At 42.0% G+C, this 106,934-nt stretch overlaps 2 protein-coding genes, 1 long non-coding RNA gene and 2 pseudogenes across 3 annotated transcripts; all 5 read right to left on the minus strand.

The window, feature by feature from the left end:
* Positions 1 to 7,815: 7,815 nt before the first annotated feature.
* LOC115168064 (protein FAM110B) lies at positions 7,816 to 11,527 on the minus strand. The gene is made up of 2 exons (XM_029722951.1): positions 11,332 to 11,527; positions 7,816 to 9,760 (listed from the first exon to the last, which is right to left on the minus strand). Exon 2 carries the CDS (start codon positions 9,561 to 9,563, stop codon positions 8,280 to 8,282), a length of 1,284 nt encoding a protein of 427 aa, XP_029578811.1. The 5' UTR covers positions 9,564 to 9,760; positions 11,332 to 11,527; the 3' UTR covers positions 7,816 to 8,279.
* Positions 11,528 to 12,321: 794 nt separating this feature from the next.
* Positions 12,322 to 49,638, minus strand: LOC115168065 (protein prickle). The gene is made up of 11 exons (XM_029722952.1): positions 49,208 to 49,638; positions 37,522 to 37,601; positions 26,363 to 26,546; positions 26,064 to 26,177; positions 20,671 to 20,808; positions 16,788 to 16,991; positions 15,902 to 16,088; positions 15,372 to 15,710; positions 14,798 to 15,106; positions 14,210 to 14,554; positions 12,322 to 14,121 (listed from the first exon to the last, which is right to left on the minus strand). The coding sequence occupies exons 1-11, from the start codon at positions 49,247 to 49,249 to the stop codon at positions 13,643 to 13,645; spliced, it is 2,421 nt and encodes an 806-aa protein (XP_029578812.1). The 5' UTR covers positions 49,250 to 49,638; the 3' UTR covers positions 12,322 to 13,642.
* A 2,788-nt stretch (positions 49,639 to 52,426) lies between these two features.
* On the minus strand, positions 52,427 to 66,107 carry LOC115168066 (proteolipid protein 2-like; annotated as a pseudogene).
* A 7,330-nt stretch (positions 66,108 to 73,437) lies between these two features.
* Positions 73,438 to 81,364, minus strand: LOC115168866 (synaptophysin-like; annotated as a pseudogene).
* A 1,267-nt stretch (positions 81,365 to 82,631) lies between these two features.
* Positions 82,632 to 91,842, minus strand: LOC115168067 (uncharacterized). The gene is made up of 3 exons (XR_003870615.1): positions 91,494 to 91,842; positions 82,833 to 82,931; positions 82,632 to 82,666 (listed from the first exon to the last, which is right to left on the minus strand). It is a non-coding gene; the product is annotated as an uncharacterized LOC115168067 (long non-coding RNA).
* Between the last annotated feature and the right edge of the window lie 15,092 nt (positions 91,843 to 106,934).

Raw genomic sequence — 106,934 nt, forward strand, 5'->3', positions numbered from 1 at the left:
CACACTAGAGAGGGGAGCTGGAGACAAAATCAGAGAGGTGTTCAGTATTGTAGAAAACTGAAGAAAATACTTGCTCACCGTGACATGCAATAAGTTACTTTATGTCATAAGTTACTTTAGTTCCAAACCTATCCATTATTTAGCCACCTCCCAGCTCTAGACTCTTGAACATGTTCTACTGAACCTTGACCTCCCATGTGCTTTGCTCTAGCAGTTCTAAACTGACCACACGAAACCTAATTCCATTGTTCTGACCGTTGACTCACTCCACTGCTCTTTCACCCCCAGGAAGAGGACAAGGCAGCAGAGGAAGAACAGCCCACCCATGACCAGCACTGAGGTCAGGAAAACCTTACAACAGTGAAAAATACACAAAACCTCACAGATAAACAAGGCTACACAAACACAAGTCCTTCACATGTCTGCATAAAACGCACAGGCCTATGAGTAAACAAACAAGACAAACTCACATCCTTGAAATGCATGCTCCCATGTGCACACACACACACACACAAGAATGGCCTTTGTTTGTTGTGCTAAGGACAGTTAATTAGTGTAATATGATATCCATGGCATTATAGGTAAGTTCACTTCCACAGACAAAGAAATGCTTCTAAACCAACATAGTAGGAGAGCAGTATGTCCTTCAGTGCTGGGTTAGGCTAAGGTTTGAGAGCGGTATGTACTTCAGTGCTGGGTTAGGCTAAGGTTTGAGAGCGGTATGTCCTTCAGTGCTGGGTTAGGCTAAGGTTTGAGAGCGGTATGTCCTTCAGTGCTGGGTTAGGCTAGGGTTTGAGAGCGATATGTCCTTCAGTGCTGGGTTAGGCTAGGGTTTGAGAGCGGTATGTCCTTCAGTGCTGGGTTAGGCTAGGGTTTGAGAGCGATATGTCCTTCAGTGCTGGGTTAGGCTAGGGTTTGAGAGCGGTATGTCCTTCAGTGCTGGGTTAGGCTAGTGTTTGAGAGCAGTATTTCCTTCAATGCTGGGTTAGGCTAGGGTTTGAGAGCGGTATGTCCTTCAGTGCTGGGTTAGGCTAGGGTTTGAGAGCGGTATGTCCTTCAGTGCTGGGTTAGGCTAGGGCTTGAGACTGGGAAACAGTTACTTGCACCATGCCCTGCCTGCAGTGTTTCTCAGAGGGGAAGTAGTACCATGGTCTGTAGTACCGGTTTGTGGTGAAGGGGTGTGGTGAGGCAGCTCCTGGCTCTGGTCCAACTGCTGACATGCCCCAGCCTTCTCTGTGCAGAATACAGCCACAACCGACCCTGAATCACAGAGGCCACCAGCAGTGCCAGCAGCTCCACACTCATCCCTATAAGAGAGAGAAAGCAAGAGAGAGAGAGAAGGAGAAACAGACAGACCAAGGGACAGGTGAGGCTGAAAAACTGAAATGTATGATTTTTTCAAATGTTACTGTATGCAATTCATCAATACAAGATGAAAAACGTTGAAACGTTGATTAATGTGCACTGTCCCTGTAAAAATAAAATAAACTCAAACTCAAAACGAGACAGTGGATATCAAGCTCTTACTGTAGTCTCTGTCTCATGCTTAGCGAAAGGGAAGGCACATTAATACACTGTCAGGAAAGAGACAGAAACCATGGTGAAAAAAAGGGGTTTGTGATTTCTGTAACTATAGAGTCAGTCAAGAATTGCACCTTGTAACCATGGTCACACTGACACAGGAAGAGCATGGAAGCAACGGCAATAACCCTGCAGAGATCAGGCTACAGCCAAGTCATTTGTTTGGGATACATACAGTAGTCATGATGATTCAGAAATGGAGCAAGACAAACAGTGGTTGAGGATGTAGAGGATGAAGACTTGGAGATAGGGTTGGCGGGTCATACTGTATGTGAAGGAAGAGTAGATAACAGGCTGGATATCATGAGGGTTTCAAACAGGCAGCTTGCTGTGAGGTACCAGGGAACACTGAAGGCTTGAGACATGAACTACAGCAGGACATAGGAGAAGACCCCAAAAGGCATGGAGACAACCACAAAAATACAGAAAGGGATGCTAGAATGCACTGCCCAAAGTCAATATAAAAATGGAAGGCATTACTGAGATCCACTTACCATGGCATGAGTTTGCCAATGGGTGTCAAACCGCTGCGGCTCACTAGCCTGAAGGTAGGGATGGGTCAGTTCCTCTTGAAGGATCAGAGAAACATAGAGGCCTCAATCTGCGAAAGAGCCAGGGACAGAAAGGACTCCAGGCCAGAGAGACTAGACAGACAGACATGAGACAGTGGAGTTGACTGACTAACTGACTGGCATGCAGGCAATGAGTAACATTACTGACCTGTAGAACATCCAGCAGGAACATCTGATAAAGCCAAGCCCATGTCAACAGTAGTAATCTGATATGGCACGCCTCCCATGGCATAGCACAGCTTCCTGGACAGAAGAAGCCCCCTGGCCTCTACAGTGACCAGATAAATTACAGAGACACACACACACACACACACACACAGGACATACATGCTTGTGAGATAGAAAAACAGAGAGCGAGAGAGAGTAAAATAAAGGGTGTGAATAGGATCTTGTGTTTTTCCTGTCCTATTCCACAGCCCAGCTACCTGTCTCAGGAACAAGTTGAAAACATGAAGTGAAGTCTTCTCTAAAGAGAAAAATCAACATTCTATACTCATTTTTGGTTTACTAAGCACAATAAAAGGTAGTTAACCTCTCTTGGGTAGGGGGCAGTATTTTCACGGCCGGACGAAAAACGTACCCAAATTAAACGGCCTACTACTCGGGCCCAGGAACTAGAATATGCATATTAGTAGATTTGGATAGAAAACACTCTGAAGTTTCTAAAACTGTTTGAATGATGTCTGTGAGTATAACAGAACTCATATGGCAGGCAATAACCTGAGAAACAATCCAACCAGGAAGTGGAGGATCTACATTTACATTTACATTTAAGTCATTTAGCAGACGCTCTTATCCAGAGCGACTTACAAATTGGTGCATTCACCTATAATATCCAGTAGAACAACCACTTTACAATAGTGCATCTAAATCTTTTAAAGGGGGGGGGGGTTAGAAGGATTACTTTATCCTATCCCAGGTATTCCTTAAAGAGGTGGGGTTTCAGGTGTCTCCGGAAGGTGGTGATTGACTCCGCTGTCCTGGCATCGTGAGGGAGCTTGTTCCACCATTGGGGTGCCAGAGCAGCGAACAGTTTTGACTGGGCTGAGCGGGAACTGTGCTTCCTCAGAGGTAGGGAGGCGAGCAGGCCAGAGGTGGATGAACGCAGTGCCCTTGTTTGGGTGTAGGGCCTGATCAGAGCCGGAAGGTACGGAGGTGCCGTTCCCCTCACAGCTCCGTAGGCAAGCACCATGGTCTTGTAGCGGATGCGAGCTTCAACTGGAAGCCAGTGGAGAGAGCGGAGGAGCGGGGTGACGTGAGAGAACTTGGGAAGGTTGAACACCAGACGGGCTGTGGCGTTCTGGATGAGTTATAGGGGTTTGATGGCACAGGCAGGGAGCCCAGCCAACAGCGAGTTGCAGTAATCCAGACGGGAGATGACAAGTGCCTGGATTAGGACCTGCGCCGCTTCCTGTGTGAGGCAGGGTCGTACTCTGCGAATGTTGTAGAGCATGAACCTACAGGATCGGGTCACCGCCTTGATGTTAGTGGAGAACGACAGGGTGTTGTCCAGGATCACGCCAAGGTTCTTAGCACTCTGGGAGGAGGACACAAGGGAGTTGTCAACCGTGATGGCGAGATCATGGAACGGGCAGTCCTTCCCCGGGAGGAAGAGCAGCTCCGTCTTGCCGAGGTTCAGCTTGAGGTGGTGATCCGTCATCCACACTGATATGTCTGCCAGACATGCAGAGATGCGATTCGCCACATGGTTGTCAGAAGGGGGAAAGGAGAAGATTAATTGTGTGTCGTCTGCATAGCAATGATAGGAGAGACCGTGTGAGGATATGACAGAGCCAAGTGACTTGGTGTATAGCGAGAATAGGAGAGGGCCTAGAACAGAGCCCTGGGGGACACCAGTGGTGAGAGCACGTGGTGCGGAGACAGATTCTCGCCACGCCACCTGGTAGGAGCGACCTGTCAGGTAGGACGCAATCCAAGCGTGGGCCGCGCCGGAGATGCCCAGCTCGGAGAGGGTGGAGAGGAGGATCTGATGGTTCACAGTATCAAAGGCAGCAGATAGGTCTAGAAGGATGAGAGCAGAGGAGAGAGAGTTAGCTTTAGCAGTGCGGAGAGCCTCCGTGACACAGAGAAGAGCAGTCTCAGTTGAATGCCCAGTCTTGAAACCTGACTGATTAGGATCAAGAAGGTCGTTCTGAGAGAGATAGCAGGAGAGCTGGCCAAGGACGGCACGTTCAAGAGTTTTGGAGAGAAAAGAAAGAAGGGATACTGGTCTGTAGTTGTTGACATCGGAGGGATCGAGTGTAGGTTTTTTCAGAAGGGGTGCAACTCTCGCTCTCTTGAAGACGGAAGGGACGTAGCCAGCGGTCAAGGATGAGTTGATGAGTGAGGTGAGGTAGGGGAGAAGGTCTCCGGAAATGGTCTGGAGAAGAGAGGAGGGGATAGGGTCAAGTGGGCAGGTTGTTGGGCGGCCGGCCGTCACAAGACGCGAGATTTCATCTGGAGAGAGAGGGGAGAAAGAGGTCAAAGCACAGGGTAGGGCAGTGTGAGCAGGACCAGCGGTGTCGCTTGACTTAGCAAACGAGGATCGGATGTCGTCAACCTTCTTTTCAAAATGGTTGACGAAGTCATCCGCAGTGAGGGAGGAGGGGGGGGAAGGGGAGGAGGATTCAGGAGGGAGGAGAAGGTAGCAAAAAGCTTCCTAGGGTTAGAGGCAGATGCTTGGAATTTAGAGTGGTAGAAAGTGGCTTTAGCAGCAGAGACAGAAGAGGAAAATGTAGAGAGGAGGGAGTGAAAGGATGCGAGGTCCGCAGGGAGGCGAGTTTTCCTCCATTTCCGCTCGGCTGCCCGGAGCCCTGTTCTGTGAGCTCGCAGTGAGTCGTCGAGCCACGGAGCAGGAGGGGAGGACCGAGCCGGCCTGGAGGGTAGGGGACAGAGAAAATCAAAGGATGCAGAGAGGGAGGAGAGGAGGGTTGAGGAGGCAGAATCAGGAGATAGGTTGGAGAAGGTTTGAGCAGAGGGAAGAGATGATAGGATGGAAGAGGAGAGAGTAGCGGGAGAGAGAGAGCGAAGGTTGGGACGGCGCAATACCATCCGAGTAGGGGCAGAGTGAGAAGTTTTTGATGAGAGCGAGAGGGAAAAGGATACAAGGTAGTGGTCGGAGACTTGGAGGGGAGTTGCAATGAGATTAGTGGAAGAACAGCATCTAGTAAAGATGAGGTCAAGCGTATTGCCTGCCTTGTGAGTAGGGGGGGAAGGTGAGAGGGTGAGGTCAAAGAGGAGAGGAGTGGAAAGAAGGAGGCAGAGAGGAATGAGTCGAAGGTAGACGTGGGGAGGTTAAAGTCACCCAGAACTGTGAGAGGTGAGCCATCCTCAGGAAAGGAACTTATCAAGGCGTCAAGCTCATTGATGAACTCTCCAAGGGAACCTGGAGGGCGATAAATGATGAGGATGTTAAGCTTGAAAGGGCTGGTAACTGTGACAGCATGGAATTCAAATGAGGAGATAGACAGATGGGTCAGGGGAGAAAGAGAGAATGTCCACTTGGGAGAGATGAGGATTCCAGTGCCACCACCCCGCTGGCTCGATGCTCTAGGGGTATGCGAGAACACGTGGGCAGACGAGGAGAGAGCAGTAGGAGTAGCAGTGTTATCTGTGGTGATCCATGTTTCCGTCAGCGCCAGGAAGTCTAGGGACTGGAGGGTAGCATAGGCTGAGATGAACTCAGCCTTGTTGGCCGCAGACCGGCAGTTCCAGATCTGAGGCTGTAGTTTTTTCAAGTGATTGCCTATCTAACCCACAGTGACTTAGGGTTCATTTTGCACTTCCTAAGGCTTCCACTAGATGTCAACAGTCTTTAGAAAGTTGTTTGAGGTGTCTATGGTGAACAGAGAGCCAACAAAGGAAGTTGGAAGTTGTTGACTCAGGAAAGCACATGAGTTCATTGGCGCGCATTCACGTGAGGGGTAGCTGTGTTCCAAAACGTTTTTCAAGACATTGGAATCGTCCGGTTGGAATATTATTGAAGTTCTAAGTTAAAAAGGCCCTAAAGATTGATGCTATACAACGTTTGACATGTTTGAATGAACGTAAATATAACTTTTTTTTACTTTTTATCGTGACATTTTGGCCGCGCTTCCTACACTTGGAGTAGCTTACTGAACGCGCAAACAACAAGGAGCTATTTGGACATAAATTACGGACTTTATCGAACAAAACAACATTTATTGTGGACCTGGGATTCCTGGAAGTGCCTTCTGATGAAGATCATCAAAGGTAAGTGAATATTTCTAATGCTATTTATGATTTTAGATGACTCCAAAATGGCGGGTATCTGTATTGCTTGATGTCTTTTTCTGAGTGCAGTACTCAGATTATTGCAGTGTGCTTTCCCCGTGAAGATTTTTTTAAATGTCACAGCGGTTGCATAAAGGAGATGTTCATCTATAATTCTTTGAATAACAGTTTAATATTTTATCGTTTATGATGAGTATTTTTGTAAATTGTAGTGCTGATTCACCGGCAGTAATGGAGGCAAAATATTTTCTGAACATCACGCGCCAATGTAAAAGGCTGTTTTTGGATATAAATATCATCTTGATCGAACAAGAAATGCATGTATTGTGTAACATGATGTCCTAGGAGTGTCATCTGATGAAGATCGTCAAAGGTTAGTGCATAATTTTAGCTGGTTTTCAGTTTTTTGTTACGCCTGTCCTTGCTAGGAAAATGGCTGTGTGGCTTTTCTTGTGTTGGAACTGTCCTTACATAATCTAGCTTTATGCTTTCGCCGTAAGCCTTTTTGAAATCGGACAATGTGGTTACATTAAGGAGACGTATCTTTAAAATGGTGTAAAATATTCGTATGTTTGAGAACTTTGAATTATGACATTTTGTGGTTTTGAATTTGGCGCTCTGATTTTTCACTGGCTGTTGAATAGTGTGAACCGTGGGTGGGACACCACCTCCCCAAGAGAGGTTAACAGTCTTATATTTAAGAAATTCAAACATTAAATTAAAGCTTACAGTAGTCTTGCATTGATGGCTGTCGTTGCATGTGTGTCCATCAATGGTTTGGGCGAGTAAATGACTCCTCAAGATCTGTAAAAGTCTTGAAGCAGCTCATCTTTTGGAACTAGGCTTCTCCGGTGGTTACAGTCCACTCCAGGTTACAGTCCACTCCTTTGCCTCCTCTATAAGGTATATCTCTGTCCTACAACTTCAGCATGTTTCTCTGCTTCCGACATGAGAACAAGCTAAGTACTACTAGTATCTGGTAACAATGGACACATGCACACGTCTTAATTGTTGACAATCCCACAGAACAACCCTGGCCCTTTGAAAGTGAGAAATTCCTGCCAAAGTACATCAACCCAGTGAACCCACCCATGAAGCACTAAAGTGTTAACACAAAAAGGTGTTTGAGGAAACGGTAGTCCATTGCAAGAGGATGGAGAACGAAATAAGTGCTTCTGATAAATCAAATCATTGTTTCACATTGTCATTAATCATGAGTTGCTCAAGTTCAAATGGAGTAAAAACACACTAAGCCAAATGTTCAACAGAAACTTCATATTGAATTGGACTCCCATGACCTCGTGAAACTCTCCTGTAATTTCACCCAGTCAGTCCCACATACCTTTTCCCGCCCCAGCTACACCCCTCAAAAACAGAGAACATGAATGATGAACACACACACTTCAGATCAGTTTACTTTAACATTGTTAATGGTATTTATTTAGAAACAGATCATCTGAACAGACAGTAACAAAGCAATCAGACAGCAGCACAACCAAAAAGAAAGACTTGTAAGCCCCAGTATGAGACAAAAACAAATACGTTGATGTATTTCTCATAAAAAAAAGAGAACACAATTCTGATAACTTACTTGTAATTTGACTGGTTATCTTTGTTGTCAATAAAGGTGAAATGGGTGGTAGTACAAAGTACCAAATATCTTGCACAAATGATGTCCAACACTATCATACTACTTTAACAGACAACATTTTATTTCACTATTAGTACACATCAGTCCATTCCTTTCATTTTCATTGGTTGGTTTATACGGCAGTCAGACTTCTTCAGTTTTTTTTCTCTGTACAGGAATTATGTTTAAAGTGTACTTCCATGTTTTTCTCCCCCACCTCTATTTACATCAGTCTCATGGCCCTACATGTTGGTGCTCCTCGCAGTATCCTTGGATTGGCGGATACCATAAAGCCACTTGATCACTCTGGCGTTCCTCTCAATGACCGAGACACCATAGGGAGCCAGCTCTGCAGGCCCACCGTTCTCTTCTTCCTCTTCACCCTCATGGCCTGCACACTCTGACCCAGGAGCACTGGCACTGCGGAACTGTGCAAGGGACACAATGTCCGAACCCGGCCCCTTCAGCACCTGCACCTCCGAAGGGTCCAAACCACACAGGTTGAAGAAGCGCTCCAGGTCAGTACTGGCCCGGGAGTAACGGTCACTCATGTCTGATTTGGAGCGGGTCAGAGAGGGCCGTTTCCTGGAGCTACCGGAGGACGGGCGAGTGACCGACGGGGAGGGCGGAAGTACAGGGTAGCTGGCTGGGAACTGAACGGGGGTAGACGGGGAGTTGGGGGTTGGGGTGTGGTCTTGTGGTGGAGGGGCTGGGACTGGTTTAGGAGATGCAGGGCCTGGTGCATAGGTAGTTCGGGGGTGGAAGAGACGAAGAGGTGACATAGCGTTGTGGATCTGGGTGTGTGGATGCAGAGCCATGGGCTGCAATGGGAGATACATCTGTTGCCGTGCTCTGAAAGGCTTCCTCACTGGCATGGTATGGTGGTGTTGGGGTATTACGTCCACTCTACGTATGGTCACTGCAGCTGGACATCCAGAGGGACTTAGTGGGCCAGATGCATTTATCCTTAATTTGACTGGGGTGGACCATTCAGGGCAGGGGGTCGGGATCCCCTCAGCAGCCCCAGCAGAGAATGGAGAGGGACAGGGAGAGATGGTAGTGGGGCAGTCAGGGGCCTGACTACTCTCCACTGGGTCCATGGTGGGGGAGGTAGGGGGAGTTTCAGCCTCACCCACCCCATTGATCAGGTTACTCAGGTGCTCCAGGTCCAATGGGGCACTCCCTTGCTGGGTGTAGTTAAAGCGAGGCGGTTGGGTCTTACGGGTTGGCCGCAGTCCGGTAGCTGGGGACATCAGAGGTTTGCGCATGACAGGCGGAGGCACTTTTATTGGCTGCTGCTTGGAGGGGGCCACCTGACTCTTGACGTATTTAGCCTTGTCTGCCGCCAGCCTCTCCACCGCGCTCTGCCTGGGCTCAGCTGCTTCCGCTGTTCTTGGTTGGAGGAGGAGACGGTTTGGCATGAGTATGCGGTTGGGGTTGGGCATCCCAGCAGCCCTCACCGGCTGTGCCGGGACAGGCTGGGGGGTCTCCACAGGCATGCTGGAGATGGTAGTGGGAGGTAACATGGGTGGGTTGTCCTTGACTCCTGTCTTTCTCCTGCTGTTTTTGGCCACCCAAAGTCAAACTTCTTTGGATGCCATCCGTCCAGGATCCTACTGTCCCATGAAAGTTGTCAGGATTTTGATCTTGGCTGATATGATTCCGTCTTCGTCCAGTTCCCACGGATCTCACTTGAACCCTGGTGCCCTAAAGTCTGGATGTTCTGTAGAAAAAGGAGAAACAACATCACACAGCAACTTACACACCATCAGATATGTGTCAGAGGAAAGAGACAAAACATCAATCAATATAAATTCACAGTTACCTCAAAGACAGAGGGAGAGATACAGAGATACTGCCCCAATGTAACTGATACAGCAACTCACACTAAGCACTATAAAGTGCTGTGGTTGATTCAGGGATATTGTAAGTCAACAGTATAATGGCTCCTCCCCCTGCACCCACAAAACCCCAGGATGCAGCCAATCACAACACAGAATGTTATACATCTGAATAGAAAAGGGGTGGGTCGGATGCAGGCCATTGGCTGTGGGTCCAAACATTTAACAATTATACCTAGCACCCATCGATCTCAAGAACATAACACAATAAACTTCCACACTTCATTTTCATTCATTGTAAGGCCAGTGAAAAGCCTGAGCTTGAGAGAGGACTGAAGAAAAGTGTGTGTGTGTGTGTGTGTGGGGGGGGGGGGGGCTCTCACCAGCTGTCAACAAACTATTGTTTGGAGGAATACCCAGACACACACCCCAACAGCTGTTAGAGGGGAACAATGCCACGCCATCTTTAAATAAAGCTCCCAGTTGCTAGGGGGTTGTGCTGGGCTTGGGCTTCCTCTAGACTTCAGACCCTAGGGTTGTCTGGTTTGTATTTCTGAAACCGTAACACTTGACCCACCCATCTAGGAGTTGACTGTAGTCAGTCATCAATTCGCTATCTGAATATTTGTTTTGCTTAGAAGAACACACAGTAAATTTGCTGACGATCAGTGAACACAGCAACAAACATTAACTTGTGTAGCTGGATACAAGGGGGTTGGGTCAGGGAAATAATTCCACTTATCTGACCCTACTGGGGAACAAGACACTAAGCGTGTAGGCCTGTTATTAACTTCTAAAGAGATTCCTATTGTGTGGTGTCATGCACCATTGGTAGATAAAGTGCAAAGGTATCAATGACAAGCCAGTATTCATTGCTTTATGAAAGAGGAAGAGTGAGTTTAAAATACACCACTCTAACAGTCTGTGTGACAGACACATTCTCAACATGTTTCTCATTCCACCTCGAGCAACAACTGTCTCACTGCACTCTCACCTGCATGGCTTTATCTCTTTATCTCAATGTTGCTTCTCCTTTCACTCTCACACTCCTACTGTACACACAGTACAATGCAGGTCAGTGAGGGCAGAGGACATTCTATTTTATTAGGCTAAGTTCTCCAAGTACAGTACTACTGAACACAAAGTTCTGTAAAATGAACATACAGATCCTTCTCGTTCAACCCAGGCTCAAGTCTCAGCTTGTTCCATTTAGGAAGGAAAACCACCTAACACCATGGGTTGAACCAGGAGGTGAATGAGAAAAACTAGTAGAAACTTACAAGCCAGGTATATACATGAAACTGAAAGGACCTCTCACACAAACACAGTCAAGGCCTTATAGACGGTCTTGTCCTAGTGTTCTTTGATCCTATTTGTTTGAAGGCGTTGGTTCCTAGGAGACACACACACACACACACACTTACTCAGGCTTTACATTCCAATGAAAACTCACCTTTAGAGTGGAAGTAGAATCTTACAGGTCCCCAACGGAACTCTAGGCCTCTCTACAGCTCATCACGCCACAAAGGATAACAACTGTAGAAATGTACTGTAGCGTGTGAATGTGTTCCAGAATAGAAGGGAGCAAGCAACAGACCAGCCAAACCTGTCAGACGACTCATGTGCTGCTGCTCCTCCTTGTTCTATTCCCTCCCCCACCTGACTACACTGACCAATCACTCCTACATAAGGAAGTAGACTGGCTCCTTCTGTCACATGACAGTTTATTTTCCTCGAATGATTTATTCTTCAAAGCATGCTGGTGTTTGTAATAATAAACCCGTTAGACAATAACAGACCCATCTCTGATCAGAAGCCTTCCTCTGAAGAAGGTCAGTGTGTGGACCATAGACTGTAAAAAAGACCATTGTTGGAGTTAGTTGTCAAAATGAAACATAATATTGAAATGAATGAAACATACACTGAGTGTACAAAACATGCTTTTTCCATGATAGACTAACCAGGTGAAAGCTATGATCCCTTATCGATGTCACCTGTTAATGAAGGGGAGGAGACAGGTTAAAGAATGATTTTTAAGCCTTGAGACAATTGAGACATGGATTGTGTGTGTGTGCCATTCAGAGGGTGAATGGGCAAGACAAAAGATTTAAGTGCCTTTGAACAGGGTATGGTAGTAGGTGCCAGGCACACCGGTTTGAGTGTCAACTGCAACGCTGCTGGGTTTTTCGACACTCAACAGTTTCCTGTGTGTCTTAAGAATGGTCCACCACCCAAATGACAACCAGCCAACTTGACAACTGTGGGAAGCATTGGAATCAACATCAGCCAGCAACCCTGTGGAACGCTTTCGACGCCTTGTAGAGTCCATGCCCCAACGAATTGAGGCTGTTCTGAGGGCAAAAGAGGGTGCAACTCAATATTCGGAAGGTGTTCCTAATGTTTAGTACACTCAGTGTATATTCAGATATGAAATGAGAAATTGTAGTTTTCAATGAATTTATTTCTCCTAGTACAAAACTTGCAGAAACTGTAGTTTCCTCACAATCTCTGAAAAGTGAAAGTTTGATTAAAAAGTGATTTACGTTTCAACAAAAAACATTGAAAACAGGAACCAGCACCCAAGAGAATCATAATAATAACTAGACTTGAAGTAAATGTGTTTTGATCTAAAAATCAATGCATGTACTCAGTTTCCTTTTTTGAATATCATATGCTGACATAGGGAGGCTTTACATCAAAGTGAGGACTTTGTATATATTCTTATTCTATTGCGTTACTATTTCCTTTTTTGCTAATTTTTCTTACTTTTTAACTCTGCATTGTTGGGAAAGGGCTCATAAGTAAGCATTTCACGGTACTGTAAACCTGTTGTATTCAGCGCATGTGACAAATACATTTTGATATGATAGGTTGTCAAAACATACACACATGAACATACACACCAACATTCACAGTCCAGGTTAGTGTGCACATATAGTCTGAATCTCACTGTGTGGGACCAACACTCTGTTTTGGTACTCACTTCTCTCACAGAATATTTAGCCAACTATTTGGTTGAACAAATATTTCCAATCATTATTCTCATAAAATGTGTAACATTGCATATAACACTCAAAGTAAAGAAAAATGGTATGCTACAAAAACATTAAAAGTCAGAATCTTAGTTTATATCGACCTTGGTGAAATAATGTGACTGAACACTGCCAGCACATTCTTTTCTGAAGAACTCTCTAATGTACATGTTTGGAAACAGAGAGTGAGAGAGCTAGCGAGACAAATGCCCATGAAGACCCTCAAAGAAATGTAGAATCTGAGAAGGAATCCTCAAATCTTTAATGTACATTAATTAGATGGTCCTATTCAAAAATAGAAAGATAAGAATAACTTCCCACAATAAATGCTTACATGTTTATACTGGAATTAGCGTTCTCACTCCACAAATTCACTTGAATATAATGTAAAGTGAATTTCTTCACATTTCTGAGTAAATCCTATAACATGCACTGCGGGAACACAGTGACATTTTCTTACAGAACTTCCTAGATGGATGCCAGATTCACTCTACTGTGCAAAAAAGTGCCCGAAACAATATACAAAACACAACAGTTTTATTTTTGATCTGATCCCTCGAATACATCTTACAGCCAGTCACTCTCTCTGTTTCCTCTTGCCTTCCTATAGTATAGTGGTTTAAGTCTGCTGGATAGGAGTATTGTATTCAAAGTATCCCCAACATGTTACAAATTAATATTGGATATTGGCTTGATCGTTGAAAAACAGAACTTTCACTGTGAGGGTCAAACTTAGGAGATGGCACAGTTCTTGTCTTTGTCCTTTGCACCAAGGCCATTGGCCCATCTCTTCCTTCTCAGGCTGTTTCTCAACCCCAAGTCCTTCTCTCCTTCCTTCTTTCCATCCCTCTCTCCTTCCCTCTCTCCATCCACAGACTGGGGCCTGTGGGTTAGCTGGGGGGGCAGGGGGATAGGCTGCCCCAGGAAGTAACCATCTTCCTCTGAGTCTGAGGAGGAGGAGCAGGTGGAGCAGGAGTCCTCATGTTTGTTGTACTGGGTTGGCTGGAGGTTGAGTAATGGGGGCTCTGTGATGCCAGGGGAAGAGAGGGAAACACTCTCCCTCTCTCGTCTCCTTTCTAGAGCATCCAGACGGGGCCTGTCCGGCTGAGAGTGATGGAAACGTGTCTCTGTGCCTAGGTGAAGAGTGGAGTCGGAAGCCACACGGCCACGGTTCCACCCCCGCCGTAAACTACGATGTTGGTATGAACCATCTGTGAGGAGACGCAAAAAATGAAAGACGGTTGGCATTTGTGATGAAAAGAAAAAGAGAACGAAAAAAAAGTTGTCTCTGTCTCTTACCCAGTAGGTCCATTTGAGGTGGAATGCCCTTCTGCATATGTAATCTGCTCCCAAAACCTCCATCCTCTTCCTCTGCCTGTTCTTCATCCCACTCTCTTCCCTCCTCATCCTCCTCCTCCTCCACAGAGTAGCTGCAGCTGATTGGCTCTCGGAAACTGACCCTGGCTATCCCACTTCGACTTGATTGGGGGCTAGGGTCAGGGGGGCTTGGCTCTGGTTGGTGCAGACTTGGCCTGATTATCAAATCACAAGACTTGGGTTGAGGGGGCAGGAGGGGCAGAGGGTCAGCAGGACTGGGATGGTTTAGTGATGCAGGTAAGGAGGAGTTCCTTGGGGGAGGAAACACTGGGAAGAGGGAGAGAAAACAAATAAAATACCTCCATTTATAAATAAAAAAAGCAAGGGATACAATTTCTGTTCAATCAACTCACAATAACAGGAGGTGAGTAAGACTTGGTTACAGATTTATAGAATACTATTCAACTCTTGCTTGTTGCCAATTTTATCTAACAGAGCACCACAGTTAACTTTTTCATTCTGAACAGTCCCACTTTAACTTATGATGCATGTTATTGCCTTGTGTAATACCTTGCATAACTTGACTACTTCTCTCCACACAGTTCCCACAGTCCTTTGCAGTAGACGTTCCTCTACTGAAACTGGTGAGGGGTTGTCCCGCATAGCCATTGGCCTCTCCTAAAAACTCCAGACTACTGCCTGGATGCTTGCCACAATATCCAGGGTGCAAACTGCTGAGTGATTGGTCGACAGGACAAGATGGTCCCCAGTTATTGGCTAAGTGACAATGGGGAAGGGGAGAGTAGGACCCTCTGAGGTCAGGATGACCGTTGAGTGATGGGTGGTCTCCATTCGGAACATTAGTAGAGATGTGAACACCTGTGAGACAGATGAAATGAAGAGAAAACACACCTTGTTTAAATAGAAAAGGCTATGTAATCTTCTAAAATCTATTGTTTTGAGCATGTGATCAAAGTTACTTTGGATAAAAGAGCCTGCTAAATAAGTAAAATAATCTATCTTATGTTTGTATGTGTATGAGTATTACAAAGCTGTTACATGCTGGGGAAATAAAAAGGCTCAGGCATGACCTACATAACATATAAATGCCATCTGCATCTATGTATGTACAGTAAGCCCCTACGTCTATTTTCCAGTGCAGCATGAATGCAGACTTCTCCTGGGACAACAGGGATGTTGGCTCCCTCTGGTGGTTGCTGTGGGGAGCAGCGCTGCGGCTGCTGGATCTTCTCATCTGTCTCACAGCGTCTGTGCTGCGGATGCCGGCTCTGGAGGGCTGAGTCACACGAGTCTGAGTTATCTGGGTCCTCTCCCAGGGAGCAGGACCTGGAGCAAAAGATGAGGCCCCCACGTGGGAGGAAGGGCCGCCCCAGCAAGGGGAGCCGACAGCGGGTACAGCAGAAACACGACTTTGCAGCATGCCAGTGCTGGCCCTCATAGGTCATTTGCCCCTGGTCTATACCTGGAAGACAAAGCGGGTCTAAGAAAATTGTCTGTGTGGGAGTGTGTATGGATTTCTCGATGTGTTAGTGTGTATGTATTTCTCCCAGTTTGAGTGTGTATACTTCTGTGTTGAGTGGTTGTATATTTCTCTCTGTGTAAGTGTGTATATGTTTCCCTTTGTGCAAACATGGACCTGTGTTGTTTCAGTACCTATGTGTTCCCCACAGGTGTCACAGTATTCTGCATAGAGGGACTCATAGCAGGAGCAGCAGTACGGCCGGCACTCTCTCATGATGTACCGCTGTCCCCCCAACGCTGCCTCACACTCAAAACAACAGAAGTGCTTCATGTGCCAGTGTCGGCCCTCTGCCTCCGTACACTCATCAGCTAGAATGATCTGCATTTCAGAAGGAGAGAAGGAGAGAGAAGGAGAGAGACAGAGAGAGAGAAATAGAAATAGAGTGATTGGAAAAAAGGGCAAGAGGCTCAGCAAATCACGTCACTATTGAATATTTCTGGTTTATGTGGAATGACTGTCTTTACAGTGTGACAGGGTACATCCTCTAACGACTTGTGAAGGTCAGTCATGACAGACCTATTAGTCTACTTCAACTAATCTCTTAAGTCAGAAATACCAAGGGTCTAAACAAGAGTCTGTGTGGGTGTGTGCGCAAGTGGAAGAGCGATTTAAAAGGTGTTTGTGGAACAACAACATATGGCTGGCTCATTGAGGGAATAGATGTTCCTCTAGGGTCTACAGGCATGTAAATCAAATAAAGACACACTTTCCCAGCCCCGAGTACGAGTCTGCCAAAGATACAAATCTCCTCATAAGAGTCAGTGTTAGAACTTTAGAGAGTGGCGATTTGAAAAATGTAGATTTGTAGACAGGGCAGAGAGTGTATAAGCAGAGAGTGGATACACAGTTTGGAGAGCTTTGTGGACAGCACAGTATATGAGCAGACAGCGTACATAGTATGGAGAGATTTGTTGAGAGGACAGGGCCGACAGTGCATGAGCAAAAAGTGGACTGGATACACAGTAAGCATATAATTTGTTGAACAGGGCAGAGTCATGACAGGGCAGAGTCAATCACCTCATCACAGGCTTGGCAGCGCGGTTTGATCCTCTCAGCGTGGTGCCTGCCACAGTAGATCTGTCCATCCTGGTAGAAGTAGATGAGGTCCACCAGCAGCTCAGTACAAGAGGCACACTGGAAACATTGAGGGTGCCAGCAGCTCCCGTGACCTGCCCGGCTGGCAAACACCGCTATGTCCCCACCACAGATCTGTCTGCCACACTGAAACACAGAGAATGACAGAGACAAAACAATAGGTAAACAAAATGTAAATGAGCATGTGAGAACACAAGTGTATACATAACAGACCTCGGTTCAAATACATCCCAGCTCGCACATTTGGTTCCTTGGAAGTTGTGGGAACGTACATTTTTGGTTTCCCATTTGTTCTGGGAACGAAGCCATATGCTTCCTGATCAGTAAAACTGAACCTTTTTTTAAAACGCTCCGAGAACAGAACTAAACATTTTGCCTGTTCTGGGAACGTTTATTTTTAGGTTGCAGGGAGGTTCTGAGAACATTTTACTCTGGTTCCTTGACAGTTTTCCTGGGAGGTTTTATTAACTCTCAGAACTAAAATGATAGGTTATTTGTAGGTTTTAAAAAAACAAAAACTTCACTGAATGTTTCTATAAGACTTTTAATAACGATGCTATATTATTTTGGGTTAACTTTTTTGAACTCCAAGAACAGATAGGACACATGGAAATTAATTTCCTTAGGCATTAATCATGTTAACACATAAATTTTTTATTGTGACGGCATCAGTGAGATTCAAATGTATAATCCTCTGTTCTCTATACATGGAATTAGTTCACTGCGCCACCAGGACGGAGCAAGCCTGACATGTTTTTCATCTATTCAAAAATACCCCATTTCAAAGGAAACAAGCACTCATTAAGATCAGGTGTGGCCAAATAGGGGGCGTGGCCAACACACTTAACAAGAGAGGACAGAGAGTGTTTTGTTGATGCTGAGAACGTAATGTACATGTTTTTAAATAACATTCTTGGAACGTTCTCTGGAAATAAAAACATTTCTTGTTTTTTTATAGAAAGTTTTCTTAGCGTTCTTGGAACAATTTGAGAACATGACTTTAAATATAACCATAAGGAAACGTTATGCAGAAGTACTGAAATTTCCACAGAAGAATGTAGCTTCTTGAAGTTCTCTGAACTATTTGAGACCATTCCCAATGTAAAACCATTTGGAGAACGTTCCTAGAACATTACCAAAATTGAAATTAAAATGTAACCATGTTTGAACTTTTAGGGAACGTTCTGTTAAAGTAATGCTAGCACGCATGGTTGATTCACAACATTGCCCTACTACGTAAACAGAAGACATCCAAGTTGGAAAATTAATAACTTCAGTGGGGTAAGGAAATGTTCAGTCTAAAATTAACTAACTAATTAGTTAATTTATAACAAAACATACATTTGATTAGCTAGACGATTTCGAGTTGATAGCAAGCAAGCTAAAGTTTTAGCTGGCTGACTTTCTATGGGCTGAACAATGCAAGCTAACAGTTGCTACTTGCTAGCCACACGATCGTAACGTTTAACAGGTTGCAGTTGTCTAATATGTCACTTGTTTTAGTATTATGTTTTAGTATTATTAAGGTTTATTATAACATTTTGAAAATGTGTGTGATGATTTATGCGCCTTATTCATGATGTTAGTGGCAAACAATGTCTGAAGTCCAACGGTTTATGCTAGCTACCTACTGTGTGTGTGTGTGTGTTTGTTTATTGCGGAACGGCTGGCTGCAAACGGAAGGGCTGGGGCGGTCCTACGTAAAACAGTACATCATGATTAATTCAATTCAGAATGGGGATATCCAACCAGTGTATTGTGCTTTCCGTCTTGAAAAGGCACAGCCCCTTCATTATAGTTGCTTGGTGGAGACACATCAAAGCAGCCGTTCCAAACTCTCAAGTCAAGGATGCAGAGAGGTATCAAAGTATCATGCACGATTCCCAGAAAGTTGTGGGAAGGATGTATGCAAAATAACTATAGGACAACCACACTCTCACCAAGATACAGTTAAAGTCGGAAGTTTACATAAACAAGTTTTAATGACTCCAACCTAAGTGTTAGTTTTGGCAAGTCGGTTAGGACATCTACTTTGTGCATGACAAGTAATTTTTCCAACAATTGTTTACAGACAGATTATTTTGCTTAATCACAATTCCAGTGGGTCAGAAGTTTACATACACTAAGTTGACTGTGCCTTTAAACAGCGTTGAAAATTCCTGAAAATGATGTCATGGCTTTAGAAGCTTCTGATAGGCTAATTGCATCATTTGAGTCAATTGGAGGTGTACTTGTGGATGTATTTCAAGGCCTACATTCAAACTCAGTGCCTCTTTGCTTGACATCATGGGAAAATCAAAAGAAATCAGCCAAGACCTCAGAAAAACTATTGTAGACCTCCACAAGTCTGGTTCATCCTTGGGAGCAATTTCCAAACGCCTGAAGGTACCACGTTCATCTGTACAAACAATAGTACGCAAGTATAAACACCATGGGACCACGCAGCCATCATACCGCTCAGGAAGGAGACACGTTCTGTCTCCTAGAAATGAACGTACTTTGGTGCGAAAAGTGCAAATCAATCCCAGAACAGCAGCGAAAAACCTTGTGAAGATGTTGGTGGAAACAGGTGCAAAAGTATCTATATCCACAGTAAAACGATGCCTGTATCGACATAACCTGAAAGGCCGCTCAGCAAGGAAGAAGCCACTGCTCCAAAACAGCAATAAAAAAGCCAGACTACGGTTTGCAACTGCACATGGGGACAAAAATCATACTTTTTGGAGAAATGTCCTCTGGTCTGATGAAACAAAAATATTATTGTTTGGCCATAATGACCATCATTATGTTTGGAGGAAGAAGGGGGAGGCTTGCAAGCCGAAGAACACCATCATGTTGTGGGGGTGCTTTGCTGCAGGAGGGACTGGTGCACTTCACAAAATAGATGGCATCATGAGGGAGGAAAATTATGTAGATATATTGAAGCAACATCTCAAGACATCAGTCAGGAAGTTAAAGCTTGGTCGCAAATGGGTCTTCCAAATGGACAATGACCCCAAGCACACTTCCAAAGTTGTGGCAAAATGGTTTAAGGACAACAAAGTCAAGGTATTGGAGTGGCCATCACAAAGCCCTGACCTCCATCCCATAGAAAATGTGTGGGCAGAACTGATAAAGTGTGTGCGAGCCACTGGGAATGTGATGAAAGAAATAAAAGCTGAAATAAAATCACTCTAATATTCTGACATTTCACATTCTTAAAATAAAGTGGTGATCCTAACAGACCTAAAACAGGGAATATGTACTAGGATTAAATGTCAGGAATTGTGAAAAACTGAGTTTAAATGTATTTGGCTAAGGTGTATGTAAACTTCCAATTTCAACTGTATGTGCCTGGCTTGGTGTGTATTTCAGTATCTGGTATTTAAAATGCTTTTTTCTGTGTATTTGATTCTTTTCAAAAGAGCCCAAAATAAGTATATTTGAGTATTTGAATGGTTATTTGTAAAAACCAAATAGTCTAACAAATTGTATTTGAGAGTATTTTAAAATACTTATTTAAAAAACTATTTTTAAATACCTGGGTTAAATGCATGGGAGTGTATTTGAGTATTTTAAAATACTTTACAAGTTTATTTCCAAATACATAAAAATATTAAACTACTTGTATTTTCAAATAAAATGTGAAAACTTACTTCAAATGTGAAAATAATTGAGATATTTGAACCCAGGTCTGATACATACACCAAAAACCAGAGAATTCCCTAAATCCTCCTGTCTCCATCTCCCTGGTCCCTCACTCTCACTGTATCCATCCCACCCTAGTCTCCTTCCTGATCTCCCACCCCCCTTCCCTCAGCAGTACCTGTTGGCAGATGGCTCCGGTCATGGTGACAGGGAACAGTCTGACCATGCCTCTGCCCAGGTTCTCTCTTTTCCTCTGCTGACTGAACATACGCAGCTCCTTCTTTTCCTCCTCATCCAGATGGTTACAGTATTGAGGCTGGAAACACAAAACACATACAGAAGTTATAATGCTGACTCCAGCAGAACAAACTAGTGAGGAACAAAACAAAACGACAGTACCAGTCAAAAGTTTGGACACCTACTCATTCAAGTTTTTATTTTTTACTATTTTCTACATTGTAGAATAGTAGTGAAGACATCAAACTATGAAATAACACATATGGAATCATGTAGTAACCAACAACAAAAAAGTATTAAACAAATCAAAATATATTTTATTTGAGGTTCTTCAAAGTAGCCACAGCTTTGCACATTCTTGGCATTCTCTCAACCAGCTTCAGGAGGAATGATTTTCCAACAGTCATGAAGGAGTTCCCACATAAGCTGAGCACTTGTTTGGCTGCTTTTCCTTCGCTCTGCGCTCCAACTCATCCCAAACCATCTTAATTGGGTTGAGGTCAGGTGATTGTGGAGGCCATGTCATCTGATTCAGCACTCCATCACTCTCCTTCTTGGTAAAATAGCCCTTACACAGCCTGAAGGTGTGTTGGGTCATTGTCCTGTTGAAAAACAAATGATAGTCTCACTAAGCCCAAACCAGATCGGATGGCGTATCGCTGCAGAATGCTGTGGTAGCCATACTGGTTAAGTGTGCCTTGAATTCTAAATAAATCAGACAGTGTCCCCAGCAAAGCACCCCTACACCGTCACACCTCCTCCTCCATGCCTCACTGTGCGAACCACACATGCAAAGATCATCCGTTCACCTACTCTGCGTCTCACAAAGACACTGCGGTTGGAACCAAAAGTCTCAAATTTGGACTCATCAGACCAAAGGCCAGATTTCCACCGGTCTAATGTACATTGCTCGTGTTTCTTGGCCAAAGAAAGTCTCTCCTTCTTATTTTGTATTTAACCTTTATTTAACTAGGCAAGTCAGTTAAGAACAAATTCTTATTTGCAATGACGGCCTACCAAAAGGCAAAAGGCCTCCTGCGGGGACGGGGACTAAAAATAAAAAATAAATACAATATAAACAGGACAAAACACATGTCACAACAAGAGAGACAACACGACATAAAGCGAGACCTAAGACAACAACATAGCAAGGCAGCAACACATGACAACACAGCATGATAGCAACACAACACAACAATAACAACAACATGGTAGCGGCACAAAACATGGTACAAACATTATTGGGCACAGACAACAGCACAAAGGGCAAGAAGGTAGAGACAACAATGCATCACAAATCAGCCACAACTGTCAGTAAGAGTGTTCATGATTGAGTCTTTGAATGAAAAGATTGCGATAAAACTGTCCAGTTTGAGTGTTTGTTGCAGCTCGTTCCAGTCGCGAGCTGCAGCGAACTGAAAAGAGGGGCGTCCCAGGGATGTGTGTGCTTTGGGGACCTTTAACAGAATGTGACTGGCAGAACGGGTGTTGTATGTGGAGGATGAGGGCTGCGGTAGATATCTCAGATAGGGGGGAGTGAGGCCTAAGAGGGTTTTATAAATAAGCATCAACCAGTGGGCCTTGCGACGGGTATACAGAGACGACCAGTTTACAGAGGAGTAAATAGTGCAGTGATGTGTCCTATAAGGAGCATTGGTTGCAAATCTGATGGCCGAATGGTAAAGAACATCTAGCCGCTCGAGAGCACCCTTACCTGCCGATCTATAAATTACGTCTCCGTAATCTAGCATGGGTAGGATGGTCATCTGAATCAGGGTTAGTTTGGCAGCTGGGGTGAAAGAGGAGCAATTACAATAGAGGAAACCAAGTCTAGATTTAACTATAGCCTGCAGCTTTGATATGTGCTGAGAGAAGGACAGTGTACCGTCTAGCCATACTCACAAGTACTTGTATGAGGTTACTACCTCAAGCTCTAAACCCTCAGACAGTAATCCCACCTGTGGGAAGAGGGGCATTCTTCTTACCAAACCACGTCCTTTGTTTTAGAGGTGTTCAGAACAAGGTCAAGGGTAGAGAAAGCTTGTTGGACACTAAGAAAGCTTTGTTGTAGAGCATTTAACACAAAATCCGGGGAGGGGCCAGCTGAGTGTAAGACTATAATCTGCATATAAATGGATGGGAGAGCTTCCTACTGCCTGAGCTATGTTGTTGATGTAAATTGAGAAGAGCGTGGGGCCTAGGATTGAGCCTTGGGATTCTCCCTTGGTGACAGGCAGAGGCTGAGACAGCAGATTTTCTGACTTTATACACTGCACTCTTTGAGAGAGGTAGTTAGCAAACCACTCCTTAGCCAGCCCACAAGAATGGAATGGTCTACCGTGTCAATAAAAATAGCAGCACAATATTGCTTAGAATCAAAAGGCAATGGTGACATCATTGAGGACCTTTAAGGTTGCAGACACATCCATAACCTGAACAGAAACCAGATTGCATACCAGAGAATACTATAGACATCAAGAAAGCCAGTCAGTTGATTATTGACACGTTTTTCCAACACTTTTGATAGACAGAGCAAATTAGAAATAGGCCTATTACATTTAGGATCAGCTTGATCTCCCCATTAAATAAAGGACAAACCGTGGCTGCCTTCCAAGCAATGGGAACCTCCCCAGAAAGGAGAGACAGGTTAAAAAGGTTGGCAATAGGGGCAGCAACCTTAAAGAAGAAAGGGTCTAAACCATCTGACCCAGATGTTTTTGGGGGGTGAAGTTTAAGGACCTCCTTTAGCACCTCGGACTCAGTGACTGCCACATCAACCATATCATCAACATTAAGGGACATGGGCAGCTGTGAGGAGGAGGGTTTATTCTCCAGGTCTTTAACCGTTTTCCAGAACGTCTTGGGGTTAGACCCACAGAGAGAGAACTGCTCCTTAAAGTAACTGACTTGCGTTCTGGATAGCCTGAGTGCACTTATTTCTCATTTGCCTGAACGAGAGCCAGTCAGCCTGAGTATGCGTGTGCCGAGCCTCGTCAAATGCAATTCTTCTGGTGGGGTAACTCTGCAAGATCACAGTCAAACCTGGGGCTGAACCTGTTTTTAATTCTCATTTTCTTTATGGGGGCGTGTTTGTTAACAATACCACTGAAAATATCAAAAAAGAAGGTCCAAGCGTCTTCGACAGAGGGGATAAAGCTGATTCCATACCATTTTACAGAGGCCAGTTCATGAAGTAAGGCTTGCTCATTAATGTTTTTAGCAAGCGTCTATGACAAATCAGGACAGGTCGTTTCACTGAGCAGTCGTTACGAACACAGGCTGTAAAACAGTGATCACTAAGGTCATTACAGAAAACACCAATCTGATACCTATAAGGATTATTTGTGAGGATAACATCAAGGAGAGTAGCCTTTTCTTGATGTTTGGAGTCATGCCTTGTGGGATTGGTAATAATCTGAGAAAAATGTAGGTAGTGTAACAGTCGTCGTACATAGTGGACCAAGGCGCAGCGGGTTGAGTGCTCATAGGGACTTTATTAGAACACGTAAACAAACAAGAAAACGATCGAACGAACAGTGTTGCAGGCTAACACACAGCAGTACAACAACAACTTCCCACAAAGGGACAGGTGAAACAGGGCTACCTAAGTATGACTCTCAATCAGCAACAACGATGTACAGCTGTTCCTGATTGAGAGCCATACCAGGCCAACAAAGAAATACACAACATAGAAAACCATAGAAATACAAAGCAAGAACATTACCCAAAAACCCCGGAACACATAAATCAAACACCCCTCTACATAAATACATATACCATAAACCCCAAACCACATAAAACAAATACCCCCTGCCACGTCCTGACCAAACTACAATAAACAATAACCCCTTATACTGGTCAGGACGTGACAGGTAGTCCCATTGCTTTAGGACTTGGTCAGGGGGTTTAAGCATGTCCCAGTTTAGGTCACCTAGCAGGACAAATTCAGACTCAGTATAAGGGGCCAGGAGAGATCTTAGGGCAGGTAGGGTACAGGCCGGTGCTGATGGAGGACGATAGCACCCAGCAACAGTCAACAAAGAGCTATTTAAAAGTTTAATGCTTAAAACCAGCAAATCAAATTGTTTGGGGACAGACTTGGTGGAGACACCCGAGCTCTGAAGGTGATCCTTGGTAAAGATTGCCACTCCCCCACCTTTGGAAGATCTGTCTTGCCGGAAAAGGTTATAACCAGAAAGGTTAACATCAGTATTCAAAACTCTTCCTTAACCACGTCTCTAATGACCAACACATCTGGATTGGAGCTGTAAACCCACACTTTCAATTGATCAGAGCACAAGTCAGAATTGGGGCTAGCAACAGTAGATGGGCCAGGTTGTACATGCACATTTCCAGATATCATCAACAGTAATACAATCAAGGCACGGCATAGGACAGGGAGAGCTCTGCATTGCTGATTTATGACATCTGAATGTTATAAATGTCCTTTAGTAGTGGTTTCTTTGCAGCAATTTGACCATGAAGGCCTGATTCACAAGATCTCCTCTGAACAGTTGATGTTGAAATGTGTCTGTTACTTGAACTCTGAAGCATTTATTTGGCTGCAATTTATGAGGCTGGTAACTCTAATGAACGTGTCCTCTGCAGCAGAGGTAACTCTGGGTCTTCCTTTCATGTGGCGGTCAGTTTCATCATAGCGCTTGATGGTTTCTGTGACTGCACTTGAAGAAACTTTCAAAGTTCTTGAAAGTTTCCGGATGATGGACTGTTGTTTCTCTTTCTTATTTGAGCTGTTCTTGACATAATATGGACTTGGTCTTTTACAAAATAGGGATATCTTCTGTATACCACCCCTACCTTGTCACAACACAACTGATTGGCTCAAACACATTAAGGAAAAAAATTCCACAAATTAACTTTCAAGACACACCTGTTAATTGAAATGTATTCTAGGTGACTACCTCATGAAGCTGGTTGAAAGAATGCCAAGAGTGTGCAAAGCTGTCATCAAGGCAAAGGGTGGCTACTTTGAACAATTGTTTAACACTTTTTTGGTTACTACATGATTCCATGTGCTATTTCATAGTTTTGATGTCTTCACTATTATTCTACAATGTAGAAAATAGTAAAAAATTATAAAATATCTATTTTTTAAAAACTGGAATGAGTAGGTGTGTCCAAACTTGTGACTATTACTGTACATTACAGCCCAGAGGCTAGGGAAACCAAAATCTCACACAGACATGCAGTACAGTATTAAAGAATAGTTAAAATGCTGAGTCAGAAAAGCATCACAGAAAACAATCATATTACAGCCCAGGGCTTTAGAACAACCAAAACCCCACACAGAGTTACAGTATTAGCGACTGTTACCTCACTGTCGTGAGCTGGTAGCTGGTGGAGGAGCTGTTTTATGCGGTACCTCTCTCCTGAGCTGTTAGCATAGGGCACTCTGTCCTCCGGGATACAGCTGAAATACTGATACACCTGCATTAAAACAAGCATGTTCAGACACACACTTCTTTGAGAGGGGCTGCGAGGCCATTTTTTTTTACCCTGTGTGTATGCAAATAAGAATGAGTGTTGAAGTTTAAACATACAGGTAACTGTCAAAATAAAGGAAACGCATGAGTAAATGAGCGATGCCAAGTATATTGAAAGCTGGTTCTGACCTGTTCAGGCTTGAGTCCAGGCGGGACCCAGGTGTACTCCTCAGAGGCACAGCCTGAGTCGTCGTCGGAGATGGAGTGTCTCTGGAGGTCTGAGACCAGTTTCACCATCATCCTCTCCAGCTGGCCCGGCACTGTCCGCACTGCATGCTCCTCACGCACACACTTACAGTGCACACAGATCTTCCTGTGGATGAAAAGAGTGATGGTGGGAACAATACATGGCAACCAGAATACTACACAGATCTTCCTGTGGATGGAAAGAGAGGAGGACAACAGGTCCAATACATGCAACACCCACCAAACTAAGATTTTTTAACACATCCTACTATCTAATCATAAAAACATGCCATTGATTGCCAACCGCTCCAATAGAGTCATACACATGCCCACAAATCTATAGTGTCAGTAGTCAAGTATTCCATGGCATGAACATACTTTGCGTTGGATACATGATGTAATTAGCAAGCCCACAAACATTCTTGAGCGTGACTCAATATGACTCCCTGCATTACAGTCACGCATTACTAAGACAACAGCAGGTGTTCATCCAAGGAGAGGCACATCACAAACTCAGACACACAGACCCAGTGAAAATACTCACTGCGCAGAAGCGAAAACGAACATGTAGTCAAACTGCAAACTGACATGCACACCCGCATTCAGTGTAACAGTGACACGGTCGGACACACACCTAACTGGATGAGGTCGCTGACCGTTCTCCGATTACCTGATGAGAGACTGACCCCTGCTTGTTGAGGGGTCATATTTAACACCTTGTCACCTATGGTAAACACACTGGTAAGTCTCATCTCTTCTTGAATCAGACCCTGCATATCAAAAGGAAACTCCACTCAAAAACTATCTTGATGATGCGTTTTACAATATCTTGAAAACCTGACTGCTGACATGCAAAACATTTTGGGTCTGTATCAGAGGACTAACACAAATATCGAGTTTGAGTGGATTTTTCCTTTAGGATTCCCACCATTGCTCTATCACTCCCCTGAGCTAGCAGGAAATGAGGTCACTGATGTAAGCCTGGGCGTCCTACAGTGGTTAATACAGATGGAGGATCTTAATTTGAGTCAGTCTGCTACAGCAGAAAAATGATCCTGCAGGAACAGGAAATGCTTTTTGTAAGGTAAACTTACGTCTGAAATTTCTACGTGAAAAATGACATTTCAGAAGCCTTTTTAAACCTCAAATACACCACAAGTTTTAAATGACCTGCATTGCAGAAAAGTTTATCCTGCAACAATCCTGTTGATTAAATTAAGATCCTACATCTATAGCAGGAGGAAGACACCAGCTCTGGGATGTCATATCTTTCCTCAGAATCAATCTGTAATTGGGCCTATCTGTATGTGGGATTGATCATGGGAGAAAGGTTTTGTACAGTACGTGTTAATGTATGTGTAAGCATTACGTGTGTGTGGATGCATCAGTGTGTTGGCTGCTGCATATACAGCATCTCTCTGGCTCTTGCGTGATTGCATAACAAGCCCTCAGCTGGTATTTGTGGCTCAAGGCCTGTTCCTCAGGCACAGATGGAGGACAAAGCCGCTTTGCTTAGACACACCCCAGCCCCCCCACCCCTTAACCCAGCCATAACCAAAACACCAGCTCTAAACACACCCACTCTCTCTCTGACCAGAGGTCAATCCTTTCATGTGGATAAACATCATTCACCATCAGCCAGTCCCCTGTTTTAAAGTCTCCCACCCCATCCTTACTACTATTACCTTCCCATTAAAATATTAAACTGTTGGGCTTTCCTGTCCGATCTTTATTCTGCTGCTATTCAGTCTGCTGATACTATGATATCTATGCTTTAGCTGTACATTTACTTTGTTCCTAAATGGATTGCTTCCATCACTGGCTGCCGTAGCTCCTTATAAGGCCAGGTTGTAGTGCAGCAGGACCAGTATAAATCATGGTAAACATAGCAGGTCACCTCAGGGTAAGCCATTCTGGCAAGACTCACTAGCCACAATCTGGCCCCAGCTGTTGTCCTCAGAGCCTTTGTACACTGTACATGCTTGCATGTAAGAGGCACAGTGAGACACCATGTGTGTACGTGTGTGTGTGTGTGTGTGTAATACAGATGACTTCCAGCATGCAGGCAGCAGGAAAACCACTACAGATGTACCAGGAAATGTTATCCAGCCACCCACCAACTACTCAAAATGACAGGGAGGTTTATCAGTAAAATAAATCAGAAAAGAGTTGTTCAGAGTATAGTTGCCAAGTCCAACATTAAACCTAATTACATCAGCCAGAGCTAGAGAGCAGTTTCTAAACCAATTTATTTTAAATGATAAGGACTGTGTGCAAATGGGCTTGAGTGTTATTAAGCTAGTTGTATCTTCTTGCCAGCCAGGAAAGACATCTAGCTGGCCATTAAGAGTATATTTAGCTACACTCAGATGGAATGCCAGGAGGGCACACACAGCCTCCACAGCCACACCCAGCTACTGCCACCAAGAGGGCCTCAGAAATGACCAGCATTGTTACCGTGGTTACAGAGCATGAGCAGATGCTGATTTGATCTGTTTAGCTTGTAATCCGTGTTACGCCTCTGTGTCAGCGCACTGTGGCTGTAACAGTTGTTGTTGAGGCATCTTTCTTTGTGTTGATGTGTAAACAGTGAGACTGGCTGTGGATAATCCCATACGTGATTGACTGATGGGCAGTAGGACACAGTAAAGTAGGACACAGTAAAGTAGGATACAGTAAAGCAGTGTAGGCTGCTTTTCTACTCTGCTCCTGAGGCACATCACAAACTAGTACTATACATTTAGATAAACAATACAGTATATACACACTTCTTATATCCTCTACAAAAATAGTGTGTGAAGAATCCATGTCAGGGATGTGCATCTTTCAAGACGATTCCCTGTAGCTCAGTTGGTAGAGCATGGTGTTTGCAACGCCAGGGTTGTGGGTTTGATTCCCACGGGGGGCCAGCACAGAAAAAAAATGTATGAAATGAAATGTATGCATTCACTACTGTGAGTCGCTCTGGATAAGAGCGTCTGCTAAATGACTAAAATGTAAATATAAAAATGATTCGATATATGGGCTCCGATACGTGATTTAAAAAATAATATATACAGCATATCACAAAAGTGAGTACACCCCTCACATTTTTGTAAATATTTGAGTATATCTTTTCATGTGACAACACTGAAGAAATGACACTTTGCTACAATGTAAAGTAGTGAGTGTACAGCTTGTATAACAGTGTAAATGTGCTGTCCCCTCAAAATAACTCAACACACAGCCATTAATGTCTAAACCGCTGGCAACAAAGTGAGTACACAAAAGTAAAAATATCCAAATTGCGCCCAAAGTGTCAATATTTTGTGTGGCCATCATCATTTTCCAGCACTGCCTTAACCCTCTTGGGCATGGAGTTCACCAGAGCTTCACAGGTTGCCACTGGAGTCCTCTTCCACTCCTCCATGATGACGTCACAGAGCTGGTGGATGTTAGAGACCTTGCACTCCTCCACCTTCCGTTTGAGGATGCCCCACAGATGCTCAATAGGGTTTAGGTCTGGAGACATGCTTGGCCAGTCCATCACCTTTACCCTCAGCTTCTTTAGCAAGGCAGTGGTCGTCTTGGAGGTGTGTTTGGGGTCGTTATCATGTTGGAATACTGCCCTGCGGCCCAGTCTCCGAAGGGAGGGGATCATGCTCTGCTTCAGTATGTCACAGTACATGTTGGCATTCATGGTTCCCTCAATGAAATGTAACTCCCCAGTGCCGGCAGCACTCATGCAGCCCCAGACCATGACACTCCCACCACCATGCTTGACTGTAGGCAAGACACACTTGTCTTTGTACTCCTCACCTGGTTGCCGCCACACATGCTTGACACCATCTGAACCAAATAAGTTTATCTTGGTGTCATCAGACCACAGGACATGGTTCCAGTAATCCATTTCCTTAGTCTGCTTGTCTTCAGCAAACTGTTTGCGGGCTTTCTTGAGCATCATCTTTAGAAGAGGCTTCCTTCTGGGACGACAGCCATCTAGACCACTTTGATGCAGTGTGCGGCATATGGTCTGAGCACTGACAGGCTGACCCCCCACCCCTTCAACCTCTGCAGCAATGCTGGCAGCACTCATACGTCTATTTCCCAAAGACAACCTCTGGATATGACGCTGAGCACATGCACTCAACTTCTTTGGTTGACCACGGCAAGACCTGTTCTGAGTGAAACCTGTCCTGTTAAAACGCTGTATGGTCTTGGCCACCGTGCTGCAGCTCAGTTTCAGGGTCTTGGCAATCTTCTTATAGCCCAGGCCATCTTTATGTAGAGCAACAATTCTTTTTTTCAGATCCTCAGAGAGTTCTTTGCCATGAGGTGCCATGTTGAACTTCCAGTGACCAGTCAGTATGAGGGAGTGTGAGAGCGATGAAACCAAATTTAACACACCTGCTCCCCATTCACACCTGAGACCTTGTAACACTAACGAGTCACATGACACCGGGGAGGGAAAATGGCTAATTGGGCCCAATTTGGATATTTTCACTTAGGGGTGTACTCACTTTTGTTGCCAGCGGTTTAGACATTAATGGCTGTGTGTTGAGTTATTTTGAGGGGACAGCAAATTTACACTGTTATACAAGCTGTACACTCACTACTTTACATTGTAGCAAAGTGTCATTTCTTCAGTGTTGTCACATGAAAAGATATACTCAAATATTTACAAAAATGTGAGGGGTGTACTCACTTGTGTGATATACTGTATTTATTGTCGACAGCTAGTCTTATTGGGGTCCGACACGTAACAAAAAATACATTTAAGACAAAAGACTTTACAATTGACATAAATGTATAAACATTAACATGTAGTGTGCATGTGTGTGCATCTATCAGTTACACAGATGCCAGCACATATAGTACACACAACAAGTAGGTCACATGGGGAGAGGCCGTTGTGCCGCGACATGTTGTTTTATTTGTTTTTTTGAAACCAGGTTTGCTGTTCACTTGCGCTATATGAGACGGAAGGAAGTTCCATGCAATCATGGCTCTGTAGAATACTGCATGTTTCCTTGAATTTGTTCTGGACCTGGGGACTGTGAAAAGACCCCTGGTGGCATGTCTGGTGGGATAAGTGTGTGTGTCAGTGCTATGTGTAAATTGACTATGCAAACAATTTGGAATTTCCAGCACATGAATGTTTCTTATAAAAACAAGAAGTGATGTAATCAGTCTTTCCTCAACTCTTAGCCAAGAGTGACTGGCATGCATAGTATTAATATTAGCCCTCTGATTACAATAAAGAGCAAGACATGCCGTTCTGTTCTGGGCCAGCTGCATCTTAACTAGGTCTTTCTGTGCAGTGCCATAAGACTGGACAATAATCAAGATGAGATTAAACTAGAGCCTTGATACAATACAGGATTTTTTTTGGAGGGGGGGGTTGAAACGATTCGGTGAGTATCGATTTGATTAGAGAATGAATCGATGCGATTAGATGCACTAAGATTTTTTACATTCTAAATTAAAATCTGCTGCTGATAGATCTCATGAGCTGGGCCTGGATTATGTATGTGTGCCATTCAGAGGGTGAATGGGTAAGACAAAAGATGTAAGTGCCTTTGAACAGGGTATGGTAGTAGGTGCCAGGCGCGCCGGTTTGAGTGTGTCAAGAACTGCAACGCTGCTGGGTTTTTCCACACTCAACAGTTTAACGTGTGTAACCAGAATGGCCCACCACCCAAATGACATCCAGCCAACTTGACACAACTATGGGAGTCAACATGGGCCAGCATCTCTGTGGAACGCTTTCAACACCTTGTCGAGTCCATGCCCCGATGAATAGGGGTTGTTCTGAGGTGTTCCTAATGTTTTCTACACTGATTGTTTAAAGCAAAACTACCAAAACTATTGCTGATGGTGAACCTGAACAATAAAAATAAAATCTATTGTAAGCCCCGTTCAGCAGGTAGCCTATAGCCAGATGAGAGTTGTAAGCCCTGTTCAGCAGGTAGCCTATAGCCAGATGAGCGTTGTAAGCCCTGTTCAGCAGGTAGCCTATAGCCAGATGAGCGTTGTAAGCCCTGTTCAGCAGGTAGCCTATAGCCAGATGAGCATTGTAAGCCCTGTTCAGCAGGTAGCCTATAGCCAGATGAGCGTTGTAAGCCCTGTTCAGCAGGTAGCCTATAGCCAGATGAGCGTTGTAAGCCCTGTTCAGCAGGTAGCCTATAGCCAGATGAGCGTTGTAAGCCCTGTTCAGCAGGTAGCCTATAGCCAGATGAGAGTTGTCTCCAATAGCTCACTTTTATTCTGGTAAAACACAATATTCAGCAGGGCATAGATAACAGTGTAGCTTCCGTCCCTCTCCTCGCCCCAACCTGGTCTTGAACCAGGGACCCTCTGAACACATCGACAACAGTCACCCTTGAAGCATCGTTACCCATCGCTCCACAGAAGCCGTGGGAACAACTACTTCAAGGTCTCAGAGCGAGTGACGTCACTGATTGAAACGCTACTAGCGCACCGCTAACTAGCTAGCCATTTCACACCGGTTACACTAGCAAATTACATAAGTTGTCACTCAACTCATAAATTACTTGTTACCATTACACATCGCAAATATACAATATATATACACATATATACATATACATATATACACATACATACACATTTTATTTTAGACATTGCTTTTGTCAAATAAACCTGGGTCAATGGAAACATGCCTAGTGACTGTCAACACAATACATGCTTAGTTTGACACTTAGGATGCATCAGTTGTTACAAAATGCTATTTTCAGAAGGTAGAAAGAAAGTAATATGAGCAACAACAAAAAAAACATTTCATTTGTGAGTCGTTACATTTGAATAGATTTTCTGACTGATGCATGCTACATTTGGATCGGTTTGGGGTCCGCGGACCGATGCATTCGTTTCTTAAACATTTGAATCATGGACCGATGCGTATCGGTGAATTATTACATCCCTACAAAACACTATCCATTAGCTTGTGGTACTCTTATCCACTGAACATAATGAACACTATCTACTTCCCACTGTGAGCTAACACATTAACTTTCACTTGTATGTTCTATGAGCGAGTAGCCTTCCAATTAGTGGCTACATTCAACAAAACAAATGAGTAAAGGAAGAAATAAAGCCACTTTAGCTTTTGTCAATAATGTCACAAAGAAATCCATGCCCCTACCTCCACCCATTTGTGAACGAATCATTCTTAGTTCTGTCAAATCAAGATGAGCATAATTGATAAAAAACAACTCTGGTGGATTATCAAGTACTTCTGTTTGGACCAATTAAAAAGGATGACATTCAGAGCAGCTCTTGGATTAGCTGCAGGCCTCAAAGAAGTACAACATAACAGCTCATCTAACCTCACTTTCAATCACTCCAGGATGACCTGTCAGTCAAATGATCCCACCAAAAAGGCCCTTTGATCTGTGTTAATTCGCCTCGCCTGTCAAATCTCTCTTTTATCCCTCTGTACATCTCTGGTATTGTCCCTTTTCTGGTCTCTGTCACTCACCAACCAATACTAGCATCACTCTCAGTTCAAACATCTGTAAAGTGTGCCATCAATCCAAACATAATGAACAGTTAGAATATTTAGCTACAAAATCTTCCATAAAATCACAACTTCATCGTCCACTCTGAACTAAGTCAAATTGTCAGACTTTTAAGATATGTACATCTTAAACTAGCCACCCAGTCCCATCGGTTTGGCCACTCAATAGTCAAATAGATTAAATGGGTAGTGTAATGTACCAAACAGTGTGTACAGTACAGTGATAAATAATCCTATTGGCATGAATGCGTGTGTGCTCTTGGGGTGATTAGCTGTGATTGAAACGGAGTAGCTACAGTATAGCCTCTCTCTCTTACTGTGTCATGATGGTACTCTGAGTCCAGATTAGACAGATCCATCAAGAAACAGATGGACACGGTCCCAGAACGCTCGCTCTGTGGCCACCAATTAGTGCCAGAGTAATCGCCATGCCACCCGCCTGCCTGCCTGCCCTCCCCAATTAGTTGGTTCTGAGCACTCTGTGTGTCAATGTCACTGACTGGGACCTGTGGGGCCACAAGTAACTTAATTCCTCCTCTGGTGGATACAGACATCTGCCTCTGAGGCCTCAGCCCTGTCTGGGAGAGAGTGTGCTGAAGATGGATCACTGCCCTGACAGTGTGGTTAAACAGCGGAGCTCTTTGGTCACTTGCCTGTTTGTCCTCCATGGGGGTAATGGGGTCAGGTGTTGCTGTGAATGGGTTATTAAAGGAGAGGTTATTTGTCCTGGACTCTGGAGTCTTTAAGATGTTAAGCAGTGACCCCCATACATCTCAATCATGTATTTATTCTGCCCTCTTAACTGTGGTTCTGACACCTCCGGCTTAAAACGATTAAACACCTCTCATTCTTCTGATACCAGACTGGAACATTAAACAAAACAAAAAAATTCACGTCACCAACCAAGTAAACTCTATTTGGCCCAATGTCTTTGCTACGTTCAATAACTTCACCATAACAAAACTGACTTTAACAACTTTGAGTCACAGATTAACATATTGTATATGGTTAACACATTAATGGTGTGATGACAGTGGTATATCAAGTTTATCTGTATTTTTAGTATGACAGTATAAAAGTACAGTAGAGTTACCATGTGCTTTAGATTAAGGTTGGTTTGTCTTCAAAGCCTGTTGACTTGACCTTCCTTCTATCTGACGCATTATTCGTTCAATCTGCCAGCTGGGGTTTCTCTCTGTCAAATCTACCATGAAATGTGAGTGTAGTTCCCATTCACTAAAACAACTAAGGGAGCACTTAAGAAAATAGTCAGAATTGCAATCTGTGTTAACTTCAAGCCTTGTGCGATTTTGCACTCATCCCTGCATTCTCTTTCAGAAAGTGGGCTGGCCCGCATTAGTGTTGTGTAGGTCGAATCATTGCATTCTGTTTGTTTATAAAGCTCTTATGCAAAAATTCCCCCATTACCTAACATCGTTCCTAACCTATATGAAGTACGAGATACCATTCCCGCTCACAGGGCTGGCTAACTCTTGAAATTCCTTCTGTCACTACCGATTTAGGTAAAACAGCTTTTAGTTTCTTTGCACCACACTTATGGAACAATCTTCAGAATACCCTACAGTTGGATGATTTGGTGCCTTTCGGCAGTTCAGATTGTTGGTGGAGGATCTCTTCACAGAGGAATGCGTTTGTTTTTTTATAATTGTGTTTTTGTGTTTCCTATGCTCCCGCCTTGATTGAAGTATTTGTGTTTCTAACGTCTAAAGTGTAATTGCTGCTGGTCTTGTCATGCAGGGCTCCCTTGCAAAAGATACATTGGTCTCAATGAGACTCCCCACTTAAATAAAGGTTCAAAAAATAAATATGTGTCTTCAAAAGATTTACCGGTCCTAAATCAACACCTAAACTGCCCTTCCTCATAAAGTGCTTATTAACTGAGCAAGGACAGTGAAAAGCCAGAGAGGGATGGGCAGAGGGAGGGAAAGTGAGCGAGGGATGGGGGGGGGGGGGCTCTATCACAGCGGTGGTGGCAGAGGCAGGAGCTGAAAGAAAGGGATGTGGAGAAGGAGAAAGGGAGGGAGGGAGAGATTCAGGGGGGGGGGGGGGGGGGGGGGGGAGGTTAGGGCTTCATCACAGCGGTGGCGGCAGTAGCAGGAGCTGAAAGGGCTAATCTTATTAGGGTGACGGACAGGATTAGGACTAACCAAGAGACCCAGCTGGCTGGACACAGTGAGGAGGGAAGAGGGAGTTCATACAGGAGGACTGTACAACACAGAGGAAAGAGGAGCGGAAAACTAGTTGCTGCTCGGAAAGACATTGGGGACACTGACTGGACTGCTATATGACCATAGATGGTTGAAAAACATTCCAACTGACAGATACTCATTTCAGGGGTATAGATGAGCTGTATAGATGATGTTAAAATGTGTTTAACGCACCGGTAGACAAAGACTCACCTCTAAGCCTGGTGGAATTCCCCTTGTGTCCACTAGAGTTTGTTCCAGTTCAACGCTCAGCTATTTCATACTCTCTGGTAGTAAGACCAACTCAAGACACAATTTAGTTTAGCAAAGTTTTTCTTATGATCACTGCCATGTCCATTCCAAGACTTCAAATTTGTCATCTTGCATTTATTTAAAACACCTCTTCTTCATTTATTAATTGAGATACAGTGTGTAGAATGCCTACAGTGTCATGTAAAATAGGGCTACATCCATCCATAGCATATTATGGCTCTACCGAGTGGCGCAGCGGTCTAAGGCACTGCACCTCCATGCTAGAGGAGTCACTACAGACCCTGGCTCGATTCCACGCTGTATCACAACTGGCCGTGATTGGGTGGTCCCATAGGGCGGCGCAGAATTGGCCCAGCATCGTCCGGGTTAAGGTTTGGCCGGGGTAGGCCGTCATTGTAAATAAGAATTTGTTCTTAACTGACCTTCCTAGTTAAATAAAGGTTAAATCATTTTATATAAATAATATATTAACCCTTTGAAAAGTAAAAAAACACGCTAAACCACATGCAGATAGCATGTCTAATGGTAATCCCTTGCCTTCAGAGGTTGTGCGTGTTGTGTGTGGATAACGTCCACACACACACAAAGTGCAGCTGCTCTCACATTTGCTTAATATGCTTTTGTGTCTATAGCCTAGATTCTCTATGACCTTTCCATATACACTGCTGGGCGCTTTATCTGCTCTGGATGTGGTAAATGTGTTGTGTGTGGATAATGCTCGTTTGAGTCAATATCTAGGCCTGCTCTCAACATGGACACAGTTGTGTTAATCTCTCCAAGGGCCCAGTCCACACTGATATAAAAACACACAGACCCAATTGTTGTCAGAAATCACCTCTAATTATGCAAATAATGCAAAGTTAGCCATGTGACTCTTCCTCAATAATGAAGTGACAACCAAATAGCAACAGGCAACACACAAGAAGGCACTGCCTGCACTAAACTGTGATCAGATCTATAATACATATGAGTTATGAATCCAAAATGAAAGTAAAGAAACCTATGACGTGAAATATAATCACATGAAATATCTTGAGAACGGTGTCTATGATCCTGTGAGGAGGGAGTGTTTAGAGTATCTGACGGGAGTATGAGAGGCCTACCTCCAGCCATGCATGTGAAAGCCCGGACACTGGTCTCCACATCTCATACATGGTTGTCCCCGGTCTGGGTCTTCCTCCTCCTGAAACCACAACATGACATTAGACACCAAGTACGATAACACCATTCATGCATCACAAACAATGACGATAAAATGATGAACAAATACAGTATTTATTTATTTCACTTGACAGTGAGTGAATGGGAGGAGAAACGGTCACACAAGTAAAGTTGTCATTCCACTTTAAATCAAAAGGCAGTACGGACGGACTTAGTGAGAGGTCTATCCCTACTGTCATTTGCTGCATAGTATTTGAGTGGAGTGATCTTTCTCAATAAACTATTCTCTGGGAAGCAAGGTAAATTCACCGAGATCCAGAGAAATGCATGGAAAAATCCTTTCCACCCTCAATTTGCACAACTGCAGTTTGATTGCATAATATATGATGATTGCTTGCTCGGACAAGACTTTACGACCACATAGGAATCATTCTCTCACTAACCTACATCATAAAAATGTATAGTACTGCCAAGCATTGTGATTAACAGAGAAGTAGGATTGCATTGGTTCAAATACACATCAGTGTACTTTATGCGACAGTGGTCGCTCATATTCCGTGTGTGATGTCATCTGAGAGTATATGCATGTAAATAATGTGTAAAATGGTCTATGTTAATAGGGTAGGGTTGTGCATGTTTATGTGTACACACATTATGTTGACTGTATTCCTATCACGGGTTGGAACCGGTTCAGGGAACTGAACCGACAAATAAGGACATTTGTCGAGGAACAGAATCAGAACGAAAGTGATCTACACTTTTCTGGAACAGAACAATTATTTTAAAAACTGTTCTGTTCCCCAGTCCCACAAAAACACAACAAATTGCCTATGCAAAGTCCTCAGTCTGTCACTCAGAAACTTATTCCAGTGTCTGCCTGTCAGCTGAAAGTTTTTGCAAGTGTGTGTGTAGGCAACCTGCCCCTCCCCCTCCGAAGCATAGTCTAGTAGCCTACTGACGTTACAAGCGTGATTCAGAAATTAGGGAGAAATTTTTAATGAGGGAAGAATGGATTAACCTTTTCAGTGCTAGTTAAGGATACTATAGTTTTCACATTTGGATTTATTAACTACAAAAAAGGTAAGACGTTTTATTTTAATTCTGGTGCCGCTCTGCACACACAAGCTTGTTAGCTAGCTAGCTGGTCCAACGTTAAGCCAACTCTCTGAAGTTCAAAGACATAAAAAAGTTCCTTCATGGAAGCTGCTCCTCCATAGGTATAATTCTGTGGGCCTAATTTAGATAATGCATGTCATAACAACAAGATGCCCAGTGCGTCAAGCCAAGCCTCATCCTCTACCCTCTCTCACCACCTGCAACATTTAAGTTGCATTTCGCGCCCTACACTCGTCTGTCCAACGCATGTAAAAAAAAAAAAAAAAAAACTTGCCAGCTCCATAGCAAGCTGCTGCTCTATCCGTACTGATTTGTGAATTAATTTAATGACGAGCAAAATGTCGATTTCAGAGGCTTAAAAAGGAACAATCGAAACGGTCATTTCTTGGGGGTTCTAAACAGTTCAGAACTTTATTTCTCTGTCTGGAACAGTAGAACAGAACAAAAAAATAATGGTTCTGTTCAGAACTTAATGATTGGAAAATAATGTTGTTTCCAGCCCGATTCATATGCATGTGAAAGGTCTGTGTGTATGCTTGCACAGACGGCTTGTCCATTACCCAGCTTTGTGTGTGTGGAGCGGGTGGGTGAGCAGATTATGTGCCAAGTGCTCGCTGCTATGTGGCAAGGGGTTAGAGGAACGGGCTAAGCTCTTGTCAAGTCCAGAAGAAACAGCCCAGTGACTGGGTCCAACCCCTGTACTACAGCTCCTGTTGGGAGTGGGACTCTAGCCACACACGATCACAAGTCATTTGGCAAATTCAAAAGTTCTCAAAGCACATTCAACAAACCATAAACAGATGACCTACATGAAAAAGCTAAATATTTATTTGTGCATTAGTATTGGTGTGTGTGTGTGTGTGTCTCTATTCAGTTAAGTAGTCTTTGAGTGTGTGACTACTGCTCTACTGTGGAGTCTCTTTTTAAAGATGAGAGGAAGGAAACAGATGAGGAAGGAAACAGATGAGAGGAAGTGTGCCATCTTTTGCTTTCCCTCTCCATGTAGTCACCATCTCCACTTTGCTCTGACACTGTCATCCTGCCTCTCTTCTCCCACTTTCTAAACCGACCCTCCTCTCAATAATTGGCTATTTTCTTACATTCGATGTTGATATACAGTATAGGATAAAAAGTTGCTTCACACCATGAAAATGTCAGTCCTCTTGTTTTATTATGCAAAGCATAGTTAACCAGCCCTTCCAAACAATAGGAAGGGAAGGATGGGATGGTTAGCAAAACAATATTTCTCAGATAAGTGTGAGAGAGAGAGAGTCACTGCCAAGAGACAAAAACACAGGATGTTGCCAAAAAAAAGAGACTCCCTTGAACAATCTTACAAACTGTACAGACACACGCATGCAGGCTACTTATCCTTCTCTCACAGACATACACATGCCAATAAACCAAATCCATTTGGGAAAGCACCTGTGCAACTTTGTCTTGATCTGTTGTTAAACCACATTTCAGTACATAGGACGAATGAAACGTTAATATTCATGTCAAGTCAGTTACACCATTTGAGATAAGCATTTTATGGCTTGTGTACTGGAGGTTATTATAATGGGGCTGCAGTCAGTGTCAACAGAGATGCAGTAGACCAATATTTTGGATGTCGTTGAATAGAGCAAAATGCAGAGGTGTTTTTTCTGTTCATCACTGTATAATGTGCCTGTTCGTTAACGGAGTCCAAATGTTGATATGTTTGCAGGTCGTTGAGAAACAATTTAACTGCTCAACCCATACACTTCAACATCAATCTACCAATGGCACCATCACACACCCCTTAGCTCAAAACGGCATCAACAGGTTAGGAAAGAACACACGCTATGGAAAATAACATTGAATGGTTCACATAGTTGTATTGCAACTGTTGTGGGATTTAATAGCTACACAGAGACACGTACGTGCGTGCTCAGACATGTATGTACTGTAAGATATCTACATTAAATCAGTAGGATGTATAAACAATCTCCAACTCTAGTCACACAAACCAAACTGAGAAAGTAAGTCTTCTTCAAACGTTCCCCTCCAAGTTGACATCCATTAAGAATACATACATACATACATACATACATACATACATACATACATACATACATACATACCTTTGTACGTCATACCGTGTCCTGAACACACATGCTTACGCAATCTTTCACAGTCAGAGAGCAGACTCTTTTGTCTCTGGGGAATGCGACCCATGGTAACACGTGTGCTAAAAACAAACATTTTGTGAAGCCACATTGCCCTCTGTCATGCCTACTGATCCCTGACTTGGGTAACTCTCCACCAGAGCACGGGACTCCCTGGGAAAGCCCAGCAAAGTGTGCAATAAATACAGAGAGAAAGATGGGAGGAGTAGCACAATCATGTTGTATTGACAAATGGAGGATTAGAGTACTGGGGAGAGAAGTTAGAGGGCCTGCAAATCATGCAGCGCATTTGGGAAGAGCAAATAACAGAAGAACTACAAAAAAGCTTGCGGAGGAGCATTAGTATTTGCAATAAAGATGCATAAAATATTACCTAACAATTGTTTGGCCAGTAAAGTACTTGTCACGTTCTGACCTGTAAAGGTGTTATTTGTTAGTGTTTAGTTTGATCAGGACGTGGCAGGGGGTATTTGTTTTATGTGGTTCAGGGTGGTTGTGTGTATGTGTCCATGTAGAGAGGGGTATTTGATTTATTAGTCCAGGGTTTTGGTTATTGTTCTATGTTAGAAATAAACTATTTCTATGTTTAGTTAATTGGTGTTGGGGCCTTCAGTTGAAGGCAGCTGTCTATCGTTGCCTCTGATTGAAGGTCCTATAATTAGGGGGGTGTTTGTATTGTGGGTAGTTGTATTCTGTTTTGTGCTTGTCACCTGACAGAACTGTTAGTGTTGTTTCTGTTAATTGTATACATGTTTATTTTGTTTCTCTTTCTTATATATTAAAAAGAGAAGATGAGTATACACTTCCCTGTTGCGTCTTGGTCTCTACCCTACGACACCTGTTACAGAACTACCCACCACAACCGGACCAAGCAACAGAAGAGGGAGCAGCCAAGGAAGCAGGAGGACTACAGGGAATCGTGGTCATGGGAGGAAATCCTGGCGGGAGAAGGTCCGTGGCGAAAGAACGGTGAGAAGTACATTGGGACGAGGCTAGCAAGGAGGCCTGAGAGGCAGCCCCAATAAAAAAAATTGGGGGGGGGGGGGGGCACACGGGGTGGGTGGCTGGGCAAAGGATGCCCCTGAAGCCAACACCTCGTGCTTATTATGGGGAGCACATGGAGTGGAGAGCGCCGAAGTACGAAGAGGTATGCAAGATCTCGCCCATGCCCACGCACAGTCCGGTGCGTGTGATCTCAGCCCCAAGCAAAGGCCGTGCTAGAGTGGGCATCCAGCCTGGAAGGAGGATGCCAGCCCAATACGTCTGGCCACCGGTACGCCTCCGAAGTCCAGGCTACAGGACACCTCCTCTACGCACGGCGACCATCAGGCCCCTGCAAAGCCCAGTCCGCCCTGTACCAGCACCCCGAACGTACAGGGCTACTACTGCCATCCAGCCAGGATGGGTTGTGCAGGAGGTGAGCTCGAGACTTCCAGTACTTACCCAAGGCCCGGTGTATCCTACTTCTGCTCCTCGTAGAAGCCCACAGGTGCGTGTCTCCAGTCTGGCTCCTCCGAAGCCAGCACCGCGCACCAGGCTTCCCGAGCGGCAGCCTAGTCCAGCTCGACCTATTCTTGCCCCTAGCACTAACCCTGAGGTACGTGGGCCTAGTCCGGCATCCCCTACGCCAGCCCCACGTACCAGGCCTTCAGTGCACGCGCCTCGCCCAGATGGCACAGCGACAGCATCTCGCCCAGAGTGTCCGGCACCTATGCCCGAGAGAGAAGTGTCTCCAGTCCGACGCAGCCAGAGTCGCCCTCCAGTCCGACGCAGCCAGAGTCGCCCTCCAGTCCGACGCAGCCAGAGTCGCCCTCCAGTCCGACGCAGCCAGAGTCGCCCTCCAGTCCGACGCAGCCAGAGTCGCCCTCCAGTCCGACGCAGCCAGAGTTGCCCGTAGCGAGGATCCCAAGTCCGAGGTCGACAAAGAGGGACCTCGCCCCAGAGTCTGCAAAGAGGGGTGAGCAAGTGGCGGAGCAAGGGATACATCCCGCTCCAGAGCCACCTCCGTAGGGACTAGTATGCGGGAAGGGGGGAGCGTTGCAGAGGCATCGTCGGTGACGGTGGCCGCCCTCCCTTCCCTCCCATATAAGCTGGGAATTTTTTTGTTTTGGGGTTTATTTTTGTATTTTCTTTTTGTTAGGTGCATCCGGGGTTTGCACCTTTCGGGAGGGGGGGGGGGTACCGTCACGTTCTGACCTGTAAAGGTGTTATTTGTTAGTGTTTAGTTTGATCAGGACGTGGCATTTGTTTTGTGGTTCAGGGTGGTTGTGTGTATGTGTCCATGTAGAGAGGGGTATTTGATTTATTAGTCCAGAGTTTTGGTTATTGTTCTATGTTAGTTTATTTCTATGTTCTGTCTAGTCATTTGTATTTCTATGTTTAGTTAATTGGTGTTGGGGCCTTCAGTTGGAGGCAGCTGTCTATCGTTGCCTCTGATTGAAGGTCCTATAATTAGGGGGGTGTTTGTATTGTGGGTAGTTGTATTCTGTTTTGTGCTTGTCACCTGACAGAACTGTTAGTGTCGTTTCTGTTAATTGCATACATGCTTATTTTGTTTCTCCTTCTTCTATATTAAAAAGAGAAGATGAGTATACACTTCCCTGTTGCATCTTGGTCTCTACCCTACGACACCTGTTACAGTACTGTTCGGTTCAGTACACGTGTGGTTAAATCAGCATACTCAGCAGTGAAATCAAACATATTGTAGATAATAGCACACTGCCCTCCGACTTTACAATCAATTTAAAACTTATGGGAGTTGATCAATGCTAGAAGGCAGATGATCGTTATGTAGGCATTACATTCATGTACTGCATATGAATGCCTTCATAATAGTGAATAAATATGAAACACAATGTCAAACTTCATCCCCGTCATAAAGCTGATGCATTCTGCTCATGGAGAAAAAGCTGGCATTAAAACGGTCCCATCTGTAAACTGATCCAGAAAGAAATGCATCAATCCCCGCCAAGCTGGTTCTAATTAACACTGTATCGTGTTCACAGAGAGAGAGGATGTTAGCTCCATATCATTACCATGACAAATAAAGTTCGTCATGGAAAACTTCAGATCCATCATACAACTTTTGTTCCTTTAGGATGATTTTTCCTTGAATGAAGACAAGAGCAGCGAGTCTCAATTCATCATGTGCAAGAGAACATGGGAAGGAGATGATGTCAAGAAGACACTCAGACAGTGTAACGTAATGTGGGTTTCATGTGTTTCCTTCACATCTCTCAGCAAGAGAAAATATACATCAAGTTTCTGTCCCTGCAGTGGGTTAGCCTACTTTGCTTTCTGAAGTAGGGGATGTGATGGGTGGGGACTGCAGAGGTAGGAAGTGAGTTTATAAACTATATGTGGGAAGTAAATACAACATTTGAATTGACAATAGGTTTGTTTGTAGTATCACACAAAAAAAACTCTTATCTCCATTAAAAGCAAAGCAGGTACAGATGTGCCATTTTAATTTGAACAGTTTCTCACAGCAGGAAAATACATTCTGCAGCAACAGGAAATGTGGATTATTATGAATGGACATTTTTGTAGGAGTTGATACATTTTTCATTAGAGAAAATCAAGTGACATTTTAAAGTGGAAATTAAACTTTAGAAGCCTTTTTAAAACAGAATACGCTACAAGTTTGCATTTCATCCTGCACAGGAAGATTATCTGCAACAACAGTGATCAAATTAAGATTGCACATCTGTATAGGAGAGCGTACACATGAACGCTCGCCAACACACATGCATACATACACCCTACTTTAGTTACTGCTTTTGACCTTGATAATCCGCTTTATCCAACAAGCTTTTTCTTAATCACAAGGTGGGGTTGAGATATTGTGCGTTTGTTCTCAGGCTCATGCGTGTTATGGCCAGGTGGACACAGCAGTCAGCTAGATTATGAGGGCTGCAGAAAGTTAGCTGTTAGACTCTTTACCTAAAAGCTGACCGGTGCCATCATAGTCATACAATGGTAATGTTAAGTAACACTTTGTTGCTCTTATACCCATGTTATAACAATATTTACATAGTAACGTTGTTACAATGCATAGAATAACAGATGCTGGAATGGAGACAGCAGGATGTGTTCAGTGTTTGAGGAGTTAAACGTTAACTCAGGGGTCACAGGCCTGTGCAGCCTAACTCACTGAGACATGTTAGTTACACTACACACTGGGCTGGACTCAAACATCAAACACAGAGCCTGCAGGGAAAGCTTCACTAACCATCACACATAGGTCCATCTTGCTCTTCTCTCTGGAATGTCAGGAACACATCCCCGTTCCCTACAATAGGCTATCATACTGTATTAGGCTTGAGTTGTATGCCGTATATATCATATACCGGGGTATTTGGAAGTAGCCATGGGATGGTTTTTCAATACTGTCTAAACTATTTCTTTGAAGTTTGTTTAATACATTTGAATATCTGCAGTCAACTTGTGCAATACGTTAGGACATAAAGAAGATTCCGTTCTTCATTTCACCTGTCTCGTTATTTTTTATTATGAAGCTTACTTGTAGTCCCCAGACACATGGTGTTTGTTTACAAGCACAAGAGACCGGAGCTTTGTGAGTCACTGACTATTGTGCAGCACGCACCAGGTGATCTAGTTACACTATGGAATTCACAGTTAAATGTTTGCAAGCTTGATATCTTATAACCATACTGAACAAAAATATAAATGCAACATGAAACAATTTCATTGATTTTACTGAGTTATAATTCATATGAGGAAATCAGTCAATTGAAATGAATAAATGAGGCCCTAATCTATGGATTTCACATGACTGGGAATACAGATATGCATCTGTTAGTCATAGATAGCTTAAGCAAAAATGAGCCTCACAATGGGCCTAAGGATCTCGTCACTGTATTTTTGTGCATTCAAATTGCCATTGATAAAATGCAATTGTGTTTGTTGTCGGTACCATACCATTACCACACCATGGGGCACTCTGTTCACAACATTGACATCAACAAATCGTTTGCCCACAACGCCATTACATGTGGTCTGCGATTGTGAGGCCGGTTGGACGTACTGCCAAATTCTCTGAAACAACTTTGAATTGCACGCTTCCTCAAAACTTGAGACATCTGTGGCATTGTGTTGTGTGACAAAACTTCATATGTTAGAGTGGCCTTTCATTGTCCCCAGCACAAGGTTCACCTGTGTAATGATCATGCTGTTTAATCAGCTTCTTGATATACCATAGGTGGATGGATTATCTTGGCAAAGAAAAATGTGCACTAATAGGGACGTAAACAAATTTGTGCACAAAATTTGAGAGAAATAAGCTTTCTGCATATGGAACATTTCTGGGATCTTTTATTTCAGCTCATGAAAGATGGGGCCAACACTTTACATGTTGCAATCATATTTTTGTTCAGTGTACTAAGTGAACTTTCTAAAATGTGCTAAATGCTCTGCAGTTGTGCATTTGGTAGGCTAATTTAGTAGCTAGTTATCTAGCTAAGTGGCTAGCTTCTTGCAAAATCAAGATTCTCTTGGTAACAGCAGAGAATCCCCTCCTGGATCAATAGCCTTGCAGTCCAATATTTGTTTTGTGTGTGCAGCAAGCTGAGTAGCATTTTTGAGTTACTTGTATAACTTTATGAGCAGGGTTGTCTGTTATGGTTTGGCGGTATCCAGATTTTCATATCATCATACCATCCTTCTCTCATCCTCAGATTTACAGTATAGCGGTCTTCATACACAAGGAGGCGCTAAAAAAGCCGATTGGGTGTCTATTACCAGAATGCAAATAAATTCACTAACTAACAGAGAATTTCAATAGAGGCTGCTAGCTAACGAGTGCACAAATTGCAAAGACAGGAAATCCATCTCATAAAGTTACAGAAGTATAGGTAGTATTTTTGGTGAGCTTGGACATTACAAGCGAATGTGAACGAGAGACATTGTGCAAATGAACAAAGTTTTGATGCATGTTTGTTTGAAGGAAGAACAGTCCTGGCTCTGGAGCAGTACGTGTACACGCTGTGTCTGTGCGGAGTCGCTAGGGCAACAGGCCTGCCTGCCAAGAAAAGGGGGGAGGAGCAGGTCAGCCGAGAACGAGAAAATCTATGCGAGGATATCAAAAAAGCGCTTTGACTTCTCAAACACAGCAGAAAGTAAACACTATATGATGCTCAGTCTCCTTATTCAATTTAGCCACTTACGTAGCTGACTAGCAAGGTAAACCAAATACACAGCTGGACTCACCAGCTCCCGCTTTCTCCCATTGTGTTATTTACAAAAAAACATGTGACTGGCTCAACTGTTCTGGGGAACTATGGTAGGCCCTAAGCTTCATAATGTAAAATAATATGACAGGTGAAATGAAGAACGCAATCTGCTTTATCTCCTAGCATATTGCATAAGTTGACTGCAGGTATTAACTAGCCACAAATATTCAAATGTATTGAAAAACTTAAAATAAATAGTTTTGACTGTATTGAAAAACCATCCCGTGGATTTTGCCAAATACCCCAGTAAGCCTAATGTCTGTCCTGCAAATAGTTTATGTCTGAGACTATATCAAATGTTTTCAACAGGTAGCCTGGCGGGTAGGAGCGTTGGGCCAGTAACCGAAAGGTTGCTGGATCGAATCACCGCGCTGCCAAGGTAAAAATCTGCCGTTCTGCCCCTGAGCAAGGCAGTTAACCCACTGTTCCCTGGGCACCGATGATGTGGATGTCGATTAAGGCAGCCCCCCGCACCTCTCTGATTCAGAGGGGTTGTGTTAAATGTGGTAGACACATTTCAGTTGAATGCATTCAGTTGTACAACTGACTAGGTATCCCGCTTTCCATTCAATGCCCTTGTTAGCATTCGCTACGGGATTGTACATGTACTTGTTAGCATTGCTAACCTTCGTATTACAGAGGCTCAGTGGGGTTTGAAAATACCCCCCCTTGTGTTCAGTGCCAGTATTACTGAATATCTCGGTATGGAACAAGGTCGGTATGACAATCTATATACTGCCCAAGACTATACTGTATGTCAACTGCATACAGACATTTGTTTGCTTGCTTTTGCGATACACTCAATTCCCTCTACTGTACTATACAGCAGGTATAGTATTTCATTATGTTGTCAATAGGGATTTTCATAAGAGAACTACAGGGATAAAATGTTCAGGTAATAATGCTTGTGTTGCTTCCTGAAAGTTGATCCTCTCTTTGACTATGAGAGGCTGACACCAACCAAACTCACTTGGCTTACTGTGTTGTGTCTTGACTTCAAAATCACCCTTTCAAGTAATTCATGCCAAAAGTGAAGAGGCATAATGTTGCAGCTATTGCATGTCTCAACTACCTGCATGTTTAGCTTGCGATAGGAGGATTGCATCAGGCTATTAAAATTATGCTGACTAAAAGCTTTATTTACATTTTTTAAGCTCCTGCAGAGGAAAGGAGACGCATGCTCCCCTGCATGTGCCTTATGGCAATATTAACTGGCTTTATAAATAAATATATATAAAAAAAAATTATATATATATATATATCAGATAACACTTCCACAGAAGTTCTTATAGAACAGATACTGTAGTTACAGAGTAGTCATGAATGCAGACCATAGTGTGGATCAGTTGTGTGTGATGAGTTTCACAAGCCAACCTTCCAATATAATTACAGTGGGATTCACTTTTAAAGACATTGGAAATGCTCCAAGTCTGATAGGAGCCAGATGTCGCGTATATCAACTGCTACACTAGTCCTCCTTGACTGCATGGTTCAACTAAAACATGTCCTCCCTGGCACCATCCACACGTGTAAACTCAAATGCTTTGGCATGTAAATGTTCTTAAATGAATAAAGACTACATTGTCTTTGTGCAATAAGTGTCCGTACACATATATACATACATACATGAGTGTCACAGAGCTCCCGCAAGTGTGTGGTCTGGGTTCGGTGAGGGGTCTATACTCCGAAGTTGTCTAACCCAAACCTGTGCAGGTAAATGCCATTGACGAAGTGACCTTACGCCCCTCCCACGCAACCACGATTCAACTCGAGTCATAAAACAAAGAACGGAATTTCTGTAAACTAAATCAAGGGAAGCAAAGCAACTTGTCAAATTATAACATACAAAAACGCAGAGCATAGACAGGCCTATAATCAAGCCGATAACAAACAGTAAAACAAATACATAGGCTATTCAATGTTGGCAGAACAAAATAGCCTAACGTTATATATTTACTTGCAACCTACTCGATAAACTTTATAAACGCTATTCATTGTCAATAAAGGTATTCTAAACGATGCAAGTACTTTCCAGATAACAAGATACCCTGGACTCTAAAAAACTACAAAACAATGTCATAACATACTGTAGTTCTGGCGGATCTACTTACCGAGCGATTCGACCGTCGCTTTTTAGATCCGCGCGTGAACATGTCGATGGTTCAAGAACAAGCGGCTTGGTTGTTTCCAAATAGTCCGTTTTTTAAAAATAGGTTGATGGATACAGGAGGCATCTGAATTCACAGGACAAAGTAAAAAAATATGTTCCAATAAATCGTGTCCTACATACAGTACGAACTTGTCCAAACCTCCTCTTCTTGGAGTTTTACGCACAGTCGACTTGCTGGAGTTGTCTGAAAATCACTGACGCATACGTAAGCACCCTACACCTAGATGACTGCACTGGTTTTCAATGTCTATTGACCGCACTCATTGAGTGGAAGCCCACTGCGCTGTACGATAGTTTTACCTTCGCAACACCCGTCCTCCTGCCGCTCTTGTCCCGGCCCAGACGGTGCGCTCCTCAAATTGAGGTTCATCATTTCCCATTTGTTACCATGTTCTTCTTCATGTGGTTTCCTAGAGGCTGTGTTGCCTATTGCTGCTTTTACAGGTCGGAGTGCGGATTGCACATATTGGTCACCGCAACTAAAAGCCAAATGGGAAAAACTGAAATTTCACCACCATCTAACCCTGCACATATACACTATCCCCAAAAACCCACCACTCCATCCCACTACTTTGGCCGTAAATAATCCAACACCAGGTAGTTGGCCTGGGAGGATGGAACCCCTTTTCTCATAACTTCATGTAGATCTTCTGCATTAAAATCGCTCATTACCAAGTATTTCTCTGCTGCTGCAACTACCACATATATCTTCTGTGATTTCCACTCCATCAGTGCAGTGCAGTTGATCACTCACTGGGGTGCTCCGAGTCGACTCACTCACCCTTAGGCTTTTCTCTATTCTCTTCATTGCCTCAGCATAAGAAACTGTTGGCCCCACTTGAACTCTGGCAATCTCAACCTGTCTCTCTCTCACAGGACACTTCGGATCCCCAGCTGCATGGGCACCCCCACAGTTGACACAGTGCTTTCTCTATCCCAACTGTACACTCCCTCTGACTTTGCCCTCCTGCACATTCACACATTGTGGGATCTCCCTTCTACACACTGCTGTAACATGTCAGAATCCTTGGCAACTAAAGCACCGAAGCGTGTTCGGAAAATAGGCCCTCACAGAATAGCAAATACAAGGTAACCTGACCTTATCAGGTAGAACCTCTGTGTCAAAGCTCAACAAGACAGACAGGGTATTCTCAGTCTCACCATTGCCACTGGGTCTATGTCTCACCAAATGGCAGGTGTTACAAACACTAGAAATATTCCTTTCCATTTGATCCACCTCTACCGCACTGATCACACCTTTTAGCGGTGCCCTGCTCCGGAGAGCAAAGCACACCACAGGTTGAGCCCCCAGCCGCGTCACTAGAAGCGCCCGCTTCCTCTGAAAGGCGGATGCACACCAAAAAAAAAATCAAAACAATTCCACTTCTCGAAACTGTCACAGATTTAACCATTACCAGTTTGTCCTTTACCCAGCTTGACACAACATATGGATCAGCCAAAAAGCAGGAATCCACTGTTTCCAAAAAAGTCACTCCTACCAAAATCATCTCTGTTGGATTCTCAGGGCAAACATTGGAAGACTCTACCACACCTATTGCCACAGGTAGGCCCACTACATCCTGGACTGGGTTAACTTCAGAGCTCTAACCATTGCTGACTGACTCCATTTCGTGATCATCAATGTTCTCAAGAGAGCATGAAGACCTATAAGTAAGATTACTTGGTTTGTAATCTGGAGACTTAGGTATGTACTCCTCGAACGAAGGTGTATGCACAGGAAAAACTAAGAATCTCTGATCTAAGCAGCGCCATTCTTACACTTTCGCGTCCTCGCAACCTAATCCATCTGTTACCAAATGTGCAACACAGAAAACAATCGGACTTGCTAGGAGTCAACATTTTAAAGGTGGAGAGAACCACAGGGCAAGGTAACATGCAATGCTGTGCAATGTCAATGAGACAATTATGTCACCTTTAAAAGGATATCCTACTGTTATCCATATGTCTAGACTACTAGTACATTCATTTCCATGATTGATTTTACTATAGGGTTGTATTGACTTTTTTTTAATCTCCACATTCTGCCTGGGCCCAGTTTCCCAAAAGGCTATGTTAATGATAGGAGCACTAAACGAATAATGGAAAATCAATTAAAATGAGTGGCATTATGGACAGTACACCACCTCAACATTCAAATCGACCAAGAATACCAAAGCTCTTCCCAATGTCGGCCTTCTGTAATCCTCAAAAAGGTCTGTGGTTTTGAATCCCATTTGGTCTATCCTCTGCATTCAGGTACACTGGTGTTAGACTCCAAAACAATTCCTATATGGTCACAGTTTGAGGAAGCCTTTTGAATGACAATTTGGAATTGTGACTGCAAATATATTTTTGAACATAGAGGAAAATCTATCTGGCTACTCAGACTAGACTCTAGATGAGGAATGGGCAACTGGCCCTTTTGTGGGCCCACGGATCAATTTCCAAAAACCCAAAAAAGGAACTCAGTCGGGGTCTCAACTTACTTTTTGAGAGTTAGAATAGTAGAATACACAAGGTGAAATTCCAAAATGTAGTGTTGCATCAGCAGTTTCTCTTGTTATGTCAGTCACTGACAGTCACTCAACTTGCCCATGTCAGCAAGAAAATGTTAGATTGGTAAATTTGTAAACATGTCGAAATACCGACCAAGGGGCCCCCGTTGATTTTGATAGTCACTCTCACTCAGATATCATATTAAACAATGAAAACATTTCTCTCCATCCTATAAAAACATTTTTAGAATTGCAGGAAATTAGCTGTAAATCTGCTAATTTTACTGAGGGGGTTCAGATCAACCAAAGACTCATAGTGAAAGGGTGTTTGTTTACCTAGTTCCCTGAAAATGAAACAAAATATGTTATCTAGGTCAAGTGAAATTCTAAACAAACATTAGTAATTATTCATAGTATTTTGCAGCATTCCATTTTATTGCTATTAGACCTGTGTGAGAACAAAAAAAAATAAGTACAGAATGAGCCCTGGTCAAGTTCCAATTAGAGTGTAGCTGCTTCCATCTAGTGGTATCTTAAGAGAGAGCACTCGGATCCTTGAACTTGTGAGTGTCACAAACCAGTATACACAGTTATTAGTAAGTACTATGTGTATAACAAAAATGTGATTATACAATGTGTAGACACGTAGTTATTAGAGAGGTTCCTAATTGTATAACAACTTGCTTTTATTGCGCAAAGCATTGTGTATGCCTCAATATTTCAAATACACACAATAGTATGACAAAATACATTAAAAACCCGTTAGAAATAAAACATTAATGGCAAATTCTTCCTTAAGAAATGTACTTTATAATTTGGAGATAACATTTACAAAAGATATTACAATTATAACATAGGCATCCTGAAATGGAACCACATAACTGATCAAATGCCCTTCTTTGCTAATTAATTTCTCATTCTAAATCAGTTGTTTTTCTACGAGTCTATAATCAAAATATTAATGTTTACTACTATAACTGCATACAAATTGTCTAAATACTTTAACAAGGGTGCACTAACTGAGGTAACATTTTGTTGTACAACATTAAATGTCGTTAAAATATCTTATCTACCATTGGTTAAAAAACACACAAAGAAAAACTGGTAAGCAACCCACTTGACCTGAATTAGATTATTTCAAAACCAGGATAATGAAAACATGTTATCCCATTCTTTTCCTACGGCAAGAGTACTCATGGGAAGTTCTTTGGTTGCACATGAACATCAAACCTTACTATGAGTGCAGAGTTAATTGTGGCCAGTAGGCCTTACAGTGCTAGGTAAGTAGAGAAAGAAGCAAAACAACAGCTAATGCAACTAAGGCACTACAAATGTTTCCAGCACAGGAGGCTGCTGAGGCGAGGACGGCTCATAATAATAGCTGTAATAGAGTGAATGGAATGGTAACAAACACATGGAAACCATGTGTTTGAGTTTAATACCAATCCATTTATTCCGTGCCAGCCAGTACTAAGAGCCCGTCCTCCCCAATTAAGGTGCCTTGACTAAGGGCTAGATTCTATAGCAGATCCGTGCTATCAGACTCCCGCATAGCGGTTGTTTTGGCGTGTCGGAGATGGAACTGCGTTAGAGCTGTCAAATCCACAAGCGGCTCCTTGTGTTAGCTTATCGCGGACCATGCCATTGGATGCAACGAAACCAGGCAACTTTATAATCCGATAAATCCCATGCAGCCACTTTACAAGTTCAAACACTCGAATGCGGGATTTTTCCATTGTCTATATCTCAATTTGACTGAGACTAGAAATCCCCACCATCCAAATTAACATGAAAACATGCATTAACCTACACTTTCTATCGCCATTTTGAACTTCTACGCAGTAGGATTAATAAGGAAGGAAGTGGTTTGTGACACACAAGAGTAGCCTCACCTATTTGTCAGCTCATACTGCAGTGACACCTCCAACATATGTCAAAACATCCGCTATGCCGGTTAACACTCGATCTGATTGAATCGAGGCCTAAGCGGATGCAAAATTTGGCTTAATTCAACCAGCACAATTTAAATATATTACAGTGGGATATGGAGAGGTCTATGACGCTGAGGTGAAATTATGACGACAAAATTTCAACAGTGGATGTAATTCAACAGAGACATCTTTTTACACAATAGTTCATTAGATCAGAAACAAACAAATGATGTACTAGTGTGAAAACTGACCAAAGCTTTCCACCTCCGTATGCTGCATAATACTTACATCTTTCCCTTTTTCACCAGACTAAAGATTGAACAATGGGACGGTAGAATTGTACACTGAGACTGGAACAGCGGTTGTCAAGGGAATCCCTCCTGGAATTTACATGGTTATTTTGAACATACTGATCTCAGTGCAGTATAACATTATCCTCTCTGTGTCAGCCGTACTGTAGATGTTTCTCTCTTCTGACCCTAACATTGGTTAATTTCTGCTATTAATCTCTTCATTTGAGCATCAAACTTCATTCCAATCTGCTGCACTTCTTTCTCTCTTCATTGTCAACTCGTCCTGCACAAATGTAATTTTCTTTTAATGACTAAGTTGGGGTATATCTTCGAGGGCTTAAACATCTGTAAACAAAGCAGGGAACAGAACAAAGAAAATGTCAAAGTCCAAACTGTAGTTCATAGCAAAGCTGCAGCCTTATCCAAAATACCCACCAGTGGGAGCTGCTGTATCCTGCCTGTTGCTCTTGATGACAAGGATGATGGTGTAGACATCATAGGCAAACAGGATCCCAGCCAGCAGGCCAAACACCTAAGGGAATGGAATAACGTTTCATCTAAACATAATCTAATCACCAAGTTCTACTTTTCAGTGATGAAATGGGTTGAAGGATTTGAGAGCTGAAGAAGTAAGTTATTTGAGATGCTTTCATTTGTATCTGTTAAAAAATCTCAGGCTGGTTAGACATTTGACTCACCACTCCGGCAATACGGGCATCGTCCCCTGCTCCACGAGTCACACAGATCAGAGAGGTGATGAGGTACAGGGCTGCACCAATAGCAGCACGGAAAATATCCTGGTAGGAGACCAACATTAGTGAATGTTTGTCCTTCTATAGGCACTTGGAAAGTCCTTGTGTTACTGTTTGTTTTGAATGTATCTTTAATTTGTGTCTGTGTGCTTCTCGTTCTCCCCGTGTCTCTCTGTGTTTGTGTGTGTGTGTAAACATATACTGTACTCACACTCCAGACCCAGTTGACCACCTGAATGGACTTGTCCATTTCCATCATGAAGACGACAAAGAAGATGATGGCGAACACCATCTCACCGATGGCCACTCCATAATAACCTCCATAAAATGACCAGCATAGCAGATTAGGATGATAAGACTGATGAGCTGAAAGAAAAGGACAGAAAAATCACACATATGAAATCATGTAGTAACCAAAAAAATTGTGAAACAAATCAAAATATATTTTATATTTGAGATTCTTCAATGTAGCTATCCTTTGCCTTGATGACAGCTTTGCACACTCTTGGAATTCTCTCAACCAGCTTCACCTGGAATGCTTTTCCAACAGTCTTGAAGGACTTCCCACGTATGCTGAGCACTTGTTGGCTGCTTTTCCTTCACTCTGTGGTCCAACTCATCCCAAACCATCTCAAATGGATTGAGGTAGGGTGATTGCGGAGGCCAGGTCAACTGATGCAGCACTCCATCACTCTCCTTCTTTGTCAAATAGCCCTTACACAGCCTGGGGGTGTGTTGGGTCATTGTCCTGTTGAAAAATAAATGATAGTCCCACTAAGCCCAAACCAGATGGGATGGCGTATCGCTGCAGAATGCTGTGGTAGCCATGCTGGTGAAGTGTGCCTTGAATTTGAAATAAATCACTGAGAGTGTCACCAGCAAAGCACACTCACACCATAACACCTCCTCCTCCATGCTTCACAGTGGGAATTACACATGCAGAGATCATCCGTTCACCTACTCTGGGTCTCACAAAGACACGGTGGTTGGAACCAAAAATCTCAAATTTGGACTCATCAGACCAAAGGACAGATTTCCACCAATCTATTGCCCATTGTTCATGTTTCTTGGTCCAAGCAAGTCTCTTCTTATTATTGGTGTCCTTTAGTAGGGGTTTCTTTCCAGCAATTTGACCATGGCCTGATTCACGCAGTCTCCTCTGAACAGTTGATGTTGAGATGTGTCTGTTACTTGAACTCTGTGAAGCATTTTCTTGGTCTGCAATTTCTGAGACTGGTTAACGCTAATGAATTTATCCTCTGCAGCAGAGGTAACTCTGGGTCTTCCTTTCCTGTGGCGGTCCTCATGAGAGCCAGTTTCATCATAGCGCTTGATGGTTTTTGTGACTGCACTTCAAGGAACTTTCAAAGCTCTTGAAATGTTCCATATTGACTGACCTTCACGTCTTAAAGTAATGATGGACTGTCGTTTCTCTTTGCTTATTTGAGCTGTTCTTGCCATAAAATGGACTTGGTATTTTACCAAATAGGGCTATCTTCTGTATACCAACTAGGGTTGCAAAGGGTCAGAAACTTTCCGGTAAATTTCTGGACATTTTCCATGGGAAGTTAAGCCCGGGAAATTGGGGAATTTTGCTTAAATTCATCAAAAAAAGTTAGCTTATAACAGTGAACCTTTTTTTGCGGGATACACATAAGGCAATTCTAGGTCTTGTAGCATATTTTGGTTAAACTATCCCCAATTCAATGGAATTGACACCCTCTGCATTCTTCCATCACATGTACAGCTGATTCTCAAGCTCTTGCACACTAATGAGATGTTAATGAGCCCACACCACCACACTGTCTGAGCCAAGGACTACATGCTTTCTGGTAAGTTTTGATTACAATACTAGGTGGGGTGAATATATTTCATATGACATACTTAAATTTTTGTAAACTAGTAAATAGTAGCCTGCAGCAAAGTGAGTTTAAATCATTTCCAACTCGTTAACAATTTCGGGTAGTTTGTTTTTGCTACCATGTGTGGTTTAGCTTTAGGTGTTATTTCACCTGTTTCCATACATATTTCATTTTAAAACATTTATCTTACAAAGGAGTTGTTTAATCTAACTGCTTAATTATTTATCTGTATATGGAATTGTATTTGGTTTTTTCTTTTTTTCCCCTAATCTTTACAGAAAAATGCCACGGGCACTATCTGATGTGTGGAGACATTTCACTGCAGCTAATGTAGACGGAAAAGCTGTGTACATTTGCAAATACTGTGCCAAATCATATGTGAAGAATGCAAGAATCATCTGGCCAAGTGCATAAAGTTCCCTCAGCGTTCACAACAAGCAACCTCTGACAAAAGTCCCTCTACTTCTATTCGAGGTGAAAATGATGAATCAGACACCTTATCGATAGAAACAGCTCACGGTCCTCCTGGAATCAGAAGTTTTTTGACACAATGGAGGAAGGTAGTCAGAGAAATGATGATGAATGTCTTGCTCGAGTTGTGTATGCAACTGGTTCACCTCTGATGCAAACAGGCAATGTGTATTGGAAGAGATTTCTGAAAATTCTTCACCCAGCATACACCCCTCCAACCAGACATGCTTTATCTCCTCAGTTGCTGGATGCAGAGTTCAACAGAGTTCAAGTGAAGGTCAAGCAAATCAGAGAGAGCAAACTGTATTGCAATCTACTCTGATGGGTGGTTGAATGTTCGTGGGCAAGGAATAATTAACTACATCATCTCCACCCCTCAAACAGTATTCTACAAGAGCACAGACACAAGGGACAACAGACACACCGGTCTCTACATTGCAGATAAGCTGAAGGCAGTCATCATTGACCTTGGATCACAGAAGGTATTTGCACTGGTGCAGAGATCAACTAGGCCAATGGTGTAATCACTACCGTGTCTCGCCACCTTGGACTGGATGAGGGCAAGATTCTTGGCAGTCTGGCGAAGTACACTTCCAAGCAAGGACTTTGGGATGGAGATACAATATGGCAGTCGTGCCAACATATCTCATCAGCCACCTGGTGGAAGGGACTTTGTGGATCTGAGGCTCTTTCCCCTGTTGCCTCCATCATCCTCCAAATCCCACCAACACCAGCCGCCTCAGAGCACAACTGGTCCTTGTTTGGGAACACACACACCAAAGCACGCAACAGGCTGACCAATACAAGGGTTGAAAAATTGGTGGCCATCCGGGCAAATTTGAGACTTTTTGAGCCTGACCACGAGCCATTCTCAACAAGGTTGGAAAGTGACAGTGAAGATGAGGCCTCAGAGTCTGATGTTCAAGACGTGGACATTGAGGAGGTCCAGGGAGAAGACATGAAAGCCTGAGAGGAAAACAACCAAAGCTTTAGTTTCTAGACTATCATTTTACAGATGTATGTTGAAACCGTTTTTGGGAGATGCGATGGATCATCGGGGATCATTCAATATTCCCTTTCTTTTGTTGTTCAGTGAAATCATCACAGTTGAAGAGTCAGCTCATTTAATTAAAGTTACATTCGTAGTTAAATAGTTTTAAATTCTATTGGAAGGATTTAATGATTTGCAATTATGTTTACTTATGATAAGGTAAAATGTTTATGTTTGTCTCCATATGATATGGTAAATATATCCAATGCAAAAAACATTACATTTAAAATGGTATTAATATTAATTTGCATATATTTCCATTAATTCCCATATATTCCCGTTAATTCCCATATATTCCCACGGAAAGTTTCCACTAGAGGTCGACCGATTAATCGGAATGGCCGATTTAATTAGGGCCGATTTCAAGTTCATAACAATCGGTAAACGGCATTTTTGGACACCGATTGTGGCCTATTACATTGCACTCCACGAGGAGACTGCGTGGCAAGCTGACTACCTATTACGCGAGTGCAGCAAGAAGCCAAGGTAAGTTGTTAGCTAGCATTAAACTTCTTATAAAAAACAATCAATCTTAACATAATCACTAGTTAACTACACATGGTTGATATTACTAGTTGATCTAGCTTGTCCTGCGTTGCATATAATCGATGTGGTGCCTGTTAATTTCTCATCAAATCACAGCCTACTTCGCCAAACGGGTGATGATTTAACAAGCGCATTCGCGAAAAATGCACTGTCGTTGCACCAATGTGTACCTAACCATAAACAATGCCTTTCTTTAAAATCAATATACAAGTATATATTTTTAGACCTGCATATTTAGTTAATATTTCCTGCTAACATGAATTTCTTTTAACTAGGGAAATTGTGTTACTTCTCTTGCGTTGCGTGCAAGCAGTCAGGGTATATGCAGCAGTTTGGGCCGCCTGGCTCGTTGCGAACTGTGTGAAGACCATTTATTCATAACAAAGACCGTAATTAATTTGCCAGAATTGTACATAATTTTGACATAACATTGAAGGTTGTGCAATGTAACAGCAATATGTAGACTTAGGGATGCCACCCGTTAGATAAAATACAGAACGGTTCCGTATTTCACTGAAAGAATAAACATTTTGTTTCCGAAATGATAGGTTAATATGGTCAAATCCGGAAACTAAGGCTTGTATTTCTGTGTGTTATTATGTTATAATTAAGTCTATGATTTGATATTTGATAGAGCAGTCTGACTGAGCAGTGGTAGGCAGCAGCAGGCTCGTAAGCATTAATTCAAACAGCACTTTTGTGCAATTGCCAGCAGCTCTTCGCTGTGCTTCAAGCATTGAGCTGTTTATGATTTCAAGCCTATCAACTCCCGAGATTAGGCTGGTGTAACCGATGTGAAATGGCTAGCTAGTTAGCGGGGTACTCGCTAATAGCGTTTCAATCGGTGACGTCACTCGCTCTGAGACCTTGAAGTAGTTGTTCCCCTTGCTCTGCAAGGGCCGCGGCTTTTGTGGAGCGAAAAGATGCTTCGAGGGTGGCTATTGTCGATGTGTTCCTGGTTCGAGCCCAGGTAGGGGCGAGGAGAGGGACGGAAGCTATACTTTTACACTGGCAATACTATAGTACCTATATGAACATCCAATAGTCAAAGGTATATGAAATACAAATGGTATAGAGAGAAATAGTCCTATATTGAAGACTCATGTTAAAAGGAACCACCAGCTTTCATATGTTCTCATGTTCTGAGCAAGGAACTTAAACGTTAGCTTTTTTACATGGCACATATTGCACTTTTACTTTCTTCTTCAACACTTTATTTTTGCATTATTTAAACCAATTTTAACATGTTTCATTATTTATTTGAGAATAAATTGCTTTTATTGATGTATTATATTATATTAAAATAAAAGTGTTCATTCAGTATTGTTGTAATTGTCATTATTACAAATAAATAAATAAAAATCAGCCGCCTTTTTTTGGTCCTCCAATAATCGGTATTGGCGTTGAAAAATCATAATCGGTCAACCTCTAGTTTCCACCTCTGAATATTCCCCAAAATGTGCAACCCTAATACCAACCCTACCTTGTCACAACACAACTGATTGGCTCAAACACATTAAGAAGGAAAGAAATTCTACAAATGTACTTTTAACAAGGCACATCTGTTAATTGACACGCATTCAAGGTAACTACCTCATGAAGCTTGTTGAGAGAATGCCAAGAGTGTGCAAAGCTGTCAACGATGCAAAGGGTGGCTACATTGAAGAATCTCAAATATAAAATATACTTTGATTTATTTAACACTTTTTTGTTTAGTACTTGATTCCATATGTGTTATTTCATAATTTTGATGTCTTCACTATTATTCTACAATGTAGAAAATAGTAAAAACAAAGAGAAACCCTTGAATGAGTAGGCGTGTCCAAACTTTTCACTGGTACTGTACATCCTGGTTATCTTAAGCCAGATGAGTTTAGCATAATGTGGAAAAAACATTTTATTGGCCTGGGCAATATTTTGGACGTCATCTGCAGTGCATTCCTCTTTCAATCATAACACGTACCCACTTTGTCTCTCTCTGCTTGTGCTCCTTTCAAACGGTTGTGTTTGTCCTACATTTGATAGGCCTATAGGCTGAATATCAATGTCCATATATGACTGGACATATGCTGGAAGATGATTAAAGAAACTTTGATGGAAATGTTTTACGTGCTTTTCTTATAACTAATTGCTATGTTCTATTTATGTGCTCTTCAAGTGTCTCTGTGTAAGAATTTGCACAACAATTTGGCGTCACGAAAAACATGATTGATTCTACCTGCGGAGCTTTCCAGCGGGGTCTGAGAGGAAAACTGGTGGTGGCTTTTTATGAAGCGTGAGGGAAATTCCTGTCTGAACAAATCACGACGAGGACCCCCCAGAACAGACCCTTACTGTAAGCTGCCCAGGAGGAGACACACCATCCACGAACAATTTAGGGACGGCAACTGATTTCAGCAAGTCAATTTAGATGAATCTGTATAAAGTCAAAAAATTATAAATAATAAAATGAAGGTGAGTAATGCATAAAAAGGTAACCATAGTTTTATAGAGAGAAGACTATTCACTAGTTTTATGAGAAGACTAGAGTGAGGGTGTAATGGTACCATGGAAAGCCCCGCTGACAGCTGTCTGTAGACATTTAGAAGAAATGTCCATGTGGTCTGCAGCCACTACAAAATAACACAAGGTATTTTTTTAGTACGGGTGTTATTTATATGTATAGCAAGTAGCAGCAAGAGAACCGTTGACAATACATATGGCAAGTAATGACAAGAGAGAATTGTTGATGATGCACATGGGGTAATTAGGAGATTACCGAGTGTTTTTGGGAATAGTACTAAGTGAAGGTGTATGTGAAAGTTGTGTGATTGTGAGATATGGGATAAGCTGAAAGATAGATATTTGGACAACAAGAGCTGATTGAAATTTGGATAATAAATGCATTGAAATTATTAGTATTAAGATTGAAATGGCCATTTTGAGCCTGTAATCGAACCCACAAATGCTGATGCTCCAGATACTCAACTAGTCTAAAGGTGGGCAGTTTTATTGCTTCTTTAATAAGGACAACAGTTTTCAGCTGTGCTAACATAATTGCGAAAGAGTTTTCTAATGATAAATTAGCCTTTTAAAATTATATACTTGGATTAGCTAACACAATGTGCCATTGGAACACAGGTTGCTGATAATGGGCCTCTGTACGCCTATGTAGATATTCCATAAAACCAAATCAGCTGTTTCCATCTACAACAGTCATTTACAACATTAACTTCTTTGGGATAGGGGGCAGTATTTTCACGGCCAGATAAAAAACGTACCCGATTTAATCTGGTTACTACTCCTGCCCAAAAACTAGAATATGCATATAATTAGTATATTTGGATAGAAAACACTCTGAAGTTTCTAAAACTGTTTGAATGGTGTCTGTGAGTATAACAGAACTCATATGGCCGGCCAAAACCTGAGAAGATTCCATGCAGCAACAATTTGTTGTCCTTCTGTTGCATCTCTATCCAAATAGTGACACTTTCTAAGGCTTCCATTGGCTCTCTAAAGCTGCCAGAAAGTGGAATGGGGTGTCTGCTGTCTCTGGGAAAAGTATAGGAGCAGAGTTTGTAAGTGGTCAGCCTGGGGACGGTGAGACTGGAGATGCGCGGTCACGAGAACTCGGCATGAATGAATACGACGTTGCCCGGTTGGAATATTATCGCTATTTTACGAGAAAAATAGCATAAAAATTGATTTTAAACAGCGTTTGACATGCTTCTAAGTACGGTAATGGAATATTTTGACATTTTTTTGTCACGAAATGTCTCGCCCGTTACCCTTCGGATAGTGACCTGAACGCACGAACAAAATGGAGGTATTTGGATATAACTATGGATTATTTGGAACCAAAACAACATTTGTTGTTGAAGTAGAAGTCCTGGGAGTGCATTCTGACGAAGAACAACAAAGGTAATCCAATTTTTCTAATAGTAATTCTGAGTTTAGGTGACCCCGAAGTTGGCGGATGTCAAAATTTTCGCCGAAAAGCTATTTTAAAATCGGACATAGCGATTGCATAAAGGAGTTCTGTATCTATAATTCTTAAAATAATTGTTATGTATTTTGTGAACGTTTATCATGAGTAATTTAGTAAATTCACCGAAAGTTTTGGGTGGGTATGTTAGTTCTGAACATCACATGCTAATGTAAAAAGCTGGTTTTTGATATAAATATGAACTTGATTGAACAAAACATGCATGTATTGTATAACATAATGTCCTAGGAGTGTCATCTGATGAAGATCATCAAAGGTTAGTGCTGCATTTAGCTGTGGTTTGGGTTTATGTGACATATATGCTTGCTTTGAAAATGGCTGTGTGATTATTTGTGTCCTAACATAATCTAATGTTTTGCTTTAGCTGTAAAGCCTTTTTGAAATCGGACAATGTGGTTAGATTAACGAGAGTCTTATCTTTAAAATTGTGTAAAATAGTTGATTGTTTGAGAAAATGTAATTGTGGTATTTTAGTTGGTTTTGTATTTCACGCCGTGCGATGCCATTGGCTGTTGGCTAGGGGTTCCGCTGGCAGTACGTCTGTCCTCAACAGGTCAACAATGTCTACACTGTATTTCTGATCAATTTGATGTTGTTTTAAATGGACAAAAAATTTGCTTTTCTTTCAAAAACAAGAACATTTCTAAGTGACCCCAAACTTTTGAACGGTAGTGTACATAAGTGGTGAAAAAAGTATTCAGAGGAATGTTCAGAGTGGTCCCTTTATTGATCATTTGAGAATGATAAGGTTAAAGCATTGTACGGGACTTGACTTTCACCTAACCAATAGAACTAATGAACCCTTAGAAGATTTCCTACACCCTGGTATTGCATTTTGAAATAAGCCCATACCCTGTTAAATAGAACCAATGATTTTCTGTATTCACCTACTCAACCGTTTAAAGTGCTTGGTAGAGACTTATTATGGACAGAGCGGCTGGGGACATATTGATCCCTCCAAAGCATTACATATGAATCTTAAAATAAAAACCTTGCAATAGGGGAAAAAACAGAATGTTGTTTGAGAGTGATCCGTGTTTAAGTAGTAGCTTGAGAAGGTTTTCTATTGGGAAGAAGGGAGTCCTAGTTGAAGGAAACAGATTATGGAGACTAGCGAAAGTAACAAAGTGAATGGTAATTTTTGGGATCTGTTTTTTGTATGCATTATCAACAGAGTGAATGTGAAAATGGACTCAAAAATGGTTGCCCTCTGCTGATGATTTGCTGGAAGTGCAATGATACAAGTAAAAGGAGGGCTGTGATTGGTTACAATGCCGAATATGCCAATTTCTCTGTATAAAATGGGCCATAACTTTAAACAAGCAGAGATCCCACTCAGGAACTTTGATATGCCCATAGAGTATATTATGTTCAACAATATATTGAAAACTAGCCAAATCAAAAATTGTATGTTTTCTGTATTCATGGTTATATTTTCACTATTAGTAAATGAATGTAAGAAAATCTTCATATGACACCAATTTTAACTTTATAGCACTTACAGACGAAACATTATGGAGTCAGGCCAAAATGTCAAGAATATTCCAACTTATTTCTCAATTATGCTTTCAGATACACATTTCAAATGTATGTAAATAATACTTCCTCCAAAGGACCTTTCTATGGATTACATTTTTTGTTATAATTTCGTGAGGAATTACCCAGCATGTCATCGTTTGTAAACTTTGATCTTCAACCTAAGCTGTCAGCATTTGACTGTTGGGTGGCAAATGAGGGGACTGTCACGCACAACACCACATTAAAAGTGACAGTTGGAAGCTCTTAGGCTAACCCTTGGCCTGACCCCCACCCCCCAAGAGCACATGGTTCTCATTCCAGATCCTCTAAATCCATACAACTGTCTGAAATATTTAAAATGGCCCAATTTGTTATTATACTATGAACAAATCAACGGTATAGCATCATGGACATACTCATAGATCTGTATATGTTGCAGAATAGTGTAGTAAAGTAACAACACAAAATAGTATGTCATCATATTGTTCTATTCTAGGGAATTATATTCTATTTCTACAACAGACCTTCCATTCATAGTTTGGCTACAGTATTTATGCTGCAGTAGTTTATGTGTCGGGGGGCTAGGGTCAGTCTGTCACATCTGGAGTATTTCTCTTGTCTTTTCCGGTGTCCTGTGTGAATTTAAATATGCTCTCTCTAATTCGCTCTTTCTCTCTTTCTTTCTTTCTCTCTCTCGGAGGACCTGAGCCCTAGGACCATGCCTCAGGACTACCTGGCTTGATGACTCCTTGCTGTCCCCAGTTCACCTGGCCGTGCTGCTGCTCCAGTTCCAACTGTTCTGCCTGCAGCTATGGAACCCTGACCTGTTCACCGGACGTGCTACCTGTCCCAGACCCGCTGTCCCAGACCTGCTGGAACCCTGACCTGTTCACCGGACGTGCTACCTGTTCACCGGACGTGCTACCTGTCCAAGACCTGCTGTTTTCAACTCTCTAGAGATACTCTCAAAGATCGGCTATAAAAAAGCCAACTGACACTTACTCTTGTGTTACTGACTTGTTGCACCCTCGACAACTACTATGATTATTATTATTATTATTTGACCATGCTGGTCATTTATGAACATTTGAACATCTTGGCCATGTGCTGTTATAATCTCCACCCGGCACAGCCAGAAGAGGTCTGGCCACCCCTCATAGCCTGGTTCCTCTCTAGGTTTCTTCCTAGGTTTTGGCCTTTCTATGGAGTTTTGCCTAGCCACCGTGCTTCTACACCTGCATTGCTTGCTGTTTGGGGTTTTAGGCTGGGTTTCCGTACAGCACTTTGAGATATCAGCTGATGTAAGAAGGGCTATATAAATAAATTTGATTTGATTTACTCCTATTCCAGTACATTTAGGCACATTTACAGCGCTAGTCTACTCTTTGTGTGAGTCTCTTCCTATAACAGTGATAAGGAACAAACTTACTATTTCTGCGGCGAGAATTGTTCCCTTTCGAGTCTTCACGTAACACTTCAACTTTTCCAAACAGCCTGCAGCGACACCGGTCTCCGTATCAGCCATAACTAACTTGAATGTAGAGTTTACCAACTAATTTTAACGGCTGTATTTCCCTTTGCAAGGTTGCAAAACTCAATGAAGACAACTTTGCAGCTAAGTTACATTTAGTAGAAAAGAGTGGACTGATGTTGTCTCCTAACTGCGGGTTAACATTTAGTTTTTCTTCTCTCCAAGTTGGGACTATTTCGAATGAGTGAGTAATTTCAACTACATGGCGTGGCACGAAACAAAAAAAAACTAAATAGGAAAGTGTACTTTTAAAAATGACTCGCTTGGAGGAAGTAAAGACAAACAGACGAGTATTCTGCCAGCAACACAAACGATGACGTCACTTTAGTATTTTAACGAGGAAACCTTCAAAACAGAACCCCCAATGCAATACACTGTAATAGACTATACATGGGACACATATTGTCTTGTAGATAGAACATGTCTACCTGTCTCAGCTGAAGTGGGTGGGGAGTACTCTGTAGGATCTCTACCAACCAAATACAGTGCATTCAGAAAGTATTTAGACCCCTTGACTTTTTCCCACATTTTGTTACATTACAGCCTTATTCTAAAATGGATTAAATCGTTTCCCTCCCTCATCAATCTACACACAATAACCATAACGACAAAGCAAAAAAATTTTTTTTGAAATGTTTGCACATTTATGAAAAATTAAAATATTAAATTTACATAAGTATTCAGACTTTGCTGTGAGACTCGAAATTGAGCTCAGGTGCATCCTGTTTTCCAAGATCATCCTTTAGATGTTACTACAACTTGATTGGAGTCCACCTGTGGAAAATTAAATTGATTGGACATGATTTGGAAAGGCATACACCTGTCTATATAAGGTCCCATAGTTGACAGTGCATGTCAAAGCAAAAATCAAGCCATGAGGTCGAAGGAATTGTCAGTAGAGCGCCAAGACAGGATTGTGTTGACTGCTACACCTGGCTATCAGCGAAGCCTTGTCTGGCAGCGAAACAGTTCATTCAGCCTCATTTACTGCCTTTAGAAAACATAGCTGATATGGCTGACTTGCTTAAAAATATGTGGTTTCTACTGACAATTGAGATGTACAAACTATGGCATAAGGGAACGACAAGCGTATAAGTGGCAATCAGTAATTTCAATTAAGACATCAATGAGTGAGCTAGGACGGACGTAGTCAGTATAAGGAATTGTTCAGCACTTTTGAAATGTACAGCGACAGAATTCAGAACATGGGCCGTTCTTACAGTGTTGTCCCTGTACACCAAGTCAGAACCGTAGGATAAATAAAGGGGGCATTTAAGCAGACAATGAAAGCTCTTACAATATTCGATGATTACATTTTTCTAAAACAGGTTATAGGCTACATGTGCACCACCAAGTCAGAACAGTGGGCAAAATTAAGAGGGGAATATAGATCAAATTATTAGGGTGAGGCACATGGACTACTAACAGCTTACTACACAACATACACTTAGTATTACTTTCTTAGCTACAGTATACATATCTCCCTGGCATATTACATAATTTATGGAGCAGCATACAATACATTTTTGGACTCAGGAAGGTGGCACGGCGGTTTTTCGTGGGCAAATTTTGTCATCAAACTTTGTCATCAAAGTCTGGCATTGTCTGGATTTATGGTGCTTTCAAGACAACTGGGAACGCGAAAAAAAAACTAAGTCGAATCATGATGACATCAGTGATCTTCAGGTCGTAGCTCTTGAAAGAGGCCCGAGTTCCAGATTTACAATTCCGAGTTGGATGACCATTCAAAATGTACTTTCTCAGTCGGAGCTAGTTTTTTCCCCAAGTTCCCAGTTGTCTTGAACTCACAGATTTCACAGTTCTGAGTTAAGTTGTTTTGTGCGTGGCACAAATCATGCTTCTTTGACAGCATGACCATTGTTAAGTGTTTATAATTTTAATCTTGGAAAAGAGACCCTTAATCCCAGACTTGGAACCACACTCCACTGAATAGCAGGCTAGTGATAGTGATTGATTTCTTCTGAAACTCATCAGTGAAATTTGGTGGAGGATCGGTGATGATCTGGGGATGCTTCAGCAAGGCTGGAATCGGGCAGATTTGTCTTTGTGAAGGACGCATGAATCAAGCCACGTACAAGGTTGTCCTGGAAGAAAACTTGTTTCCTTCTGCTCTGACAATGTTCCCCAACTCAGAGGATTGTTTTTTCCAGCAGGACAATGCTCCATGCCACACAGCCAGGTCAATCAAGGTGTGGATGGAGGACCACCAGATCAAGACCCTGTCATGGCCAGCCCAATCTCCAGACCTGAACCCCATTGAAAACCTCTGGAATGTGATCAGCAGGAAGATGGATGATCACAAGCCATCAAACAAAGCCGAGCTGCTTGAATTTTTTGCGCCAGGAGTGGCATAAAGTCACTCAACATCAATGTGAAAGACTGGTGGAGGACATGCCAGGACGCATGAAAGCTGTGATTGAAAATCAGGGTTATTCCACCAAATATTGATTTCTGAACTCTTCCTAAGTTAAAACATTAGTATTGTGTTGTTTAAAAATGAAAATGAACGTATTTTCTTTGCATTATTCTAGGTCTGACAACACTGCATATTTTTTGTTATTTTGACCAGTTGTCATTTTCTGCAAATAAATTCTCTAAATGACAATATTTTTATTTGGGAGGAATGATGTCAGTAGTTTATAGAATAAAACAACAATTTTAATTTTACCCAAACACATACCTATAAATAGTAAAACAAGAGAAACTGATCATTTTGCAGTGGTCTCTTAATTTTTTCCAGAGCTGTATATATATATATATTTTTAGCTCAAAATGTGGGGCCCTGCCCCACCTGCCCTGAATGATGGGTTGCCACTGGTCGAGTCACAGATCTGGGAAAGGGTATCAAAACATTGTGTTGTACATATCCAGCAGCACTTAGTTCTCCAGCCCCTCCATAGACCCCAATGCAATACACTGTATTAGACTGTATATGGGATACATGTTGGCTTGTAGAAAGAAAACGTTTCTACCCGTCTCAGTTAAAGTGGGATGGAAAATACTCAGTAGGGTCTCTACTAACCAAAAATGGTTCGTTTTGGAGGTGGACTGTGTAGTACATACCCAGCAGCACTTCATTCTCCAGCCATGTATAGTCTATTACAGTTTATTGCATTGGGGTATATGAAGGGGGTGGAGAACTAAGTGCTGCTGGGTATGGACTACACACAGTCCCCCTCCAAAACTAACCATATTTAGTTAGTAGAGACAATACTGAATATTTTCCACCTTACTTTAGCTGAGACAGGTAGGCAAGTTGTCTCTTTACAGGCCAATAAGTATCCCATATAACATGTATTGCATTGTAGTGAATGGAGTGGGTCTACTTACTCGTGTTGTCGCACAAGGGTGGTTTTGCCTAAACTGTTGTTCTGATTCACTGTTACTGTGTGGATTGACTAGAAGTGACAGTAAACTAGGATATTATTTAGATACATTGTTACAAGGATAGCCTTTGCACCATCTTGAATAGAGTTATGTGTCATTCAATATGGTTTCAAATCTATCTATCTATGTTCTTGACAACTAGAACTGCCTATTGATAGGCTACTGGTAGGCCTGAAAGTTGCAGGCTATAAAGTCACTTCCCTTATGTGCCCAACAGTATTGTTGGCGCATACTTGTCGGGCACATATGAGAAGCCACTTTATAGCACGCACCTTTCTTACCCAGGGGGATGTGAGCAGTTGTTTTTAGAGCAAACAAGACTGGGAACAGCTGCCGCTATGCTTAGGGATGTATGACACATGATCATTTATAAAATGTGTTATTTCACTTAGGTCTGCTTTGCTCTATGCAGAATAGAATAGTATAGAATTGGAAGATTTCGAATTATTCCTGTATTTATTAAAACATTTTAGATTTTATTTTAACCATATTAAAATGCTTTGAATATTTATCAACACTGATTATGAAAAAACATTAATTGCATTTCAACTGTAGAATTCTGGAAAACAGAGATATCATGTAGCAAAGCAGCAGAACTGCATGTGTTTAGAAGTTGGAGACGTGTTGCATGCGATGTAGGTTAGCTGAGTAGTAGGCCTGCTTACCTTATACACTCAGTGAACCTGATAGTACAGCATAAACTATACATATGATCTACAAGATTAGAGACATAGACAAGACATTTAACCTTCAACAGAATCATTAAGTTTAATTCATTTTGTATAATATAAGAATACAAAATATATATTTCTCTGAATTGTCATAGTCATTATCATAAATACTAATAAGAATACATCATACGCAATAAACACAGCACTATCCAAAGGCGTAAAGAGTATCACAAGACACATTCACCACTAACAACAGAGTACAGTTGAAATCGTAAGTTTAGATACACTTAGCTTGGAGTCATTAAAACTTGTTTTTCAACCACTCCACAAATTTCGTGTTAACAAACTATAGTTTTGGCAAGTCGGTTAGGACATCTACTTTGTGCATGACACAAGTAATTTTTCAAACAATTGTTTACAGACAGATTATTTCACTTATAATTCGCTGTATCACAATTCCAGTGGGTCAGAAGTTCACATACACTAAGTTGTCTGTGCCTTTAAACAGCTTGGAAAATTCCAGAAAATTATGTCATGGCTTTAGAAGCTTCTGATTTGAGTCAATTGGAGCTGTACCTGTGGATGTATTTCAAGGCCTACCTTCAAACTAATTGCCTCTTGGCTTGACATCATGGGAAAATCCAAAGAAATCAGCCAAAACCTCAGAAAAAAAATGTGTAGACCTCCACAATCTGGTTCTTCCTTGGGAGCAATTTTGAAATGCTTGAAGGTACCACGTTCATCTGTACAAACAATAATACGCAAGTATAAACACCATGGGACCACGCAGCCGCCATAGCGCTCAGGAAGGAGACACGTTCTGTCTCTTAGAGACGAATGTACCTGTGCGAAACATGCAAATCAATCCCAGAACAACAGCAAAGGACCTTGTGAACATGCTGGAGGAAACAGGTCCAAAAGTATCTATATCCACAGTAAAACGAGTCCTAGATCGACATAACCTGAAAGGCCGCTCAGCAAGGAAGAAGCCACTGCTACGGTTTGCAACTGCACATGGGAACAAAGATCATACTTTTTGGAGAAATGTCCTCTGGTCTGATGAAACAAAAATAGAACTGTTTGCCAAAAAACACCATCGCAACGGTGAACCACGAGGGTGGCAGCATCATGTTGTGGGGGTGCTTTGCTGCAGGAGGGACTGGTGCACTTCACAAAATAGATTGCATCATGAGGAGGGAAAATTATGTAGATATACTGAAGCAACATCTCAAGACATCAGTCAGGAAGTTAAAGCTTGGTCGCAAATGGGTCTTCCAAATGGACAATGACCCCAAGCATACTTCCAAAGTTGTGGCAAAATGGTTTAAGGACAACAAAGTCAAGGGATTGGAGTGGCTATCACAAAACCCTGACCTCAATCCTATAGAAAATGTGTGGGCAGAACTGAAAAAACATGTGCGAGCAAGGAGGGCACAAACCGGACTCAGTTACACCAGCTCTGTCAGGAGGATGGGCCAAAATTCACCCAACTTATTGGGGAAGCTTGTGGAAGGCTACCCGAAACGTTTGACCCAAGTTAAACAATGTAAAGGCAATGCTACCAAATACTAATTGAGTGTAAACGTCTGACCCACTGGGAATGAAATTAGATAAATAAAAGCTGAAATAAATCATTCTCTCTACTATTATTCTGACATTTCACGTTGTTAAAATAAAGTGGTGATCCTAACTGACCTAAGACAGGGAATTTTTACTAGGATTAAATGTCAGGAATTGTGATAAACTGAGTATAAATGTATTTGGCTAAGGTGTATGTAAACTTCCTATTTCAACTGTATATGTATTTCATTGAGCATATTTATAAGAACTACAGAGAGAGAAAAAGAGAGAGCGAGGGAAAGAGAGAGATGGAAAGAGAGAGGGAACACAGAGGAAGAGATAGAAAGTCAGGTGTCTCTATACCGCCTGATAAAAAAAAGATAATAAAAGGAATGAATCCAAAACTGCATAACGGAATAATATGAATTAAAAACAATATCAGTTTCCATTGTGATGATAACTGTGGAAGCAAAATCTATCGCTCAATACACACAACACCTGTCCTGTTACCATGTGGCAAAACAGTTTTTCTTCTACCCAATCAGAAGATTGGCAGTACAGCGGGTAAGCCAACCTGATTATTGTAGCACATGTACTCTGTGTGATTTGTGTGAAATATAATCGGAGCTGCTCTGTGCTGTCACCTTATGATGAGCCAAACATACATCATATTAGGTAATATGCTCTAACAGGGTTAGGGTTAGGGGGAAAGGCCACTTGCCTTTCCCCCTTCACTTTTGTTCCAGGCTGCTTTTAGTCCAAGAGTCAGACATGCAAAACCTCCTTTGTTTTGAGAGTAAACGGGTGTTGTGGGGGTGGGGGATGCAGGATTTATGTTTTTACATGGAAATAAGATATTGTTCAGAACACCTCAGTTGGCTATATTAATATGTTAAAAGTACTGTAGCTATTTCCTATGGCTTGTGTATGGTCTTGAAAACGGCGCAAATTGTGCCGTACTGATTTAGTTCTGTGTAAATATTTGCATGCATTATGATCAGACGAGCATTAGAAATGGTGATTAAACATGATGACTAACTCTGTCTGATGACTCATCCCTAGACTACATAAAAATAGGAATGGGTTCTGGACCAAATTTTTCAGATGCCGATTTCTAAACTACATTTACAATCCAAAGAAATAAAAAAACGATGCCCCTCGACATCAGTTGGCTTCCCTGATTCACAACCTAAACTCATCTCTAAATAAGAGTGTTGATAGAACACTACGTACAGCAGTTTTTAGCAACAGCATAATATTAGCAAAATACCAAGTGCTACCATGCTAACTACTTCTTCATTATCCTAGATGCATTTTTGACTTTTTACATTTCAGCTTTTAAGAGATTCTCTGGAACAAACATAGCTAAATCATTGCTTGAGTAATATTTTCTTGGAAAAATATAAAAGACAAACAAGTTGTAATGAATGTAACCTATGTTAAACACAAAAATCACATCTGTCACTTTTCTCATTCTACTCTACTCGCTCTCTGAATTCATCCTTTGCCATCACATCTTTTCTGCTCTATCCCTTCAAACTCACTCAGTAATGTTGAACAAATAAACAATGAAAAGATGTAACTCTATTCTGAAAATGAATAAATGAAAACATAAAAATGAATATGGAGAAATAAAATAAACACAACATAAATATTAGAGCACGATGAGGGTTGAACTATGTGACCTAAACAGAACTGAAGTAAATACAATTGAATAACTCTGTGCACTCCATATTAGTTGTTATACAACAAATGTAGAGCACAATTATTCAACTGTGTACATATATTTATATGTTGATATTTACACAGCACAGACAAATACATTCTCCCAAGTTAAATACTACTACCATTATTGTCCATTTAAGTGTTATTCCTTTATAAGGTTGATCTTTGTAGTTCTTTTTATATTGTATTCAAGTTTTTCCTCACATGATCAAATGGAAAACCCCCTGTTGTCTTCTACAGTTAAATACATCAACAGAAGAAACAGCATGTTACTGTAAGGACCCATTTCCCCCTCACCAAAATAACCCAAACGGACCCGGTGTTGCTAAATTCCCCCTACCAAAACCTCACCTTCTTCCATCCCTCCCTCCTCTTGTCAACTCATAGATGCACAAACAGAGGAGTGTGGAATTGTGGATGGTGGTCAGGCACCACACTCCTAAATCACAGGGTGGCCCTGGAGAGAACGAGAGAGCGAGCGAGCGAGCGAGAGAGAGAGCGAGAGAGAGAGCGAGAGAGCAAGAGAGCAAGAGAGCAAGAGCGGGAGAAAGATCAATTACAACTAATGTATACATAAAGCTTATGAAGATGTCATAAAGCCACAGTCTGTATTCCCTTAGGAAGAGTAACATTAATACAGTATTTCTCAGTCGTTTACCTCGGTATTCTCAGTGTTGCTCCAACATATGTACTGACACTCACCAGCTTCCAGATGCTGTAGGGTGGACCAGCTCACATCTGATTGGCGAAGGAGGTAGGCTGCTGTTCGTATCCCCCCTGCTGATAGTCTCCTCCTCCCTCGGTGTAGCCGCCCTGGCCATAGTCAGGCTGGTAGCCTCCCTGGGTGCCGGCATAGGCGTCCCCCTGCTGTGCATAGCCCTCTTGCCCATAGCCTTCCTGGCCAAAGGACTCTGGAGCAGGCGCCTTCTCCTTGGAAGGTGCATACGTGCCTCCGAAGGCTGCCATCCAGCCGGTCTCTTTGAACACAAACCACAGGTTTCCTCCCCACAGGATCAGGTTCAGGAAGCCAAACGCCTGGGGGATGAATTGAAAAAAGAAGAAGAAGAAGTCAATATGTTGTAGTACAGGTTTTTTCTGTCATATCCTCAGCAGTCAGCACTTTTACTAAATACACCATTCCTGAAAAACTTACCACAGATGTGTTGAGACCAGAGACGACAGGGTCGTGGATTTCACGGCAGCGGTTCTCCGGTTCGTCGCATGCCTCGATCAGTAAGAGGACCTTGTCTGGGTCGGTGGCTGCCTTCACATCCGACAAACCTTTAGCCCAGGCAGAAGAAGCCACCAGCCAGAAGAAGGTGAACACAGACGTCACAACGAAGTCCTGAGGAGCATCAAGTTATAAATCATTAGCAACATATATCATCATCAATCTCAAATCCTCAACAGAAACGTAATCAATCTCATCATTGTCATCAGCATTAACATCATTATCATTACTAGGATATTAATAACAGTAGCAGAGGTAGTGGAATATGGTATGGAAGATGCCTACTAGATACAAGAAGATCGAAAGACAAACTCACAATCTGGGCTCCCTTTCAGCCTTCACGGTATTTCTCCAGAATGAAAACATACACAGAAAGGGCTGCCATGGAGTAGAGGAAGGAGAAGACACCAACGGTGACAAAGAACTCAGCTGAGGAGGAGTAGTCTCCTATCAGGAACAGACGCTCAGGGCTTTCCCCCTTACAGGTTGGGGCATCGAAGTACACCTGATGTATGGGAATCAGAGAGAGAGAGAGAGAGAGACGTCAGATTGGGTTAATATAGTTTAATGTAGATTAATATTCCATCCATGACGTTTGCAGCCCAGTGGTACTGTAAAAATGACAGACAAACCATATTTGTGCGGGTTCAGGGGGCTACGTGTGACTGATTTAGGCATACTGACCTGAATGGATACTCAAACTCCACCTCAATGCTCAGGTCACTCTCTGACCGGTTTTTACACTCCACACTCATCTTGAACATGCCAGAGTAGCTGCCGCATGTCGAGAAAACAAAGATAGCAAAGATCTGAAAGATACAGAGGGGGGAAGAGAAGATGACAAGAGTTAGAGACAGGACGTCGAAGTGAAAGGGAAGTGAAAGAGAAGGGGCCGAACAATTTACAGTAGTAGTGAGATCAAAGGAATGGGAAAGAATAGGGTTGTAAGAATGAGACATGTTGGGAGAAGCAAAATACATGTATTAAATTGCACTAATACTGGAATGATTCTTTGGAGATTGAGTTTGGTCTGAAATAGGTATTGATGAAAGGAAAGTCCATGCAGTATAATGGCAACCCCCGCTAAAGGTCTACTGTTACTGAAGAAGCTGACACTGAGGTTTCACCACCTGCTGTGTCTTCTGCACTCCAATGTTCCACCAATCACAGCAGGCTGTCGACAAAGGCACCCAGAGTGCAAATCAATGTAGCTATATCGCCAGGTTACAGAGCTACACCTGTTGCCATGGTTACTCCGGCACCTAAAGTTGTGCACTTGAGGTATTAAGAAAATACAAGAAATGTAAAATAACATGTTTGGTTGATATGGATGTACTATCTGTTGTACCAAATAAGTTATGATCTACTCTATGTATCAGGCTACATTACTACAGTACTAAAGTACTGTAACCCAGCGCTTGTGCACGTGAACGCTCATCAACTCTTACACATACAGACACACAGACAGATGCATGCTGCGCAAATACACACACACGCACACCTATCTGTATACCAACCTGCTCTCATACTCTGGAATACATTGCTGTAAATACTCAGAATATATTTCAACATGGCTTCGTCGAGCCTTCAAATATACACAGATTCATCACACTTCTCTATTGATGAAAAACTGTACAGATGGTTCACATAACTTATTTCCTTGTCTCATTTTTATCTACAGCACTAACACAGTCACACCTCCTCCACTTCCTCTCCTTATCAATAGGTTTTAATAAGGATTGTAGAGGACTGTGAGGGGAGAGGATGATACTTTTTGTATGAGGAAAAAACAGAAAACAACCTCCCACAAACACGGGTGGAAAACAGGCTGCCTAAGTATGATTCCCAATAAGAGACAACGATAGACAGCTGCCTCTGATTGGGAACCACACTGGCCCAAAAACAAAGGAAACAGAAAACATAGACTTCCCCACCCGAGTCACACCCTGACCTAACCAAACATAGAGAATAATAAGGATCTCTACGTTCAGGGCGTGACAATTTACAAACTAAGCATTTGTGTTTAGTGAATCCGCCAGGTCAGAGGCAGTATGGATGTTCTCTTGATAAGTGAGAATTGGAACATTTTCCTGTCAAAATGTAACAAGTACTTTTGGGTGTCAGGGAAAATGTATGGAGTAAAAATGACATTATTTTCTTTAGGAATGTAGTGAAGCAAAAGTTGCCAAAAATCTAAAGAGTAAAGTAAAGAAACCCCCCAAAAAACGACTTAAGTAGTACTTCGAAGTATTTTTTACTTATGTACTGTACATCACTGTATGAGAGTGTCCCCTTAGCTCCCTAAGTGTGTGGCCTGGGTTCGGTGAGGGGTCTATACTCCGAGGTTGTCTAACCCTAACCTGTGCAGGTAAATGCCGACGACGTAGTGACCTACGCCCCTCCCACGCAACCACGATTCAACTCGAGTCATAAAACAAAGAACGGGATTTCTGTAAACTAAATCAAGGGAAGCAAAGCAACGTGTCAAATTATAACATACAAAAAACGCAAAGCATAGACAGGCCTATAATCAAGCCGATAAAACAGTAAAACAAATGATAGCCTAATCAATGTTGGCAGAACAAAATAGCCTAACGTTATATATTTACTTGCAACCTACTCGATAACCTTTATGAACGCTATTCATTGTCATTAAAGGTATTCTAAACGATGCAAGTACTTTCCAGATAACAAGATACCCTGGACTCTAAAAAACTACAAAACAATGTCATAACATACTGTAGTTCTGGCGGATCTACTTACCGAGCGATTCGACCGTCGCTTTTTAGATCCGCGCATGAACATGTCGATGGTTCAAGAACAAGCGGCTTGGTTGTTTCCAAATAGTCCGTTTTTTAAAAAAATAGGTTGATGGATACAGGAGGCATCTGAATTCACAGGACAAAGTAAAAAATATGTTCCAATAAATCGTGTCCTACATACAGTACGAACTTGTACAAACCTCCTCTTCTTGGAGTTTTACGCACAGTCGACTTGCTGGAGTTGTCTGAAAATCACTGACGCATACGTAAGCACCCTACACCTAGATGACTGCACTGGTTTTCAATGTCTATTGACCGCACTCATTGAGTGGAAGCCCACTGCGCTGTACGATAGTTTTACCTTCGCAACACCCGTCCTCCTGCCGCTCTTGTCCCGGCCCAGACGGTGCGCTCCTCAAATTGAGGTTCATCATTTCCCATTTGTTACCATGTTCTTCTTCATGTGGTTTACTGGCAAACTAGACGATGTGTCGCCTATTGCTGCCTTTCATAGGCCAGAGTGCGGATTGCACATTTTGGTCACGTAAATAAAAGCCGAATGAGAAAAACAGAATTTGCACCACCATCTAACCCTGCACATATACACTCTTCCCAAAAACCCACCACTACTTGGCCGTAAATAATCCAACACCAGGCAGTCGGCCTGGGAGGATGGAACCCCTTCTCTCAAAACTTCCTGTAGATCTACTGGTACTAAAATCTCTCTCATCCAAATATTTCTCTGCTGCTGCAAGTACCACATCTATCTTCTGTGATTTCCACTCCATCAGTGCAGTTGATCACCATGGCTATAATGGCAAGACATCCAACCTTATTAAAACTCATCATAGTCAGCAGCATTTAAATCTAATTGACATTGATTGCCCTGTGTAGGGTGCAGTCTTTCGGATGGGATGTTAAACAGGTGTCCTGACTCTCTGTGGACTCTCTAAAGATCCCATGGCACTTATCGTAAGTGTAGGGTGTTAACCCCGGTGTCCTGGCTAAATTCCCAATCTGGCTCTCATACCATCACGGTCACCTAATCCTCCCCAGTTTACAATTGGCTCATTCATCCCCCCTCCTGTCCCTTGTAACTATTCCCCAGGTTGTTGCTGTAAATGAGAACGTGTTCTCAGTCAACTCACCTGGTAAAATAAGGGTTAAAAAATTTAAATGATGTCTCTCTTCAGGCCTACTCACTGAGGGGCTCCCAGTCAACTCACTCACCCTTGGGTTTTCCTCTACTCTCTTCAATGCCTCAGCATAGGAAACTGTTTGCCAGAGTTTAAGTGGGGCAATCTCAATCTGTCTCTCTCTCACAGGACACTTCGGATCCCCAGCTGCATGGGCACCCCCACAGTTGACACAGTGCTTTCTCTATCCCAACTGTACACTCCTTCTGACTATGCCCTCCTGCACATTTCTCACATCATGGGATCTCCCTTCTACATACTGCTGTAATATGTCCAATCCTTGGCAACTAAAGGACCGCAGAAGGTTTGGAACATAGCCCTCACAGAATAGCAAATACAAGGTAACCTGACCTTATCAGGTAGAACCTCTGTGTCAAAGCTCAACAAGACAGACAGGGTATTCTCAGTCTCGCCATTGCCACTGGGTCTATGTCTCACCAAATGGCAGGTGTTACAAACACTAGAAATATTCCTTTCCATTTGATCCACCTCTACCGCACTGATCACACCTTTTAGCGGTGCCCTGCTCCGGAGAGCAAAGCACACCACAGGTTGAGCCCCCAGCCGCGTCACTAGAAGCGCCCGCTTCCTCTGAGAGGCGGATGCACACCAAAAAAAAAATCAAAACAATTCCACTTCTCGAAACTGTCAAAGATTTAATCATTACCAGTTTGTCCTTTACCCAGCTTGACACAACATATGGATCGGCCAAAAAGCAGGAATCCACTCTTTCCAAAAAACTCACTCCTACCAAAATCATCTCTGTTGGATTCTCAGGGCAAACATTGGAAGTCTCTACCACACCTATTTCCGCAGGTAGGCCCACTACATCCTGGACTAGGTTAACTTCAGAGCGCTAACCATTGCTGACTGACTCCATTTCGTGATCATCAAGGTTCTCAAGAGAGCATGAAGAACCTATTAGGAAGATTAATCCAACTGTTACCAAATGTGCCACACAGAAAACAATCGGCCTTGCTAGCTGTCAACATTTTAAAGTTGGAGGGAACCACAGGGCAAGGTAACATGCAATGCTGTGGAATGTCAATGAGACAATTATGTCACCTTTAAAAGGATATCCTGCTATTATCCATAAGTCTAGACTACTAGACATGGTTGATTTTACTATAGGGTTGTTTTATTTATTTTTCATCTCCACATCCAATAGGATCCTATGGTTCTAACGATGAACTTAGCCTTAAAATGCTTTTGGGAAACCAGGCCTTGTTGTGTTTTGGAACAAGCGCAACAACATCAGGGATTCATTTTCAGTTTCCATCTTGTATGACCAATGGATTGTGACTCCCCACTGTTTTTTTTAATGATAGGAGCACTAAATGAATAATGGAAAATACATTTCAATGAGTGACATTATGGACAGTACACCCTCTCAACATTCAAATCAGCCAAGAATACCAAAGCTCTTCCCAATGTTGGCATTTTGAAATCCTCAAAAAGGTTTGGTTTTGAATCCCATTTTGTCTGTCACCTGAATTCCTCTACACTGGTGTCACAGACTCCAAAACAATTTCTACATGGTCACAGCTTGAGGAACCCTACTGAAGACAAGTTGGGCTTGTGAATGCAATAATATTTTTGTGAAAAATTGATGAATCATCTAAAAGCATAGATTTTCCTCTATCTGGCTACTCAGACTAGACTCTAGATCAGGGATGGGCAACTGGCCCTTTTGTAGGCCCATGGATCAATTTCCAAAACAAAAAAACGGAACTCAATCGGGGTCTCAACTTACTGTTGAGCGTTAGAATACACAAGGTGCAATTTCAATATTTGGTGTTGCATCAGCAGTTTCTCATGTTATGTCAGTCAATATTTCAAACACACACAAAATGATGAAAGACATCCTAAACCTGTTATAAATAAAACATTAATGGGGCCTCCCAAATGGCGCAGCGGTCTGAGGCAATGATTCGCACAGCTCAGGACCTATACCCGGAAGTGAGGCTGACCGTGACCCTGAGCTTCTCCATGAAGGCTCTCTATACCCGTGATGTGAATTGGGGGCCGCGGTTGGAGACGATGTCCTTCGGAAGGTCATAATGCCGGAAGACCTGCTGGAACAGTGCCTCAGTGACCTGGAGATCACTAGGGAGACCAGAGAGAGGAATAAAACAACAGGATTTGGAGAATCTATCCACAACCATCAAAATGGTGGTGAAACCGTCAGAGGAGGGGAGATCAGTGACAAAGTCAATGGATAAATGAGTTTAGGGACGCTGAGGCACGGGCAGGGGAAGGAGTTTCCCTGCTGGAGCATGCCAGGGGGTATTTAGTTTGGGCACACACAGAACAGGGGTTGACGTAGTGAAATACGTCCTGCGTATACGTCTTTTCCTATGGCAAGAGTACTCATGAGAAGTTCTTTGGTGGCACATGAACATCAAACCTTACTATGAGTGCAGAGTTAATTGTGGCCAGTAGGCCTTACAGTGCTAGGTAAGTAGAGAAAGAAGCAAAACAACAGCTAATGCAACTAAGGCACTACAAATGTTTCCAGCACAGGAGGCTGCTGAGGCGAGGACGGCTCATAATAATAGCTGTAATAGAGTGAATGGAATGGTAACAAACACATGGAAACCATGTGTTTGAGTTTAATACCAATCCATTTATTCCGTGCCAGCCAGTACTAAGAGCCCGTCCTCCCCAATTAAGGTGCCTTGACTAAGGGCTAGATTCTATAGCAGATCCGTGCTAGCAGACACCCGCATAGCGGTTGTTTTGGCGTGTCGGAGATGGAACTGCGTTAGAGCTGTCAAATCCACAAGCGGCTCCTTGTGTTAGCTTATCGCGGACCATGCCATTGGATGCAACGAAACCAGGCAACTTTATAATCCGATAAATCCCATGCAGCCACTTTACAAGTTCAAACACTCGAATGCGGGATTTTTCCATTGTCTATATCTCGATTTGACTGAGACTAGAAATCCCCACCATCCAAATTAACATGAAAACATGCATTAACCTACACTTTCTATCGCCATTTTGAACTTCTAACGCAGTAGGATTAATAAGGAAGGAAGTGGTTTGTGACACACAAGAGTAGCCTCTCACCTATTTGTCAGCTCATACTGCAGTGACACCTCCAACATATGTCAAAACATCCGCTATGCCGGTTAACACTCGATCTGATTGAATCGAGGCCTAAGTGCAGGCGAAATTTGGCTTAATTCAACCAGCACAATTTGAATATATTACAGTGGGATATGGAGAGGGTGTCACGAGTGCTGTCTTCGAATTCCCTGTCATAAATTAGACAAGGCGCAGCGTGCCGGTAGTTCCACATATTTTATTGTGAACTCGAACAAAACAATAAACAGGTGAAACTGAAACAAACATGACGTTCTGGGGTTGCACAAAAGCAAGATCCCACGAAAACAAAGGGAAAAACAGGCTGCCTAAGTTTGGCTTCCAATCAGAGACAACGATAGACAGCTGCCTCTGATTGGAAACCATACCCGGACAAAACATAGAAAACAAAACATCGAATGCCCACCCACCTATCACACCCTGACCTAACTAAACAGAGAACACAGCTCTCCTAGGTCAGAGCGTGACAGAGGGCTATGACGCTGAGGTGAAATTATGACGACAAAGAGAGATAGAATGCCATTTGTACCAAAACCATTGATGTTACATTATGATGTTATATTAATCTGAGCACCTATATAAATGTAATGCTACAATCTCATTTCTAATATTAACCAACATTTCAACAGTGGATGTAATTCAACAGAGACATCTTTTTACACAATAGTTCATTAGATCAGAAAACAAATGATGTACTAGTGTGAAAACTGACCAAAGCTTTCCACCTCCTTATGCTGCATAATACTTACATCTTTCCCTTTTTCACCAGACTAAAGATTGAACAATGGGACGGTAGAATTGTACACTGAGACTGGAACAGCGGTTGTCAAGGGAATCCCTCCTGGAATTTACATGGTTCTTTTGAACATACTGATCTCAGTGCAGTATAACATTATCCTCTCTGTGTCGGCCGTACTGTAGATGTTTCTCTCTTCTGACCCTAACATTGGTTCATTTCTGCTATTAATCTCTTCATTTGAGCATCAAACTTCCTTCCAACCTGCTGCACTTCTTTCACTCTTCATTGTCAACTCGTCCTGCACAAATGTCATTTTATTTAATTGGCTAAGTTGGGGTTTATCTTCCAGTGCTTAAACATTGTCATCTGGAAACAAAGCAGGGAATAGAACAAAGGAAATTAGGTGAGGAAATGTCAAAGTCCAAACTGTAGTTCAAAGCAAAGCTGCACCTTGTCCAAAATACCAACCAGTGAGTGCTGCTGTATCCTATTTGTTGCTGTTGATGACAAGGATGATGGTGTAGACATCATAGGCAAACAGGATCCCAGCCAGCAGGCCAAACACCTAAGGGAATGGAATAACGTTTAATCTAAACAAAATCTAACCACCAAGTTCTACTTTTCAGTGATGAATAGGGCAGAAGGATTTGAGAGCTGAAGAAGTAAGTCATTTGAGATGCTTTCATTTGTATCTATTCAAAAATCTCAGGGTGGTTAGACATTTGACTCACCACTCCTGCAATACAGGCGCCATCCCCTGCTCCATGAATCAGAGACATCAGAGAGGTGATGAGGTACAGGCCTGTACCAGAAGAAGCACGCAACAGATCCTGGTAGGAGGAGACTAACATTAGTGAATGATTGTCCTTCTATAGGCACTTGGAATGTCCTTGTGTTACTGTTTGTTTTTATAAATGTATCTATAATTTATGTTTGTGTGTTTCTTTTTCTCTCTTTGTCTCTCTTTCTGTGTGTGTGTGTGTGTGTGTGTGTGTGTGTGTGTGTGTGTGTGTGTGTGTGTGTGTGTGTGTGTGTGTGTGTGTGTGTGTGTGTGTGTGTGTGTGTGTGTAAACATATACTGCACTAACACTCCAGACCCAGTTGACCACCTGAATGGACTTGTCCATTTCTATCATGAAGACGACAAAGAAGATGATGGCGGAGACCATCTCACAGATGGCCACTCCATAATAACCTCCATAAATTGACACAGCATAGCAGATTAGGATGATAACACTGATGAGCTGAAAGAAAATGATAAAAAAATAATATGGGGGGAAAGGAGAGTGAGAGAGAGAGAGGAAGAGGAGGGAAAAAGCAGCCTGCGTGGAAATATTTGGTGCAAAAATGTTAATAAAGGTACTTAGCAAATGCCAAATCTGTGGTACACAAAAATAGCTTTTTGGCTCAATGCATCTGTAGCCTAATTACTTGACCTTGGGATGTTATTCATAGCATTTCCTTTTAAGGAAATCACTGCTACTTATCCAGGAATCCTTTGAGAACGTCTCGCTGTAGTTTACAACAAGCTGACAATTAGGTTCCATGTAGAACCCTCTGTGTAAAGGGTTCTGCACAGAGCCCAAAAAGGGTTCTACATGTAACCAAAAGGAATCTGCCTGGAACCAAAAGAGGTTATTCAAAGAGTTCTCCTATGGGGACAGCCGAAGAACCCTTTTTGGTTCTAGATCGCACCTTTTTTTATAAGAGTTTAGGCATTTACGCCAATCAAATCAAAATCAAATCAAACTATTTGTCACCTGTGCCGAATACAACATGTGTAGACCTTACCGTGAAATGCTTACTTACAAGCCCTTAACCAACAGTGAATAAAAATTATTCTTCCAGTTCGAAGCAGGTAATCGCTGTTCTGATGTCCAGAAGTTATTTTCGGTCATAAGAGAGGGTAGCAGCAACATTATGTACAACATAAGTAAAAAAATAACTTACAAACAACGTGAACGAACAAACAAAATAGCACAAAGTCAGCCATCCCCTCCGGCGCCATTGTACTGTTCAGCAATCAGTTTAGTAGTTTATATCACACTGACAAAGACCCCAGTGTTGGGGTTGATATTTTTTATCCTAAAATGTTTGGATGTCTTTCTATGAAACTGTAATTTTTAATGATGAAACTGCCACGCCCGTTTGTGATAGTACAATAACAAAGAAGTTGCTGTAAACACTGTTTCTTCCATTCCAGTGAAATAAGGTCAGTGTAGCGAGTACATACACTTGGAAAGTCCATAGTGTAGCACCAACACCAGCCTGAACTGAATCCCTCTATTGTAGCTGCTGTGGAGCTATGCTTCTGGGTGGGTAATTCAAATACAAAGATGACAAAGATGTTCCTGAGTGAGATGTTAAGGGAAGATATTGTAGTTTGTCAACTTTGCATGCACTTGCAAACCTACCAATCGTTCATTGATTTGATGCATTCCAAAAATATTAATTAAAATTGGTTGTGTGAACTGCGTGGTTTGGTATGCATTATTTAAATAATCAAACATGGTTGATTTGTGTTTGGGTCTTTTTAATCAAATACTCTTGTGTAAAAACAATCAAATTGTCACAATCCCTGTCCTTGAACTCCCTGTCATAAATAAGCCAAGGCGCAGCGTGCCAGTAATTCCACATCCTTTATTTAGAAGTGAAACCGAACAAAACAATAAACAGGATAAACAGAAAGAAACGTCACGTTCTGGGGCTGCTCAAAGGCAGCTACACAAAAACAAGATCCCACAACTCAAGGAGGGAAAAAGGGCTGCCTAAGTATGGTTCCCAATCAGAGACAACGATAGACAGCTGCCTCTGATTGGAAACCATACCTGGCCAAAACATAGAAATAAAATACATACAATGCCCACCCCATATCACACCCTGACCTAACTAAACAGCGAAAAACGGCTCTCTCAGGTCAGGGCGTGACACAAATAAAAACAATCAAATTCAGGCTGCCATATCACCTTGACTACAATCCATTGTGCAGCACCAAGGAAAAGGTCATGTGTTGGCCATAGAGCAGTAAGCCAAGCTAAGGTCAAAAGCATGGTAGTAGCCCACAGATGATGCAATAAACTCTTTCCTAGAGTTTATTGTCTTCACATACATCCTGGATAACTGGATACCAATTTCACGGTATCCAATTGGTAGTTACCATCGCTGCAACTCCTGTACGCACTTGGGAGAGGCAAAGGTCAAGAAACATGCATCCTCCGAAGCACAACCCAGCCAAGCCGCACTGCTTCTTGACACAATGCCTGCTTAACCTAGACAACAGCCACACCAATGTGTCAGAGGAAACACCATACACCTGGCAACCATGTCAGCGTGCATTGCACCCAGCCTGCCACAGGAGTCACTAGAGCATGATGGGACAAGACCATCCCTGCCGGCCAAACCCTCCCCTAACCCGGAAGACACTGGTCCAATTTGCACCGCCCTATGGCTCTCCCGGCTGCAACAGAGCCTGTACTCAAACCAGGATCTCTGGCAGCACAGCCTTAGACCACCGCGCCACTCGAGAGGACCATTTATCACCCAACCTATGACCTAAATCCAATGACATGGTGAAATGGTTTGTTGATTTCACGTTGAATTCACATTAGTTGACAACTCAACCAAATGTAAATCAAAACTAGACATTGAACTGTAGTTTGTGCCCAGTTGGTTACCCCTTGCTTTCTAATATGAGTAGTATTTTCATTTCAATTACAATTTTCTTATATTAACCTTCTTATATTAATCAAAGTTTAGAAACGATGACATGCTGGGTGATTCCTCAACGATTTTCTTACATTCATTTATTAATATTGAAAATATAAACATGAATATTGAAAGTATACCATTTTTGGGATCTCTGTTATTTGTAAGCATTACCAACAGAGTGAATGTGAAAATGGATTCAAAATGGTTGCCCTCTGCTAATGACTTGCAGGATGTGCAATGATACAAGTAAAATGAGGGCTGTGATTGGTTGCAATGCTGACTATGCCAATTTCTCTGTATAAAATGGGCCATAACTTTAAACTAGCAGAGATCCCACTCTGGAACTTTGATATGCCCATAGAGTATATTATGTTCAACAATATATTGAACATTTGCCAAATCAAAAATGGTATATTTTCAATATTAATAAATGAATGTAAGAAAATCATTATTGAAATCATGAGGAATCACCCAGCATGTCATCGTTTGTAAACTTTGATCTTCAACCTAAACTGTCAGCATTTGACTGTTGGGTGGCAAATGAGGGGACTGTCACGCACAACACCACATTAAAAGTGACAGTTGGAAGCTCTTAGGCAAACCCTTGGCCTGACCCCCACCCCCAAGATCACATGGTTCTCATTCCAGGTCCAGTTCCTCTAAGTACACACAACTGTCTGAAATATTTAAAATGGCCCAATTTGTTATCATACTATGAACAAATCAATGGTATAGCATCATGGACATACTCATAGATCTGTATATGTTGCAGAATAGTGTAGTAAAGTAGTATTAGGCCTCAGCTAAGGTCATTATGCAAACCAAAATAGTATGTCATCATATTGGTCTATTCTAGGGAATGATATTCTATTTCTACAACAGACCTTCCATTCATAGTTTGTCTACTCCTGGGTCGTTCTTGGGCTCTGGTAATATTTCAGTCCCTCTGAGTTTTTATTTTTTTGTCATTTAGCAGACGCTCTTATCCAGAGCGACTTACAGTAGTGAATACATACATTTCCTAAAAAAAAATTGTCCTGGCCCCCCGTGGAAATCAAACCCACAACCCTAGCGTTGCACACACCATGCTGGCGTTGCAAACACCATGCTCTACCAACTGAGCCACAGGGGGACTTTTATCTTATATTTCAAGTATTGGGTAACCAAAATGACATTTTTAAAGATTTTGTATATACATTGAAATGTCCAGTATAATAAATTGAAATAAATATAGCATTAATTTAAACTTTATTATTAAAAAAAATCTTTTTTTTTTAACTGACACTCAGAATTGTGTCATGTCCCCCAGGCGTTTCACTTAATTTTTACTTGGGAAATTAATATTAAAATGTGCATATAATGAATAACATTTGCTATTAATGCAAACATATATTTGTGTTCTTTTGTTGAGAAAGTATTTTGTTAAAAAAAATGCATGATTATTGATTAAAATCATACAATTTAGCTCTGTCCCTCAGTCTACACTCAACCCCGTCACAACAACCAAACTTCCCCCCAAAAAATGGTCACTCCAGCCTTATGTGCCATCATTAACAGGAAGTGGCATCTTTCAACAATTTTCAACTGCATGGTACAGAAACAGGCAGGTAATCACATTCTTTTATATCTGTATTTTGTTGTTTTTTAAAGTCAGGTGGGGATCGTCAAGCTGACCAACTTGAAATAAAGTTGGAAAACTAGTATTTATCTAAATTATACTTTAACCCATAAAAATATACAATCTATTAATTTCATGCACACCATGTGGTCTCCTGTCCTTCAACACATGAGGAGCAGAGGCCATTTTGAGCCAAAAAAACTCAATCCCGTCAAATTCAACCCCATCACATGTTTCATTGTAAAGGGGTAGTAAACCTGTGACAGGGTTGAGTTATTTACTTTATTTATGAATATTCTAAACAAATGAATTATTCAATATATTATACATTATATCGTGTTTATATTCACTTATAAAACATGCTGTAATGTGTTCCATGTGAACAAGAAAATATATTTTAAGGCAGGTAGCCTAGTGGTAGGAGAGTTGGGTAAGTCTCTTAACTTCAGTTGTTCCTTTAGTGGCTCTAGATCCTAAATTACTCAATGATTATAGTGTATACATGTATATATTCTAAGAATATTTGATTTAACGTTATCCATTGAAACATCTAGGGAATGATGGCACCCACATCAGCAGCAGAAAGAGAAAGGCAGTGTCGATCACTTCAAAATGCCGACCCAGAAAATACCTTGAGAGAGAGCGTCAGAGATGGAAAAGAAATGTTGAGGCAGAGAAAAAGAACAAGATCAGTGATGTAAGTGAGAGAGACCGGTGTCAGAAATGTAAACATAGGAGAACAGCATACAAAAGAAGCATGGAGAGGAAAGGAGCACTGAGGACCTTGACGCTCCATTAGACAAACACCTTGTGAAGAGTGCCGATGTTGAACGTGCGATGGAGGTGATGCTAAGCCCGATAAAAGCGGTGCCCTCCATCATGAGAATACACCAGGTCATCACACTTGCTCCTGGTGAGCTGATGTCTGGTGATGTCAGCTGCATTTGTTCAACAAAGGATGTAAACTTTACATGCTTTAACACACAGCACTTCAGTTTCAGGCAGAAGGGCCTGGTAGCTCCCGAACAGCCAGCCAATGAGGAAAATCCACAACCCGTGGACGAAAACCATTGGGGAAATCCAGGTCATCTTGGGCAGTGGTGTGTAGTGGAATATGATGATGACCTTTATCCAGGCATCATCTTCGGCACGGATGAAATGAGTGTACAAGTGAAATGTATGCATCATGTAGGACCAAACAGATTTTTATGGACTTCTCGAGACGACATCCACTGGTATCAGTTTGATGAAGTCCTTGAGCTGATTCCACACCCACAGCGGGTGACATCCCACGACGTACTGTAGAGGTTGAGAGAGATGTGTGGGCCATACTCTCAGGAAGAAAACCATGAATGAATGAATATGGTGCTCCTGAGGAGAGGGATAGTCATGCTGACACCAGTGCTGTAGTTACAGCTGTTCTAGCATTCTAAATGCCCTTGGAAAATGTTCCTACAGTTTGATGACACGTTGAACTTTTCTGATGAAACCTGTTGAATGTTATTAATTACTCTAATGCCTGATGTGTTTTTATTTGTTTCAATATTTACTGCTATAGGCCTATCAAATGTAGGGCAGATTATTCTAAATATATGTAATGTCCTTATTACATTCCATTGCAGACAATGAAATGCAATATTTTGGGGTAAGTCTCGGAGGGATTTCGATAGTAAACTAAACTAGTTTATATGGAAACCGACGTGTCTCTTCAACCCCGTTACTGTATTCAACCCTGTCACTCTAGTCTCAACCCCGTCACATGACAATATTTGTTAAATAAAATGGCAAAGATGAATAAATATGAATTTAATGTTTTCTGAGCTCAGTCTGAAATGTTAAGGACAATCCCAAGAAGATTAAATTTATGTTAAAATTCTGAATTGAAATATTTTTTTATTTAAATGATGAGCCCGCTGACACCGAGGTAAAGTTGGTTTTATATTCACACATTTGGACATTCAACAGACATTCAACAGACATTCGCCAAAAGCCATTTCAAATTGTAGAAATCAATAACTAATTAATTGATTGTCACAAAAACATTAAAATAGATATTGTTTATTCTATAAATGTCGAGCATACTTTTACAACCTTTGTTTTGAATAAAAAATTAAGTTTTGATTTGATAGAAATACATAAAATCTATAAGATGCCATTAAAAGTGGCATAAATCAATACCTAATTCACCGTTTGTCACAGAATCATCAAACTAGATATGATTTATTCTATAAATGTCTAGCATACTTTTACAACCTTTGTTTTGAGGAAAAATTCCAGTTTTGACTTGACAGAAATACATAAAATCTATCAAATGCCATTTAAAACAATATAAATGTCACGACTTCCGCTGAAGTCGGCTCCTCTCCTTGTTCGGGCGGCGTTCGGCGGTCGACGTCACCGGCTTTCTAGCCATCGCCGCTCCTTTTTTCATTGTTCCATTTGTTTTGTCTTGTTTCCTGCAAACCTGGTATACATTCCCAATCACACTGCATGTATTTATTCCTCTGTTTCCCCACCATGTCTTTGTGTGAAATTGTTTTTTGTTACGTTTTTCGTGTGTACGCGCCAGGCTGGGTTTTTTCATGAAGGATGTTTATTGTAAAACATTTGATAATTTTTTTGTGACTGTTTCGCGCCTTGCACTTTTACCTTTGGCAGGAGGTTTTAACGCAGTGGCGTCTGTCTGTTTTATTGCCTCTGCCTAAATAAATTGTGCGCCTGTTCACAACTCTCTGCTCTCCTGCACCTGACTTCTCCACCAGTAGCGCACACCTTGACAATAAATCAATAACGAATTGACTGTTTGTCACAGAAACATCAAACTAGGTATGATTTATTCTATAAATGTCTAGCATACTTTTACAACCTTTGATTTGAAGAAAAATTCCAGTTTTGACTTTATAGAAATACATAAAATCTATCAAATGCCATTTACATTGTGTCTGGCACAAGTGACAATTAAAGTGATTTGGATCTCAAAGACTGCCATTATTGTAATGCTTGATATTACAACACTGATGTGTGATACCTTTTATATCAACACACGTTTTTTGCAAATGTATGCCTCTATTACTACATTATTTATATTGCCTGAATATTCAACGATGACTAACACCTCAGTTATGTGCTTCTGTCGGGGTTGTGGTCAAATGCATGTCCTTTAAAGTCAATTTAGTAATTGAACAAAAATCCAGTTCAATTTGAAAATGTTCCTAATAGCAAAAGCATGTAACAGAATTTGCGAATTCCAAAACTGTAATTTACATGTAAATAAACTTAACCCTGTTTTATGTTTTAATACTGCAGATAGAATGCTCTGTGTGCCAGAGATGGTACCATTCAGCTTGTCTGGGGATGACAAAGAAGGACTTCAGCAAAGCCAAAAGAGAAAATGATTGGAAGGGGCCTCTTTGCTGTTAAATAAGAGACATATAAGTAGATGACTGTTGTGCCTTGTAACTACTTTAAAATGTGGAACTGTTGCACTAAAAATACAAACATTGATTTGGCATACAATGTAAGATTGTAAACATTGTCTAACTTCATATAGAACAAATTGCAAAGAAATTAAAATTTCTTTACAGTTATTGCAAATAAATGCATATTTTCACTTTTTTCTGCGACAATCACTGAATCACTTATTGATTTCTTGATCTTTAAATGCAATATTTGAGATTTTATGTATTTCTATCAAATCAAAACTGGAATTTCTACTCAAAGCAAAGGTTGTAAAAGTATACTAGACATTTCTAGAATAAATCATACCTAGTTTGTTGTTTCTGTCATAATCAGTGAAAACGTTATTGATTTATATAGCCTTAGATGGCATTTTATAGATGTTATGTATTTCTATCAATCAGAACTGGAATGTTTATTAAAAAAAAGGTTGTAAAGAAAAATATGTGTTTTCTTGAAGGTTTAATATGTACTTAATGTTGTGAGGTGTTCAGAAAATGCATTTATTCTCGTAAAAAAGAATAACCCTCCTATTGCAGTAAATGTAGGCTAATTTACAGCACTCTTTGTGTGAGTCTCTGGCTATAACAGGGATATGGAACAAACTTACTATTTGTGCGATGAGAATAGTTCCTTTTAGGGTCTTGCCGTTCATAACTAACTTGAATGTAACTTTATAGTTTACCAACTAATTATAACGGCTCTATTTCCCTTTGCAAGGTTGCAGAACTCAACGAAGATACAACTTTGTAGCTAAGTTAAATTCAGTAGAAAAAAAGCGGACTAATGTTGTCTCTTAACTGCAGGGTTTTCTTCTCACCAAGTTGCAACTATTTGGAATGAATGAGTAATGGCAACCTCAACTTCCTGGATTTAGCAAAACTAGGTCAACAAAATAGGAAAGTGCACTTTCAAAAATGCCATGCATGCCTCAAACTCAATCATCAAGTCTGCAGACGACACTACAGTGGTAGGCTTGATTACCAACAACGACGAGACGGCCTACAGGGAGGAGGTGAGGGCCCTCGCAGCGTGGTGTCAGGAAAATACTCACAAACTTTTACAGATGCACAATCGAGAGCATCCTGTCGGGCTGTATCACCGCCTGGTACGGCAACTGCTCCGCCCACAACCGTAAGGCTCTCCAGAGGGTAGTGATGTCTGCACAACGCATCACCGAGGGCAAAATACCTGCCCTCCAGGACACCTACACCACCCGATATCACAGGAAGGCCAAAAAGATAATCAAGGACAACAACGATCCGAGCCACTGCCTGTTCACCCCGCTATCATGCAGAAGGCGAGGTCAGTACAGGTGCATCAAAGCTGGGACCGAGAGACTGAAAAACAGCTTCTATCTTAAGGCCATCAGACTGTTAAACAGCCCATTGGCGAAAATCTGATATCAACTTTGGAGGGGACAATTACATGAAATTTTCTCAAGAGCAATTCCTGAGGGGGACACCAAAAGTAGTGCTGTAACACATAGCCTACATTGTAATATGGCAAATGTATATTGAGGAACCAAAGAAATAAGGTGTTTGCCGTACTCCTAACTACCGGTACCCAAAACTACACAACTAATCACAACAGCAATACCATTGCCTTTAACAAATCTTAGTTCAGTCACCAGTTTAAGTTGAGAGTGGGGGTATCCATGGCATTTTCCAATTATGTTCCTATTTTACAAGTCAAAAAAAGGGAGAACCTTTCATAATGTTGCCAAACAAAGACTCAACAAACTTACCTGAGACTCCCTGTCTCTGCCAGTCTGTCCCTGTATATCTGTCCCCAACTCTGCTGTCTGTGTGCCATCTGTTGCCTGCTCTGCCTAATGACATCATTGTGAAACATTTCCATTAGAATTTCATTTATTTCTTATGAACATTTTATCAACTAGTCTTTGAGATATTAGGCTACTAGGGTTCTTACTATGCGTTTTGGTGTATTGAAAAATACTCTGATGTCCGTCTTTTATTTTTCTGCCATTTTTCTACCTGGCTGGCTGGCTGGCTACACACACAGTGTGTAGGTTATTTACAGTAGGAGATGGGCTTCTATCATCTTCAATCATTCTATTTGGGCTTCAATCTAAAAGGTAGCTAGCAAATGTGAAACGGATTAAAATGACACGAGTTGACAGCTGTATGAGTTCACCATTTACACAACATATGCTGCAACCTTTTGTAATTTTAATAGTTTGTTTCATATTGGCTGGCTTCCAACAATAGCTGAATTTGCAAAGCTAGCGAGCACCAATTCAGTTTCAGTGGTGTTTGCTATAATCTTTGCTACCCGGGTTAAGTAAAGGTGAAATAAAATAAATAAATAAAAGTTCACTTGCGACAATTTAGCTTTTGCAACGAGACCATTAAATATATTTAAGACAATGGTAGAAGAGAGTGTAGTTCTGTTCAGTTTGGATTTCCGTTTATCGCTAACCTTATCACAGGGACTTTGAAGCACTAACTTACATCATCTGCATGCTGATTCCATCTTTGACGACGCCACATAAATGGAATAGGTACTAGCTAGCTTAATAGTTAATATTTGCGCGCTAGCTCTGCATATTCAGCTAGTGTGTGTGCGCGATTGACTGGATTAACCTCACGTCAGTTACGTAGCAAGCTAAGGAACTGGCAGTGGATCAAACCATTGTGAGGCAAAGGGTGGGGGGGTTGCAATCTTTTGAAACTTAAAAACGCGCTATTAAGTGTCTATAATCAGCACAATTGCTTTCATTGCGTATTATTAATATTATTTAAATTACATAGTTATGTTTCAGTGATATATTGGGGGGGACAAATCATATTTTTCCCAGGATGGGGGGGTCGTGTCCCCCCCGTCCCCCCCGGGATTTCCGCCCCTGAAACAGCCATCACTAACATTGAATGGCTGCTGCCAACATACTGACTCAAATCTCTAGCCACTTAACAATTAAAAATTGGATGCAATAAATGTATCACTAGTCACTTTAAACAATGCCACTTTATATAATGTTTACATACCCTACATTACTCATCTCATACTGTACTCTATACCATCTACTGCATCTTGCCTATGCCGTTCGGCCATCGCTCACCCATATATTTATATGTACATATTCTTATTCATTCCTTTACACTTGTGTTTATAAGGTAGTTGTTGTGAAATTGTTAGATTACTTGTTAGATATTACTGCATTAACATCTGCTAACCACGTGTATGTGACCAATAAAATTTGATTTGATTTGAAGACCCACTGGTTGATTCTTAATTATAAACCCTCTTAGGCCTCACTCCCCCTTATCTGAGATACCTACTGCAACCCTTATCCTCCACATACAACACCCGTTCTGCTACTCACATTCTGTTAAAGGTCCACAAAGCACATCCCTGGGTCGCTCCTTTTTTCAGTTAGAACGAGCTGCAAAAAAACCACTAAAACTGGACAGTTCTATCTCCATTTATGTCCGACTCAATCATGCCATGGACACTCATGGACTATGGGACACTGTTACTGACTGTTGTGGCTGCTTCATGTGATGTATTGTTGTCTCTACCTTCTTGCCCTTTGTGCTGTTGTCTGTGCCCAATAATGTTTGTACCATGTTTTGCGCTGCTAACATGTTGTGCTGCTACCATGTTGTTGTCATATTGTGTTGCTACCATGCTGTGTTGTCATGTGTTGCTGCCTTGCTATGTTGCTGTCTTAGGTCTCTCCTTATGTAGTGTTGTGGTGTCTCTCTTGTCGTGATGTGTGTTTTGTCCTATATTTTTATTATTTTTTTAATCCTAGCCTCCGTCCCGGCAGGAGGCCTTTTGCCCTTTGGTAGGCCGTCATTGTAAATAAGAATTTGTTCGTAACTGACTTGCATAGTTAAATAAAGGTTAAATAAATACAAAATAAAAGTATTCTGCCAGCAGTGACGTCACTTTCGTATTCTTTGAGGAAACCTTCAAAATAGAACCCCCAATGCAATACACTGTAATAGACTATACATGGGACACATATTGTCTTGTAGATAGAACATGTCTACCTGTCTCAGCTAAAGTGGGTGGGCAGTACTCTGTAGGATCTCTACCAACCAAATACAGTGCATTCAGAAAGTATTTAGACCCCTTGACTTTTTTCCACATTTTGTTACATTACAGCCTTTTTCTATGGATTAAATCGTTCCCCCCCCCTAATCTACACACAGTACCCCATAATGACAAAGCAAAAACAGTTTTTTAGAAATGTTTGCACATTTATAACAAATTTAAACTGAAATATACATTTACATAAGTATTCAGATGGTTTGCTATGAGACTCGAAATTGAGCTCAGGTGCATCCTGTTTCCATTGATCATCCTTGAGATGTTTCTACAACTTGACCAGCATCCACCTGTGGTCAATTCAATTGATTGGACATGATTTGGAAAGGCACACACCTGTCTATATAAGGTCCCACAGTTGAAAGGACATGTCAGAGCAAAAACCAAACCATGAGGTCGAAGGAATTGTCGGTAGAGCTCAAGACAGGATTGTGGGAAGGGTACAAAAAAATGGTCTTGTACATATCCAGTAGCACTTAGTTCTCCAGCCCCTCCATAGACCCCAATGCAATGCTTTGTTGAGAGAACGTTTCTACCTGTCTCAGCTAAAGTGGGGTGGAAAATACTCATTAGTGGTTAATTGGTTAGTTTTGGAGGGGGACTGTGTAGTACATGCCCAGCAGCACTTCGTTCTCCAATACTCCACTGTTGGAGCTAGAAACACAAGCATTTCACTACACCCACAATACGATCAGCTAAATATGTGTATGTGACCAATAAAAATGGATTTGATTTAATGTATAGTCTATTACAGTTTATTGCACTGGGGTCTATGGAGGGGGTGGAGAATGAAGTGCTGCTGGGTATGGACTACACAGTCCCCCTCCAAAACTAACCATATGCCTAGAAGGCCAGCATCCCGGAGTCGCCTCTTCAATGTTGACGTTGAGACTGGTGTTTTGAGGGTACTGTTTAATGAAACTGCCAGTTGAGCACTTGTGAGGTGTCTGTTTCTCAAACTAGACACTCTAATGTACTTGTCCTCTTGCTCAGTTGTGCACTGGGACCTCCCATTCCTCTTTCTATTCTGGTTAGAGCCAGTTTATGATGTTCTGTGAAGGGAGTATTACACGGCGTTGTATGAGACCTTCAGTTTCTTGGCAATTTCTCGCATGGACTAGCCTTCTTTTCTCAGAACAAGAATAGACTGACGAGTTTCAGAAGAAAGTTCTTTCTTTCTGGCCATTTTGAGCCTGTAATCGAACCCACAAATGCTGATGCTTCAGATGCTCAACTAGCCTAAAAAAGGCCAGTTTTATTGCTTCTTAACCTGTTGGGGCTAGGGGGCAGTATTTGCACGACCGGATAAAAAACGTACCCGATTTAAACTGGTTACTACTCTTGCCCAGAAACGAGAATATGCATGTAATTAGTAGATTTGGATAGAAAACACTCTAAAGTTTCTAAAACTGTTTGAATGGTGTCTGTGAGTATAACAGAACTCATATGGCAGGCCAAAACCTGAGAAGATTCCATACAGGAAGTGCCCTGTCTGACAATTTGTTGTCCTTCTGTGGCATCTCTATCAAAAATACAGCATCTCTGCTGTAATGTGACATTTTCTAAGGCTTCCATTGGCTCTCAGAAGGTGCCAGAAAGTGGAATGACGTCTCTCCAGTCTCTGGGCAAAAAACAGCAGGAGATTTTGAGTGGTCAGGCTGAGAACAGTGACACTGGAGATGCGCGTTCATGTGAATTCTCCATGTTTTGCTTTCTCTCCTTGAATGAATACAACGTCGCCCGGTTGGAATATTATCGCTATTTTACGAGAAAAATAGCATAAACATTTATTTTAAACAGCGTTTGACATGATTCGAAGTGCGGTAATGGAATATTTTGACATTTTTTGTCACGAAATGCGCTTGCGCGTCACCCTTCGGATACTGACCTGAACGCACAAACAAAACGGAGCTATTTGGATATAACTATGGATTATTTGGAACCAAAACAACATTTGTTGTTGAAGTAGAAGTCCTGGGAGTGTATTCTGATGAAGAACAGCAAAGGTAATCCAATTTTTCTTATAGTAAATCTGAGTTTGGTGAGGGCCAAACTTGGTGGGTGTCAAATTAGCTAGCCGTGATGGCCGGGCTATGTACTCAGAATATTGCAAAATGTGCTTTGACGGAAAAAAGCTATTTTAAAATCTGACACCGCGATTGCATAAAGGAGTTCTGTATCTATAATTCTTAAAATAATTGTTATGTATTTTGTGAACGTTAATCGTGAGTAATTTAGTAAATTCACCGGAAGTTTGCGGTGGGTATGCTAGTTCTGAACATCACATGCTAATGTAAAAAGCTGTTTTTTGATATAAATATGAACTTGATTGAACAAAACATGCATGTATTGTATAGCATAATGTCCTAGGAGTGTCATTTGATGAAGATCATCAATGGTTAGTGCTGCATTTAGCTGTGGTTTTGGTTTTTGTGACATATATGCTTGCTTTGAAAATGGCTGTGTGATTATTTTGGCAGGGTACTCTCCTGACATAATCTAATGTTTTGCTTTCGCTGTAAAGCCTTTTTGAAATCGGACAATGTGGTTAGATTAACGAGAGTCTTGTCTTTAAAATGGTGTAAAATAGTCATATGTTTGAGAAATTGAAGTTATAGCATTTTTGAGGTATTTGTATTTCGCGCCACGCGATTCCACTGGCTGTTGACTAGGTGGGACGCAAACGTCCCACCTTGCCCAGGAGGTTAAATCAGAACAGTTTTCAGCTGTGTTAACATAATTGCAAAAGAGTTATCTAATAATCAATTAGCCTTTTAAAATGATAAACTTGGATTAGCTAACACAACGTGCCATTGGAACACAGGAGTGATGGTTGCTGATAATGGGCCTCTGTACACCTATGTATATATTTCATTAAAAAATCATCAGTTTCCAGCAACAATAGTAATTTACAACATTAACAATGTCTACACTTGTCACGCCCTGGCCATAGAGAGGTTTTATTCTCTATTTTGGTTAGGCCAGGGTGTGACTAGGGTGGGCATTCTATGTTCCTTTTTCTATGTTTTGGTATTTCTTTGTTTTGGCTGGGTATGGTTCTCAATCAGGGACAGCTGTCTATTGTTGTCTCTGATTGGGAACCATACTTAGGTAGCCTTTTCCCACAGGGTTGGTGTGGGTAGTTGTTTTCTGTTTGGTGTGTTCACATGACAGAGCTGTTGCGTTTTGTTCCACTTTGTTTTTTTGATTCAGTGTTCAAGTTAAAATAAACATCATGAACACGTACCACACTGCGCTTTGGTCTACTCCTTCTTCCACAGACGACCGTTACAACACTGTATTTCTGATCAATTTGATGTTATTTGAATGGACAAAAAAATGGCTTTTCTTACAAAAACAAGGACATTTCTAAGTGACGCCAAACTTTTGAACGGTAGTGTACATGTAAATATTACCTCAATTACCTCGACTAACCGGTGCCCCCGCACATTGACTCTGAACCAGTACCCCCTGTATATAGCCCTGCTACTATTATTTTACTGCTGCTCTTTAATTATTAGTTACTTTTATTTCTATTTTTTACTTAACACTTATTTTTCTTAAAAATGCATTGTTGGTTAAGGGCTTGTAAGTAAGCATTTCACTGTAAGGTCTACACCTGTTGTATTCGGTGCATGTGACAAATCAAATTTGATTTGATTGCATTGCAGTGAATGGAGTGGGTGGAGTAAGGAGTCACCAGCACTCTGTATTAAACCCGTTGCCCAGCATAAGAGACCCATCCATAAACATTTTGCAGACTCTATTGAGTAATTCAAATAACACATATTTCTATTTCATTAAAAGTGTTTCCTTAAATATAGGTTACACACTATCGTTCAACATACCAGTATTTGTGTAAACTTTCCAAATAAATGCTGGTATAAATAGTACAATATTAAAAGTGAAATAAGTGAAATGATCCATCAAAGGTGGTTGCAGTGCTGTGAAAAACAGTTGTACTGCATTAGAGTGCCATTTTTTGATGTTGATATTCCCAAAGTTTAGCATGTCTTTGCAGGGGTACTCTTATCGGTGATCGTGCTGCCAGCACAATATCCTGTTGCTAGGAGAACGGTAATGGAAAACCGGGCCGTGGCTTTTTTTATTTTTATTATGGTTACTTTCAGAAATTCCACGATGTAACAGTGAATTAGAGCAACAGTTGCGGAAAAACAACTGTTGATGATCAGTTACTTGAGAAGGAGACCAAGTCAAGACGCTGGACCGGGTGGATTCAATTATCGTAAGGCAGCTTTATTAAGAGACAAAGATATTTGGCAAAACGTGCACGGACTCGTTCTTTTAGCTCTTATGGAACTAGCGGAAGCGAGCGCCTACACATAGTGTGCATCTATTTTATACAACATGATTGTAATGTAATGACGTATGTTGAGTCTTGTAGATTCGTCCTCCTGACTGGTCGATGAGTGGAGTGACGATCTGGTCTCGGGTCGGGATCGACTCCCCATTGGTCCATGAGTGTGTTCTTTGTTCCGCTGACCCAGCCCTCTGGGATGGGTTTGTGTGTGTGTGTGTACTTTGTGCTGAGTCCTTGTCTGTGTATCTCTGTAGTCACAAGATATTATTGCGAGACTGGACGTTGACCCCTGTGATCAGGTCATTTCCTGTTTTATCAGTGCTGTGTAAGGTCTAATTCGGCCAATCTGTTTCTGGGTGTGCGTGTATAGCTAGTATCAGTTCAACACAGAATGTGTCTTTTGTATCAGCAGATAAGTGTTGCGCAATAGACCAGCTTATCAAATATATTTATAACAAATCCCCCTCTTCACGTCTCCTAAGAGATGTGACAATTATATATATGAATAGGAAAACAAGGGCAAAATTTGCAAGAGGCAAATTTTGTGAGTCCCCCTCTTCACGTCTCACAAGAATATGTAAGTAGGTTCTGCTTCCTCAACAGTAAACCAAGGATCATTGCCCATAGCTGGATTCAGTGTCCTCCGGGGTCACTTCCATCAAAGGCATCATTCCAGTTGCCCATCTGCTCCGTTATCAATCTCTCCAGAATCCTGGAAATAAGACCTCTCGCACACGGGACCAAACAACAACCACACAACACAAACACACTCATACCGGTGAAGGCAGGCCATAATACAGTTCCTACAACACTTTTCCATTTCCCAAACATGGGCTGTGTTATCAGGAATGTACGTACAGCAATGAACCTAATCATTCTACCTACACCATCCTCCTTTGCCAATAACATATCGAGAGTCAGTCTATTTTACCAGGTCATGAGGGGGGTGGCGGATAATTGGTCAGAGAACCTCTTTACTGCATCCCCGGTTTCATTCATGAATATATTTGATTCATAGCTTTGTATTCATCTGGAACTTCCCTGAGGATGCCAATAGCATCCATCTAGACAAAGCTATTCCCATCCTGGTCAAAACTCCTCCTGTACCTACTTTAGCCTCCTATAACTGGTCTCTTATCACTAATTCAAACTGGTTGGACCAATAACCCCAGGGCGCAAGTTCCTAACCACCCTTTGTGGTAATTCCTGTCGTATGCGTCCTTCGCTGGTACTAGCCCACCCTTCATCAGTTATAGGTGCTATGAGGTTACACATTTTCTCCTGTGCTTTCAAACCTAAGTCAGTCACATTAACGATTACCTTTCCAGCCATTAAAATCATCTTAATTCTCGGTGCCATTCTTGTATCTATTACACTGGTGCTCATCAGGAATCCAGGTGAACCGAGGTGTGTTGGCTGAGCACTTCAATCTGGCCAACCCCCATTCCTATACAGTTGTCTTCTTTCCCAGGAAATTGTTTAATGTTTACCTTAAATCCTACATCTTGATCTTCTTTGACTCCTTATTCTGTAAGTCACTCATCAGTGTATTATATAGTTTATCCTCTACTTTTTCTCAATGACAACGGTATCGTATGATTTGTACCAGAAGGTGGTGGATCTGAATGTATCAGTCAGATTAGACTATGATGCAGCTCAGAGTCTAAACTCTTTCCAAAAACCGCCAACCCTCTCCTGCCCTTAGTCTCTCTGCTAGGTACCACCCCATACTCACACCTCTAGGAGCACACACAGTGATGAACGGTCGGGATAGGAAATCTTCGTTAAGGAGGTAACCCCCGGACCCTATTGGTATCGGTTCTTCTCCTAACTCTGTGTGTGATCAACAGTGTTCATATGTGTACATACCTCCTTGCAGTGGGTAACGTGGACCCAAGTGACTCTCTCAGCTTTTCTAATGGCAAAGGCAGTGGTTTAACAGAACCTGGTATGGGCCTTCCCAACTGTGTTGCTTCCAGTTTTTTCTCCTCAGGGACTGGATCCACACCCAGTCTCCTGGTTGGATTGAGTGAATCACCTTCTCCTGTAATTCACCTGTTGGACACAAATTCTTGGACATACGGGTTTGGTTAACAAACAGTCTTCTCATGTGCTCTGCTAGTATATCTTTAATTTCTATGTCTACCTGTTCTGGTATCTCTAACTCTGGCATTCTATAGGCTCTACCTGATTAGCTAAACTGTCATCCATCATTTAAAGAGATGGCTCCTAGTAAACCAACTCTAGGGATAATATCTTGACCTAATATTCTAGCTACCATAATCATGTCCACCAAGTAAGTTGGGAACGCTTCTACCCATTTGCTATACTTATCAGTTATTGTTAAACACCCCTTCTTCCCCTCAATTCGGAATAGTTCAATAAGTCCATTTCCAAATGTTGGAATGGATATTCTACAAAAAATGTTTTTGTTTAAATAATTATCCTAACCTGTTCTATCACCTGCTCTACCATGCTCTCTACCATACTCCCCCTATTTATACATGGCTCAAGCCATGTATCAATTTTGCTGCATATCTAAACAGTGTCTTTGGTAAGGTTAGTAAATTATCCTTATGTCAGCCCTTCTCTTGTAGGATTGCCCCCTTTCATTTTCCACATGTCCAATTCTCCCTGGGGCATTCCTCCTTAGCTACCCTGTAACAATTCTCTATCAAGTGTCTTATCTTCTTTAAGATTTAACTACTTTCCATTAAATTATCATATATTTTCCTAGCGAATTTTACCAAACATAAACTTCAAATCAAAACTAAAATACATGCCTGCCAATGGAGCCGATAGTCTCTCCATGAATTAATATCCTAAAGCTAAGTGAACCAAATTCTCTTCCTATCTACTCCTGCTGGCCCCCCTTCTTTCTTCCTGCTACTCCCCAACCCTCAAGGTTACAGCAGTGCAGGGGAGGATCTCTCTGTCTGCCCTTCTATCTGTCTCCAGCTTTTTCTCATAACAGAAAGTATCAAATCTGGGTTGTTTCCAAATATTGACTAAATGTCTCATTGTCTCCTTGGTTGCACTCCTGAACTTTAGAAAAATCAACCCGTCTAGATATTGCATATCTACTTAAATTTATCTCGATACCCTCAATAATCCTGGATCACCTAAAGATGTCATGTATCCCTGTCCTGTTGACATAAGTCTACCATTATTAAACTTATTCACAACAAAATATAGTAATACTAGTATATCAATTTCACAGCCTTGTTGTGTTAAATCTCTTACACTGAATTCAACAACAGCTGACTTCCTAAGGGAAAATAAACGTATCTAGATCATGTAAAAAATACCCCTGCTACTGGTCAAAATATTTTCAAATCACATAATCAGATCAAAATGACTCATCTGATTTACTCCACCCAGAAAAAATATTTTACCCTTATTGTTCTAGGAAAATAGACTTAAAGGAAGCCTACCCTTATTCTAAGGCTTTACCCTTTTAGTCCTATCATTGGTTCAAATTATCAATTGTGTCTAAGAGCTTTAACTCCATCATTATTATCAGTTCTACAAATTCCCTTAAAATCAATATCACCAATGCCCTTAAATTCACCATCCAAATGGCTTTTCAATGTGGCTGATCAGACCACACAGGAAAAGTCACCAGAGGGGTTAAAAAGTCATACCACCCTTTCAGAACCGTGTTTCTTACTACATTAAACAAATTAAAGCTAAGAACTTTATCTACATTTGTATCCCAGGTTCCCAGAACATCCCTTATCAAAAGAATTTCGTGTGTTTATTAAAACTCAGAAAACAAAACTTCCAAAATGCCATGTGTGTATACCCCTTTAAGATATCCTGTCCCTAGGATTTTTTCCAAAGACAGTTAAGCGCTCCTTTTTCCATAAAATAACCACTTTGTCAGCATTTCCTCATACTACACCTATTCAAAAACCCAAACGTTAACTACAAACCAAACCTAAAAATACTTTATAATTCCATTATACTCCCCCCGGTCATTAGTTTTAAACTTACTTGAACATGCGCTACCCTTGGATACAATACTGTACTTCAAACCTATTAAACTCCCCTACTTTAACATACTACTTAACTAATTTAACCCAAGATTGCTTAAAACCTTAAACCCCTTCAGTTTGTCTGCAAACCGGCCCATTCTGTTTGCTAAGAATACCTTGCCATTATACACAACTGTGTTTAATGTGCACCGTCCCTGTAAAAATAAAATTAACTCCACCTGCAATTCACTTTACTAACTTAATATTTTTCCATGCAATGTTCAAATCCCCACCAGTGAGAGTTCCTAAGGATACTCCGGCAATGATTATGAATATAACAAACAGGGGAGCTGATATCCCCAGCCTCTCCCAGGGAGGGAGATAACCCGACCCTGGGCGTGGCGCCTTAGGTCGTGGAAACGGGAGCTGTGGTCCCATTTTCCCCAACTAAGGTTTCAGTGGTTGGAATCGAATTTTAGGGCGCGCAAATCGGCCCTGGTTTCAGTCAAAGTTCTGGAAGGGGTTGGGGCCGGAGTGCAGTGTGTAAGGTGGTGCCAAGGCGCGCCTGATTTGCCTTTGACCTGGACAGAGTGTGAAGTAACTTCCTTCACTTCGTACGGTCCAGTCCACCTGGGTTCTAGCCACTTTCTCTTGTGGACTTTGACCCTCACCCAGTCCCCAACTTTTACCTTCAGTGGTGGCGAGTCTCCCGACAGCTCCCCCTCTTGGACCTTGCGGATCTGTGTGGAGAGAGCTGCAGACAGTTCCGTCAGTTTTCTCACATAGTCAGACATTCCAATCCTCAGCACATCAAGAGGGGGCATATGACCTCCCTCCCTTGGTGGGCCAGGCATGACTCTCCCCGTCATTATCTCATGGGGAGAGAGATGGGTCCCCGCCCCTGGCGAGGCCCTCATGGCCATCAGTGCCAGTGGTAGGGCTTCCACCCAGGTTAGCTTCGAACCTGCACATACCTTAGCAATCTTAGCCTTAAGAGTTTGATTTGCATGTTCCGCTAGGCCCTGAGATTGTGGCCTGTACACTGACCCGAATTTGTGCACAATTCCAAACCTTTCCTCCACCTGTCTCAGGTGTTTATTGCTGAAATGGGATCCGTTATCGCAACGGATTTGTCTCGGAACCCCATACCTAGGTATGAGGTCTCTTTGCAGCCATTTGATGACTGATTTGGCATCTTCCCGTGCCGTTGGTATTGCCTCTACCCACCTAGAGAACCTGTCTACCATTATTAACAGGTACCTTTTTCCTCCCCCCCCGTTATCTGCTCCCATGTCTGTGTAATCTATACTAATGTCTTGGAAACAGGCATTGGGTACTGGGTAAGCATATCTGGTTTTTTATATAGAAGCGCCCTTCTAGTCTCCTCTATAGCCCAAACTCCTATTCTCAATTCTGCTTCTGCCTTTTCTCTGTTCTTAGTCCCTTTTTTCTTAAACATATGCTTTCTGTTACCTTCTATCTCACCTTCTATTCCTTTCTGAACTGCCTCCTTCAAACCTTCCTCCATCACCATCAGCTGGCCTTTAGTGGGAGCTCCCCCGCTAAAATAGCCCGCCTGTGTCCATCTCAACTTCACTTCCTCCCACACTTTTCTTATTACTTTATATTGTTCCTCTCCTCCAGCTCTATCCTGTATTTTTTGTTCCAAATATTCGCTGAATTTAAGTTTGGTGGGCGGAATAGCTGCCATGTTATTATTTGTATAAATGTCCCTCTATCTTTGTATACTTAGCTCGTCGATGTATTCACGGTGCTGGCTCAGACTTATCTCTGGTGCCCCACCCTCGTAAACAAAGTTCTTTGAAATATTAGGACTAATATTTTGAATAGGCTAAACCATTAACCCGGTCAATACCAACTCCCCGGTGATTACCCCAATTTGGTGTTCAATGTTATTTAGGTCCCCCGCAGTACTTGCAAATCAAATCCTCACTCAGTTCTATAGACAGACAGATCGCACACCCGGGCTGAAACCCAAACTATTGGTATAGTTTCGGACCTTCGGGGTACGTACAAACAAGCACACTCAAACAGGGCTGGAAACAAATTCCAGACGCACTGGAGGTGCACAAATCCCTCCCTAAACAAAGTCAAAACCGGAACTATTTCTAGATCTCCGGGACGAAACTAAACACGTTATTACAATGTACGGGACTTCCGACCAAAATCGGTTTATCTACCTACTTGCTACTTCAATTATTCCCTAAGCAAAGTCAAAACCGGAACCAGAATAAATTCCAGATCTCCGGGACGAAACTAAATAATTTTACAATGTACGGGGCTTCCGACCAAAATCGGTTTATCTATCTACTTGCTATTTCAATTATTCCCTAAGCAAAGTCAAAACCGGAACCAGAATAAATTCCAGATCTCCGGGACGAAACTAAATAATTTTTAACAGGATTAATATGTTTTAGTTATATTTACTTTACTGAATCCGCTTGTTCTGAGTGTTCCCTTCTGGTCAGCTATTCCAGTAGGCCTTCTCTAGTTAGCAGATGTATACTATCAATGTTTCGCCACACAGGCTTTTAATTTAGCATGGGCGACCGACACACACTCTCTGTTCACTCTATTCACGATCTCTCTATTCCATTTTTATGTATCCGACTTTCTATTGATGTCCCTTATCCACACGCCACGGTGAATGGTCATAATCTCACGGTATACATTTGTACCAATCCCAGTTTCTACTGATGCTACTTGGTATCAAGCCTATTACCACAAATATCCTTGTACTCAGCCCTTACATTTTGTTATTACAATCCTATACAATATTAACAGTAATTCATACTCACGCCCGGTACTTCTGATCAAAATTTGGATATGACTATAATACAATATGCAGATTTTTGTTTTAACAGGCTCTGCTTACCTTTTATTAGTCGAGCTCGTTGATCAGTTTCCCGGGGCAAGTAGAATCACCGATGGCTCCTGCGGACAGGTCACCCGTCCTCACGAGATTGTCCTGGACTTGTCCCCTCTCACATCAACCATCTATGGACCGAATTCAGAAGTATGAAACCATCCTCTGCTACCAAGTTTTGTTGATGATCAGTTACTTGAGAAGGAGACCAAGTCAAGACGCTGGACCGGGTGGATTCAATTATCGTAAGGCAGCTTTATTAAGAGACAAAGATATTTGGCAAAACGTGCACGGACTCGTTCTTTTAGCTCTTATGGAACTAGCGGAAGCGAGCGCCTACACATAGTGTGCATCTATTTTATACAACATGATTGTAATGTAATGACGTATGTTGAGTCTTGTAGATTCGTCCTCCTGACTGGTCGATGAGTGGAGTGACGATCTGGTCTCGGGTCGGGATCGACTCCCCATTGGTCCATGAGTGTGTTCTTTGTTCCGCTGACCCAGCCCTCTGGGATGGGTTTGTGTGTGTGTGTGTACTTTGTGCTGAGTCCTTGTCTGTGTATCTCTGTAGTCACAAGATATTATTGCGAGACTGGACGTTGACCCCTGTGATCAGGTCATTTCCTGTTTTATCAGTGCTGTGTAAGGTCTAATTCGGCCAATCTGTTTCTGGGTGTGCGTGTATAGCTAGTATCAGTTCAACACAGAATGTGTCTTTTGTATCAGCAGATAAGTGTTGCGCAATAGACCAGCTTATCAAATATATTTATAACACAACCCTCGTGC

The sequence above is a fragment of the Salmo trutta genome, chromosome 30 (assembly GCF_901001165.1).
Source record: "Salmo trutta chromosome 30, fSalTru1.1, whole genome shotgun sequence".
NCBI classification, from domain to species: domain Eukaryota; kingdom Metazoa; phylum Chordata; class Actinopteri; order Salmoniformes; family Salmonidae; genus Salmo; species Salmo trutta.

Excerpts from the sequence above, each read along its gene's own strand:
- LOC115168064 (XM_029722951.1), bottom strand. The coding sequence starts at position 9,563 with ATGTTACCTCCCACTACCATCTCCAGCATGCCTGTGGAGACCCCCCAG.
- LOC115168065 (XM_029722952.1), bottom strand. The coding sequence starts at position 49,249 with ATGTTCACGCGCGGATCTAAAAAGCGACGGTCGAATCGCTCG. Across the intron at positions 16,992-20,670 it reads CCGGAGCCATCTGCCAACAG|TGTGGCAGACAGATCTGTGG; the intron begins GTACTGCTGAGG and ends TCTGTGTTTCAG. Across the intron at positions 14,122-14,209 it reads ACCTCAAATGGACCTACTGG|ATGGTTCATACCAACATCGT; the intron begins GTAAGAGACAGA and ends GTCTCCTCACAG.